At 44.5% G+C, this 144,179-nt stretch overlaps 2 protein-coding genes, 1 long non-coding RNA gene and 1 pseudogene across 3 annotated transcripts; 3 read left to right on the top strand and 1 right to left on the bottom strand.

Annotated features, from left to right (window-relative positions):
* The first annotated feature begins 7,111 nt into the window (after positions 1 to 7,111).
* LOC116970053 (cytochrome P450 2K1-like) lies at positions 7,112 to 28,550 on the top strand. Its single transcript, XM_033016781.1, has 9 exons — positions 7,112 to 7,327; positions 15,256 to 15,418; positions 16,634 to 16,783; positions 20,417 to 20,577; positions 23,150 to 23,323; positions 23,824 to 23,965; positions 24,063 to 24,250; positions 25,165 to 25,306; positions 26,195 to 28,550. The coding sequence occupies exons 1-9, from the start codon at positions 7,127 to 7,129 to the stop codon at positions 26,371 to 26,373; spliced, it is 1,500 nt and encodes a 499-aa protein (XP_032872672.1). The 5' UTR covers positions 7,112 to 7,126; the 3' UTR covers positions 26,374 to 28,550.
* A 2,108-nt stretch (positions 28,551 to 30,658) lies between these two features.
* Positions 30,659 to 53,954, top strand: LOC116970056 (cytochrome P450 2K1-like). The gene is made up of 9 exons (XM_033016783.1): positions 30,659 to 30,989; positions 41,620 to 41,782; positions 43,146 to 43,295; positions 43,875 to 44,035; positions 45,268 to 45,441; positions 46,937 to 47,078; positions 48,253 to 48,440; positions 50,404 to 50,545; positions 52,961 to 53,954. Exons 1-9 carry the CDS (start codon positions 30,789 to 30,791, stop codon positions 53,134 to 53,136), a joined length of 1,497 nt encoding a protein of 498 aa, XP_032872674.1. The 5' UTR covers positions 30,659 to 30,788; the 3' UTR covers positions 53,137 to 53,954.
* On the top strand, positions 35,117 to 36,981 carry LOC116970057. The gene is made up of 2 exons (XR_004410993.1): positions 35,117 to 35,279; positions 36,603 to 36,981. It is a non-coding gene; the product is annotated as an uncharacterized LOC116970057 (long non-coding RNA).
* Positions 53,955 to 57,916: 3,962 nt separating the features above from the next.
* LOC116970058 lies at positions 57,917 to 77,030 on the bottom strand (annotated as a pseudogene).
* Positions 77,031 to 144,179: the final 67,149 nt, after the last annotated feature.

The raw sequence follows: 144,179 nt of genomic DNA, 5'->3' as shown, positions 1-144,179 counted from the left end.
CACACTGTATTTCTAAACTAAACTAAACTAAACTGAACTCCACTCTAGCACGTATAAAATGGCTCAATTTCCATTCATACATGTGGACATCTTTGCTAATGTCCACTCTTTATTGTTCCTCAACTGAGGAAAGAGCTAAATTACTACATTCAAGAATGTGGAGTTGTACATCAACTGGACTGGGAAAGGATGGCAAATTTCCTCTTTCAAGAACAATAGTGAACCAGATGATTTTTAAACAACAATCTCATCATCACCATCACTGACTCCAGTATTCAGATTTATTTAGTTAATCGAAATTCTATTCTCTAGTTCTATTGCCAGAGAACTAATTTCAAATACTTTCCTGACAAACATGACATCCGAAGTTCTGCACTTAATGACCATACCCATGAAGGGCCAAAATCCCCAAACCCTTCTTCACCACCATGTCCATCTCTGTCACCTCTATACGGGACCTATGTATTTGTACCCCTTGGTCCCTCTGTTCTACAACACTCCTCAGGGCCCTACCATTTAGATTAGATTAGATTCCTTTATTGTCATTCAGACCTTTCGGTCTGAACGAAATTTTGTTGCCTCCAGTCATACATAATAATAATAAATAACAAAACATACAATAAACACAAATTAACATCCACCACAGTGAGTTCACCAGGCACCTCCTCACTGTGATGGAGGCAAAAGTCTTAAAGTCTCTGTCTCTTCCCTCTTTGTTTTCCCTCTGCTCTGAGGCGATCCAGGCCGAAGTTGCCGCCCTCCAGTCCAGCGGACGCAGCTGTAGTTGCGGGAGCTCCGGAAACAGGTCACCAACCTGTGACCTGCGAGCTCCCGGTCGTCCACTGGGCCTGCGGCCGAACCTCCGAAGTCGTGTGTGTAACACAATTTATTGTGAATTCCCTCTCAACCCCATTTCTTCTGCCTTCTCCCTTTAAACTTTGACACACTTACTAATCAAGAACCTGTCAATCTCCACTTTAAAAATACCCAAAGACGGCCTCCACAGCTGCCTGTGGCAATGAATTCCACTGATTCACCACCCTCTGAGTAAAGAACGTCCTCCTCATCTCCTTTCTAAAGAAACAACCTTTACGAGATCTAACTTGAAACAATAACATTGCAAGACATCAGATGGCATTACTACTGGGATGAAAATTGATTTTTATTTCTCATAATTGATCTTACATTTAAAGGGAAAAGTTCATCTCGCGAAAAGTGTTTTCCTAAAATTGAAATCATCAAAAGGTGGACAAAAGGGACAGGAAAGGGCTTGTACATCAGGGTGACTTCTAAGTGCCCATCCAGTTAAATGTCTTATGATGATTAACTACACTAAATGTACTATAAGAAGCCACGTTGGCATCTCACAGAGCTGTGGTGATAGACTAGAAAATATAAATAATGGGGTCTTCTTTCAAAATGTATCCCTCTGCCACTTAATGACACATTGGGGCAAGCTTGATTAAAGACGGAGGTCTTGTGAAGGATCCTTATGGTGGGTGAGGGGTAGAGAGACAGAGGTTTTGAGAAAGAATTCCAGAGGTTAATGTCACTGAGGGTGAAGATGCTGGCAGTGATGGAAATTGGAGGTGTGTGAGAGGTGGAAGAGTGGAAATGCTGCCAAGATTGTTAATTCCTCTTCAGTGGATGTATTTTCAGCAATGCTTTTCAAACAGAATAACAGCGATTGTAAATTATATTTTCACCACACTCCCGTGATCCCATTACTGACCTCGGTGCTTTTCGATAAAACTCAGTTGGAAAACCCGAGATCCTTTAATCCTTCCAACTTTCTGGATGCTGATGGGAAGTTTGTGAAGAGAGATGCTTTTGCTCCTTTCTCCATGGGTAAGATGTCTCTCCATGTTTGCACCATACGCTGGTGACACTTCCCCTCTCAAAGGTTCAAATGTACTTTATTGCCACATGTGCAAATGCACAATGAAATTATTTTCTTACATACATTCCAGTACAATATTGCCATACCTAAGCACATTCCTGATTAGCAAAGTATACAGAAATAGTCTACTGAGCCCACGTGGAAGAAGTGCCAGGTTTTGGAGCCCTTTTCTAAGTCCAGTCCAGTATTCTGGCGTTGGCCCAATGGATGGAAGGAATGAATGGAAGAAAATCTTTCCCCACTCACCTGAAATCTATTTCCTCTGGATCTTGGTTCCAATTCCCTGGGTGAAAGATTCCGTGCCTTTAAGTGGATAGAGTTAACTTCTTGCATGTGGAGCCTATTGAGCAATATTCCTGCAGTCTATCCAAACTCTACCTTTCATACTTTTATTACCTCAATTATAGATTTATAGAGTTATAAAGCATGGAAGCATTGCTGAAACACAAAGTGCTGGAGGAACTCAGTGGGTCAAGAGTCAAGAGATTTTATTGTCATGTGTCCCAGATAGGCAATGAAATTCTTGCATTGCTGCAGCACAACAGGATATTGTAGTCATAAATACAGATCAGATCAGTGTGTCCATATATCATAGAATATATATATACCCACATCAATAAACAGATAAAGTGCAATAGGCTGTTATAGTTCAGCGTTTGTTTGAAGTTGTGTTTAATAGTCTGATGGCTGTGGGGAAGAAGCTGTTCTTGAACCTGGATGTACCAGATTTCAGGCTCCTGTACCTTCTCCCTGATGGCAGCAGAGAGATGAGTGTGTGACCAGGAACTCAGCGGGCCAGGCAGCATCTGTAGATGGAATGGACAGGTGATGTTTTGAGTCTGACTGTGGAAAGGGTAAAAAAGCTGGGAAAGAGCGGCTTGAGTGGAGAAGGCGAGGAGGGTTCGTTTGGCAGATGGGTTTGAGCAATGACAACGGTCAGAAGTGAAAAGGAGACAAAGAGTGTCAAGTAAAGAGAGGGGAGGAGTGAAATGTAGAGCCAGAGGGAGGGATATAGATGGGAGGGGACAGAAGGGAGTGGGAAAGACAGGTGGATGAAAGGGTATTGAGGAACTTGGGATGGGAGCTGAGTGGGCAAAGGAGGAGAAAGGACTAGGGTTGCTGCGTGGGTGGGAGAATGGGAGAAATACGTGCACATTTGGGATCATAAGATTGTAAGTGATAGGATCAGAATTAGGCCATTCGGCCCATCAAGGCTACTCTGCCATTCAATCATGGCTGATTTATCTCTCCCTCCCCATAACCTCTGCCACCTGTACTAATCAACTGGGAGGGGGACAGGGGGATAGGATAGAGAGAGGGGTTGGAGGGTTGAATGTTGATAATGTTACCCAAGCGGAATCTGAGATACTGTTCCTCCAGTATGCATATGACTTCGCTCTGACAATGGAGGACTCCAAGGACAGAAAAGTTGGTATGGGAATGGGAAGGGGAGTTAAAATGATTTTTAATCGGCAAATACCTTGCGTTACCATTTAAAAAAATATATATTACTGTTAAATAATTCGGGGTGACTTACGGGGCGGCACAGTGGCTCAGCTGGTAGAGCTGCTGCCTCACTGCCCCAGAGACCCGTGTTCGATCCTGACCTCGACAGCATGGAATTTGCACGTGTTCTCACTGTGACCACATGGGTTTCCTCCAGGTACTCTGGTTTCCACCCATATCCCAAAGATGTGCAGATTTATTGGTTAATTAGCCTCAGTAAAATTGCTGCTAATGTGTAGGGAGTGGTTGGTGTGGACTCAGTGGGCTGAAGGGCATGTTTCCATGCTGTATCTGGCAAACAATCAAACGTTGTTTTTTTTGTGGAGCAACGTTGACGTGTTTGTGCCTTTGCATTCCAATTTACTCCTTTACATTATTCTCAGAATAATTTGAAAGAATGTGCGTGTGTTTTTGTTGTGGAATGTTGCATTTGTCACGGGGCTGAATCTAGCAATCAATGGTGTCTCCATGACTTCAATGGAAATTAGCCCTCAAGTCCTGGAACCTGGGACACACCAGGAATGGTGAAACTCCAGAACTTAGTGGATGATTTAATCAGTCACCTGACATTTGTCCTTCCAAATCTTGCAGTCCATTCGCCAAAAGTCTGAAAAAAGCCTTCCTTCAATCTTTTCGATAATATTTTTGTGATCAACATAAATGATGCAAGCAAGCCTAGAATAGAGTGGATGTGTAGAGGATGTTTCCAATAGTGGGAGAGTCTGGGACCAGAAGGCACAGCCTCAGAATAAAAGGATGTACCGCGGGAACCTGTCTGCCGTGCCTGCGCAGTTGGGGGCTATGGGTCTGTGGTGGAATATTGTCTCGGGGAACGGGCCCGACGGGTCTAGTTTACACTAAAATTGATTATTTGATCAATACCATGTTGTTTCTGGGATCTTTCTGTGCACAAATTAGCTGCTGTTATTTTTCCACATTACAAGGGTGACCACACTTCAAAATGTTGTTTAATTTATTGGAACACAGTTTGTATTGCCGTGATGAAATTTACTGCATCAAATATGATACTTTAATGATTGAACACTTACAGGCGTCGTTTTAATAAATTACTGATTTCAAAATGTTTTATTGGCTTTCTTAGATCTTTTTAACCAAGATTGCTTATTCATTGCTTCACTTGCTCAACTTTGTGCACACACCTGCGACACTTTTAAATGCATTATTTAATGTCTAATAAAAACAGAAAAATTATGGAAACACTCAGCTACCAGGGTCGGTCCCACTTGGTCTCCCTATTCCGCTAGAATGCTTGGGTTTTGTAAGGAGGCGGCTGACAAGGTTCAAGTGGGCAACCAATATCATCTAATTGAACTCAGCTATTATCAATAATGCTGAGGATTGGTATCTCCTGGTCAGTCAGCCAGTGATAGGGATCAGAGCGGTATCCAAGGGAAGGGGTGCTGTCGGACTTCTAAATGAAGTTGTCTCGTCTATAAGTGATCAAGTGACTGGCCAGGTTTCCTGCTCCATTAACAACTGGGGACTGTCTAATCAGCCACCAAGTCATTCAGCAGCCTAGCTGCCCGCAACAGACTTATAACTTGACCATTCTTCACATCGGGAATATGAAACGCACTGACTTGTTGCAAAAAGAATTACAGGAAAACAATATAAGCGGTGACACAAGGAACTGCAGATGCCAGAATCTTGTGGAGTACACAAAGTGCTGGATTAACTCAGTGGGTCAGGTAGGATCTCTGGAGGAAATGTACAGGTGACATTTCAGGTCAGGGCCCTTCTTCAGGCTGATGGGGGTGTGGGAAGGTGGAAAGAGGTGGGAGCAGGACATAGCCTGGTAAGTGATAGGTTGTTACAGTTTTGATTGGCAGGTGGGTAGGCAAAGGTTAAAAATGAAAAGGAGATTAAGATGTGACAAAATGGGTCAAAAGGAGATGAAAATGAGGCAAAAAAAAAGTCAGGTTTGCCCAGGAAAGAGGAAAAACGCTAGAGGGCATAGATTTAAGGTGAGAGGGTAAATATTAAAAGAAATGTGCAGGGCAACTTTCTTACACAGAGGGGAGATGGTGCCTGGAACACGCTGCCAGGGTTGGTGGTTGAGGCAGATATGATAGTGGCATTTCAGAGGTTTTTGGCTTGGCATGTTCGGCTCAGACATTGTAGGTTGAAGGGCCTGCACAGTTCTATGTTCTAGTAGACTAAGTGGGACCCGTTGGGTCCCAGCATCACACGGGAAGGCTGGTCCCCCAATTTAATATTCCACCTCTCCAACAATTTCAATATTGGTGGCCAGTGGGGGGGGGTGATTCAACTACCAGCTCACTCACTCACGGCTGGTAGTTGAATCACGGCTATTCCTTGAAATTCCATTTCAAGCAGGCATGGCCATCAAATTCAAGTGCAGTTTCTTACCACTTCAAGTAGGGTGCAAGGCCACCAAATTCAAGTGCAGTTTCATACCATTTCAAGCAGGGTGCAAGGTCACTAAAGACAGCGAGTCGTGACCTCTCCATCTTGCAGAGACTGAGCCATGCCCACACTTCTGGGTTTTATAGTCCTTCCCCCCTCACACCAGAAGGGGCGTGGACTTCATGGCGTGATTGACAGGAGAGACTCTCAACATTTTGGAAACACTAATAACTCTTTTATTTTTCATCGATGGGAAAAATCCTCAGCACCTGATGGGCGGAGGGGGACTGAGTAAGATGGCCAAAAATCACAGCCGTACATGGTAGCGTTTTTCTAAAATCAATATAAAGCACAAACAGGAAGTGGTCAAGACTTTTAATTATATCGAAGGCAAGACAACTTTAATTAGGCAAGGCAACTTTAATTAGGCAAGGCAACTTTAATTCGGCAAGGCAACTTTAATTAGGCAGCACAGCTTCAGCACAGCATTTCCAATCCAAAGGCAACACAGCTTTAGCATTTCCAAACTATAGTGCCCCCTCGCTGCCTCACTTGGGGTCCTCGTAACAGTGCATGGTGGGGAGGTTGTTGACGCTCTCTGCCGCTACCCGCTGCCTCTGCTCTCTCCCTGCCCTCTGTACTTTGCCTGCCTGCCCTCACTCTCGCTATCCCCTCCCTCTCCTTCTCTAGCCACGCCTGCTAGTTTGGGGCTATGCGTGAGTGGATAGGATGGGGATGGGGTAAAAGGAGCGAATTAACAATATTAATATAATATCAAGGGGGTGGTTAGTGTGTGTGTGACGCTGCAGACCCCCATAACCCCCCCCCCCCCCCGTAACGGGATCCACTTGGTCTAGTGCATTTATAAACTATTTTGGTATTGTCCTTAGTGCTTCCCGCCAGAGCTATCTCCTTTTGCCCTCTGATATCCTTTTTCAGTTTGCCCCTTAGTTCCCGAAACTCCTCTTGAGCTACACTTGATCCCAGCTGCCTATACCTGTCTCATGCATCCTTCTTGTTTTTGACCAACGCCTCAATTTTCCTCGTCAGTCAAGCTTCCTTGTTTGCCTGCTTTGCCCTTCACTCCAACGGGGACGGCTCCACCAACGTTAGTTGCACTGGCGCCACTTTACTGAATCCGCAGCCAAGAGGCGGCTCCTCACTCGTCGCCCCCGCCCCCGTTGACACATTTATTAACTTTCAGGTTTCAGTCAGGAGGAGGGTTTAAACCAAAGATCTTTGGTTTAAACAGAGGCGAGTGGGGCTCAAGCTGAGAGACACTGCTGCCCGGGACTCTGCTCTGGGGCGCTGACAGGAGCGAGAAGCCCAGAGATGGGGTTGGGCAGCGCCTTCCCGCTGGACGCAGCCACTTTACTGATCCTCGGCGCCCTCTCCCTCTTGCTTCTCCTTTATTTTCGCCGCGGCTCTAAGTTCCATGGAGCGCTCAACCTGCCCCCGGGACCCCCTTGTCTGCCCATCATCGGTCACCTGCACCTGCTGGATCTGAAGAAGCCCCACGAGAGTCTCATGGAGGTAAGAGGGAGCGGGAGGAGGCAGCAATGGGGGCCCGTTGTGTTCCCCACTTGCACCCAGCGCTTGAGAGAAACATCGCTGTCTCTATGTCGCTGCCGCTTAGATTCATCGCCCCAGAAATCTCAGCACTCCTGAGTTCAGTTTCACAACTTCCATCATTCACTCCTTTTAACCCGCTATTGTCCGAAATGGTCTTCCTTGCACAACCTGTTGTACTTGTGTACGGCTTGATTGTGCTCGTGTGTGGTGTGACTTGACTCGACAGCACGCAAGCAGCGGGGTACACCTGGCAATTTGGGGCGACACCGTGGCGCAGCGGTAGAGCAGCTGCCTCACAGAGCCAGAGACCGGGGTTAGATCCTGACTACGAGCGCTGTCTGTGTGGACATTGGACGTTCCGACCATCCCGTTAGACACATTTCTCTGCCTAACTGCCAGTCTGTTATATGGCCATGAGCCACTGTTTTTCATATAGTGCGCAGCCATGGTGGCATCGCTGGAACACAGCGCCAGAGCCCTAGGTCCGATCGTTTGACCCAGTTGGCACCCAGGTGCGCCGGTTCATTGGCCTCTGCCTATTGCCGTCTAAAATGTAGGCAGTGGTTGAGAAAGTGGGATAACATGGAAATAATGTGAAAATAGATAGAAAATAGAAAATGCTGGAGTAACGGATCAAGCAGCGTCCCTGGTGATTGTTGGTCGACATGGACTCAATGGGCCGATGGGCCTGTTTCCATGCTGTACCGCTTTAAACATCGATCACGTTAAAGAAAAAGCACAAGGTTTAACAGCGGGTCGGCCAGCTGGAGAAGATGGAGAGGGAATATTTCGAATCGGGACCCTCCTTCAGACTCTTTTATGTAAACCAGCATTTGCAGTGCCTTGTTTCTTAAATTAAATTTATACCGGCACCTATGATCACCTTAGCCATCCAGTCTACAATTACATTTACAATTTACCAGAATGACCCGGTACACAGTGCCTCGACTGTAACATTAAACGCAATAACGCGGTAACACGATATACTACGGTATTGTCCTCCATACACATTTCGCTGTATTGTATATGGCTTGATTGCACGAATGTGTGCTGTGATTTATCTGGATAGCACGCAAACAAAAACCTTTCACCGTGTTGGCAAAAATAAACAATAAAAGATTAATAACTGTTGCCTGGGTTTCAGCAACTAAGTTACAGAGAAAGGTTGAACAAGTTAGGGCTTTATTCTTTGGAGCGCAGAAGGTTAAGGGGGGACTTGATAGAGGTTTTTAAAATGATGAGAGGGATAGACAGAGTTGACGTGGAAAAGCTTTTCCCACTGAGAGTAGGGAAGATTCAAACAAGGGGACATGACTTGAGAATTAAGGGACTGAAGTTTAGGGGTAACATGAGGGGGAACTTCTTTACTCAGAGAGTGGTAGCTGTGTGGAATGAGCTTCCAGTGAAGGTGGTGGAGGCAGGTTCGTTTTTATCATTTAAAAATAAATTGGATAGTTATATGGATGGGAAAGGAATGGAGGGTTATGGTCTGAGCGCAGGTATATGGGACTAGGGGAGATTATGTGTTCGGCACGGACTAGAGGGGTCGAGATGGCCTGTTTCCGTGCTGTAATTGTTATATGTTATATGGTTATAACAGCAGCGAGAGGTTCAGAAGGCTGGAGAGAACGTCCCAGGGAAACGTTTCCACCGCAACACTCTCAGCTTTGACATGGAAATGCTGCTTATTGAATAATCTTGACAATTTTCCTTTTAGTTTAAAGATAGAGGTGTATAGCACAGGAACAGGCCCTTCATCCCACGATATCAGTGCTGAGCATGATGCCGTCAACTCTACTCCACTGCCTACATAATCTTAATCATACTTTATTATGACGTTTTGCAACATACGAGGAATTTGATTTGCCATACAGTCATACCAATAAAAAGTAACAAGACACACAAAATACATTTTTAACATAACATCCACCACAGTGACTCCTCAACATTCCTCACTGTGATGGAAGGTGGAAAAAAAGTTCAATCTCTTCCCTTCTTTGTTCTCCTGCGGTCCCTTCCGTTGACGGAATGATCTTGGGTCCCATTGCCGGCGGTCGGGCCCTCCGCGTCGGGGAGATCAAGCTCCCGCATTGGGGGATCTCGGTTCTCCCGAGCGATCGAACCCCGGATCGGGGCCGGTCGAACCTCATGCAGCTTGGAGCTTCCTGACACCAGTCCCTACCCGAGACTGCGAGCTCCTCGGTGGTGAAATCTGCAGGCCGCGGTTGGAGCATCGATCCCATGCAAGGGATCGCAGACTCCATTGGTAAGTCCACGGCCCTGCGGTGGGGCTCAAAATCATCTCCGGCGAGGTAAGAGATTGAAAAACAGTTTCCCCTGACTCACCGCATCCCCCCCCCCCTCCCCACATAAAACAAACCAGAGAACATTAACACAAACTTTTTAAAACGCACTAAAAATAACAAATAAGACAAAAAGACAGTTGGCTAGGCTGCCATTACTGACGGCACCACCTGGTGATAATGCATATTCCTCCATTCTCTGCAAAAGTGGCTTGCAAAAGTTTTCATACCCCTTGAACTTTTCCACATTTTGTCACGTTACAACCACAAACGTAAATGTATTTTATTGGGATTGTATGTGATAGACCAACACAAAGTGGTGCATAATTGTGAAGTGGAAGGAAAATGATACATGGTTTTCAAATTTTTTTACAAATAAAAAAATGAAAAGTGTGGTGTGCAAAAGTATTCAGCCCCCCTGAGTCAATACTTTGTAGAACCACCTTTTGCTGCAATTACAGCTGCAAGTCTTTTGGGGTATGTCTCTACCAGCTTTGCACATCTAGAGACTGAAATATTTGCCCATTCTTCTTTGCAAAATAGCTCAAGCTCAGTCAGATTGGATGGAGAGCGTCTGTGAACAGCAATTTTCAAGTCTTGCCAGAGATTCTCAATTGGATTTAGGTCTGGACTTCGACTAGGCCATTCTAACACATGAATATGCTTTGATCTAAACCATTCCATTGTAGCTCTGGCTGTATGTTTAGGGTCGTTGCCCTGCTGGAAGGTGAACCTCCGCCCCAGTCTCAAGTCTTTTGCAGACTCTAACAGGTTTTCTTCGAAGATTGCCCTGTATTTGGCTCCATCCATCTTCCCATCAACTCTGACCAGCTTCCCTGTCCCTGCTGAAGAAAGGCATCCCCACAGCATGATGCTGCCACCACCATGTTTCACAGTGGGGACGGTGTGTTCAGGGTGATGTGCAGTGTTAGTTTTCCGCCACACATAGCGTTTTGCATTTAGGCCAAAAACTTCAATTTTGGTCTCATCTGACCAGAGCACCTTCCTCCACATGTTTGCTGTGTCCCCCACATGGCTTGTGGCAAACTGCAAACGGGACTTCTTATGGCTTTTTTTCAACAATGGCTTTCTTCTTGCCACTCTTCCATAAAGGCCCGATTTGTGGAGTGCACGACTAATAGTTGTCCTGTGGACAGATTCTCCCACCTGAGCTGTGGATCTCTGCAGCTCCTCCAGAGTTACTTGGCTGTTCTCTGATCAATGCTCTCCTTGCCCGGCCTGTCAGTTTAGGTGGACGGCCATGTCTTGGTAGGTTTGCAGTTGTGCCATACTCTTTCCATTTTCGGATGATGGATTGAACAGTGCTCCGTGAGATGTTCAAAGCTTGGGATATTTTTTTTATAACCTAACCCTGCTTTAAACTTCTCCACAACTTTATCCCTGACCTGTCTGGTGTGTTCCTTGGGCTTCACGATGCTGTTTGTTCACTAATGTTCTCTAACAAACCTCTGAGGCCTTCACAGAACAGCTGTATTTATACTGAGATTAGATTACACACAAGTGGACTCTATTTACTAATTAGGTGACTTCTGAAGGCAATTGGTTGCACTGGATTTTATTTTGGGGTATCAGAGTAAAGGGGGCTGAATACTTTTGCATGCCACACTTTTCAGTTTTTTATTTGTAAAAAAATTTGAAAACCATGTATCATTTTCCTTCCACTTCACAATTATGCGCCACTTTGTGTTGGTCTATCACACAAAATCCCAATAAAATACATTTACGTTTGTGGTTGTAACGTGACAAAATGTGGAAAAGTTCAAGGGGTATGAATACTTTTGCAAGCCACTGTATGTGCCTATCTGAAACGCCACTGTCGTATCTGTCTCCCCCACAAACCCTGGCAGTGCGTCCATGCACTCACCACTCTGTGTAAAAACATTTGGCCCACACATCTCCTTTGAAGATTAAACCCTGTGAACAAAGTTCTGCGTCATTCTGACTGGCATATTTGGAAATCGTGGTCTGTTCCGCCAAGTCCAGGCATTAATTAATGAGGATCAAAACACAAAATTGCCATGAATCCAATCACTGGGGAACACCAGAATTTGCCTTCCTCCAGTCTGAAGAATAATCGTTGACCACAAACAATCCCCTCCCCACCCCCCCCTCCCCCCCCCCCCCATTTACCCATTCTACTGTCAACCATATCGATTTGAGTCAAGTGATTCAACTTTGCTGAAAAGCCAGTAACGTGCTACATTGCCAAATGTTTTTTGAGAATCCACATACACCACTTGCACTGCATTACTCTCATCAACTCTCATGTTTGGTTTAATTCAGAACTACAGCGTGGAAATAGGGCCTTCGGCCCACAGAGCCCGCGCTGAACATAAGTCGCCCATACATTAGTTCTATCCTACACACTAAGGACAATTTACAGAAGCCAATTAATCTACAAACCCACACGTCTTTGGAATATGGGAGGAAACCGGAGCACCTGGAGGAAACCAATGCGATCCCGGGTAGAACGTGCATTCTCTGTACAGACAGTACCCGTAGTCAGGATCGAACACGGGTCTCTGGTGTTGTAAGGCAGCAATTCTACCACTTCAGACTGGAGATTTATAGATGAATGAGGAATGGACGATATATTTGGTCCAGACAACTCCATTGAGCTGGATGGGCACGCTGCCTTCAGGGCCGACAGAACAGCGGGGGAGGGAGGCTGGATTTGAGGTGAGCCAGGATCAGTCTCTCAAAGCACTTCGCGATGACGGGGGTGAGTGCCACTGGGCGGAAGTTATTGAGACTCCCTGAAGCTGACTGTTTGGGCACTGGCACGATGGTTGTGGTCTTGAGGCAAGTAGGGACGATACCCTGGGCAAGTGACAGATTGCAAGTGACAGCAAGTAAGACCAAGGGCTGTGCATTTATGTAAACAACTCATAGTGTATGGACGCTGTTATTGGTATGGACTGGTAGTCACTGCTGACCTGGAATACCTGATGATAAAGTGCAGGCCCTTCTATCTGCCCAGAGAATTCACATCGACTGTTATTACTGCAGTCTATGTACCTCCGGACGCTAATGCCAGGCTAGCAATGAAAGAGCTGCAAGCTGCTATCAGTAAACAACTAACTGCACACCCAGAGGGGGCTTTTATTGTTGCGGGTGATTTCAATCACTCCAACCTTAAAACTGTACTCCCTAGGTTCCATCAACATGTCTCCTGTCCAACCAGAGGAGACAATATTCTGGATTTAGTGTACACTAACATTGCTGAAGCCTACAAAGCCCTCCCATTCCCCCACTTGCGACAGTCTGACCACCTCTCTCTGTTCCTGCTCCCGCTCCCCAAATACACACCTCTCATCAGACGTGTGAAACCAACAGTGAAGGTTTGGCCTGAAGGGGCTGTCTCTGTATTACAGGAGCAGTTTCAGCAAAAAAGACTGGAGTTTGTTTCCCACTCAGGCCACCTTTGACTCTCAAGTGGACATTAATACATACACCTCATCTGTTTTGAACTACATAAAATCCTGCACCGACAACGTCACAACCCACAAACAAACAAAGACCTTCCCTAATCAGAAGCTGTGGATGAACAGAGAGGTCAGACTCTTGCTGAAGGCTCGCGATGCCGCTTTCAGATCTGGCGACGCTGAGGAATACAGCTCATCCAGGGCCAACCTGAAAAAGGGAATCAGGAGCGCAAAACTCAAATACAAACGGCAGATCGAGGAGCATTTTCAAAATAACTCCGACCCCAGACGTATGTGGCAAGGCATCAAGTCCATTACCGACTACAATAAAGTTAACACCCCCCTCCCCCTCCCCCAGACAACGCCTCCCTTCCTGACGAGCTAAACTATTTCTATGCTTGTTTTGATCGGGACAATAAAACACCAGCCATCAAAGCTGTCCCACCGCCGAATGAACAACCCCTCAGGCTCTCCACCTCTGCTGTACAAGGCGCACTGAGCAAAGTGAATGAGCACAAAGCTGCCGGCCCCGATGGCATCTCCGGGTGTGTGGTCAGGGCATGTGCTGGACAACTATCCCTGGTCTTCACTGACATTTTCAATCAGTCAGTTGCCCAGGGTGTCGTCCCTACTTGCCTCAAGACCACAACAATCGTGCCAGTGCCCAAACAGTCAGCTTCAGGGAGTCTCAATGACTTCCGCCCAGTGGCACTCACCCCCATCATCGCAAAGTGCTTTGAGAGACTGATCCTGGCTCACCTCAAATCCAGCCTCCCTGGACCCCCATCAGTTTGCCTATCGGCCCAATAGGTCAACAGAGGATGCCATATCTGCGGCTCTTCACTCTGCCCTGACCCACCTGGACAATAACAACTCGTACATCAGGTTGTTGTTCATCAACTTCAGCTCTGCATTTAATACTGTCATCCCCGCCAGTCTGATCACCAAACTCAGCGGACTTGGCATCACCACCTCCCTCTGCAATTGGACACTGGATTTCCTCACTAACAGATCCCAGTCTGTTAGGATCAACAACCTCACCTCCTCCACTCTGACACTGAACACAGGGCTGTGCCACAGGGCTGTGTGCTCAGCCCTCTCCTCTACTCCCTCTTCACCCATGACTGCGTCCCTATGTATGGCTCCAACGCCATTATAAAATTTGCTGATGACACCACGGTGGTAGGACTGATCAGGGACAATAACGAATCAGCCTACAGGGAGGAGATCCAGCACCTGGCAGATTGGTGTACCAACAACAACCTTGTCCTCAACTCACAGAAGACGAAGGAAATCATCGTAGACTTCCGGAAGACCAGAGGTGGCAGACATACTCCCATCCACATAAACGGGACTGAGATGGAGCGCGTCTCCAACTACAAATTCCTCGGGGTACATATCTCAGAGGATCTGTCCTGGTCCCTCAACACCGCCAAACTGATTAAAAAGGCGCAGCAGCGCCTCTACTTTCTGAGGAGGCTTAAGAAAGTTCACCTCTCCCCTCAGATCCTGTACAACTTCTACAACTGTACCATTGAAAGCATCCTGACTACCTGCTTCATGGTATGGTACAGCAGCTGCACCACAGCTGACAGGAAGGCACTGCAACGGGTGGTGAAAACCGCTCATCACATCATCGGTGCCCCGCTCCCTGCCATGGCTGCCCTTCACGCACACAGTGTCTGAGATGGGCTGGGAAAATCATTAAGGACTCCTCACACCCCAACCATGGACTATTTGCCCTCCTCCCATCAGGGAGGCGTTACAGGAGCCTCAGGTCTCGCACCAGCAGGCTAAGGAACAGCTTCTTCCAAAATACCATTACCCTGCTGAACTCACAGGCCCGACGCTAGCTATCTTTTATACCCTTTTATCTGTATATATTTATTTGCCTATGTACTAGATCAATATATCCACATTGTACATATTGTTTTAACCAGTATTTTACTACTTTGCACTCTGATTAGATGCTAAACTGCATTTCGTTGTACCTGTACTCGTATTTTTGCAATGACAATAAAGTTGAATCTAATCTAATCTAATCTAATATCATAGGCTTGGCCCCATCCAATTAATTAATACATTTAAAGAATAAAGAAAGTTATTAATTGTTCATGGAATCTTGTTCCTCCTGTTTAAGCTGTCTGAGAAGTACGGCCCAATCTTCAGCATCAAGCTTGGAACCATGAAGGCTGTGGTCCTGACCGGCTACGAGACCGTGAAGGATGCTCTCATCAACCATCCCGATGTGTTTGGAGGAAGAGCTCACCTCCCTATATTTGATGACCTGTCCGAGGGTCATGGTAACTCTCATCTTCATTGTTGTTGAACTTTTAATAATTAGTTTCATCCTCATCTGGTTCAGTTAACTGGAGTCTTGCTGAAGGCTTGTTTTTACTAAGGTGTAAAGCTTTAAAGGACTTTGGCCAACGCATTATTCTTTAAGTGAGATTGGTAACCAATCGTCAGCAAACAGTGCTGAATTTAATCACATAATACATGAAACCAATCACTTAGTGATTTAATGTAAGTGCTTTACAAACTAATAAAGCACCGGGCGGCAAATGGCGCAGCTGTAGAGATGCTGCCTTACAGCGCCAGATATCCGGGTGCTGTCGGTATGGAGTTTGTATGTTCTCCCTGTGACCGTGTGGGTTTTCTGAGAGTGCCCCGGTTTCATCCCACATTAAAGACGTACAGGTTTGTAGGATAATTGTCCTCTGAATATTGGTCGAGTATGTAGGATGCAAAACTGGTCTAACATAGAAATAGTGTACGGGGTGATCATGGGTCAGCGCAGACTCGGTGGCCTGAAGGGCCTGTTTCCATGCTGTATCTCAAAACTAAACACTCTCTTTTCCAATTTTAACCACTATCTCGTTACTTTCTCACTTTCACTATCTTTGTCACACAATCTCTCGCTGAGTGTAACTTAGTCTGAAGAGGTATAGTATCTTTTGTATTTTCTTTCAACTATGACACCATTCAGCCTGTCTTTGCTGGCTCTCAGAACATTCCCGAAAATCCCACTATTTACGTAATCTATTCTCTTTCTTGGCTATTAGAAGAAAAAGGAAATATTTTTGAGGTTCAGGAAGTTGAAGGCAAAGCTTTAAATGAGAGAAAGTTTAAAGGAGATGTGCAAGGCAAGTTTTTTTACACAGAGAGAGGTGGATGCCTGCAAGGCACTGTGGGATGGTGATGGTAGCAGACACAATTGTGTCATCTGGAAGTTTTGCAGACAGACACATGATCGGACAGGGAATGGAGGGATACAGGTAGATGTGGTTATTTTAATTTGGCATCATGTTCGACACAGACACTGTGGGTTGAAGGGTCTATTCCTGTGCTGCACTGTTTTATGATCTATGTTCTATGTTCTGCACTACTTTAAAATAATGATTTAATTCTTGGTCCACGGTTTTCTATTAAAATTGTGCCATTTAAAAGAGAGGTTCACTTTTACCTTGGTTGCAAGTTGCTTTGACAAGTTGTCACATTGATGGATTTAATTACAGGCATCATCTTTGGTCACGGAGAATCTTGGAAGCAGATGCGAAGATTCGCCATGTCCACTCTGCGGGACTTTGGAATGGGCAGGAAATCTATCGAAGATAAAATCGTTGAAGAAACCCATTTTCTCATTAAAATGTTTGAATCGTACGAAGGTGAGTCCAAATGAAGAAGCAAAATGATCAACTCTCCTCTGCCTACTTTTAATAATTTATAATTGAAGATTCATAAAGAATCCAAGAAATACCTATCCAAGAAAATGCCCGTTCAATTCATCACTTCGTGTAAATTGTACCCCTAGTTAATCCTGCTTACTGGTACACTCTACAAAGATGCTACCTGATCTGTTGAGTATTTCCAGAATTTTTCTTGTTTTTGCTTCAGCTTTTCATCTCTTTTTCCCGCCTCTCAAGTGAATTCAAAGACTCCACTTTAGCATGTAGTAAATGGTTTGATTTCCATTCATATATGTGGATATCAATGGCAATGTCCACTTGTTATTGCTCCTCAACTGAGGAAACAGTTACAGTGCATTCAGAAAGTATTCAGACCCCTTCACTTTTTCCACATTTTGTTACGTTACAGCCTTATTCTAAAATTGATTAAATTCATATTTTTTAAATCAGCAATCTATACACAATAGCCCACAATAAAAAAAGCAAAAACAGGTGTTTAGAAATGTTTGCAAAATAATTAAAAATAAATAACTGTAATATCACATTTACATAAGTATTCAGACCCTTTACTCAGTACGTTATTGAGGCATCTTTGGCAGCGATTACAGCCTCAAGTCTTCTTGGGTATGACACTACAAGCTTGGCACACCTGTATTTGGGTAATTTCTCCCATTCTTCTCTGCAGATCCGCTCAAGCTCTGTCAGGTTGGATGTGGAGTGTTGTTGCACAGCTATTTTCAGGCCCCTCCAGAGATATTCGATCGGGTTCAAGTCCGGGCTCTGGCTGAGCCACTCAAGGACATTCACAGACTTGTCACAAAGCCACTCCTTCACTGAATTGACTGTGAGCTTTGGGTCATTGTCCTGGTGGAAAGTTAACCTCTGCCCCAGTCTGAGGTCCTGAACGCTCTGGAGCAGGTTTTCATCAAGGATCTCTCTGTACTTTGCTCCGTTCATCTTTCCCTCGATCCTGACTAGTCTCCCAGTTCCTGCCTCTGAAAGACATCCCCACAGCATGATGCTGCTGCCACCATGCTTCGCCGTAGGTATGGCATTAGCCAGGTGATGAGCAGTGTTTGGTTTCCTCCAGACGTGACGCTTGGCATTCAGGCCAAATCAATCTTGGTTTCATCAGACCAGGGAATCTTGTTTAGGTGCCTTTGGGCAAACTCCAAGCGGGCTGTCATGTGCCTTTTACTGAGGAGTGACTTCCGTCTGGCCACTCTACCATAAAAGGCCTGATTGGTGGAGTGCTGCAGATATAGTTGTCCTCCTGGAAGTTTCTCCCATCTCCACAGAGGAACTCTGGAGCTCTGTCAGAGTGACCATCGGGTTCTTGGTCACCTCCCTGACCAAGGCCCATCTCCCCCGATTGCTCAGTTTGGCCGGGCGGCCGGCCGACTCTATGAAGAGTCCTGGGCATTTCAAAGTTCTTCTATTTAAGAATGATGGTCACGGTGCTCTTCAGGACTTGCAATGCTGCAGAAAATGTTTTATACCCTTCCCCAGATCTGTGTCTCAACACTATCCTGTCTCGGAGGTCTAGACATTTCCTTTGTCTTCATGGCTTTGTTTGTGCACTGACATGCACCGTCAACTGTGGGACCTTATATAGAATGGTGTGTGCCTTTCCAAATCATGTACAATCAATTTAATTTACCACTTGTGGACTCCAATCAAGTTGTAGAAACATCTCAAGGATAATCAATGGAAACAGGATGCACACGAAGCTCAATTTTGAGAGTCACAGCAAAGGGCTTGAATACTTATGTAAATGTGATATTTCAGTTATTTCTTTTCAATTATTTTGCAAAAGTTACTAAACACCTGTTTTTGCTTTTATATTATGTATTGTGTGTAGATTGATGATTAAAAAATGAATTAAATCAATTTTAGAATAAGGCTGTAATGTAAAAAAAAGGGGGGGGGTAAAAGTGAAGGGGTCTGAATACTTTCTGAATGCACTGTAAGTGTCAACTACATTAAAAAAAATGTGGAGTTGTACATCAACTGGACTGGGAAAGGAGGGCAAATTTATTCTGTGAAGGTCATCAGTGAACCAGAAGATAGACACAAGATGCTGGAGTAACTCAGCGAGATAGGCAGCATCACTGTAGAGAAGGAATGTGTGACATTTAGTGTCAAGTTCAAATTTATTTGTCAGATGCGCCAAAAGGTGCAGTGAAATGTAATTTCCCATGCAGCATTACAATTAAAAAGGACACAATACACAACATAATTCAACATAAACATCTACCACAGCATTCTTCACTGTGGTGGATGGCAATACCGTTCAGACAGTCCTCCTCCTCCTCCCTTGTTCACCCGTGGTTGGGGCCCTGACCCTCCGTAGTAGCCGCTATGGACAGCCTGATGTTCAAGCCCTCTGGCCGGGATGGTCGGAAAGCCAACATCGGGACATGTCGAGCACACCCCGTGGCCCAGAGCTCCCAAACCAGCCACCTCCTTACCAGAGACGGTGGCTTCCAGATGTTGTAGGCCGCAGGCCGGCGGTTGGAGCTCTTCTTCGGCGACCCCCGGCGAGGGATCGCCTGCTCCACGACAGAAGGTCCGCTCCACGCCCACCGCCACAGACAGAGGCTCCAAGATGTTGTAAGTTGCAGGCCAGTGGTTGGAGTGCTTCTCCGGCGAGGGGATCCGCGATGTTAAAGTCCCTGATACGCCGCCGCTGAAGCTCTGGGCCCGACTCCGGGAAAGGCCGCACCAAACCAGCTGTCAGGTGCGAGGGGGGTGAAAAAGCGACAAGGAACAAAGTCGCATCTCCGTCGAGGTAGGTACCTGAAAACGTTTTCCCCCTATTCCCCCACCACCCCCCCATAAGAAAAACAGAGAAACACTAAAACGTACTCTCCGACATACTAAAACAAACAAAAAAAGTCGAAACAACTAACCCGTTGCAGACAAAGTGGCCGACTCGCAGCGCCACTGGAACATAGTCGAGATTCTTCTTCAGACTGAGATTCGGGGAAAGGGAAATGAGATATATAGATGGTGATGTAGAGAGATATGGAACAAATGAAAGAAGATATGGAAAAAAGTAAAGATGTTAAAGGAAACTGTTAGCTGTTTGCTAGGTGAGAACACGAAGCTGGTGCGACTTGGCTGAGGGAGGGATGGAGAGAGGGAATGCCGGGGTTATTTGAAGTTAGAGTAATCAATATTCATGCCACTGTGTTGTAAGCTGCCCAAGCGAAATATGAGATGCTGTTCCTCTAATTTGCATTTAGTCTCAGATCCAGATGAGTTGTTTTAAAAACAATCTCATAGTTTCATCATCTCCATTACTGATTCCAATCATCTGTTTCAGATTTATTAACTAAGTGAATTTCTATTCACCTGTAGGATTTGAACTCATTTCTCTGGCACAGACCTCCATGCTTCCAAATACTTCCCTGGTAACATAATCTCTTTATATGCACTCTTGATATGTCTCTTAGCCCTTGAAGAATTACTGCATTAAAAGCATCATATAAAACTTGCCGCTGAAGTCCAGTGTTAGACATCAGTAAAAAGGGACTGATCAGGATGCCTTATATATGTTAATTGGGTTACACTGTTTGACACTAATGTGAATGACGTGTATTTCTTCAGGCCAAGAATTTAATCCGACCCTCAAGTTGAACGCTGCTGTGGCCAACATAATCTGCTCGATAGTTTTTGGTGATAGATTTGATTACGATGATGAAAGGTTCAACATTTTAGTCAAAACAATTAATGAAAACATAAAACTTGTTGGTCATCCTATGGTGCAGGTAAATCTTATCTTTCACTGAGATTGCAGATATTTTTCAGTAAATGTTCATTTGCAACAGGCCCCAGAAGAGTCATAGAGTCACAAAGCACACAGACAAATCCTTTTGCAAAGCTGACCTAGACACCCTGCGAAGCAAATCCCATTTGTCCGCATTGGACTCGGATCACTCTAAACCTTTCCTATCATCAAACCTGTACAAATAAGTTTGACATATTGTTATTATACCTGCAGCAACTACTTCCTCCAGAAACTTGTTCTATAGACGTACCACCTTCTGTGTCAAAGTGTTACCCCTCAAGTGCCAGATACAGGCATACCCCGACTCTGCCTTGGAGCTCACCTCTCATGGTCTCCGCATCGCAGCTCCCACCTGGTCTCTGCATCTATGCCCCTCATGATTTTAAATAACTCTATAAGATCAACTCTCAATCTTTAATGCTCCAAGGAATATTTTTTTCAAGAGCATTTATTTCAAGAGGGCTAGAATACAAAAACAGGGATGTAGACTTGATGGGCCAAATGGCCTAAATCTGTTCTTACTACTTATGATTTATGATCTATGAATAATGTCCTAGCCTGCATCACCACTCCATTTAACACAGTCCCTTGAGTTCTGGCAACATCCTGGTAGCTTTTCTGCATAGTTTCCAGATTAAAGGCATCTTTCCAACAGCAGGGTCACTAAAACTGAACACAATACTCAATATAGGCCTGACCAATATATTGCATAAGCTCTATACTCAATGCCCTTACAGGTGAAGAGCTGACATGCCAAAAGCCTTATTCACCATCCTGTCTACCTGTTTCGCCACTATCGGGAACTATGTACTGGTACCCCTTGGTCCCTCCCTACTACAACACTTCCCAGGGCCCTAGCATTCACTGTGAAAATCCTACCCTTGCATGACATCCAAAAATCCAATACCTTGCACTCATCTGAATTGAACTCCACTTACCGCTGATCAAGTTCCTGCTGTAATTGTTGATAACCTTCTCCACCACCTCTTCCAGTGTCATCTGAAAACTTACTAACTGTCGTAGATCTCACCTGTCCAGGAACAACACTGGGATTGTCAAACGGGCCCATCAGCGATTGCACTACCTGAGGAAACTCAAACAGGCCTCATTCCCTACCAACATCCTCAGGACTTTTTACAGGGGCACGGTGGAGTCTGTACTCACGTACTGCATGAACACGTGGTAGTCCAACTGTAACTGCTCAGACAGGAAGGCTCTGCAGAGGGTAGTGATGGGGAGCAGAGAGGATCATTGGTGTCTCCCTACCTTCGGTACAAGAACTGTTCCTGAGCCGCTGTCTGAAAAAAGATCTGAGAATAGCTAAGGACAAACTGCACCCCCTCCACACATACCTGGATCTCCTGCCATCAGGCAAGAGATACCGTAGCATCAAAGCCCGGATTACCAGACTGCTAAACAGCTTCCTGCCACAGGCTGTGAGGCTGCTAAACAGTCACTCCACCTGATTCTGCTGCTTTGCACTGACAATTTAATAACTCTGGCACTGGCCACTTAAATCAGTTGCCCTGGCCATTTTAATGACTGTTTTTACTGTATTTTAATGTTGCTGTTTTACCTGCTTTTAATTATTTATATTGTTTCATCAGGGACCGGATTGTTTTTACTGTTATTTTTGTGTGAAATGTTTAAGTTTTATGTGCGATGCTCCGGTATTCCCTGGGAAACGTCTTCTCATTTTGCACTGTACAATTGTTGCTTTGCAAGATGACAATAAAGGTTGATGATGATGATGATGGTGACAAACAGTGGGCCCAGCACCTACTCCTTAGGCACAGCACTAGTCACGGGTTTCCAATCCGATAAACAGCCTTCCATCATTGATTTGATTGGGGTCTCAAAGTATCTGTCCCTCAATTCACAAGAAAAAGCTGCTTGTCTGACTGACTCACCAACTTGTTTAAGACACATGTTGCCTGAGGAGCAGTTGATAAACATTCATTGTGTCCCGACCCTGTGCTTTGACAGAGGGAAATGGTTGGGTGGATTTGACCCTTGGGACTCAATGGGACCTGGAAGACATTATATTCCTGATAAGCAAAACAGTGACAGATATAGAATTAGTCTTAGCACATAGGGCAACATGGTGGCGCAGCAGTAGAGTTGCTACCTTCCAGCGCTTGCAGCGCCAGAGACCCGGGTTCGATACCGACCACGGGTGTTGTTTGCCCAAAGTTTGACTGCGTTGGTTTTCTCTGAGATCTTTGGTTTCCTCCCACAATCCAAAGACGTACAGGTTTGTAGATTAATTGGCTTGGGTTTTCATACTTGGTATAAGTGTAAATTGTCCCTAGTGTGGGTAGGATAGTGTTAATGTGCGGGGATTGCTGGTCAGTGTGGACCCGAAGGGCCTGTTTCCGTGCTGTATCTCTAAACTAAACTTAACTAGCACACTCAATCTTTGAATAATTCCTAAATGTTTAAGATTTCATATCTTTATTACCTGTCAATTTCAGACATTGGCTGTCTGTAGATTTCAGGACTGGCTATCAATTGTTTGCTTTGATGTTAACACTAGTGATTTTATTTTATAGATTTACAATTCATTTCCTATACTGGGATTTCTTCATGGCATACGCAAGAAATTGCTGCAAAATAATACGTCAAATATTGAAATCATCAAGAACCTTATTAATGAAAATGATCAGACACTAGATGCAAATAGCCTAAGGGGTTTCATTGATACGTTCTTGTTAAAACAACGCCAGGTATGGACTCCATGCCTCCCCTTTAAGAAGAGGTAGATTTTGTATAATGGGTTTGCTTCAAAGAAGCTGTAGCTATTCAACTGAGCTCGAACATTATTGATTTGCTGGCAATGGTAGCATTTAGGGAAACTGGTGGTGACAGGATAGGCCAGTACAGTGGCATTACCGGTAGAGCTGCTGCCTCACAATGCCAGAGACCGGGTTCGATCCTGACCTCGGGTGCCGTCTGTGTGGAATTTGCATGTTCTCCCTGAGACCACATTGGTTTTCTCTGCGTGCCCCAGTTTCCTCCCACATCCCAAAGACGCACGGGTTTGTGGATTATTTGCCCTCTGTCAATTGCTCCTGGTGTAGGGAGTGGATGCGAATGTGGGATAACATAGAACTGGTGTAAACAGGTGATTGATGGTCAGCGTGGACTCATTGGGGCAAAGGGTTTCTGGTGTGTACTCCTGGTCCCAAATTAATTTCTGGGTCTTTGTTCTGTTAATCTATTGCAGGAGTCAGGTAATCCAAACACATATTTCCATGAAAAGAACCTGGCGTACACGACAGGAAACCTGTTTGCTGCTGGGATGGAGACGACTTCCACCACACTTCGTTGGGCCATGCTGCTGATGATGAAGTACCCCGACATACAGGGTGAGGAGCGGTCTGATTGATTACTGTGCGTCCCGTGTGTGAATCCCAGGATTCCCAGTTCTCGCCCTTGTGCTTTAACAATGCCCTTTGTTTCCAGAGAAAGTCCACAAGGAAATCATCAATTTTATTGGGTCAGAACGGGTGCCCAGAGCTGAAGATCGGAAGAGTTTGCCCTATACTAATGCGGTGATCCATGAAGTCCAGAGGTTTGGCAACATTGTCCCAATGAATATCATGCATTCAACAACAGCGGACGTAAACTTTAAAGGATATTTCATCCCAAAGGTACATAAGGGAAGTGGGTGGCTCATTGGCTCCTGATATTGTGATATATAATCCAGGGAGGGATTGTTTTAGGCTCATACATATATTTGTGTAATTTTATATAACATAATCTCCAGTGTATCGTCTGCTTTTGAAAGAGAGTTGATGGAGTGAGAGGACTTGTACACTGGTGAAACCTTTATAGCAGAGTTCATCTGATAAAATTCAGCCTGGTAGGACATTCATCTCTCTTAAAATGCCAATTGATGTCTGTATGCATCTGTCTTGTTTATTTACTGAATTTTCCTTGAAGTAATAACTTGTTAAAACATAAGCACATTATTACTGCAATGAAGAGGATGTTTTATTAGTCATGAATGACATTAACTTCAAGAGGAAAGATAAATACAAGTTCAAGTCGAGAAAATGATTGTTGGTGTGGACATATACCTGGTGCAGACGTCTCCACACAATAGTCATTGACTCCTCGCTGTTTCCTCAGGTCAGGGGCATCTAGGGATGGGCAATACCACCTGATCTTGCCACAATGGCCACATCCTGGGAACAAATAGATAGAAAAAAAAGGTAGTTAAAAATCCCAGGGCCTGTGTCTGGAACTTTACCTGCCAAAATTTGTCGTATTGGGGCAATTAATATTGTCATATTAATGACATATTGGAACAAGCTGGATTAAAGACAGAGGTCTTAAGAAGGATTCTTAAGGGGAGTGAGAGGTAGAGAGACAGGGAGGTTTTGAGAAGGAATTCTAGAGGTTAATGTCACTGAGGGTGAAGATGCTGGCAGAGTGATGGAAGTTGGAGATGTGTAAGAGATAGAAGAGTGGAAATGCTGCCAAGTTGTTCATTCTTGTGGACGTATTTTCAGCAATGCTTTACAAACAGAATAACAACAGCGATTGTAAATTATATTTTCAGGACACTATCGTGATCCCCTTACTGACCTCGGTGCTTTTCGATAAAACTCAGTGGGAAAACCCGAGAGCCTTTAACCCTTCCAACTTTCTGGATGCTGATGGGAAGTTTGTGAAGAGAGATGCTTTTGCTCCATTCTCCTTGGGTAAGATGTTTCTCCATGTTTGCTCTCTACGGTGGTGGATTTGACACCCTTTTGGACTTTATTTTTATTCTTTAATGTACCTTTTATCCATTATCTGCGCACTGTGGATGGCTTGATTGTATTCATGTATAGTCTTATCTTTGACGGGACAGCATGCAAACAAAAGCTTTTCACTATAGGTACATATGACAATAAAAATCTAAACGAAATTCCCCCTCTGCCCTAAGCTTAACTGATAGATAGAAATGAGTTAGGGCAAGTCATTTCCCTGAGTAAAATAAAGATCTGAAAATGGTGGAAATAGTCATAGAATCATACAGCATGGAAACAGGAAACAGGCCCAACATGTCCATGCCGACCTAGATGCCCAATCTAGTCCCATTTGCGCTCATTTGGCCCATATCCCACAAAACATTTCCTATCCATGTACCTATTTAAATGTCTTTTAAATGTTGCTGCAGAACCTGCCTCAACAACTTTCTCTGTCAGCTCGTTCCATTTCCCCCACCACCCTCTGTGTTAAAAAGTTGCGGCTGAGATTCCTATTAAATCTTAACCTAAAACATGGGAATTCGGTGGGTCAGACAGCATTTGTGGATGGAATGGACAGCTGACATTTCAGGTAGGGACCCTTCTTCTTTCTAATGGTTTCCCTCTGGGTCCTTTGTTTTCTTCCCACATCCCAAAGACATGAGGTTTGTAGGTTAATTGGCCTCTGAAAAATTGCTTCTCGTGTGCAGGGAGCGGATGGGATAATAGAGAACGGTTGTCATCGATGGTCGACGTGGACTCAGTTGGCCAATGGACCAGTTTCCATGCTGTATCTTTAAATCAATCAATCAAACTTTGTTTTTGTGGAGCAACGTTGACATGTTTGTGTCTTTGCAGGACGCAGGGCCTGTGCTGGAGAAACCCTGGCCAGGGTGGAGCTCTTCCTGTTCTTTACCACTCTGACACAGAAGTTCCGGTTTCAAGTCCCCCCGAATGTGAACAATCTGGAGCTTGTGTCTGGTGTGGGCTTCACATCATTCCCAAAATACCAAAATGTGTGCGCTGTGCGTCGCTGATGTCAACACATCCTTTGCTTCAGTTGTACCCCATTACATTATTCTCAGAATCATTTCAAAGAATGTGCATGTGTGTTTTTGTTGTGGAATGTTGCATTTGTTATGGGGCTGAATCATAGCGGAGCAATCAATGGTGTCTCCATGACTTCAATGGAAATTAGTCCTCAAGTCACGGACTCTGGGACACACCATGAACGGTGAAACTCCAGAACTTGGTAGATGATTTAGTCAGTCACCTGACATTTGCCCTTCCGAATCTTAGTCCATTCACCAAAATTTTGGAAAATAACATTCCTTCAATCTTCTTGATGATATTTTGTGATCAATGTAAATGATCATCAGAGATATCATCTCTTTAACATTCAACGTGCACTGAATTTAGCAAGAATGACATGTTCATGGATATAAACATGCCTTTCAACATGAAGCAAATTCACAAAGATTGTCAGAATTATGTAACCTGCTCTTATTTGTATTACCTGTTGCCTTCAATGATTTAAAATTCTTCCTCATTCTGAAATTAACATACTGTAAATGCTGTGATTTTTTTGGATTTTTTTCTAATGATAATTTGTGGAAAGAAGCTGTTTCTCTTTGCAGATGGTTCAAGGTGTGACAGTGTAAAAATGGTGGGTGAATGATTCAAGGGAAATCTGTGGTAAAACATCTTTCTGTAGCAATTGGTTTTCTTCTTTGGAATATGGCACTCTATATCCTTCTGCCTTTCAAAAGCTTACAGACTCTATTGTATCTGCCTCTACCACCATCATTGTTACATCCCTGAGTTTCCTAGCATTGTGTATTCATGGTAAATACAAATGAGAAAAGCTAATTTGCACTCATAGACAGCCTTCTTGATCATTAAGGGTGTAGGAAAGAACTGCAGATGCTGGTTTAAATCGAAAGTACACACTAAATGCTGGAGTAACTCAGCGGGACAGGCAGCATCTCTGGAGAGAAGGAATGGGTGACTTTTCGGGTCGAGACCCTTCTTCAGACTGACCAGTCTGAAGGGTCTCGACCCGAAACGTCACCCATTCGTTCTCGCCAGAGATGCTGCCTGTCCCGCTGAGTTATCCCAGCATTTTGATCATTAATGATCCCTATTCTCTCCCTAGTTACTTTTATGCCCTTATAACTTGTAGAATCTCTTTGGATTGTCCTTTTCCTTATCTGCCAAGGATGTCTAATGTGTAAACAATTTTATTTTGAAGACTCTTTGTCTTTTGAATTAACTAACTGCTAACTTTATTCCATACCTCCTGAAGGTGTGTGCATTTCTGTAAACAATTTTCCTACCTTTAAAATTGAAATTAAAAATGTATGTAGGATTGCACAAGGTCAGATTTCCATGTTGTGTTTTCCATAACATGGGGAGTTTCCGTACTTGGAAAGGAGGAGATTAATCAAAGATAGTTGGCTTGGTTTTGGAAGTGGAGGATCCTGTCTGACCAATTCGGATGAGTTTTCCAAAGGGAAAAATTAGCAAAGTGTATTGATGAGGGCAGTATGGTTGATGGAGTAAATGTGGACTTCAGTAAGTCATTCACACTCATAGAGCCATGCAGCGTGGAAACAGGACCTTCAGCCTAAATCGTCTATGCGCACCAAGATTTACAACCGAACCTGGTCCCATATGCCTAAGTTTGGCACATATTTCTCTGGTTACACTAGATCAAGTCCTGGAGAAATATCCATCTTCATGCATTTTCAGACTTTCGGGAACTCTAATGAAACCTAACAGGAGAATACCTAACAGGAGAATGGACTGTTATATCTTAAACTTGAACCAAATGTGGGGCCTTAGATTGCCTCACACTGCCCCAGTCTGAGGATGGGTTTTGACACGAAAATTATAACTAGTGTGTAGGATAGTGCTAGTATACATGGATCGTTGGTCGGTGCGGACTCAGTGGGCCATAGGGCCAGTTTTCTAAATGAGCAATATCTCTAGACTATGCTAAATTAAACTCTCCTTATACCCTCTAATCCACACAGCATTCATGTAAACCTCTTCTGCATCCTCTCCAGAGCCTTCACATCCTTCCTGTACTGGGGTGACCTGAACTGCAAATGGGGTGGAACCAGCGTTTTATAAAGCTCAATGAATTCAATGTTTATTAGATTGTGTGATCCCTGACCTTTGTATTCAATGACAATTAAAACTCTTGACTCTTGAATCTTTCCTGCACCTTACCCAGCTAGAAACGAGGCTCTGGATTTGGTTGAGATATGCCTTTGAATCTCTGGCCCTTGATCTGTCTGCCCACACCCATTATTGTCTGCTTCTCAACATGAGTCAAGTGGCAGGTGTTGGGACGGGTTGTTGCATGTGCTCAGTGCCCAGGAGACTTCACATGGTATTTGCAGGCAGTCTCCCATCCAAGTACTAACTGGGCCTGAGCCTGCTTAGCTTCCGAGATTGGATGCGATCGGGCATTTTCAGGCTAGTACTTCACTTTTCATGGGAAGGTGTGAGCTGGCAAAATAGAAGCAGTGGGGGTGAAATCAATGTAGACCAACCCACAACACTTTGCTCCTTGTACACGGCAATCACTTTCACACATACAAATTGGCGACAGTTTTGAACGTGGTCTTGATGTAATAATTTGTAGGTCCCCATACACATTTTTTTGCCACACCTCTCTCTCGAGTGCTTCTTGTTTTTTCTCTGTCTCCCTCATTATAATCGGGGTCATTTGCTTTTATCATTGAAGTGGACTTACAGTTTCCCGTGGAGTGAAGGGGATGTGGATAGTCCAGGTTGTTCCCACCACCCCACTCTTTTATTTGATTTGATTTGATTTGATTTCTTTGATTTGCCAAACCAGCTCGTGTCTGAAATCTGCTTTCACACTTTCCAGATCTTTTGTTCATCGGCTGGTTTGATGTTTACCTGAATAGTGGCACACTTTTGGCATTCAGTACCATTAACATTAATGAGACCGAGAGCTGACAAATCACCAGGGGCTGATTAGCTGCACGCCAGGGTGCCTGAAGTATCCAGGAAATAGCAAATGTATCGGTTGTCACTCTGTGGATTATAGAACTGCTCAGACGGATTGGAGGATGGTAAATCTAACTCCACTATCTAAAGAAAAGGAGAGAAATTCAGTGCAAGAGAAAGTTCAACAGGTTATTACAAAGGATGTGATAATAAGTCAAAGGGATAGGAGCCAAACACAGGCAAATGGGACCAGCTGAGATTGGGCATCTTGGTCAGCATGTATGAGTTAGGCTGAATGGCCTGTTTCTGTGCTGTAAGGCTGTACAACATAGAAAATATCCATGAGATGAAACAGTCAATGTAGATTTCAAGGAGATTTTTTTTCTGAAGAGGAGTCCAGACACAAAACATCACCTGTCCATGTTCTCCAGAGCTGCTGCCTGACCTGCTGAGTTACTCCAGCATTTTGTATTTTTATCCAAGCCAGCATCTGCAGTTTCTTGTCTCTGTACGAGGTGATTCCGCCCCCCCCCCCCCTCCCCCACCTCATCCACATACTCGTCCTTGCAAAGAAATCCCCTTCTGTATATCTCTCCCTCCCTTGCCGTCTCTGTAGCCCAGGTACACTACATACACTGGCTCTCCTTTGTCCATTTTACATGTTACTTCTTCAAAAAATTCCAGAAGATTTCTCAAGCATGATTTCCCCTTCATCAATCCATGCTGACTTGGACCATTCCTGTTACTGCTATCCGAATGCGCCACTATTTCATCTTTGATAATTAACTCCAGCATCTTCCGCGCTTTCTCTTTCCCTCCTTTCTTGAAAACTGCGATAACATTAGCTACCCTCCAATCCACAGGAACTGATCCAGAATTTATAGAACATTGGAAAATGATCACCAATGCATCAACGATTTCTAGAGCCACCTCCTTGAGTACCCTGGGATGCAGACCATCAGGCCCTGGGTATTTATCAGTCTTCAGTCCCACCAGTCCACCCAACACCATGTCCAGTTGAGGTGACGGGCCTGTTGCTGTTCTGTATGACACTATCAACATAACACAGAAAATAAGTATGGGGTTAACAAAGTCAATGTGGATTTCAAGGAAGACATTTTCTTTCCTCTTTCGTGTCTTGGCATTGAAATTCTTGTCTTCGCCTGTTGAACGTTGCCGGGGTTGAGTGCTTTGGTTTCACTGTCACACTGAGTAAGTGTCCGGGGACAGCTGAGTGCGGCTCCCTCCCACTGGCCACCAACGTTAGTTGCCCTGACGCCACTTTACTGAATCCGCAGCCAAGAGGCGGCTCCTCACTTGTCGCCCCGTCCTCGCTGACAACTTTAACTTTCAGGTTTCAGGAGGAGGGTTTAAACAGAGGCGAGTGGGGCTCAAGCTGAGAGACACTGCGGCCCGGGACCCTGCTCTGGGGCGCTGACAGGAGCGAGAAGTCGAGGGGAGCCCAGAGATGGCGTTGGGCAGCGCCTTCCCGCTGGACGCAGCCACTTTACTGATCCTCGGTGCCCTCTCCCTCTTGCTCCTCCTTTACTTTCGCCGTGGCTCTAAGTGCCATGGAGCGCTCAACCTGCTCCCGGGACCCCCTTGTCTGCCCATCATCGGTCACCTGCACCTGCTGGATCTGAAGAAGCCACACGAGAGTCTCATGGAGGTAAGAGGGAGCGGGAGGAGGCAGCAATGGGGGCCCGTTGTGTTCCCCACTTGCACCCAGCGGTTGAGAGAAGTATTGCTGTCTCTATGTTGCTGCCGCTTAGATTCATCGCCCCAGAAATCTCAGCACTCCTGAGTTCAGTTTCACAACTTCCATCATTCACTGCTTGTAATCAGATGTTACCCGATCAGATAAACCCGGCAGGAGGTCCACTTCACATGGGCACAAAGTGCTGGAATAACTGAGCGGGCCAGGCAGTATCTCTGGAGAAAAATGATGGTTGATATTGCGCATTGGGACCATTCAGACTGCTTTCTGTGGAGAATCTGCCTGACCGGCCGAGTTACTCAAGCACTTTGTGTCCCTTTTTGGTATAAACCAACATCTGCAGTTCATCGTTTCTACAGGAGGTCCACTTGACCAGATGGTGGTTGACTTCAGGAGGGCGGGAAAACAACACCATACACCTCTGCACATCGATGGAGCTGATGTGAAAAGGGTCAGCAGCGTGAAGTTCCTAGGACTCCACCAGTCAGATGACCTGACGTCCACGACCAACACCACAGCACTGGTCAAGAGAGCCCAGCAGCGACTACACCCTCTCCGAAGACTACGGAAAGCAGGTCTCCCCACTACACACCTACGAACTTTTTATATGGGGACAATCTAGAGCACATTAACCTACGGCATCACTTCCTGGTTCGGGAGCTGCAAGGCGTACGAATGGCACCAACTAGACAGGATTGTGAAGACCGCCAGCAGGACTATTGGTGCTCCACTCCCTTTCCTGCTGGACATATACAGGAAGAGATGTATCAGCAGAGCCATCTCCATCATCAAAGACCCCTACCACCCATCGCATCACATATTCTCCATCCTGCCATCTGGGAAGAGGTACAGGAGCATTAGCTGCAAAACCAGCAGGATGCTCCTCAGCTTCTTCCCGCAGGCTATAAGACTGATAAACGGACTTTGCCCCCTGCCAAAGTATCGCGCACCAACCACCAACCTGGACACACTGCAGCAGAGCCACTGTCATGCCGCTGCCGATCGGAACGCCTGTTGATGTTTAGTAGAGAGTAGATTGTTTAATTTGTTCATGATATATGTATTTTTATTTCTATTTATTTTTTACTGCACACTGAATGGACACTGGTTGAGCAATGTTTTTTTGTTTCCTCTGGGTATGTGAGTACTCAGGAAAATGACAATAAAGACTCTCCAAGTCCCTGACCCACAATTGTCTACTGATATTATTAACTCTAGATGTGAAGGAAGGAACTGCAGATGCTAGTTTAAACCGAAGAAAGATACAAAATGCTGGAGTAATTCACAAGGGCAGGCAGCATCTCTGGAGAGAAGGAATGCGGTGACGTTTTGGGTCGAGACCCTTCTTCTGACTGAGCAGTCACCCATTCCTTTTCTCCAGGGATGCTGCCTGTCCCGCTGAGTTATTCCAGCATTTTGTGTCTATCTTTAGTTAACTCCAGAGCTGTCTCCCTGATCATCCCTTTAGACACATTCCGATGCAGTACTCCCAAACAGTTTTCTGTTCACAAGCCATCTCTTTTTCGTATACTGGGCCCGCCACAGTGGCGCAACCTCACAGAGCCAGAGACCCGGGATCGATCCTGACCTCGGTGGCGGTCTGTTTGGAGTTTGTACATTTTCCCTGTGACCTTGCCTTTTCCACATTGCTAGCAAATTTGCCATACACTCATACCAAAAAAGCAACAAGACGCACAACTACATAAATGTTAACATAAATATCCACCGCAGCGGCTCCCCCACGTTCCTCCCGGTAATGGAAGGCAATAAAGTCTTGTCTTCTTTCCTCATTATTCTCCTATGGACGGGGCAGTCGAACCATCTGCAGTCTGGGCGATTGAAGCTCCCACAGTCGGCGATCGAAGCTCCCGCGATCGTGGTGGTCGAAGCTCCTGCAGTTGGAGCTCCCAAAGTCGGTCCCTAACCAAGGGACCGCGATCTCCACGATGTTAAGTCTGTAGGCTCCCGCGGTTGGAGCTCCCGAAGTTGATCCCCAGCAAGAGGCCGCCAGCTCCACGATGTTGGGCCGCAGCGCGGACAAGATACAAGATACATTTATTTGTCACTTACCATTTGGTATTGTGAAATGTGTGGTCGCCATACAGCCATACGAATAATAAAGAGCACTTAACACGATAGTCTTTAACACAGACATCCCCACACAGTGGGATCAAAGTTTGCCACTGTTAGGGAAGGCTCCAAAATTCAGTCATCCTCCTCTGTTGTCCTCCCGTGGTCCCAGGACTCCGCGATGTTGAAGTGAGCGCCGCCCACGTTGGAAGCTCTACAAACCACAGCTCTGATGTTAAAGCAGCAGCCCCAACACTCCAGGCTTCAATGGCGATCCAGGTAAGCAATCGCCTGCTCTGCAATGTATCCAGCGCTGCGCCGCTGCTGCTGAAGCTCTGGTCCGGGTCCCCATTAGGAAAGGCCTCTCCAATCCAGGTGGTAGGCCGCGAAGAGGGGGCCGAGGACGCGACTCGGAGAATAGACCCGTCCTCGCCAGGAAGTGACTGGGAAACGGTTTCCCCCCTAGACTACCCCCCTCCCCCACATAAAAAAGCTAAAGAAATCTCCAAAACAAACTTTTAAAACTGACAAAAAAAAATTTTTAAAAGACAGAAAAACAGACAGACTGTAGGCAGAGGCTGCCATCAATGCGTCGCCCCTAGTGGATATGATAGTGGACGGAAATACGATACGGAAAAAGTCGCAACTCCGTCAAGGAAAGAGATTTTTAAAAGTGTCACCCACCCCCACCCCAACACCCACCCCCACATAATACACTAAAATATACATTTAACAACAGACTAAAAACAACAAAAGAAGAAAAGGACGAGACAGACTGTTGGAATCATCAGATGGGTGATACTGGCTTTATTTTCCACTAAATGGTATTCATGTTATTCCCTTTATCCTGTGTCTGTACATTGTGGATGGATCGATTGTAATCATGTATTGCCTTTCCGCTGACTAGATACCATGCAACAAAAGCTTTTCACCTTACCTTGATACACGTGGCAATAAATAAATTAAATTCATAAACTCAGCTTTAGGGTCTAGTGGAGTCAAGAGATATAGGGAGAAGGCAGGCACAGGTTATTGATAGGGGGCGATCAACCATGATCACAATGAATGGCAGTGCTGGCTTGAAGGGCCGAATGGCCTCCTCCTGCACATATTGTCTATGTTTCTATGGTTCTATGTTACAATGGGACCAGCACACGTTCCCTGTAAGTGTCCAGATTCCAACTATCTACCGCTTAAGAGGTTTTTCCTCATTTCACTCTCCTCTTCATTTTGTACCTGTGCATTCTCCATCAACTAAATCAAAGGGAACACTATCCCACTATCCATTCCATCCACACCTCTCAACACATTCAACCATTCCTTGTGCTGCTCAACTTAGATTATTAACTCCTGGTTTGGCTGTGTTTCAGTTTAGGAATCTCATCCTTCTGCTCAACTCTCCTTCCTCCTCATCCTTCTGCTCAACTCTACTCCCATATTTGGTGACCCTTCCCAACTCGACAAACTAATGACTCTCTCTCTCTCTCCCCCCCACCCTATCATGCCTCTGCACGCCTCCAATTTAGACCTCTTGGGCATCTGATGGTCAAGACTTTCACTATCGACTGCCCTGCGACGGTGTTGATATTGTGTTTAAATTTGAGATGCCCTCCCTAAAACCTCATCATCACTCCCTTCAAATCACTCTTTAAAGCCTACATTTGGTCAGCCTCACTCTTGGCCCATATCGTAGTCTGGATCCACAGCAATGTAGATGATCTTCAACCATCCTGAAAGGGCCTAACAAATTCAAATGTTAGAGACACAAGAGACTAAAATCCTGAGGAACAAAAAACAAAGTGCTGGAGAAACTCAATGGGTCAGGCAGCATCTGTGGAGGGAAATGGAGAGACGACATTTCCTGTTGGGTCCCTTCTTCAGATTGGAGTTTCAGAGGTTAATTAGGGATGGGCGGTATATCCTAGGATTGGCCACATCCAATGAATTAATAATTTAAAAAATAAAGGAAGGAATTAATTGTTCACGGAATCTTGTTCCTCCTGTTTAAACTGTCTGAGAAGTACGGCCCAATCTTCAGCATCAAGCTTGGAACCATGAAGGCTGTGGTCCTGACCGGCTATGAGACTGTGAAGGATGCTCTCATCAACCATCCCGATGAGTTTGGAGGAAGAGGTCACATACAAATATTTGATGACTTATCAAAGGATCATGGTAACTCATCTTCATCGTATTCAAACCTTTAATTATGTTTGGTTGCATCCTCATTTGGTTCTGTTAACTGCAGTCTCGCTGGTGGCTTGTTTTTCTAAGGTGTAAAACTTTAAAGGACTTTGGACAACGCCTTATTCTTTAAGTGAGCTTGGTAAATAATCCTCTGCAAATTGTGCAAATTTAGGAAGCTGAAATGAAACTGGGCTCTTAAGAAATATAGAGTGAGCAAGAAAAAAAGCCAAAATGGCCAAAATGGAGTCTTGAAATGGCTTTGGCAGATATGGTTAAGGAAAATCAAATGGCATTTAATACTTATATTAAGAACAAGTTGGTAGGTAGGGAGAGAGTAGGACCATGCAAGGACAAAGGAGGAAATTTGTTCTGGAGACAGGAGAAATGGGTGAGGGGTGAGGTACTAAATGAACACTTTGCATTGGTATTCACCATGGACAACAACATGGAGGTTGTGAGATCAGTGTGGACGATGCTAATATTTGAGGACACGTTGAGATCTAGAACGAGGAGGTGTTGGGTCTATTAAAGAGCGTTAAGGTGAGATAATGTCTTAAAAATAGCGGAGTTAGGGGATATGGGGAGAAGACAGGAACGGGGTACTGATTGGGGATGATCAGCCATCATCACATTGAATGGCGGTGCTGGCTCGAAGGGCCGAATGGCCCACTCCTGCACCTTTTGTCTATTGTCTATGAGATTGATCCCAGGTTATCAAGGGAGACAAGAGAGGAGATAACTGGGGCCTCGACAAAGATCTTTGTATCCTCTCTAGCCAAAGACGAGGTCTCAGAGAACTAGTGAGTAGGCAAGGTACACAAAAATGCTGGAGAAACTCAACGGGTGCAGCAGCATCTATGGAGCGAAGGAGCTCCATAGATTCTGCTGCACCTGCTGAGTTTCTCCAGTATTTTTGTGTACCTTCGATTTTCCAGCATCTGCAGTTCCTTCTTGAACAGTGAGTAGCCAATGTTGTCCCTCTGATTAAAAAGGGAAATGGGGATAATCAATTAAATTACAGGCGGGTGAACCTTGAAACAGTGCTGGGGGAGCAATTGGAGAGGATTCTTAGCAATATGATTTATTTATATTTCAAATTATATTTCAAAAAGCACGGACTGATTCGGGATTATCAGCATGGGTTTCTGCAGGTCAGGTCATGTCTTATGTACTTGACCTCAATCGAGTTTTAACTTTGAGGAGGTGGCAAAGGACAGTGAATGTTCGCTACATAAGCCAAGGTCTGCCATGGTGTGCTGATCTGTTATGGTGTAAAGTTTTAAAACATTAACTCTGTTTTTCTTTCCACAGATGCTGCCTGACCTGCTGTGTGTTTCAAGCATTCTCTGACTTAATTCAGATTTCCAGCATCTGCAGTTTATTTGATTTTCTTTCATAGGTGCCTTTCGAAGGGCCTATTTCCTCCATGACTATGATGATTCTAAACCACTTTGTCTCCAATAGCTGGGATTTCAAACATGAATAGAAGATCACCATCTTGAAACATAAGGTTGCCTTCATCATGCCTGGATCTTCCCTTTTCTTTAATTGTTGCAAAAGACCATTAAGTGTGCATAACATGCAAACGCAATTTAAAATAGTGCTTCACTTGTCAACCAGCCTCATGGGTATGAGAAGGATTTTTGATTTCTGTACTTTGCTCTCATGATATAGAATAAAATGTCTAAAAGATTAACTGACATAAACGCAGTCTGACATGTGGTGCAGCAGTAGAGTCACTGCCTTACAGCACCAGGGACCCGAGTCCGATCCTGACTACAGGTGCTGAATGTCTGTACAGAGCTTGTACGTTTTCCCCGTGACTGCATGGGTTTTCTCTGGTTGCTCCGGTTTCCACCCACATGCCAAAGATGTACTGGTTTGTCGGTTAATTAGCTTTGGTAAAATTGCAAATTGTCCCCGGTGTGTGGGATAGCGCTAGTGTGCAGGGATCGCTGGTCGGCACGGACTCGGTGGGCCAAAGGGCCTGTTTTCGCACTGTATCACTAAACTAAAAAAAACTAAACTAAACATTTGGCATAGGATAAACATTTCACTTGCAACACACAATTTCAGAATGTGATTAGCCGTGAAGTCAATCTGTTAATTTTTGTCTTGTTGGTAATCTTCCAAACAGCAAAACCTTCCAACTATCATGACTTGCATTTCTAAGAACATGTAATGGTCAATCTAAACCAACAGTCATCTAATGTTTACTTGTCCTGTTTGTACGTTAATCGGAACTGTAAAATCTCAATGTCCCTTGTGCATAGGGAGTGGATGAGAAGGTGGGATAACAGAGAACGGGTGATCGATAGGTGGACTGAAGGACCAAATTCCATGTTGAATCTCTAAACTAAATTAATGTTTGCTTGTCTTCCTCTGCAGTAAAACATTGTATGAAATGCACTTTGTAATTTTGCAATGCTGTCAGTTCTGTTTGTTCAATAGATTTGAAAGGCCAACCACTCCAGTCACATGTATGACATTTCCACAACATCTCTGGACAAAATGGAGGTGGCCTAGCTTTGTGGTCGTTGGAGATATTTGAGCTTAAAGAAACTACCATATTTTCTTAGAAACACCGTGCATCCAAGCATATTTCTTCAGAATTCTACCTGCTCCTCTTTTGTAATTTGGTTACGCTCATGGAGACAGAGAGTCATACAGCGTGGAAACAGGCCCTTCGGCCCAACGTGCCCATGCTGACCAGCATGCCCCATCTACACTAGTCCCACCTGTCTGCGTTTGGCCCATATCCCTCTAATTCCAGCCGGGTGCAGGCCATGGAGAAGGATGGGGACTGCCGAGAACAAAGGAGGGACCCGGAGAGGGGGGAGGCTGCAAAGAACAAAGAGGACCCGGCGTAGGGCGGTGGAAGGGAAGGGGGGGGGGGGGGGGGAGGGGGGGTGGGGGGGAGGGGGGGTGGAGGGGTGGAGGGGTGGAGGGACTGTAGATAGGATTGTTCAGTGAAGTATTGTAACTTTGTCGGTGCCAAAACGTGGCGAGGCTTGTGTACTGCCTGGTGAGGACTGCTGTATGATTTTACCGGGTTGCATGCAAAGCAAAGCATTTCACTGTACCTAGGTACATGTGACAATAACATATTATTGAATCATTGAATCATTTCTGCTGCTGTCCCTGTTTGTTGTCGTTCGCCTGACTGAGGTCAGTTGACAGGGCTCCTCACCACGGGGAGGTCGACAACATGAGGCACAGACCAACAAACAGCTCAGCACGTCATTTTCCACTGCGCTGTCCTCCACCCCCCTGGAGGAGGGGTAGACCTCACAGCCCTCGTCAACAGCACATTGAACTGGCTACAGCGCCTGGTGAGCGTTACATAACTGCTGCTGCCTCAAATGCAAGACAAAGATTGAATCATTGAGGACATTCAGAGAGCTGCAATGTATGAAACCTGAAATAAAAACAGGAAATGCCCCAGTAGGTCAGATAGCACATGTGGACTCATTGGTGAATCAGAGGTGAGATATATCAGTATCTGACCTCCAATGAATTCTGAAGTTTCTTTCTTTATTCCAGATATCAGAAACTATTAAAACAGAGAACAAACAGTACAGCTCAGGAATGGGCTCTTCAGACCACATTGCCTGTGCCCTTCGAATGGGTGGAACAGATAGAACACGTTTGGAGGGATATGGGCCAAACGCAAGGGGATGGATCTAATGTAGATGGGATATGGAACGTGTTGGTTGGTGTGAGCAAGTTGGGCCGAAGGGTCTGTTTTCCCTCTGTGTGACTCTACGACTTTATGACACTATGAGAAGGTATATCTCTTGGTCAGATTCGTGGATGGGAAAGGATTGGAGGGATGTGAACCAAACACAGGCAAATGGGATCAGATCTAGTAGGCAACTAGATCAGCATGGACATGTCGGGCTGAAGGGCCTGTCACTGTGCTGTATAACTCTATGAAGGCATCCAAACGTGAGAATTTGGTCCTTTGGACTACGTGTTAATGTTTAATTCATTAAACTGTGTAGCACTGCTGACAGTGAAGTGTAACGTCTTTGTCTGAGCCACGGAAGACCATTTACAGTGACGGGTCGAACTCATCTTCACTTCTTAAGTGAAAGGATTTCTGTTTGATTGTTAGAGTGCGAGTATAATGAATGAATCATGTCTTTCCCGAGCCTGTTTGTTACGGACACAGTCACACTAATCCTTTTCGCACTTCTGGCTGTGTCCTGTCTGATGTATTTGTACTCTGGGTGTAAACGCTCAGTCGTTTACAAGCTGCCACCGGGTCCGTCTCCTCTGCCGCTGATCGGGAACCTACACACACTCGACCTGAAGGTGCTGCACAGGAGTCTCACCGAGGTAAGGTACTTATGTATTGGCCATTGTATCCCAGACTACTGTGGGCTGGAATGCTATGAAGGGAACAAACTTACTGAATCAACTTTTTGTGCATGTAGAGTTAAAACATGGGCCATAAGTCCATAAGACCATAATACATAAGAGTAGTGGACTTTAAAACTGTAGAATTAGACCATTCGACTCATCAAGTCCACTCTGCCATTCAATCATGGCTGCTTTAATTTTCCCTCTCAACCCCATTCTCCTGCCTTCTCTCCGAAACCATTACAATACAATACAATACAATACAATTTATTGTCATTTGAGCCTCAGTGAGGCTCAAACGAAATTCCGTTTCCACAGCCATACAAACAAAGACAATTCCTAGACATACACACAATTTAGTTCACACAAACATCCATCACAGTGAACCTACTGTGATGGAAGGCAAAGTCTTTTCTCTCCCCTGTTCTCCATGTTTCTCCCGATGTCCAAGCCCCAGGCGGGCAATGATAAGTCCCACGGCCATTTTAGGCCGTGCCGGGCGATTTACGGCCCTGCTCCCGGTTGACACTAATTGACACTAATCAAGAACCTGTTGATCTCTGTTTTAAAAATACCCGATGTCTTAGCCTCCACTGCCGTCGATGATGCTCACAGAGGCAAGTGCGGTTGGTGGGTTAACCAGCCTCATGGTTTAATTACTCCACAATTTAGCAGCTCTCTCTCTCTTTCTCCCTCGCTCTCTCTCTCGCTCTCTCTTTGTGAGACAGCAGCTCTACCAGTTGCACTGTGCTGAATCTCTTAATGATATGAATCTCCAAATCATAACAAAGCTTAACGTAGGGGAGGGTGTGGTGGAGACACCACTCAAACGAAAGAAGAGATATCACCCCAGTGGGGCCACATGATTGGCAAGGGTATTATTATGGTTTTTGGGAACACTACACCGTTAATTAGTGTATGTATAGCCGTGGAGAATGTCAGAGGAATTTTGCACAGGTCTTGTTTTGTACAGGAAAGAACTGCAGATGCTGGTTTAAAATTGAAGGTAGACACAAAATGCTGGAGTAACTCAGCGGGACAGGCAGCATCTCTGGAGAGAAGAAATGGATGACGTTTCGGGTCGAGACCCTTCTTCAGACTGATGTCAGGGGAGTGGGTGGTACAGAGATAAAATGTAGTCGGAGACAGTAAGACTGGTGGGAGAACTGGGAAGGAGGAGGGGATGGAGAGAGAGGGAAAGCAAGGGCTATCTTTAGTTAGAGGAGTTAATGTTCATACTACTGGGGTGTAAAAGAGGAAGATGACTGAACTTTATTGCCTTCCCTCACAGTGGGAAACGTTGATTCTGCTGTGGGGGATGTTCATTTTAAATTCTATCGTGTATTGTGTTCTTTTTATTTGTATGGCTGTATGGTAACTCAAATCTCACTGTACCAATTGGTGCATGTGACAATAAATGTAACGAACTTGTACTTGAAATTGAGCTATCCAAACAAAATATAAGGTGCTGTTCCTCCAATTTGCGCTGGGCCCCACTCTGACAATGGAGGAGATCCAGAACAGAAAGGTTAGATTGGGAATGTAAGGGGGAGTTAAAGTGCTGAGCAACTGGGAGATCAGGTAGGTTTAGGCGGACTGAGCAGAGGTGTTCGGCAAAACGATTGCCAAGCCTGCGCTTGGCCTCGCCGATATGCAGGAATAGACACCTGGAACAGCAGAGACAGTAGATGAGGTTGGAGGAGGTGCAAGTGAACTTCTGCCTCACCTGAAAAGACTGTCTGGGTCCTTGGACGGAGCTGAGGGGGGAGGTAAAGGGACAGGGGTTGCATCTCCTGCAGTTGCAGGGGAAAGTACCTGCGGAGGGGGTGGTTTGAGTGGGAATGGACAAGTCGACCAGGGAGTTGCAGAGTGAACGGTTTTGTACATATTTTTTAACCTGAATAAAGTTTATTTTGATTATTTAAAAAATTGCATTGATGGGATGCCCCTCATTCCCTTTCAGTTATCTGAGCAGTATGGACCTGTCTTCACCATTCAGCTGGGACTGGAAAAAGTGGTGGTCCTGACGGGATACAAAGCAGTGAAGGAGGCTCTGGTGGATCAGGCGGATGACTTTGCAGAGAGAGCAAAGGTCCCCGTGTTGGAAATGCAGGCAAACGGTTACGGTAATGGCCACCTCCTGTGCTTTCTGACAAAGCCCTGATGTTGTTTTACTATTGCCAAACATTGAAGCTGTTCATGGTCATAAATTCATGTCATAGGATTATTGATCGATTGGTTAATTGATCGATTGCTTAATACTTTATTATGAAATGGAATGGAATGGAATACGTTATTGTCACATGTGACAAGGCACAGTGAAATTCTTTACTTGCATACCCAATGTGTACAAATAGCGGCCACCTACAGCGCTGACAAAGTTACAAAGTAACTCCTCCTTTTATTATCACGTGACGTCACAGAAATTCTATGTTTTGCTTCCTTTACACAAAGTATGCAAAAAGTATAGAAAGGGGGAATTTTCTTAGCCAGTGGGTGGTAAATCCGTGGAATTCATTGTCACAGACGGCTGTGGAGGCCGTCATTGGGCATTTTTTTTTAAGCGGAGATTGACAGGTTCTTGATTAATAATAATAATAATAATAATAATAATAATAATAATAATAATAATAATAATAATAATAATAATAATAATAATAATAATAATAATAATAATAAACTTTATTTCAGACTCAAGGTCCAGACAAGGGACAACATTACATAAAAATACATTGCATATATAAACATCATAAAATACACATAAAATCTAAGTATATAAATTATATATTAAAAAAACCCACAATACATGAATTAAAATCCAAAATAAAAAAGAATGATCAATGTCCTACAACGAGACAACAATACCAGTGTCTCCACAACTGGGATTCGTAGCGTGTAGTGCAAAACCTTAATTACATTTTTAGAGTCATTTATCCTGCAAATGAATTTATACATATGATTCCTTAGGATAGCTTCTAAAATACTGACTCCTGCAGCCACAAACATGCTACTAGCACTACACCATCTAGGTTTCGTTAACAGTGTTCTCAAGGCATAATTGAAGGACATCTTTTGTCTCTGCAAACTTGTCTTTCCATAGTTCGACCACAGGTGTGCAGTGTAGAGTGGTGTGTGTCAAAGTACGTTAGTAAGAGCGTCAAAGGATTCGGGGAGAAGCCAGGAAAATGGGGTTGAGAGGAAAGTTAGATCAGCCGAGATTGAATGGTAAAGTAGACTTGATGGGTTGAATGGCCTAATTCTGCCCCTATCACTAATGAACATCAGTGCAGAGCTATGTAAAATCAATTTCAGAGCAGATGAATTCCAATGCCAAAGTATTTAGTAAATTACTGCAGCAGGATAACCAAATGGAAACTATAAAAACCATTGAAACAAGACTTAATCTCTCCTCAAATGAAACAAAGGAAGTAATTTAATTTAAAAACATTTTTCATGTGGTTACATGTAATTTTGCATGTGGTTTTTTAGGAATTTCTTTTGGACATGGAGAGTCATGGAAACAAATGCGAAGATTTACTTTAATGACATTACGCAATTTTGGCATGGGCAAGAAAACGATCGAAGATAAGATTACTGAGGAGGCCAAATATCTGGTGCAAGAAATCGAATCTCACCAAGGTTGGAAACGTAATTTCATTATTTTGATCACAGTAGTACCTTGTCTTGAACAAAAGGTAACACAGGGGCATAGATGGTCGAGCTGCTGCCTCACAGTTCCAGAGAGCTGGGTTCGATCCTGACCTTCGGCCCACTTAGTCTGCACTTGACCAATGATCACCCATACACTAGTTCTCTGTTATCCCACTTCTCATTCAATTAGGTTGAATTTAGTTTGGTTTAGTTTTGTTTAGTTATACAGTGTGGAAACGGCCCCTGCAGCCCACTGAGTCCGTGCCAACCAATGATCACCTGGACAATAGTTGTATCCTACACACTAAGGACAAATAACAGAAGCCAATGAACCAACAAACCCGCATGTCTTTGGAATGTGGGAGGAAATCGGAGCACACGTGGATAAAACACACATGCGGTCACATGGAGAACGTGCAAACTCCACACTGACAGGACCCATAGTCAGGATCATACCCAGGTCTCTGGCACTGTGAGGCAGCTTCCTACCACTGTGCATCCCCAACGTCTTATAATTCTGTTTATGATCCTACATTAAATTGTACATTCATGTGCTTTTATTGACAGATAAACCCTTTGATGCCTCCGTGCCTTTTACCTCTGCCATGGCCAACATTATCTGCTCGATAGTTTTTGGAGAACGATTTGACTACAGGGATGAAGTATTTCTCACCATAACAAAACTGATTCGTGAAAATTTTAATCTGCTTGGATCTTCCAGAGTCCAGGTATACATTCAGAATTGGGACAGAATTCTGACCTTGTGACATGGTATATCTGTATTCAATGCTTCAATGGTTTCTTTATTATCACGTGTACCAAGGTACAGTGAAATGCTTTTTTTGCATACAGCTCAGCAAGACTATAACCATACATGAGCACAATCCCCCGGTTAGTCGGGAATGTACAGAACGGCCCACTGAGTCTATATGCAAGAGGTGCCATATTGGCGCCATCTTACAGTCCCAGCTCCAGCTGGCAACTAGGGCCCATTATACTGTTCCTAATTGTAATGCAGGTCCTCCACCGTTTTCCAGCAATGGGTGGTCCAGCAACTCCTTTAATTCGGACAAAATTACGAGAGCGCACTTGAAATCCCTCCTGGAAGCCCCCCCATAAATGTGCCGCCCTGGCTGGGTGAGGCGGCCGATCTCGGTCTCCCCAGGACTTCCGCGGCCAATCGGCAGGTCGGATTTGCCGCCTGTGCCCAGGTTTCTAATACTCTGGCCCGGCCCAGCCAAAGCCGGCAGATCCGTTCCCATTGCCGACTTCCACAGCCGACTTTGTGGGCCGGTATCTCGGCCCTCCAAGGCCGTTACCTCTGTTGATCCAGAGGCTTTGGAAGCAAGGGTGCTGGAAAATCTGTGGTGAACCTGTACTCATGAGAGTTCTGAGGATCTCCAATTTCTTGACCTGTTGAGAGCTACCAGTACTTTTCATATTTATTTAGGATTTACAACATCTCTGGTGTTTTGCCAAAGGGCTGATTCAAGGAAGAACTCCTTGAAAGAATATCTTGCTCTCTATTAACATAAATTCATAGCATGATATTAATTTACAGCACAGACATGTGGCCTTTCTGCCTATCTTTCACATGCTGATCATGGTGCTCATTCCATTGACTCTGCTCATTCCATTGGACCCATATCCCTCCATTCCTATCCAAATACTGCCCAAATGCCTTTTAAATATTATAATTGCTTCTGTCTCTACCATGTCATCTGGCAGCTCGTTCCAGATATTCACAACCCTCCATGTTAAAAACTGATGCTGGTATCTCCTGCCCTCCTGTATATGTTGGAGACTTAGACAATTATGTGTGAAGCTTAATTTTAGAATAATTGAATCATACAGTACTGAACCAGGCACTTCAGCCCAACTAGTCCATTTGGCAGGAGATACCAGCAAGGGACACACTGGTGAACTAGATGATGCACTGAATATGCTCTATATTCCTCAGATGTACAACGCGTTTCCTTTCCTTGGCTTTCTACCGGGCACGCACAAGAAAATCTTTCAAAATCGAACACAAATGGTTCAGCTCATCCTGAATTTCTACGAAGAGCATCAGAAAACTCTGAATGAGAATGATGTCGGAAGCTTGATTGATGCTTTCTTGGTAAAACGAGAAGAGGTACTGAAATACTTTATTAAATATTTTTAGAGAGTCACGGGTTATGGGGAGCAGACAGGAGAATGGGGTTGAGAAGGAAAGATAATTAGCCTTGATTGAATGGCGGAGGAGAGTTGATGGGCAGAATGGCTTAATTCTGCTCCTACAACTCATGAACTTATGACATAGCATCCTCAGAAATGAAATCAGAAAATGCTGGATGTACTTAGCAGGTCAGGCAGCATCTGTGGGAGGGGAAACAGAGTTAACGTATCAGGTCTAAGCCCTTCGCCAGTTCTGATGAAATATCGTTGACCTGAAATGTTAAACAGTTTCTCCTCCCACAGACGCCGCCTGGCCTGCTAAGTAGGTGGCACAGTGACCCGGGTACAATTGTGACCTAGGGTGCTGTCTGTACGGAGTTTGTACGTTCTCCCTGTGACCATGTGGGTTTCCTCTGGGTGCTCCAGCTTCCTCCCACATTCCAAAAATGAGCAGGTTTGTAGGCTTTTGTAACTTGTCCCTAGAGTGTAGGATAGAACTAGTGTATGGGTGATCGGTGGTCGGCGTGGACTCAATGGATGGAACCTGGGTCTCTGGCGCTGCGAGGCAGCAACTCTACTGTTGCGCCACTGTGCCACCCATTTTATCCCACCATCTCTCACCATCTCTTCACCCTGCTTCCTACATGCGGAGGCATGAAGGGTTGAATGGCCTTTCACCCTTCTTTGAACTATATTATGCTTCCAACTATGCATTAAATGCTCATAATTTTTAAAATTATGAGTATTAATTGAAGAAGGTATATATTCAATAATATGTCTGAAGAAAGGTCCCGACCCAAAATTACACCTATCAATTTTCTCCAGAGATGCTGCCTGACCCGTTGAGTTACTCCATCATATTGTGTCTATCTGAAGTACGGTATATATTCATGCATGTTTATGTCAAGTATGATTGTTTATGAGGACATATTTAAACCATCTTACTAGTACCATTGGTGACTGTCACAGATTAATTGAATGGGTTTTACTCAGTGGAAGAGTCATAGAGAGAAACAGGCTCTTCAACCCATTGAGTCCACACCACCAATCAACCATCCCTTTACTTTATTCTTACACTAATCCAATTTCCTATTCTCCCCATATTCCTATCAACTCCCCCCAGAATCTACCACTCACCTGCACAGCTGACCAACGATCACCCTAATACTAGTTCTATCCTACACACTAGGGACAACTTACAGAACCCAATTAACCTGTAGACCCGCACGTCTTTAGAATACGGGAGGAAACTGGAGCACCAGGAGAAATGTCACCCGTTCACAGGGAGAACGTGCAAACTCCACAGACATCACCCGAGGTCAGGCTTGAACTGAGGTCCCTAATACTGTGAGGCTGTGTGCTCCACGGCCTGTGACACTGTGTTGCCCTAAGTTGTACTTTCGTAAACACTAGCCTGATACCACTGGTTCCAAATTAAACTAATTTCATGTTGTGTTCTTTTAATTTTAAAGGAATCAAATAATTTGGATTCCTATTTCCATGACAATAATTTGGTGACTTCAGTAACCAACCTATTTGCTGCAGGAACTGACACCTCCTCCTCCACACTGCGCTGGGCTATCCTTCTGATGATGAAGTACCCAGAAATTCAAAGTAAGAGAGTATTTAAATCCATCTGAATAACGTATAACATCAGCAAAATTCATGCACTGCATTTCAATGGTGTAAAGCAATTCATAGCGGAGAGACGATGTCTTACATTAAGGACAGGGGCTTTATGGCAACTTATTTACTCATCTGATCAATGCGTGTTGAGACCATTTTGAGATTTTACCAAATCAATTAAAATTAAATGATAAATGTCAAGTAGCTACAAAGCACAAACTGTAGTAGCAAAGGTGGCACAGTGGCACGGTAGTAAAGTGTCTGCCTCACAGCGCCAGAGACCCTGACTACGGATGCTGTCTGTACGATGTTTGTATGTTCTCCCTGGAACTACATGGGTTTCTCCGGGTGCTCGAGTTTCCTCCCACATCCCAAAGACCTGCAAGTTTGTAGGTTAATTGGCTTCTTTAAATTGTCCCTAGTGTGAAGGATAGAACTAGTGTACGGAGTGATAACATAGAACTTGTGTGAACAGGTGATCAATGGTCACCACGGACTCAGTGGGCCGAAGGGCCTGTTTCCACGCTGTATCTCTAACTTAAACTAAGCTAAACTCAACAGGTCAGACAGCTTCAGAGCAGTCTGTAGAAGGGTCCCGACACAAGACACACCTGTCCACGTTCTGCAGAGATGCTGCCTGATCCGCTGAGTTCCTCCAGCAATTTGTGTTTTCTTTTGTAAACCAGCATCTGCAGTTGTTTGTTTCTACATCTATGGACAGGCACCCTTTCAGGACAGGACCTTCTTCAGACTCATCGGTTGAGCCTGAAGAAAAGTCCTGATCTGAATCGTTGTCTGTCCATTCCTTCCACAGATGCTGCTTGTCGTGCTGAGTACCTTTAGTACTTTGTGTTTTGTCCTTGATTTTGTTGGCTGCTTTTCTGAAGCAGCGTGAAGTATGGATGACTCGCAGTGGGGGGGGGGGGGTTATGGATGAAGTCGATGGCTGTGGAGAGAGGCTGGTGTGTGTATTTCCTGGAACAGTCCAAGGGAGCAGTGAGGCTGTAACCTCTCCCCATACACACTCATTCTGCTGCCTCCACAGACTCTGCCTAACCTGCTGTGAATTTTCTATCATTTTTCTGTTCTTATTTCATATTTCCAACATTTGCAGTCATTTGTTTCTTGATTGCAGTGGAAACTGAAGTGTTATTTCCTTTAGGAAATGTGCACGAGGAAATTAATAGAGTTATTGGAACAGAGGTAGCGCCCGGAATGGTAGATCGGAAGGGAATGCCGTACACTGATGCCGTGATACATGAGGTCCAGAGATTTGCCAACATCCTCCCAATGAACATTCCACATGCAACAACCAAGGATACTCACTTCAGGGAGTTTTTCATTCCAAAGGTAAAGCCTTCAAAGAATGATCTTAAATGCAGAATTCAAGTTGAAAAACTGAATGTTCAATTTAATGTATAGCCACAACCTATAATCAGCGTAGGATCGCGTACAACAATGGAGGCTCCCGCAGTCATGACAAACAGGTTGGGTGAATTTTCTGGAGATTCTGAACATCTAGTAAGGAGCGTCTTGGGGCAGCACAGTGCCTTACAGCGCCAAAGACCCAGATTGGATCCTGATTAAGGGTGCTGTCTGTACAGAGTTTTTACATTCTCCCCATGACACCGTGGGTTTTCTCCGGGTTCTCCAGGTTCCTCCCACATTCCAAAGATGTACAGGCTTATAGGCTAATTGGCTTCAATAAAAAATATATATTGCCCCAAGTGTGTAGGACGGTATTGGTGTACAGGGTGATTGCTGGTTGGCGTGGACTCGGTGAGTTGAAGAGCCTGTTTCCGTGCTATATCACTAAAGTCTATAGTAAAGATATTCAACTACTGATCCAGGACACTGAAGTGAGATCTTGAGCTTGGAGAATCTTAAGTTTTTAATCAAGAAAGGCAAGTGGATGAGAGGTAAACGACTACAGCCAGGGACGAGAGCGCAGGAACCTAGTTACGGTAAATTTGGAATATTTCTTTACTTTTTGGAATTTGGACTAGATGATTAATGCAGCCTGAAGAAGGGTCCCAACTCATTTAACTCTGACCACCTAACACCCAACGGTCTGGGAATCAAGTCTGGTATCTTTCTACCCGGTTACTCCAGCACTTTGCATCTTTTTTGGACATTATCTGGTCATTATTACATTGCTGCAAGCATCTCCAGTTCCTTGTGTGTGTGTGTCTCTCTCTCTCGCGCTTGATTAGTACAAATTTGGACTTGTTAAATCTAAGTTTAGGACTGATATTGCTCATTTCTAGGACCCAGCTCAGCGCAGTAAAGATTTGTATTTGTATAGCACTTCTCTTTCAGTACTTCCCAAATGCTTTATAACCAAGGAAGTATATTTTTTAAGCAGAGTCACTATGGTATTGCAGAACACAGGACAGTCAATCTACAAACAGCAACTCTGATTGCAGCAATGTAATAATGACCAGATAATGTCCAAAACGACACAGTGGTGCAGCTTGTAGAGACGTTATCTCACAGCACCAGAGGCCCTGGTTCGATTCTGACCTCGGGTACTATCTGTGTGGAGTTTGCACGTTCTCCTGGTGACCTCATGGGTTACCTCTGGGTGCTCCGAATTCCTCCCACGTCCCAAAGATGTGTGGGTTTGTAGCCTAATTGGCCCGAGTGTGTAGGGAGTAGATGAGAAAATGGGATAAACTAGTGTGAACGGGTGATCGATGGTCGGCGTGGGCTGAAGGGCCTGTTTCCATGCTGATTCTCTCTAAACTTCAAAAAATAATCCTTTGATAAAGATCTTTTGAATATGTATTAGCCAGGAAATGCCTTAAACTTATTGACCCCGCAAAGCAACGCAATAGTATAAAAACCTTAGGGTTTATCTTAGGGAATGAACTAAGATGGCCAAACAGCATACATCCATTGGTAGCCTAAATATCAGCCATGATCGAATGGCAAAGCAATCTCGATGGGCAGAAGGGCCTAATTCTGCTCCTATCTCTTGTGAACACAAAATTCTAAATATATTTTCTACCGGGTGGGTTCTGTGCAGGTGGGCAATCTCATCTGTACTCACAGTGATGGCCCCTACAAGGCATTGTTTCTCCAGTTGTCCATGGAATGCCTCTTAATCACGCAATCGCATAAGTGTGCCAGGGGTTATGGGGCGAAGGCAGGAGAATGGGGTTGAGAGGGAAAGATAGATCAGCCATGATTGAATGTTGGAGTAGACTTAATGGGCCAAATGGCCTAATCTAGAACATGAATTTATGAACTATTAATAGGAACATGCTTTAAAGTTGTGGCTGTGGCATTCACTTTCTCTTTTGTTTCAAAGGGAATGCAAGTGATCCCCCTGCTCTCCTCTGTCCTCCATGATAAAACTCAATGGGAAACACCAAATGACTTCAACCCTTCTCACTTCCTGGATGCTGAGGGGAGGTTTGTGAAGAGGGATGCCTTCATGCCTTTCTCTGCAGGTAGCGACTCAGTGGAATAGTTTGATCAACACACTTGTTACAACATCATCATTTCTCTACACGCGTTGGTCAAAACATTAGCAATTAGCCATGCAATCAACAACATTTCCCAATAGTCCAATGGTACTTTATCGTCACGTACACCTAAGTACAGTGATATTTGTTCTGCATACAGGTCAGTGACAATCCTCCTGTACATTTGGCACCATCATACTAAGTACCAGCGTGCTAGATAGTAGACCACACTGGGTCAGTACACAAGAGTTGCTACATTTTAGGCACCAAATTGTACCATTTAAGCCCAATTAAAAAAATAAAATGTTAGAGTCCTAAATTGGCCAAGAAGGCCCGTTGTCCTAGTGATGACAGTGGTGTACCTTACAGCAAGTTCAATATTTCCAGTAGTTTTCAATGTCAAACAGCCAGCATTTAAAGAAGATTTAAAGCATTTAAAGTCTGAAGAAGGGACCTGACACAAAATATTACCTGTCCATTTTCTCCAGAGATGCTGCCTCACCTACTGAGTTGCTCCAACACATGGTGTCTATCTCTGGTATAAGCCAGCATATGTAGTTCCTTTGGATTACATTAATAATAATAATAATAATAATAATAATAATAATAATAATAATAATAATAATAATAATAATAATAATAATAATAATAATAATAATAATAATAATAATAATAATAATAATAATAATAATAATAATAATAATACATTTTATTTATAGGGCGCCTTTCAGGACTCTCAATGACACCTTACAATTAAAACAAATGTACCATGACACCTTACAGCATTTAAGTTGTGAATCTTCCTGAACTACTTGTTTTAGGTTAAACCTGGCACGGGACATGTTTGCAGAGTTCAAATATATGTTTTTATATTGCTTCAGCTAATTTTAATTTAGAGCATATTGTTTTTTTGTTCGTTTCTTTACATGCTTTTAATCGTTTTGTTTTTAAATGATTTTGAAATGGCTTTGAAACAGAATGTCAGGGTTTTTGACAGCTGTTACCATCACTTGTAATAATGTGCATGTCTTAACTGTCAATGACCAGAAATTTGAGGGAATATTGCAAATTCATAAGAGTTCATGAGACATAGAAGCAAAATTAGGCCATTCGGCCCATCGAGTCTGTTCCGCCATTTGATCATAGCTGATCAATTTTTGCTTTCCAGCCCCATTCTCCTGCCTTCTCCCCATAACCTTTGACGCCCTTAGTAACCAAGAACCTGTCAATCTCTGCTTTAAAAATACGCAGTGACTTGGTCTCCACTGCTATCCCTGGCAATTAATTCCACGGGGTCACTACCCTCTGGCTAAAGAAATTCCTGCTCATTATGGCATACCCACATTGGGTATTTTTAAGGTGGAGAATGGCAAATTCTTAATTAGTAATGGTGTCAAGCATTATGGAAGAAGGCAGGAAAATGGAGTTGAGAGAGAAAGATAGATCAGCCATGATCGAATTGTTGTGTAGGCTTGATGGGCCAAATGGCCTAATTCTGCTCCATATGAAGAAAAGGTGCTGCAGCAACAGAAATTCTGCTGAAAAGTGAGGAGCGTCGAGGAACACTAGGAACTGAAGAGGGGTCAGAGGCACACACCCTCAAGGCTGCCCAACTGTTCAATTGATTACAGCTGATTATCTTGTCTTCAATTCCACATTTCTGCCAATTCCCCATGACCCTTGACATCCCCAGAAACCGAAAATCTACCTAGGTCTTGAAAACATTTAATGGACCAATTCCTAAGGTTCTCCAGAGTTTGAGAATTCCAAAGGCTCGGAACCCTCTAGGAAAATAATCTTCTCTACGTCCCTGTCTTAAAAGAATGATGCCTTATCCAGAAGAAGACACAAAGTGCTTTAGTAACTCACCGGATCAGGAAGCATCTCTGGAGAACGTAGATAGGTACGGTTCTGGTCGTGACCCTTTCTTCAGTCTGGAGAAATGACTTGAAATCTCACAAATCCATATAGTAGAAGTATAGTACAGTGCATTCAGTACAAGTTGCGATCACAGTCGTACATAGCATTGTAAGGCCCAGTGCCCGTTGATGTTTTCAACGATAATGATGATGATGATTATGACATATACTCCAGAGATGCTGCATTACTCCAGCACTTTGTATTTTCTATTGTAAACCACCATCTGCAGTTCCTTGTTTCACATGCTTTATCCTGAAAATAGCCCTCCTCCTCAATCTCTCCCATGAAGGGGATTCATCCTCTCAGCATTAATACAGTTAACCATCTTTATGTAATTCCAGAGTCAGTTAAATTAATTGGAAAGTTTCAAATGTTAAATATCATTGTCTGCTTCATTAAGCTAGATTAGCGCAGTGATTTATTTTATAATTCAATTAATTTGCAACGCTCTATGCATGTATTTTCTCCCATGTTTTAAAGGTCGACGGATCTGCATTGGGGAAAGCCTGGCCAAGATGGAGCTGTTCCTCTTTTTCACGACCTTGATGCAGAAATTCTCCTTCCAAGCTCTGCCGGGAATCTGCTTGGACCTCACCCCGTTGGTTGGTCTTACCCTGTGCCCAAAGCCTCACTTAGTTTGTGCTGCACTCCGCTAGCTAACACGCCTCAGGGAAAGGTGGATGGATACACAGCAGGAACAGAGTCTCCTGGAGAGGCTTAGAGGCATTCACCTTTAGCTTCTTTGAACACTTTCACTTATTAATTATAGAAGTATCATCAATGAAATAGACCAATTGTTGGAGGTGGGAGTTTACGCCATTAACCCTTCAGAAATCTTCCCAGACTCTGTGGTGATGGGAAACTTGGGAGAAACTAGGACTCTGTGGTCCAGTGGACTCTATATTTCCATGATTTAGTTTAGTTTAGTTTAGTTCAGTTTAGTTCAGTTTAGTTTCATTACGTGTACTGAAGTACAGTGAAAAGCTTTTTTTGTAGCGTGATGTCGTCAGCAGAAAGACTACACACGGCTACAATCAAGGCATCCACAGTGTACAGTTACAGGATAAAAGGAATAATGTTCAGTGCAAGATAAAGTCCAGCAAAGTCCGATTAAAGGTAGTACAAAGGTCTCAAATGAGGTACTGTAGATGGCAGGTCCGGACCACTCCCTAGTTGGTGATAGGCAGGGACAATTAATGATCACCTTGCCAACAACACGAATTTAAAGTAAAATGAACATTATCCAGTGTTGTTCATAGCCCTATGATGTAACACAAATAAAGTGACTGGGAAACATGTGAGGACATGTATCACTGACCTGCAACTTTAAAAATGAATTGAATCACAACATCTAATTATCTGTATCAATCCTATTTAGGCTAATAACTGCACGATTTTGACATGTAGAAGACATCTATATAATTAAAATTGTCATCTTGACCACTTCCTGTCTGCGCTCTATATTGATTTTAGAAAAAACGCTACCCTGTATCGCTGTGATTTTTGGTCATCTTACTCACAAGTCCTCCTCCACTGAGCCAGCCCCAAGGATTTTTTCCATTGATGAAAAAAAAAAAGTTATGTGTTTAAAAAAAGCTTGAAATCAGCTAATTGGTCCTCTTGCCTGTAAATCACTGCGATGAAGGTAACGCCGCTTCCGGGGGGGGGGGGGGGGGGGGGGGGAGGGGAGGGGAGGCGAGTCAGTCACTTTGGAAGATCGCGAGGGAGAGGCCACAACTTTGATTCTGCTGTGAGTCTACCCTTTATGTGCTTTATGTGGTTAAGTGGTTTATGTGGTTGTGTGGTTATGCGCTTTATCTGGTTAACCCTTTATGTGATTGTAATAAATTATTTGTTAGCTAGCAATGTGCTTGTAATGAATGATGATTTGTTAACCCTTAATGTGCTTGCTATAAATGATTTGTTAGCCAGCAATGTGCTTGCAATGAATGATGATTTGTTAACCCTTAATGTGCTTGCAATAAATGATTTGTTAGCCCTTAATGAAATGAAATGAGTTATTTGGCCTGCCCTGTGCTTTTGCATTTGCTTTGCTTGACCTCACCTGAAATTAAAGCAAATGGATTGTATTGTTGACTGGCCCCACCTGCCCTGTGCTTGACTTGACTTGACTTGGCTTGAAATGGATTGACGTGACTTGACATGAAATGGATTGAAATGAATTGTTAGCCCTGCACTCCCTGTGCTTGAATTGACTTGACCCACAACACCCATGATAGCGCTCCAGAACCCCCCCCCCCCCCCCCCCACTGGTCACCAAAATTGTAATTGGTGGAGAGGTGTAATATTGCGTTGGGGGAACCAGCCCTCCCGTGTGAACCTGGGACCCAATGGGTCGCACTTAGCCAAGTTCATCAATAAAATTAAATATGAAGTAATGTCAAGTGATAAAAAATGAGTAAACTAAATTTAGTTTGCAGGTACAACATGGAATCAGTACAACCATTAATATCAGATTCGCTCTAGTTCTATGTTGTCCCATTTTCACATCCACTCCCTGCACACTAGGGGAAATTTTACAGAGGCCAATTAAACTACAAACCCACACGTATTTGAGATGTGGGAGGAAACCCACATGGTCACAGGGAGGATGTGCAAACTCCAAACAGACAGCACCCGAGGTCAGGATTGAACCGTGTCTCTAGCCCTGTGAGGTGACAGATTTACCTGTAAGTTTATTGAACCACAAATCAGAATAATCCAACTGCATTAACATTGAAACTGATGTGAGATTTAGATTTCAAAAGTCTAATTCTGTAGTAATTTTAGTTCACGTACTTCTAATGTTAGCTAAGGCCCAATATGTATTAAATTACACAACTGTACTAGGTAATTTCTGCATCTATTCTAGATCTGATCATAGGGTCGCATTTGTGTGAGTTGCTGTCTCACAGCGCCAAAACCCAGGTTCGATCCTGACTCCAGGTGCTGTCTGTACGGAGTTTGCACATTCTCCCTGTAACCCCATAGGTTTAGTCCCGGTGCTCCGGTTTCCTCCCACATTCTAAAGACATACATGTTTGTAGGTTAGTTGGCATCTGTAAATCATCCCGAGTGTGCAGGATACAGCTAGAGTAGGGATGATCAGTCTGAAGAAAGGTCCAGACCTGAAATGTCCCCTGTCCAAATTCTCCAGGGATGCTGCCTGGCCCGCTGAGTTACTCTGGCACTTTGGGTCTTTTTTGGTCAACTAGCATCTGCCCTTCTTTGCGTCTAGAAATACATTCACATTAGCTCGAGTAGTTTCATGTTTAGTGGACATGACAAGCTCAGGCGCCATCTACTGGGGAATTCCAGAAGTGTCATCTGTTAATTCCCTCCAAAGATTATGCCTGATCTCGCGGCATGGTGGCACAATGGTAGAGTTGCTGCCTTCCAGCGCCAGAGGCCCAGGTTCGATCCTAACTTCGGGTGCTGTCTGTACAGACTTTGTACGTTCTCCCTGTGACTGCTTGGGTTTTCTCCGGGAGTTCTGGTTTCCTCCTACACTCTAAAGACATACTGGTTTGTAGGCTAATTGGCTTGGTAAATTTTTTAATTGGCCCTAATGTGTAGGATAGTGTTAGTGTGCGGGGATTGCTGGTCGGTGCGAACTCGGTGGGCTGAAGGGCCTGTTTCTGTGCTGTATCTCTAAATTAAATTAAGTCTGCTAAGTTCTTCCAGTACTTTGTGTTTTGCCCAAGTTCAGCATCTACATTTAGGTTTTGTTTAGTTTATCGTTGTTATGTGTACCGAGGTACTGTGAAAATATTTTTGTTGCGTGCTATCCAGTCAAAGAAAAAACTATATATGATTGTAATCAAACTTACCACAGTGTATGGATAAAGAAAAAGGGTACAACATTTAGCGTAAGATAAAGTCTGATAAAGTCCGATGAAAGATAGTTCAAAGGTCTCCAATGGGTTCCTTGTGTCTACATAGTGCTAAATCCCAGACAAAGCCAAGGGAACTCAAACCAACAACCCTCACACCCTAATATGAAAAGTATCGTCAAAATCAACAAATATACGGGGGGTCCTGACCCGAAACATCACCTATCCTGTTTCTATAGAGATGTTGCTTGACCTGCAGAGTTACATAGAAACATAGAAAATAGGTACAGAAGTATGCCATTCGGCCCTTCGAGCCAGCACCACCATTTAATATGATCCTGGCTGATCATCCAAAATCCGTATCCCGTTCCTGTATTTTCCCCATATCCTTGGATTTCATTAGCCCTAAGAGCTAAATCTAACTCTCTCTTGAAAACGTCCGTGAATTGGCCGCCACTGCCTTCTGCGGCCGAAAATTCCCAGCACTTTGTGTCTATCTTTGGTATAAACCAGCTCCTGCAATTCCTTCCTAAACATACAAAGGATCTTTTCCACGCTGGATGTCAGAGCTTTGGTTTTTGAACAATCTGCAGCACGGAAGGAGACAAGTTGGTTCTTCCAATTATGCCTAATTTCAATGACAAGGATTTTAGGTTGATTATTAACTGTTTACTGAAATAATCCAGTTATTGACATGACTGACTATATGCTAGAGAGCAGGTCCAAAGTTCTTTGATCTGCAGTAAAATGAAACCTGTAACCTTGTGGAGATGGTTGATCAGGTGCAGATACAATAATTTGGACATTATTCCCTCAAAATTGCTTCAAAATATTGGAGCCAGTTCAGAGAAGAGATAAAGATTTGTCATGTGTAGGAAGGAACTGCAAATGCTGGGTTAAACCGAAGATAGACATAAAAAACTGGAATAACTCAGGCAGCATCACTGGAGAGAAGTAATGGGTGATGTTTCTTCAGGGTCTCGACCTGAAACATCACCCATTCGTCTCTCCAGAGATGCTGCCTGTCCTGCTTAATTACTCAAGAATTGTCATGTGGTCTTGAAGAGGGACTGACCTCACTTGCATATAATTATTGTTTTCCTTACACAACAACTTAACTTGTGAACGTGACGAGTGATAAACAATTGATTAAAAGGGAACATAAAAATAGAAAGTATTTTCAGACGAAAATTCCAGTGCTGGAAATCTGAATTAAGACAGAGAATGCAGGAAACGCTCGACAGGTCAGTTACCATCTGTGGAAAGAGAAGTACTGTTAATGTTTCAAGCCAAAGGGTTGAAAGCTATTTGCAGGGTCAAAGCTATTTGCAGGGTCTCCAACTCAAAGCATTGATCATGTTTCTCTTTCCACAGAGGCTGCTTGACTTCCCAAGTGTTTCCATAGTTTTCAATTATTATTAGACACGACATAACGCACCTAAAGGTATTGGAAGTGTGCATACAAAGTTGAACAAGAAGTAAATAAGCAGCTCTGGTTAAAAAAGAACTAAGATAAAATAGTTCGCAATCAGTAATTTATTAAAAGTACATCTGTAAGTGTTCAATCATGAAAGTATGATATTTGATGCATTGAATTTGATGTAGTCATGGAGACACCATTGATTGCTCCACTATGATTCAGCCCCATGAAAAATGCAACATTCCACAACTAAAACACACATGCACATTCTTTGAAATGATTCTGAGAATAATGTAAAGGGGTAAAACTAAAGCAAAGGATGGGTTGACATCAGCGACGCACAGCACACACGTTTTGGTATTTTGGGAATGATGTGAAGCCCACACCAGACACAAGCTCCAGAGTGTTCACATTTGGGGGGACTTGAAACCGGAACTTCTGTATCAGAGTTGTAAAGAACAGGAAGAGCTCCACCCTGGCCAGGGTTTCTCCAGCACAGGCCCTGCGTCCTGCAAAGGCACAAACATGTCAACATTGCTCCGCAAAATGCTTGATTGATTGAATGCAAGATGCAGCATGGAAACAAGTCCATCGGACCACTGAGTCCACGCCGTCCATAGATCACCTGTTCACACCAGTTCTACATTATCCCACTTTCGCATCCACTCCCTACGCATTAGGGGAAATTTACAGAGGGCCAATTAAACTACAAAACAGCACGTCTTTGGGACGTGGGAGGACACCGGAGCATCTAGTGGAAACCTACTCGGTTACAGAGAGAACGTGCAAGCTCCACAGACAGTACCTGTGTCAGGATCAAACTCGGGACTCTGGCGCTGTAAACCAGCAACTCTACTACTTTGCCACTGTGCCGCACCACAATTTCCACAGATATCGTGGTAGGATTTAAATATGTAACCATAATATCCTTATTATGGTAATGCCACATTTGTGACCATTAAAAAAATGTTTAACTCCCCTTCCTATTCCCATACCAACCTTTGGCCTCCTCCAGTGCCAGAATAAGGCCACACACAAAGTGAAGGATTCTGTTTTGGGTATCTTACAACCCAACAGTTATAGCACCAAAATCTCCAGTTTGGGAAGGAAAGGTTTAATGGGATATGGGCCAATCGTGGGCAAAGGGGATTAGCTTAGATTGGGCAAGTTGGTTAACATTGACAAATTGGGCCAAATGGCTTGTTTCTGTGCTCTTTGATTCTATGCTTCTACATCAAAGGTCAAAGGGATGAGCGGCCATTGATTTAGGGTAAGGAGTAAGAGAGATAGAGAGCTCAGAGGGACCTTTTTCACGTGAAGAGTGGTGAGGAGTTGGAAGACACTGCGGGAGGGATTGGTGGAAGCAGAATTGCTGAAAACACTTGAATCACAAACAGGAACCCAGTGGTCAGAATGAACATGCTGGGCCACATGGCCGGCTTCATTACTATATGATTCTATGACTCTATTTCCACCATCCACAGATCTTTGTTTTACTCAGCGAAATGACTAGCCCTTAATATTGCATTTCCTTCCATCCACTGGGCCAAGGGCAGAGGGGAAATAAAGTGCAAACATGGAGAAACATCTTACCCATGGAGAAAGGAGCAAAAGCATGTCTCTTCACAAACTTCCCATCAGCATCCAGAAAGTTGGAAGGGTTAAAGGCTCTCGGGTTTTCCCACTGAGTTTTATCAAAAAGCACCGAGGTCAGTAAGGGGATCACGGGAGTGTCCTGAAAATATAATTTACAATCGCTGTTGTTATTCTGTTTGAAAAGCATTGCTGAAAATACGTCCACTGAAGGGGAATTAATGAATGAGAATGGGGTTGAGAGGGAAAGATTGATCAGCCATGACTGAATGCTGGTGTAGGCTCGATGAGTCGAATGGTCTAATTCTGCTCCTATGAACATAAATAATGAACAAAACATGAGCATACAGACATCAGCAGGCATTGTTTGGAGAAATATATGTCCTAGATGTGGAGAAAATAACCTGCTCCTCAACACCTTAAAGACAAAGGAAATAATAATAGACTTCAGAAAGAATAAAACGGACATGGTACCATTAATTATCAGAGGGGACTGTGTGGAGAGGGTGGCGGATTTCCGCTTCCTGGGAATCCATATTGAGGAGGACCTGACGTGGAGCGTGAACACCTCTGCGCTGCTGAAAAAGGTCCAGCAGAGACTGCACTTCCTGAGGGTGCTCAGGAAGAATAACATCACTCAGAGACTGCTGCTGTCCTTTTATCGGTGCTCCATTGAGAGCATCCTAACATACTGTGTATGCGTTTGGTACACCAGCTGCACAGCGGCTCAGAGGAAAGCGCTCCAGAGGGCCATTGACAACGCCCAGAGGATTGTCGGCTGCCCTCTCCTTACCTTGGAGGACTTACACAGTTCCCGCTGCATCAAAAAATCCCAGAGTATTATAAAGGACATTTCCCACCCCGGACACTCCCTGTTTGAACTGTTACCGTCAGGCAGACGGTACAGATCTACAAGGACAAGGACAAACAGATTTAAAAACAGTTTTTACCCCACTGCTATAAAGGCACTAAATGTAGCCGCCAAGGAACGCAGGGGCGATACATACTAAGAGACTGTGAAATCGACAGAAGGATGTAGGGCTGGGTGTTTATGCGTGCTATTTTTATGATATTTATTTTAGTTGTTTATCTTTTTTTAAATATTTTACCTTGTATGTATCGTTAGCTTTTAGAAATGTTTGAATGGTGCACTGACTGGCTGACATTTTACAATTTCGTTGTACATGGTTCATGTTACAATGACAATAAAGAAACTATTCTATTCTACTATTCTACCAAGCCACATTTTATCAGTTAGTCTTTAAGCTGCACCAGTTTACAAATTGTCCACCCTTTCGATGTCACTCCATCAACTCCCTTCCAAACGCACACAACACACCAGTTATTATTATTATGTTATATAAAATTGCACAGCTAAACTTATGAGTTTAAGACATCAACAATCCACTTGCTCCCTCCCTGGAGCAAATAGCCAAACATCAGGAGCCAAAGAGCCACCCACATCCCTTATCTACCTTTGGGATGAAATATCCCTTAAAGTTTACATCCGCTGTTGTTGAATGCATGATGTTCATTGGGAAATGTTGCCAAACCTCTGGACTTCATGGGTCACCGCGTTGGTGTAGGGAAAATTCTTCCGATCTTCAGCTCTGGGCGACCGTTCTGACCCAATGATACTGATGATTTCCTCGTGAACTTTCTCTGGAAACCAAGGGCATCGTTAAAGCACTGGGCGACAGGACTAGAGTTGGGACTCATGCACGCGACCCACAGTAATCAATCAGACCGCTCCTCACCCTGTATGTGGGGGTACTTCATCATCAGCAGCATGGCCCAATGAAGTGTGGAGGAAGTCGATTCCATCCCAGCAGCAAACAGGTTGGATGTCGTTCTTATCAGGTTCTTTTTTTTAATTTTTTAATTTTTATTTTTTTTTATTTTATTAGAAGTTAATACAGTACAAAACAATACAGTGGCACCTAATTTTAGGTGCCAACTATGTCATACCGTAATCCATTCTATGTACAACCTCTAGTTTTATGTTATGAGAAGGAAGTAAGCAAGACAAGAAAAAGAAAACAATAGAAAGGGGAAAAAGTGGAAAAATAGATGGTAGAGAGTAGAAAAACATGAAGTGTGTATATAAAAAATAAAAAAAATAAAAGAAAAAAGAAAAAGTGGAAAGTAGAAATAGAAGAGAAGGCCCCTTAAAAGAGAATTTTTCAAATCTATATTCGGAGATGTAAATCTATCCACGTCATGAACTGAAATCAGCAATCCTTATGGTACCGCTGCATCACATGATTCCAAAAAGTCGATGAAAGGAGACCAACTCCTTAAGAATTGGTCATATTTATCTATTAGTCGGAGTCTCATTTCTTCAAGGCGTGCTATGTCCATCATATTCCTAATCCACATTTTAACAGTTGGTATGGTTGTATTTTTCCAAAATTTAAGTATCAATTTCTTTCCAATTATTAACCCATAATTAAAAAAAACATTTTGGTCTTTATTTAAATTGGTATCTTCTCCTATTATTCCGAATATAATCCATTCCATTTTGGGTTCTATTCTTGACTTGAAGAGCTTTGTAAATATATCAAATATATCACTCCAAAATTTATTCAACTTTGTACATCCTACAAATGAATGTGTTATATTAGCGTTTTGAAACAAACATTTATCGCATCTGGGAGAGACGTTTGGATAAAATTTATTCAACCTCGTTTTTGAATAATATAGTCTATGTAATAATTTGAATTGAATTAAATTATGTCTTGCATTAATAGAACAGTTATGTGTATTCATCAAATACTTTTCCCATCTATCCTTCGAGATCTTTATCATTAGCTCATGTTCCCAATCTTCCCTCAGTGCTTCTGTTGAGGGTGATTCTCTATATAATATATTATTATAAAAGTATGATATTAATTTTTGTAAATCAGCCTTAATATTCATTGCTTCTTCTAAAGGGTCTAAAAATATAGTTTGAAATCTATGTGTATATTTCTTCATAAAGTCACATACCTGTATATATTTAAAATATTGATTATCCTTCAATTTAAATTTTAATTTTAATTGTTGAAATGATAACAGTTTGCCCAATTCATACATATCCCCTACTTTCCTAATCCCCAGTCTATCCCATTGTTGATATGTGTTGTCGATGAGAGAAGGTTTGAATGCTGGGTTGTTCAATAGTGGGGTTAGTACTGATAAATTATTTAATTTCAAGGATACTTTTATTTGTTTCCATTTGTGAATAATTGGGTTCTTCTTACATATTATACTATTCAATTTTATCGGTGAGAGCAGGATCGTTCCTATATCGTGCGGATAGCACTGCTCTTTCTCCATTCTTATCCACTCCAACTACTGAGTGGAACTATCCAGCCAGTACATTATGTTCTTAATATGCACTGCCCAGTAGTAATACATAAAGTTAGGTAATGATAAACCCCCAACTTCTTTAGATTTGCACAAATGCTTTCGTTGAATTCTATGTGTTCTGTAATCCCATATAAAATTAGTGATAGTGGAATCTAGTTTTTTGAAAAAATATTTTGGAATATATATTGGGATCGCTTGAAACAAATATATTAATTGTGGTAAGAAAGTCATTTTTATAGCGTTAATTCTACCTATCAATGAGAGCGGAAGCGTTTTCCAAAATTTAATCATATCATTCAGTTTATTTAATAGTGGTATAAAATTGGCACTAAATAATGATTTGTGTCTTCTCGTAATTTGAATACCCAGATACTTGAATTTTTCTGTTGCAATTTTGAAGGGGAATTTTAGTAAGTGTCTCGAATCCTGTAGTTTTAAAGCCATAATTTCGCTTTTATTCCAATTTATTCTATATCCTGAAAAAGAGCCGAATTCCTCAATTAGTGTTAATAAGGTGGGTATACTCGTTTGTGTATTAGTAATATATAAAAGGATATCATCAGCATATAGTGAAATTTTATTCATTGAGTCCTTAGTGTTATATCCGTGAATATTCGGGTGATTTCTAATCCTTTCGGCCAACGGTTCTATCATAAGGGCAAATAGCAATGGTGATAAGGCACACCCTTGCCTATTACCCCTTGATAAGTAAAATTTTGGAGATAGCGTATTGTTAGTTAGTATTCTTGCCGTAGGTCTATCGTAAAGTAGTTTAACCCCTCTAATAAAATTCTCTCCCATATTGAATTTTTGGAGTACCTTGTATAAATACTGCCATTCTACTTGATCAAATGCCTTCTCTGCATCCAGCGTGACAACTGAAATATCTTCATTGTCCTCATTATGAGAGTACATTATATTGAAAAGCCTTCTCAAATTATTAAATGATTGTCTTTTGGGTATAAATCCCGTTTGATCCGTATTTATTAAATTGTTAATATAATTATTTAGCCTTCTAGCTAGAATCTTTGCTAAAATTTTCTGATCCGTATTTAGTAGTGAAATAGCTCTATAAGAACCCGGTTCATCTAAATCTTTATCTTTTTTTGGTATAAGTGTTATTGTTGCTTCTGCTAGGGTTTCTGGTAGTTTATTTTCAGTATAAGCCTGCGTGTATAAATTGAATAATCTTGGTACAATTGACTCCTGAAATCTTTTATAAAATTCATTACTAAAACCGTCTGGTCCTGGGGTCTTCCCATTTTTCAGTGAGTTTATTATTTGTTTTATTTCTTCATTAGTAATCCATGCTCCTAATTGCTCTTGTTCTAAACTATCCAATTTTGGGATCTTGCAATTATCTAAAAAATTTGTAATTTTACTTACATCTGTATTTATTTTAGATGTATATAAATTGTGATAAAATTGGGCAAACCTCGTGTTAATATCCTTAGGCAGTGTTAAAAACTCACCCTTATCCGATTTAATTTTAGTAATAGTTTTTTCCTTTTCTCGTTGCTTCAGTTGCCTCGCAAGTAGTTTATGTGGCTTATCCCCAAATTCGAAGTGTGCTTGTTTTGTAATTTGGAATAATCTTATTACTCTAGCCGATAGTATTCTATTGACTTTATATTTCAATAAAGTTATCTTATTATGTTTATTTATGGTTGGGTCAGTTGCATTGTCCAGTTCTAGTAGTTTTATTTTCTGTTCAATCCGCTGAAGTTCTCTTTTATTTTCCTTATTTTGAAAACTTTGGTAAGAAATTATGACACCGCGAATATATGCCTTGAAGGTTTCCCATAATAGCGGTGCAGAAATACCCGGTGTGTCATTTATTTTGAAAAAAAAGTTTTATTTGTTCTTTTATATACTCATAACCCTGCGGGTTATTTAATATATGTACATTGAATCTCCAAAAAGGTTTTATACTCGGCATTCCCTCAATTTTAAGTATAAAAGTCAATGGTGAATGATCAGAAATAATACTATTATGATATGATGGTTTATTCGTATACGGGATTAATTTTGTATCCAATAAAAAATAGTCAATTCGCGAATAAGTTTTGTGAACTGATGAATAAAATGAATATTCCCTACCACTTGGATTTGCTATTCTCCAAATATCAGCTATGTTATTATTTTTTATATAAGTATTTAAAAATTCACAGGTCTTAGTTTTAACAAGACACTTCCCTAGCTTTATTGATTTATCTAAGTATGGATCTATAACACAGTTCAAATCTCCTCCCATTATTATATTTTGATAATTATGCTCTGCGATTAAATCTATTATTTTCCTAAAAAATTGTGGGTTATCAAAATTAGGCGCGTAAATATTTATCATAGTTAATGGTGTATTGTAAATTTCTCCCGTGACTATAACATATCTTCCCTCTTTATCAGATATAGATTTCTTTAATTTAAAAGGTATACCCTTCCGAATTATAATAGCCGTGCCTCTTGCTTTAGAGGTGAATGAGGAGTAATAGGTTTGACCTATCCAATTTGCCCTTAATCTGATCTGAGTTTGTTGTTTCAGATGTGTCTCTTGTAGGAAAGCAATATCCATATTTAATGATTTTAATTGTGCCAGAATTTTACCCCTCTTAATTGGCTCATTCGCACCTCTGATGTTCCAACTACAGAAGGTGAGACCTCCGATATTTATTCGACTATTATCTTGCATTGGCTATTATTACCAGACTATATGATTCATGTGATGCAGCCAAGTACCTTGGAATCCCGAATCCATAGTTGTCCTTCATAATTTCTACAGTAGTTTTACATCTCCTGACACTATTAAGCATAATTAAGGGAAAGAGAAAAACATAAAATAAAGTGTACATAAAAATTATTGTCATACAACACATAATTGTGAATAAACAAAAAAAGTGAATGTAATTTATCAAAAAAGCGATAAATTACAAAAAAGCCATCTAAGGTAGTTAGGTTTGTTTTTAAATTGACCTCCGTCGATGAGATTATGCACTGGGCCTTATCCCCCTATTAGAATTTGACTCAACGTTAGTCGGTTCCCTCTAATTGTTACCAAAATTATCATATCAGGTCAGTTAATCGCTGAACAGTTTAAAATAAAATAAAATAAAATAAAAGGGAAGGTAGAAGATTTGGATTAAAATAAAAGAAATTATGGGTTAAAGTACCTCGTCAATAATTACACTTTTCATTTACCTGTATGTTAATTAATTCATAATTAGTATTTAGTATTTAAAATATATGTCTAACCTCCCCCATCCTCCTGCTATATAGTTAGTCGTGTTAGTATAGTACATTACGCCTTTAACGTTAGTTGAGTTTATTGCGCGTAAGTGGTTAATTAGTTAGTTAGTTATATATATAAATAATAGGTCATATAGTGCGGAACAGATGCCTCATATCATGGCCATTTCAAAAGGAGACGGTCTCATAGTTCTCCGTGCTGAGGGGTTTGGTGACGAGCTTGCGACCTTGAGCTTCCATCTGTGCTTTCAGTTCAGAAGTTTAATTCGGCCTCTGTTATTGAACAACACATTCTTGCCAGATAAGCCTGTCTGGTAACCGTCTGAAGCGTTCTAGTGTCTTAATTGAAAGAGAAAAAACAAAGTTCCACAGATAAAATGTCTATGTTCCTCCTTGAATTTTGTTTAAAATCTCCTGGGCGTATTTGCAAGCAGAGTCCGGGTCCGTGAATGAGCGTTGCTTGGCATTAAACGTAATTAGCATTTTCGCTGGATAGATCACGCCATAACGAACTTCAGAATGTCCATATAAAATACTGCTTGCCCTTTTAAACTCGCGTCTTTTTGCCAAAATTTCCCGAGGATAATCCCTGTAGAATCTTACGATATTATCAGCAAATGTAAGATTTTCTCCATAGGTTATCTTCTTTAATAGAGTTTCCAAAGTTGAAATATCCAGGAACTTTACAATAATTTGCCTTGGTTTAACATTATCATGTTTTTGGAAGCGACCCACTCGATGAGCCAGATCTATCTTTGGTTTTTCTGGAAGTTTGAAAACATCTTTAAGTAGTGGACCACTTGGACAACAAAAACTCATATGTCAGGCTGTTATTCATTGATTACAGCTCGGCATTTAACACAATCATCCCCTCCAAACTGGTTACCAAACTCGCAGAACTGGGTCTCTGCGCATCCCTCTGCAACTGGATCCTCGACTTCCTCGTCCACAGACCACAGTCTGTTCGTATTGGTGGAAATGTGTCAGCCTCAATAACAATCAGCACGGGAGCACCTCAAGGCTGCGTGCTCAGCCCCCTGCTGTACTCACTCTATACCCATGACTGCGTAGCGAACCACAGTGCGAACTCCATCATCAAGTTCGCTGACGACACCACTATTGTGGGGCGTATCACTGATGGGGATGAGTCAGAGTACAGAAGAGAGATCGAGCAACTGTCCATATGGTGCCAGCGCAATAACCTGGCCCTCAACACCAGCAAAACCAAGGAACTGATTGTGGACTTTGGAAGGAGTAGGAGGGGGACCCACAGCCCCATTTATATCAACGGGTCGATGGTTGAAAGGGTCAAGAGCTTCAAATTCCTGGGCGTGCACATCTCTGAAGATCTTTCCTGGTCCGAGAACACTAATGCAATCATCAAAAAAGCACATCAGCGCCTCTACTTCCTGAGAAGATTACGGAGAGTCGGATTGTCAAGGAAGACTCTCTCTAATTTCTACAGGTGCACAGTCGAGAGCATGCTGACCGGTTGCATCGTGGCTTGGTTCGGCAATTTGAGCGCCCTGGAAAGGAAAAGACTACAAAAAGTAGTAAACACTGCCCAGTCCATCATCGGCTCTGACCTTCCTTCCATCGAGGGGATCTATCGCAGTCGCTGCCTCAAAAAGGCTGGCAGTATCATGAAAGACCCACACCATCCGGGCCACACACTCATCTCCCTGCTACCTTCAGGTAGAAGGTACAGGAGCCTGAAGACTGCAACAACCAGGTTCAGGAATAGTTACTTCCCCTCAGCCATCAGGCTATTAAACCTGGCTCGGACAAAACTCTGATTATTACCAACCACTTTCTGTTATTTGCACTATCAGTTTATTTATTCATGTGTGTATATATTTATATCATGGTATATGGACACATTTATCTGTTTTGTAGTAACTGCCTACTATTTTCTGTGTGCTTAAGCAAAGCAAGAATTTCATTGTCCTATACAGGGACACATGACAATAAACTAACTTGAACTTGAACTTGAACTTGAAGTAGATTAGTAATAAAATCACGCATTTGAAGGCCGTGTTCAGCACCCTCTTTAACTCCTACTATTCTCAAATTTTCCCTCCTTGACCTGGCCTCTAAATCTTGACATTTCTCATTCAGTTTATTCGTTAGCTCCCAATTCGTATCGTGTTGTTTTTTCAGCCCTTGTATTTCTTGGCTCATCTGTTCCATTTCACCATCCATCTCTTCCATCAATTTTTCCGAGTCTGTTAATTGCTTCAGCAGGGTGTCATGTTTATTGTTATAATCTTTCTGCATACTTTCCAATTCCTTCGCAGTCCTGGACTCCAAATCTTTAAACTGCTGGTTCAGGGCTACATAAAGCTCTTTTACTTCGCCGCAGCTATTATCAATTTTCTTAGAAAGATTGCCCTCCATAGTGGAGAAGTTGTTCTGAATTGTAGAATTCATTTGGCAAATTGCTTCTGAAGATCTTTAGTAATGTCTTTAAGAATATTAGCTCTTACCGTTTCTTCCCAGCTTTTCATTTCTTTCTCCTTTGTATCACTTCTCGCAGCCATATCGCTTGTAGGTTGTTGAGGTTCCAGCTCCTCTTCCAGACTTTCAAAAGTGAGTTCCGGGGTGGTTTCAAGCTCATCCAGAGCTTTTTGGAGCTGGAAACTGTTTGTAGTCTTCTTGGGTCCTCTCTGACCTCTTCTCTTTCTCATCCAGTTTTTACGATAAGATCGTTTTAAATCCCAAATCCACCGGTACCGTTTGATGGAGTCAGTACCCTCGACGTTCAGCAAACCTGATAAGATTTTTAACCCGATCCTGGCATGGGAGTTGACTTTAAACACGATTTGTCTGGAGGAGAGCTCAGTGCAGCTGCCTTCACTGCTTCATAGCAGCCACCGGAAGTCCTTATCAGGTTCTTTTCATGGAAATATGTGTTTGGATTACCTGACTCCTACAATAGATTAACAAAGACCCAGAAATTTGTTTTGGGACCAGGAGTACACACCAGAAGCCCTCTCGTCTGAAATTGTGAGATTTTGCAATATTTGGATTGTCTTCCATTTTGGATTGTAGATACCAATCTTTGTCATAGGTTTTTTAGATTTAGGTTTATGATTGTCTTGTGTACCAAGGTTCAGTGAAAAGCTTCATTGTGTATGCTGTAGTTCAGGTAATTTGAATGCAATCAAGTGAAACTCAAGTATATTAGGGGAAGATACAGAGTGTAGAATATAGTTCTCATTATTGTAAAGCGTCAGTTCCATAGACAAAGTCCAATGACTGCAGTGGGGTAGAGGTATATTTGACTGTACCCTAGCTTATGCGGGACAAGCCTGTTAACAAAGGGGAAGAAGCTATTCCTTAGTCTGGTGGTGTGCGCGTTCAAGCTTATGATTCTTCTGCCAAATGGGAGCCGCAAGGAGGAATAGGGTAGGATGTCTTTGATTATGTTAGCTGTTTTTCGGAGGCAGCATGAAGTGCAGATGGAGTCAATGGTGGTAGGTCTGGTCTGTGTTAACCCGTTTCTTCTTTCAATATAAATTTGAATGCTATTTGAATATTATTTATTTTACGAGCAAATAAATTTGGACGCACAGTGTCGCAACTGGTAGAGCTGCTGCCTAACAGTGCCCATGACCCGGGTTCGATCCTGACCTCGGACGCTGCTTGTGTGAAGTTTGCATGTTTCCCTGTGACCTCTTGGATTTCCGCGGGGTGCTCTGGTTTCCCCCGAAATCCCAAAGACGTTCACATGGAGAACACGCAAACTCCATACAGACAGCACCCAAAGTCAGGTTCAACACGGGTCTCAGGTGCTAGAGGTAGCAGCTCTACCAGTTGTGCACTGTGTCAAGTCAAGAGAGTTTATTGTCATGTGTCCCAGATCGGACATTGAAATTCTTGCTTGCTGCAGCACAAGAGAGTATCGGTCATCCTAACCGGTCACTACCAGCTTTGCCAGAGCATCTTGCAATGGGCAATAAATACTGCTGACAAATCAATGGTTCGATGGTTCAATGGTCCTTTATTGTAACGTGTACCATTTAATGTACAGTAAATTTGATTTACCATACAGTCATGCCAGAAAAAAGCAGCAAGACACACAACTACATAAAAGTTAACATAAACATCCACCACAGCGACTACCCTACATTCCACAGTGATGGAAGGCAATAAACTCTTATCTTCTTTCCTCCTTTTCTCCCGTGGTCTGGACAGATGAACCATCTGCTGTCGGAACGATAGAAGCTCCCGCAGTCGGTGATCGAAGCTCCTGCGTCGAGGCAGTCGAAGCTCCCGCAATCGTGGCGGTCGAAGCTCCTGCGGCTTGGAGCTCCCGAAGTCGGTCCCTAAGCAAGGGACTGGGTGCTCCACGATGTTAAGTCTGCAGGCTCCCACGGTAGGAGCTCCCAAATGCCGCCAGCTCCTCGGTGTTAGGCTGCAGCGCGCGCGGACGGAGATACGATACGGAAAAAAATTGCATCTCCGTCGATTAAAAAAGTTTCCCCCAAACCCCTCCCCTCCCCCTACCCACGCAATATAAAACTAAAGATACACTAAAACATACATGTAACAACATACTAAAAGCAACCAAGAAAGAAAAGGACAAGACAGACTGTTGGCGAGGCTGCCATTGTACGGCGCCACCTGGCGCTCAGTTGAATAGCTACAGCTTCTTTGAAGTGAGTCTATTATACAAAATCAACCTCTTTCTTAAAGGGAGGTGTGCAGTACATACCTGACATTGTTTTAATGAGAAGGCATCAAAAAAGTTCCTTGGATTGTTTGCATCTAGTGTCTCATTATTTCCATTTATATAGTTTTTGATGATTTCATAAATTATTCTATTATTTTGCAGCAATTTCTTGTGTGCACCAGGAAGAAATCCCAATATAGGAAATGCATTGTAAATCTATAAATTAAAATAATTAGTATTAATCTCCAGCCATGTAATTGATAGCCAATACCTGAAATCTGAAGGTATTACAGAAACATCAATAAATCATTCAAATTTACGAATCATTCAATGATTGAGTGTGCTAGTTAAGTTCTAAGACTAATTATAGTAACTTAGAACATTGAAAATAGGTGCAAGAGTAGGCCATTCGGCCCTTCGAGCCAGCACCTCCATTCAATATGATCGTGGCTGATCGTCCACACTCAGTTCCTGCTTTCTCCCCATATCCCTTGATTCATTCACCCTAAGAGCTATATCTAACTACTCTCTCTTGAAAACATCGAGTGAATTGGCCTCCACTGCAACCTGTGGCAGAGAATTCCACAGATTCACAACTCGCTGGGTGAAAAAGTTTTTCCTCAACTCAGTCGTAAATGGCCTACCCTTTATTCTTAAACTGTGGCCCCTGGTTCTGGACTCCCCCAATTATATATCTGATCTTTGTTTTTTTTATTGTCATTGTTGGCCTGATCAGGGATTTGATGTTTGAAAGCCCAGAGCCCATTGAGTCCCAAGGGTTAGGTCCACTGAACCATTTCCCTCTGTCAAAGCACAGGGTAGGAACACAGTGAAAGTTTATTACCTAGTCCATGGAGAACATGTTTCTTTCACATGTTCAAGGGTCAATTATACAAGCAGCTTTGTTTGTGAATTGAGGGACAGATACTTTGAGACTCCAATGAAATCTACGTTGGAAGGCTGTTTTTCATATTGGAAACCCGTGACTAGTGCTGTGCCTCAATAGTTGGTGCTGGACCATTGTTGTTTGTCATCTACGTCAACGACTTGGATGCGAAGCTACAAAGCTCATATCGCAAGTTGGCAGAAGTCACTGGAAATGGTGGTGTCAACGACAGTGAAGAAGGTTATCAAGAATTACAGAGGGATCTTGACAAACTGGGTGAGTGAAGATTAATCAATAAGGGCATTGGGTGTGGAAGTTGGGATGTCATGTGTGCTTAATAGGGGTGACGATCGTAGAGAGGGTGAATGCACAGGGTTTATCCCCAGGGTTGGGGAATCAACAACTAGATGACATAGGTTTGAGGTGAAAGGGGAAGGATTTATTTGGAACCTGAGGGGCAACATTTTCACACAGAGGGTGGTACACCTAGGGAATGAGCTGCCAGACAAAATAATGGAGGCTGGTAAAGTGACAATATTTAAAAGTCATTATGTGAGGCAAGGTTTAAAGGGATATGGGTCCAACGAGGGTATATGGGTCTATACACAATATTTTTTATGCAGTTGCACCAAATATCTGACAAAGGTGTGGCGTTGAGTCAACGTGGGAGTTGCTGCCAAACTATGCCAATGTCAACAGTGAATTCTCAATCCAATCACAATTTTTCTTTGTCTGGGTTTGTTTACTTTTTCACTTATTGCTCAGCTGGAGGCAGGCGACAACTAAAGGGCCTGTCCCACTCAGCGACTTTTTAGGCGAGTGCAGGAGACAGCGCTCGCCACATGTTCGCTGGTGGTCTCTGGTGAGTCTCCATCATGGTCGCGAGGAATTTCTGCATTCTGGGAACTAGTCGCGGCCTCAGTATGGTCGGCGCAAATTTTTCAACATAAAAGTTGTCTCCACTCCTTTTCCCCCCTTCACCCCACACTTCTCACCCCTCTTTTAAAGGACTTACCGTACACTGTGCTAGCCGTCTTAACCTACCTGTTCATCGCAGTGTGTGTCTGTATCACCTTGGCTTTGCACCGTGTGAATTTCAGGCAGCGCTCCCCCCGCTTTCCCTGGCCCCCGCCTTTGCAGTGTGTGTGTGTGTGTGTGTGTGTGTGTGTGTGTGTGTGTGTGTGTGTGTGTGTGTGTGTGTGTGTGTGTGTTGCACGCTGACAGTCTCCATTCCAGTTTCCGTTTTTTCAGGCGAGTGCCGCGAACTTGATAGTCGCCGGCAGTCCGTTGAAAAATTGCCTAAGTGGGACAGGCCCTTAACTGTAACTCTCTGCTGTGGTCATATTGTTGATCGTGAGTTGCAGCATGATCACAGAGAGTCAGACAGCAACTCTTCACCTCTCCTGAGAAATGTGAATCGCACCAGAGGGCAATCAAGTTCTTCAAGAATGAAGAGAAGTATCAAGAGTGCAGGACCATGGTGGTTGTGTTACCAGGAAAATATTTGGAGGCCACTATTTCTGTGCCGGAGAAATTAGTTCAAATCCCAACTAACCTGAATAAGTTCAAATGACCTGAAAATATAAATTCAATTAATTAAATAAATCTGAAACTGAACATTGGAATCAGTAATGGTGATGATGAAACTACTGGATAGTTGTTTAAAAACTCATCTAGTTCATTGATGTCCTTCAAAGAAGAAATTTGCCATCTTTTCCCAGCCCAGTTGATGTACGACTCCACACTCTTGACAAGTTGTCCTGTCCTCACCTATCCATGTTCTCCAGATATGCTGCCTGGCCCACTGAGTTGCTGCAGGACTCTGTGTCACACTCTTGAATGTAGTTAACACCTAACTGCTTCCTCAGTGGAGGAGAAATAAAGAGTGGACATTGCCGACAATGTCTACATATATGAATGGAAAAGCAAACCTTTTTAGCTGACCACCATTGAGCAAAAGTGGAGTCTTTGAATCCACCCGAGAGGGGAATATAGGGCTGAAAATATGAAGTGAAAATAAGGAGAATTCTGGAAACACTTAGCAGTTCAGGCAGCAACTTTGGAGAGTGAAGTCTAACATATCAGGTCAAAGATACAAGATCTATTGATATCTAGCATAAGCAAGATTAGCTAGGGGGTAGAATTGATGAGTTGAACTGTCGTTTTCTGGGATAGGATTTTATTGGATTCTTCAATGCATATCTTAAATTATAAATTATTAAAAGTAGGCAGAGGAGAGTTGAGAATTTTGCATCCCCATCTTGTCTCACCTTTGTGGGATTCAAACATTTTTATGAGGAAATGGGTTTCTTCAATGATTTTATCTTCAATAGTTTTCTTGCCCATTCCGAAGTTATGCAGTGTGGATATGGTGAATCTTCGCATCTGCTTCCAAGATTCCCCATGACCAAAGATGATGCCTGTAATTAAATCCATCAATGAGACTTGTGAAAGCAAATTTCAACCATGTTAAAGGTGAACCTCACTTTTAAATGGCAAAATCTAGATGGAAAACAGTGGACCTAGAGCTATGCAACCAAATATTACCAAAGGTTTGACAGTAAATGAAGATGAGAGTTACCATAACCCTTGGCAAGGTCATCAAATATTGGGATATGAGCTCTTCCTGCAAACACATCGGGATGGTTGATGAGAGCATCCTTCACGGTCTCATAGCCGGTCAGGACCACAGCCTTCATGGTTCCAAGCTTGATGGTGAAGATTGGGCCGTACTTCTCAGACAACTTAAACAGGAGGAACAAGATTCCACAAACAATTAATTCCTTCCTTTATTTTTTTTAAATTATTAGTTCACTCATAAATTCATGTTCTAGGAGCAGAATTAGGCTATTTGGCCCATCAAGTTTACTCTGCCATTTAACCATGGCTGATCTATCTTTCCCTTTCAACCCCATTCACCTGCCTAGTCCCGATAACCCCTGACACCCTCACTACTGTGACCATTGGATTGTGGCAATATGATGTGCCCAAGCCTAGACCAGTGGGACCCGTTGGGTCCCTTCTAATCAATGCGCGGTTGCGGGGGCAGGGGGGGGGGGGCCTGCTGGGCCACACATACACACTAACCACCCCCACACACACCTGCGAGTTGGGGGCTATGGGTGAGTTGATAGGTCGGGGGATGGGGTAAAAGGAGGGAATTAATAATATTAATATTAACCACATGGGTTTCCTCTGGGTGTTCCACTTTCCTCCTGCGATCCAAAGACGTGCAGATGTGTAGGCTTCCATAAATTGTCTTTAATGTGCAGGATAGAACTAGCATACACAATGAGTGATGACCCCCGCCCCTCATGGTGGGCCGATGGGCCTGTTTCCATGCAATATCTCTAAATTAAACAAACTAAACATAGATTTGATGAGGATAATGCAGTGCAAATGGTGTACATAGCTTCCTAGAAAGCTTTTGACAATGTGCCACAAACTAGGCCTATCAGCGAGTCTGCATCGACTAGCGATCCCCGCACATTAACACGAGCCTACACATATTAGGGCATGTATATTGGTAGGTATACATAGACCAAGTACCAAAAAATCTTTGGAGTGTGGGAGGAAACCAAAGATCTCGAAGAAAACCCAGGCGGTCATGGGCCACAAACTCCGTGCAGACAGCACCCATAGTCGGGATTGAACCCGGTTCTCTGGCGCAGCAACTCTATCACTGCGCCACCATGCTACTCCCTCCCCCTTGTCTTCACCCTCCCTCTTCTTTCCCCTCTCCAACTCCCTCTCCTTTCCCCTACCGTCAGTCACTCCCTCCCTCCATAACCCCTCTCCCCTCCCTAACCCCTCCTCACCTCCCCCTATCCCACCCCCCACTCTCCCTCCTCACCTCCCCCACTGCCCTCCTCTCTCTCCATCCCCCACTCCCTAGCTCAACCACTTTCCTCCTCCTCTCCCTCTATCCCGCCCCCCTCCTCCCCCACCTCACCTCCCCCACTATCCCCTACCTCTTCCTCCCTATCCCCCCCCACTCCTCACCTCCCCCAGCCCACAATGAAAATTGCATTTTTTTTAAAGAAACATCCCCCATATCCTACTCCCCCCCCCCCCCCCTAATGAAAATCGTGTTTAAAAATATTTAAATTCTCAATGAGAATCTTTTAAAAAAAACCTAAAGACAGTGTTAGCTGTTAATGAATTCGGAAAAATTTGATTAAAAATGATATTTTATTAGAATAAAATCAATGTCAATGAAAATCACGATTTTTTAAACAATATTCGGGATTGGATATACAAACAAACAAACAAGATGAGAGTTTTAGTAATATATTAAACCAACTGCAGACGCGTTGGGTCTACTCACCCAACGCACCCGTTCCCTACCCGTAGCCCCTACGGGAGGCGTGGTCCACCAACTCAAGCCATTCCTGAACGTAAATTTCCAGCACTCCCCTTGCCTTTGGTTTGGAAATCACACCACGCGTAAAGTCAAGCCATACAGGTTGTGCAAGGAGAACAATACCGGACTGCAGTATATCATGTTGCAGCGTGAGAGCGTTAGTGTTACAGAGGCATACTTGAGGCACTGTGTACCAGGACTGTCTGGTAAACTTTAAAAATACACACACTCTGATAACTGCGGACTGGGTGGCTAAGATGATCACAGGAGGAATTGGGCAAGAATTGAAGGAATGAAAATAAACACGTATTTGATGTAGAAACAAGCCCAGAGATGCGTTGGGCAGCGCATTCCTGCTGGACGCAGCCACTTTACTGATCCTAGGCGCCCTCTCCCTCTTGCTCCTCCTTTACTTTCGCCACGGTTTACAATAAAAGTTGTAGGTTTACAATGCAGGTTTACAATAAAAGTCTAAAGGGTCAATAACAGAGAACATTTAACCTACAAACCCGCACATCTGTGGAAGGAAACCTGAGCAGGAGGAATGAACCCACAGGGAGAACTTGCAAACTCCACACAAACAGCACCCGGGGTCAGGATTGCACCTGGGTCTCTGGCGCCGTGAGGCAGCAGCACTCCCCACTGCGCTACTGTGGCCGCCCAGTATATGAAAAAGAGATGGAAATTATGCAAAGGAATGTGTCTCACGGGATGATCAGGGAGCCAAACAACTCTGGAGTTAACGATGTCAGTAGAAAACTGTGTTCAGATCCAGTCAAGTGGTCCTCCTGTAGAAACGAAGAACTGCAGATGCTGGTTTATATCAAAGAGAGACACAAAGTGCTGGAGTAACTCAGTGGTGAACACAACGGCCCTCTCATTGCTGCCTCCTCCCGCCCCCTCTTACCTCCATGAGACTCTTGTGGGGCTTCTTCAGATCCAGCAGGTGCAGGTGACCGATGATGGGCAGACAAGGGGGTCCCGGGAGCAGGTTGAGCGCTCCATGGCACTTAGAGCCGCGGCGAAAGTAAAGGAGGAGCAAGAGGGAGAGGGCGCCGAGAATCAGTAAAGTGGCTGCGTCCAGCGGGAAGGCGCTGCCCAACGCCATCTCTGGGCACTCCTTGACTTCTCGCTCCTGTTAGCGCCCCAGAGCAGGGTCCCGGGCCGCAGTGTCTCTCAGCTTGAGCCCCACTCACCACTCTTTAAACCCTCCTCCTGAAACCTGGAAGTTAAGGTGTCAGCGGGGACGGATCTTGGTTGCGGATTCAGTAAAGTGGCGTCTGTGCAACTGGCAAGTGGGATGGAGCCGCACTCAGCTGTCCCCGGACACTTATAACTCACAATGTGGCCGTGAAACCAAAGCACTCAACCCCGGCAACGTTCAACAGGTGATGCTGTGTCTGCAGCCTGTCCAACTCGGGCAACTTCTTAGGTGAGTACAGGAGACTGCGCACGCCTCGAGATCGCCACATGGTCGCAACATGTTCGCTGGTGGTCTCTGGTGAAGGGCCTGTCCCACTTTCAGGACCTAATTCAGGACCTCTGCCAGGACCGGCCTTAAGCCGATTGGACCTATTGCTCCCAATATATTTCGTACGGAAATACGAATTCGCTTTGTTAAATAAAGATTTTTTAAAAAACATTCGCCATCAGGATTAAAAAAAAAAGAACATGGATAACAACTGCTGCACGGCCATCAGACACAAACGATTTGTTAACCACTACTGTTAGCACTTGTTAACAGCCAGTAGTTAACAAGTAGTTATACAATGTGTCATCAATGCATCGATCCACATTCCTCAGTAAATATAATTGTGTTTTGAACAAGTAATACTGACATAGAATAAAATTCACGTGGCATCATTAATACTTGTTCACCATCATGATTGAGGGCTCCGGACCGCGAGGTGCTTCTTCTTGGTGTGCAGGTTAGTCATTCACCTACCGACCCACATGGTGTCTCTCTGTCTTTCACTCTCTCCCTCCATCTCTCTCTATCTCGCGCTCTCTCTCCCGCTCCCCATCTCGTCTCTCTCTAGCTCTCTCACTCCCTCTCTCTCACCCTGTCGCCTCGGCATTCCCGGAATCATTGATGTTTTGAGGTAGACAAAAATGCTGGAGAAACTCAACGGGTGAGGCAACCGTCTTGCCCGCTGAGTTCCTCCAGCACTCTGTGTCTTTTGTTTGGCTCTGAAGTTGAAGGTGGCTCAGCGGGATGGGCATGGGCTCTGGGGAGAGGGTTGCGTTTCTGGTCAAGACCCTTCTTCAGACAATCATAAGTATTCTCACCGACGAGAGTTCAGTTCAATCTGAAGAAGGGTCTGCGCTGCCTGTCCTGCTGAGTTACTCCAGCTTTATGTCTATATTCAATTTCAGAGAAATAAAATCACCCCCCCCCCCCCCCATTCCTTCCCAACCTCAGCCTCACGGACCTTAGCGTACCCCTAGTTCCTAAAACCCATTTCCATCATTGTTCATGTTGCACTTATAATGCAGAGACAGGGCTTGAAGTGATTCTGTGAAACAAAAAGATAAAGAGCTGGTTTCAGTCCAACAGCAGCCTGAAGCACTTCAGCCTCTTAGCCCTGTGACCAGCTGTTTCAAGTTTTCTACCGCTGTTGGACTGAAACCAGCTCTTTATCTTTTTGTTTCACCCCCTGTTCATCCACATTAATCTCCCTCTCCCCCACCTTCCTCCCACGGTGCCTGCTGCTTTGGTGGCAGGCACACCATCACGTTTACATTGCCAGTTAACCACTGATTTATTTTCAAGTGGTCAGTGCAAAGTCTGTCTTCTTAAAAACTGGTATAGTTGCCAAAAGTGACTTGTTTCGAGAAAATGGGCATTTGTAAAATTAAACCCCAGTGTCCCCTGAGCTACGTGTTACTGTATTGTTCAATATTCTTGCTAAGTGTTGTATTAGCATTTTAATGTTGCGTGTGCTTCAGCATGGGCCATCCATTAGTTAGATCGCAGCGGAACATCGTATTAAATCGCAAGCAACTGCAGATGCTGCAGATCGTGAGCAAAAAAAAAAAAACTGCTGGAGGAATATTGAGTCACATCATTTAGTGAAGCCACCTAACAAAGGGTTGCACTTTGGAGGCGAATAGTCACTTCCTGACTAATTGCTGACTCTTTTTAACTTGGCGCAGAGTGCTATGGTTGCCTGTTTTCTATTGCACAAATGCATGAGTAAAGAGTCGAGTCAAGAATGTATAATTGTCATGTGTACCCACAACAGACCAAAATTGTTCCCAATTGGGCCCCGGACCCCCTAAGGCCGGCCCTGACCTCTGCCGAGTTTGCCCTTGACTCATACTTGCAGCATGGTCGTCACGAGCTCGTAGATAGGTCGTAGCAGGCCGTGATGCTAGTCGTAAGTACTCGTGGCATCAAGTAGATCGCGGCGTTTTTTCTAGCCTGATGAAAAATATCCACGAGTAAAAAAGGTCATGAATTAGGTCGTGAAAATGGGACCGGCACTTGAGTCTCCTTCATGGTCGAGAGGAGTTCCCACATTATGGGAACTAGTCGCTGCCTCAGTACGGTCACAGCAAATTTGAAAAATTTTCTGCACCAAAAATTAGTCACCATGGAGAAAATCGATACTTTTGTAGTCATAGGTGCAGTGGTAGTGGGGTCACCATGGCATTGTAGGTAGTCGAGGTAGCCGTAGGTAGTTTTAGTTAAGGGCCTGTCCCACTGCGGGGACCTAATTTGTGAGTTTAGAAGAGTTTGTGCTCGACTCAAACTCACAGCATGGTCAACACGTCGTCCTAGGAGGGAAGTTCCCTCACACTCGCGGCCTCAGTTTGGTCAAGGAAAAATTTTCAGCATGCTGTAAAATTTTCCGTGAGTAAAAATTGGTCAGCATGGTTCTTTTGAACTCGTAGTGCAGTTGTAGTGGGTTGGGAGCCGTAGGCAATCTCCTTTGCTGACCGGGTATTTTAATTGGCTCATTGGAGTTTTCAGAAGCAAGGAAAACCGACCGGTAATGTTAAATGCCCGCTAAACGTTATTAAAAGTTGTCTGGCTTCTTATAAGTGTCTCCACTCCTTCTCCCCCTCTTCTCCCCCCTTCTCTCTGTTTGTAGAACGTTAGCACCTGCACTGATGTAAAGCACTTTGGTCAACGAAAGTTGTTTTTAAATGTGCTATAGAAATAAAATTGGCTTGACTTGACTCTCCCCTTTTCTCCCCTTCTCCCTCCTCCCCACTCTCTGAAGGACTCAAGGGCCTGTCCCACGAGCATGCGACTGCATGCGGCAAGCGCGACCAAACCGGAAGCGGGGGCCACGCGCAGGTCAAGTGATCCCCGTACAGGGCCTGTCCTACCAGCATGCGACTGCATGCGGCGAGCGCGACCAAACCGGAAGCGGGGGCGGTGCGGAGGTCGGGTGATCCCGTACGAGTTGACGTGAAGTTCGAGCGAAGGCGTACGCCGTTAAGACGCTGCGCATGCCCGTCGAGGCAGTGCGTACGGCCTCAACGCGGCTGCTGGCCGGCAGGCCGTTGCCGCACGGAATTTTTGGACAGTGTCAGTTTTTCGGAGCCCCGCGCGATGTCGGGACCGCACAACTCCAAACTGCTCCGGCGATCGAAGTGGGACCGGCTCAAGCGATCACGTTAGGTCACGTTTGCCGCATGCAGTCACATGCTCGTGGGACAGGCCCTTTACCGTACACTGTGCCAGCCGTTTTTTACCTTTTTGCTCATCGCGGGTGTGAATTTCTAGCCCCCACGCTTTTCCTGGCCCCTGCGTTTGCGATGTGTGTGTGTTCCGCTCTGACGGTCGCCGTTCCAGTTCGCGGTTTTTCAGGCGAGTGCCGCGAGCTTGAAAGTCGTAGGCATTCCGCTGAAAAGTCGCCTAAGTGGGACAGGCCCTTCGGAGTTTCAGCTTGAAGACTCGCCGTCAGAAATGTATTTCACAGATTTGATGTAAACCTGGCCCTCATCTGTAGCTGAATTTGTTCCTGCAATGGTCTGGCGGGAATTGGAGCCCTTCTTAGAGCTTCGAACATAGAAAAGTACAGAAGGGTCCTCACCCGTAACACCACCCATACTTTTTCTCCAGTGATGCTGCCTGACCCGCTGAGCTACTCCAGCGCTTTGTGTCTATCTTGGGTATAAACCAACATCTGCAGGTCCTTTCTACACATAGAACAGTGGAGCTTAGGATCAGGCCCATCGGCCCACAATGACCTTGTCCAGCACGTTCCAGGCACCCACCATTCTCTGTGTAAAACACTTTCTCCACATATTATCCGTTAACCTTTACCCCTCTCATCTTAAACTATGCGGTCTGGTTCTTGACAATTCCACCCTGGGAAAAGGGTTCTAAAGCCTATTTCTGACGGCCTACCCTCACAACTACCCTACGGACCTGAATATCCAGAAAATCTTCGAATCCTAAATCCTTCAGGGGATCTTTGGTCATTAAATAAATGCAGAAAAATTGAATATCAAATACTGGAAATACTCCACAGGTCAGGCAGCATATGTGGAGTGACTGAGCAGCATTTTAACCCCTTCTCCACAACTGGGGAAGAGAGAGCTGGTTAATTTCAGCTTACAAGAGGATGGGGGAGGGAGCGATATGGTAAAGGGAATTCATATGCAAAGGCAAGGATGGGGGGAAAATCTCCTAGTATAGAAACAAGGAATGGAGCAAGTATGGAGGAGAAAAGGTACTGCCCAAGATCCAAAGCATGCCACCTTATCTGTGAAACATGGTGGTGGGGGCATTATGGCCTGGGCATGTTTGGCTGCTGAAGGGACTGGCTCACTGATCTTTATTGATGATACAACAGCTGATGGTACTAGCATAATGAATTCTGAGTGTATACAGGCACATCCCATCTGCTCAAGTTCAAACAAATGCCTCAAAACTCATTGGCCGGAGGTTCATTCTCCAGCAAGACAATGATCCCAAAGCAACAAAGGAGTCTTTCAAAGCTAAAAAATTGTCAATTCTTGAGTGGCCAAGTCAATCTGAAACCCAATTGAGCATGCCTTTTATATGCTGAAGAGAAAACTGAAGGGGACTACCCCCAAAACAGGCATAAGCTAAAGATGGCTGCAATACAGGCCTGGCAGAGCATCACCAGAGAAGACACCCAGCAACTGGTGATGTCCATGAATCACAGGCTTCAAGCAGTCATTGCATGCAAAGGATATGCAACAAAATACTAAACATGACACCTTTCACTCACATGACATTGCTGTGTCCCAAACATGATTGTGCACTGAAATGGGGGGACTATATGTAAACACTGCTGTAATTTCTACATGGTAAAAACAAAATTAGATAAATATGGCCTTTATTAAAATCTGACAATGTGCACTTTAACCACATGTGATTTTTTCTATTACAAATCTCAATTTGTGGAACACAGAGGCAAATAAATGAATCTTTGTCCCAAACATTATGGCGGGCACTGTAAGATGCATTTGAAGACAGATGGATATACGGTACCACATTCCAAAGAAAAACAATTGCCACGTAAAGATGTTTTCTCACAGATTTCCTTTGCCAAATATCTTTATTCTGTCGAAGGGTGTGTTGACATCAGCGACGCACAGCACACACGTTTTGGTATTTTGGGAATGATGTGAAGCCCACACCAGTCACAAGCTCCAGATTGTTCACATTCGGGGGGACTTGAAACCGGAACTTCTGTATCAGAGTGGTAAAGAACAGGAAGAGCTCCACCCTGGCCAGGGTTTCTCCAACACAGGCCCTGCGTCCTGCAAAGGCACAAACATGTCGAAGTTGCTCCACTAGATCCAAAGTTTGATTAATTCATCCATCGAAATATAGAAACATAGAAAATAGGTGCAGGAGTAGGCCATTCGGCCCTTCGAGCCAGGACCGCCATTCAATATGATCATGGCTGATCATCTAAAATCAGTACCACATTCCTGCTTTATCTCCATATATAACCATATAACAATTACAGCACGGAAACAGGCCATCTCGACCCTTCTAGTCCGTGCCGAACACGTATTCTCCCCTAGTCCCATATACCTGCGCTCAGACCATAACCCTCCATTCCTTTCCCGTCCATATAACTATCCAATTTATTTTTAAATGATAAAAACGAACCTGCCTCCACCACCTTCACTGGAAGCTCATTCCACACAGCCACCACTCTCTGAGTAAAGAAGTTCCCCCTCATGTTACCCCTAAACTTCTGTCCCTTAATTCTCAAGTCATGTCCCCTTGTTTGAATCTTCCCTACTCTCAGTGGGAAAAGCGTATCCACGTCAACTCTGTCTATCCCTCTCATCATTTTAAAGACCTCTATCAAGTCCCCCCTTAACCTTCTGCGCTCCAAAGAATAAAGCCCTAACTTGTTCAACCTTTCTCTGTAACTTAGTTGCTGAAACCCAGGCAACATTCTAGTAAATCCACTCTGTACTCTCTGTATTTTGTTGACATCCTTCCTATAATTAGGCGACCAAAATTGTACACCATACTCCAGAATTGGCCTCACCAATGCCTTGTACAATTTTAACATTACATCCCAACTTCTATACTGAATGCTCTGATTTATAAAGGCCAGCACACAAAAAGCTTTCTTTACCACCCTATCTACATGAGATTCCACTTTCAGGGAACTGTGCACAGTTATTCCCAGATCCCTCTGTTCACCTGCATTCTTCAATTCCCTACCATTTACCATGTACGTCCTATTTTGATTTGTCCTGCCAAGATGTAGCACCTCACACTTATCAGCATTAAACTCCATCTGCCATCTTTCAGCCCACTCTTCCAACTGGCATAAATCTCTCTGTAGACTTTGAAAATCTACTTCATTATCCACAACCCCATCTATCTTAGTATCATCTGCATACTTACTAATCCAATTTACCACACCATCATCCAGATCATTGATGTACATGACAAACAACAGTGGACCCAACACAGATCCCTGTGGCACCCCACTAGTCACTGGCCTCCAACCTGACAAACAACCATCCACCATTACTCTCTGGCATCTCCCATTCAGCCACTGTTGAATCCATCTTGCTACTCCACCATTAATAGACCCCTTTTTAAGCAATGGAACAACATGCGCAGTACGCCAATCCTCCGGTACTATTCCCATTTCTAATGACATTTGAAATATTTCTGTCATAGCCCCTGCTATTTCTACACTAACTTCCCTCAATGTCCTAGGGAATATCCTGTCCGGACCTGGAGACTTATCCACTTTTATATTTCTCAAAAGTGTCAGTACTTCCTCTTCTTTGAATCTCATAGTTTCCATAGCTACTCTACTTGTTTCCCTTACCTCACATAATTCAATATCCTTCTCCTTGGTGAATACCAAAGAAAAGACATTGCTCAATATCTCCCCCATCTCTTTTGGCTCTGCAGATAGCTGTCCACTCTGACTCTCTAATGGACCAATTTTATCCCTCGTTATCCTTTTGCTATTAATATAGCTGTAGAAACCCTTTGGATTTACTTTCACCTTAGTTGCCAAAGCAACCTCATATCTTCTTTTAGCTTTTCTAATTTCTTTCTTAAGATTCTTTTTACATTCTTTATACTCCTCAAGCACCTCATTTACTCCATGCTGCCTATAATTATTGTAGATCTCTCTCTTTTTCCGAACCAAGTGTTCAATTTCCCTTGAAAACCATGGCTCTTTCCAATTTTTACTATTTCCTTTCAACCGAACAGGGACATAAAGATTCTGTACTCCTTTCACCTTTAAATGTCCTCCATTTCTCTTCCACATCTTTCCCATAAAACAAACTGTCCCAATTTACTCCTTTTAAATCCTTTCGCATCTCCTCAAAGTTAGCCTTTCTCCAATCAAAAATCTCAACCCTAGGTCCAGTTCTGACCTTCTCCATAATTATATTGAAACTAATGGTATTGTGATCACTGGACCCGAACTGTTCCCCAACGCATACCTCTGCCACCTGACCCGTCTCATTTCCTAACAGGAGGTCCAGCACCGCCCCTTCTCTAGTAGGTATTTCTATGTATTGCTGCAAAAAACTATCCTGCACACATTTTACAAACTCCAACCCATCCAGCCCATTTACAGAATGTGTTTCCCAGTCTATGTGTGGAAAATTGAAATCTCCCACAATCACTACCTTGTGCTTACTACTAATATCTGCAATCTCCTTAGATATTTGCTCTTCCAATTCTCGCTCCCCATTTGGCGGTCTATAATACACCCCTATAAGTGTTGCTACCCCTTTCCCATTTCTCAGTTCCACCCAAATAGCCTCCCTAGACGAGCCCTCTAATCTATCCTGCCAAAGCACTGCTGTAATATCTTCCCTGATAAGCAATGCAACACCTCCACCTCTTGCCCATCCAATTCTATCACACCTGAAGCAACGAAGTCCTGGAATATTTAGTTTCCAATCACAGCCCTCCTGCAACCATGTTTCACTGATCGCCACAACATCATACTTCCAGGTGTCAATCCAGGCTCTAAGTTCATCCACCTTTCTTACAATGCTCCTAGAATTAAAATATACACATTTAAGAAACCCACCCTCTCTTATTCTCTGTTTATTGTCTTTTTCTTCTCTCTCCCCTACATTTTGGGTCAGAGTGCTACCATTCTCTGCCTCCTGCCTCACACACTGTCTACTAGCTTTCCCTAGCAGTCAGTGTGTGAGGATGTGCTGGCATTGGTGGGGGGGGGGGCAGAGGAGGCTTACGAGATTGATCCCAGGAATTATTGCACTAACATATGATCAGCGTTTGACAGCACTGGGCCTGTAATTCAATTTAATTTAGAGATACAGCGTGAAAACAGACCCTTCGGCCCACCGAGTCCACACCGACCAGTGATCCCCACATATTATCACCATCCGACACTAGGGACAATTTTTACATTTATACCCAGGCATATATCCTACAAACCTGTATGTCTTGGGAGTGTGGGAGCGAACCAAAGTACTCGGAGAAAACCCCACAGGTAATGGCGTGAACGTACAAACTCTGTACAGACAAGAACCTGCAGCTAGTATCCAACCCGGGTCTCAGGCGCTGTACCTTGTGGGGTTTCCCTTAAAGAAATTTATGCTATTTGTTCCGAGATGTTGAGCTATTACTCGTATCTGCAGTAAATTCTAAAGGGCCTGTCCCACTTGGGCGACATTTGAGCGACTGTGGAGCGTCAGTGACTGACGCCCGTAAAACCGTCAAGTTGCACCACATACACGCTGACGTATGATGTCATGAGGGTGACGCCCGGTTAGGGTTGAGGCTGTCAAATATTCTTCCTTCAATGCATGGATTTTAAACTTTAATATATTAAATTTATTACAATAAAATAAATTGTCCAAATGAAAAGATGTTTTATTTATAGATGTATTGGTCCACTTCCAGATCCGATCACCAGGGATGGATTCAGTGAATGTAGATTGAACTCCCCTCTCCCCTCTTCCCCCCTCCCGCCCCCATCCCTCCTTCTCCACTCCCCATACCCTTCTCCCCTCTCCCCTCTCCCCTCTCCCCCCCTCTTCCTCCCATCTCTCCGCTCCTCCCACTCCCCCTTATCCACTACCTCCTCCCCTCACATTGCCTTCTCCCCCTCTCCCTCCCTTCTCCCATTCTCACGCCCCCCCACTTTCCCTGATGCCCCCCCATTTATGGGCCCAGCCTGCGATGAGCACCCTGCACAGCAAGGTTGATAGGCTTGGTATAAGTATAGATTGTCCCTAGCGTGTGTGGGGTAGTGTGGGTGGGAATCGCTGGTCGGTGCAGACTCGATGGGCCGAAGGGCACTGTATCTCAGAACTAAATGTAACACAGGGGCCCCAGGGGTTGGACTCGAACCCACAATGTTCTGCCTGCTCCTCATGGGAACTAAACTATTGGCCACCAGTTGTCCCAGAGGCAGATCTCTCTTCCAATGGCCTCTCCAAACCCCCAGAGGCAGCGGGCTTTTCAACTGGGTACAGGCAAAGTTGTCAATGTACCAGTGCCACCCACCTGCTCAGGCCACTGAGTCTAAATACCCACCACACATTGTGAAGCAAGGCAAGGGGGCAGTGGTGGGGTGGGGGGGGGTGTGGTGGGTGGAGGGGGGTGGGGGGTGTGGGGGGTGGGGTGGGGGGGGGGGGTGTGGAGGGGGGGGGTTGGGGGGGGGGGGATCTGTCTTCACTCTAACTAAGCCTCAAGCTCATCTACTTTACTCTTATGCTTCGCACATTCATATACAATACTTTTAATTCCTTATAGCCCTGTCCCACGGTACGAGTTCATTCCAAGAGCTCTCATTCCACACAGCTACCACTCTCTGAGTAAAGAAGTTCCCCCTCATGTGACCATTTTCACAGTGTTTCTTTGTTCACCTGTTCCCAGGGTTTTGATCTGTCTGTCTCTAGCTAGTAGCATCCTCCCAAACCCTGTCGGGATACTTAACATCCAGTCCCAGGCTATAGGATGTTTCCACTGGTGGGAGAGTCTTGGACCAGAGGTCATAGCCTCGGAATTAAAGTGTGCTCTTTTAGAAAGAGGAGGTGGAAGAACTTCATTAGTCAGATGGTATTTAATCTGTAGAATTCTTGGCCACAGAGGGCTGTGGAGGCCAAGTCAGTGGATATTTTTAAGGTGGAGATAGTCAAATTCTTGATTAGAATGGGTGTCAAGTGAGATGGGGAGAAGGCAGGAAAATGGGATTAGGAGGCAGATATCAGCCATGATTGAATGGCAGTGGACCCAATGGGCCAAATGGCCCAATTCTAATGCTATAACGTGAACTTTACCTGTGTTGTAGTACGGATATCTGTCTGATCCATATGTTCTGCAAACAAGGATACATGAGAAATAAACCAAGTTAAAAGTAGAAGCATAACATTTCTGATCAGCACCAAAAGTACAAACTAATTATACAAATTAAAATTCTTCAGAAAACAAGCCATTGAGTGTTTCCAATCAACTTACATCTTAGCACAGGGTCATAGCTTATGTCATAGTTTGCAAAATATCTTTTGTATATTTAGCTCCATTGGCATTTACCATATTGTATTATTCTAGGCATTATTTGGACTAATTCCATTACTTAATAATAAATTAATTAAATTAACATTAGATAATAATATTAATTTTTTGACAGTTCAGACAATGAATGACTTTCCATTAAAAAAAGGCAACTACCCCATGAGAATAGTCACACTGCTTTACCCTTGGGATACTAAATGTAACGGCTCTGCAAACCAGTTGGCTAATCTGTGATTGGGTTTCCATGCAGAGAAGGGAGGCACAGTGGCACATACGGTAAAGTTGCTGTCCCACAACGCCAGGAGAGCCAGGTTCGATCCTCGACTCTGCTCAGTCTACCTAAACCTACCTGATCTCCCAATTGCTAAACACTTTAATACCCCCTCCCATTCCCATACTGACCTTTATGGCCTGGGTCTCCCCCACTGTCAGAGTCAAGCCCAGCACGAATTGGAGGAACAGCACTACACATTTCACTTGGGTAGCGGTATGAATATTGACTTCAAATAACCCTTGGTTTCTCTCTCTCTCCATCCCTCCCCCTTCCAAATTCCAATTAGATCAGGCGCCGTTCCAAATGGCCATGCGTGTGGATCAGATGCAGCCTGCATCGGCACGGAGCGACGGAACAACATTGGAGGGCATCGACACATCGCCTGGTCAGGCTGACCCCTGCACTCCAACTCACTGCCACCTCCTGGACAATGTGCCCTTATAGCCAATTTGAGGCTCTCACATTTTTAATAACTCTGAACTTGAAGGGCACAAGATGTCGCTGGAAACATGGCGCCTCTCGTGTAGTGCCTCAATGTGATCTACTAATCTCACACACTTGTACTTAAGTATGATTGTGCCCCATTTACAACAAGATCCAATTGTGATTCCAGCTACGAAGACAGATGTGTACAGCAATTCGTTCTTCCTCCACACAATTAAAGCATGGAATAATCTGCACCCTACTATAGTAACCCAACCAGATGCAACTAAATTTAAGGTAGCTCTTTCTTCCCAATACCCTTTCTGGCTTAATTCCTCCCTCCACCACTTCCAGTTTAAATTCAATTTGGAATATTTTGGAGGACCAAGAAACCAAGAAGAATAAAGAACCAAGGTTCATTAAATGTGAGGAACATAGAAAATGGCTTTCAAAATTATGCACATTTTGGTGAACATTTCAAGTGTTATGTTCAGTTCCCAATAAATTGCTGTTTCCTTTTGGATATCTCAGAGCAAAATGAGTTTTATTTACCTTGCACAATGTGAGGATTTTGATCACCATGTTCAGATTGTCCTGCATCTTCTACCAATGGTGCTATTTTTGGGTTTCCGCTTTCTCTTCCCCTTGCTCTGACATCAAGAACAATAAACAAAAGTATTTGAATGCACAAAAACAAACAAAAAACAGTGAATTATCCATGGCTGGCATGAGGAATTAAAGGGAGTGTTAACAAGCTCATAAGGTGCTGGAGGGTCGACCATTTCTACAGGGTGGTGCGTATATAGAAGGAGCTGCCAGAGAAGATAGTAAAAACATGTACTCTAACAACATTTAAAAAACACTTGGACAGGCACATGTGGATAGGAAAGATTTGAAGAGATATGGGCCAAATGTGAGCAAATGGGACTTAGAAAAAATCTCGCTTGCAAGGCTAAGGTGGACCGAAAGGCCAGTTTCCATGCCTCGAATGGTGAGTACATCAAATGGACAGCAGGAGGAAAATGCTAAATATGGCAGGTGTGGACCCTTACAGGCAGAGACAGGAGATTTAAAGATTGGGAATGGGTAGAGAAGTTAAATAATTCCTTAAAGTTTGCCTTAAAGAAATAATACAGGTATACGAGAGAACAAAAAGCCAGTGAGAATGTGAAATGGAAGGAACGGAGTCTTAGTTAATAAAAGTGAAAAAGAGTAGTCGGCAGACTTAACTATAAACGTTTACGCAAGACTTGTAATGCTGCGGCTCTATAAGGCTCTATAATGAAAGATGTAACACTGAGGCTCTATAAGGCACTGGTCAGCCTGCATTTGGAGTACTGTGGGCAATTTGGACCCCATAGCTGAGGAAGGAGAGGGTCCAGAGGAGTTTTACAAGAATGATTCAGGAATGAATGGGTTAGTACATTAGCGTTTGACAGTACTCGGCCTCTGGTCGCTGGAGTTTTGAAGGATGAGGGGATCACATTGAAACTTACAGAATAATGAAAAGCATAGATAGAGTGAATGGGGAAAGGATTGGTGACCCTATTATCTCTATAGGGTATCAACTGAACCCGTTGTCAAACAAGACTCTAAACCAAGGTTTAATTTGTTTTGAAAGAAGGAAAAGGGGAGGAGGAGGAGCCCGAGGGCGGGCGGATGGGAGGGTGGGAGGAGACAGCTAGAGGGTGAAGGAAGGGGAGGGGACAGCACAGGCTAGCCAAATTGGGGGAATTCAATGTTGATGCCATAAGGGCGCAAGGACCCCAGACGGAATATGAGGTGCTGTTCCTCCAATTTCCGCTGTTGCTCACTCTGGCAATGGAGGAGACCCAGGACAGAGAGGTCGGATTGGGAATGGGAGGGGGAGTTGAAGTGCTGAGCCACCGGGAGGTCAGGTAGGTTAAGGCGGACTGAGCGGAGGTGTTCGGCGAAACGGTCGCCCAACCTACGCTTGGTCTCACCGATGTAAATTAGCTGACATCTAGAGCAGCGGATGCAGTAGATGAGGTTGGAGGAGATACAGGTGAACCTTTGTCGCACCTGGAACGACTGCTTGGGACCTTGAATGGAGTCGAGGGGGGAGGTGAAGGGACAGGTGTTGCATTTCTTGCGGTTGCAACGGAAAGTGCCCGGGGAGGGGGTGGTGCGGGAGGGAAGGGAAGAATTGACGAGGGAGTTGCGGAGGGAGCGGTCTTTGCGGAAGGCAGACATGGGGGGAGATGGGAAGATGTGGCGAGTGGTGGGGTCACGTTGGAGGTGGCGGAAATGGCGGAGGATTATGTGTTGTATTTGACGGCTGGTGGGGTGAAAGGTGAGGACCAGAGGGACTCTGCCCTTGTTGCGTGTGCGGGGATGGGGAGAGAGAGCAGTGATCGGGGTATGGATGAGACCCTGGTGTGAGCCTCATCTATGGTGGCGGAGGGGAATCCCCGTTCCCTGAAGAACGAGGACATTTCCGATGCCCTGGTATGAAATGTCTCATCCTGGGAACAGATGCGGCGTAGGCGGAGGAATTGGGAGTAGGGGATGGAGTCTTTACAGGGGGCAGGGTGGGAAGACGTGTAGTCCAGATAGCCATGTGAGTCAGGGGTTTGTAATGTATGTCGGTCAGGGCCCTTTAATTTTGTTTATTACAACAACCTTTATTAACACTCGAGTAACTTAAAACATGCATGCAAACACTTGACTTCTAATAACTTCTCCTTTACTTTACTATTTCAATTTATCACTTCCTAAACTAAATCACAAAATCAGATATTGCCCCTATGAATGAATTGGACAGATTCACTCTGTTGGTAGGGGGTTTGTCTCCTTTGAACTGATGTCCCTCCTCCTTGTGATGGTTGCCACTGCCCATGACTCAGACTGCCCTTCTTTTATACTAATTTTCTTCGTTCCTTAACAAAATTTTAATTCTCATCATACAGTTCCTTGGCAAAATGGCCGTTCCCAGCCACCTTATCTTCACAAGGCTACACTGCCTAGCAATTAAATTACGTGCTGCTCTGTTCTCACCAGATGTTCATCATGTGACCATTTTCACAGTGTTTCTTTGTTCACCTGTTCCCATGGTTTTGATCTGTTTGTCTCTAGCTAGTAGCATCCTCCCAAACCCTGTCGGGATACTTAACATCCAGTCCCAGGCAATAGGATGTTTCCACTGGTGGGAGAGTCTTGGACCAGAGGTCATAGCCTTGGAATTAAAGGGCGCTCTTTTAGAAAGAGGAGGTGGAAGAACTTCATTAGTCAGATGGTATTTAATCTGTAGAATTCTTGGCCATAGAGTGCTGTGGAGGCCAAGTCAGTGGATATTTTTAAGGTGGAGATAGACAAATTCTTGCTTAGAATGGGTGTCGTGAGATGGGGAGAAGGCCGGAAAATGGGATTAGGAGGCAGATATCAGCCATGATTGAATGGCAGTGGACCCAATGGGCCAAATGGCCCAATTCTACTCCTATAACGTGAACTTTACCTGCGTTGTAGTACGGATATCAATCTCATCGATATGTTCTGCAAACAAGGATAAATGAGAAATAAACCAAGTTAAAAGTAGAAGAATAACATTTTCTGATCAGCACCAAAAGTACAAACTAATTATACAACTTAAAATTCTTCAGAAAACAAGCCATTGAGTGTTTCCAATCAACTTACATCTTAGCACAGGGTCATAGTTTGTAAGTCATAGTTTGCAAAATATCTTCTGTATATTTAGCTCCAATGGCATTTACCATATTGTATTATTCTAGGCATTATTTGGACTAATTCCATTTCTTAATAAAAAAATAATTAAATTAACATTAGATAATTATATTAATTTTTTGACAGTTCAGACAATGAATGACTTTCCATTAAAAAAGGCAACTACCCCATGAGAATAGTCACACTGCTTCACCCTTGGGATACTAAATGTAACGGCTCTGCAAACCAGTTGGCTAATCTGTGATTGGGTTTCCATGCAGAGAAGGGAGGCACAGTGGCACATACGGTAAAGTTGCTGTCCCACAACGCCAGAGAGCCAGGTTCGATCCTCGACTCTGCTCAGTCTACCTAAACCTACCTGATCTCCCAATTGCTAAACACTTTAATACCCCCTCCCATTCCCATACTGACCTTTGTGGCCTGGGTCTCCCCCACTGTCAGAGTCAAGTCCAGCACGAATTGGAGGAACAGCACTACACATTTCACTTGGGTAGCGGTATGAATATTGACTTCAAATAACCCTTGGTTTCTCTCTCTCTCCATCCCTCCCCCTTCCAAATTCCAATTAGATCAGGCGCCGTTCCAAATGGCCATGCGTGTGGATCAGATGCAGCCTGCATCGGCACGGAGCGGTAGCACAACGTTGGAGGGCATCGACACATCGCCTGGTCAGGCTGACCCCTGCAACTCCAACTCACTGCCACCTCCTGGACAATGTGCCCTTATGACCATTTTGAGGCTCTCACATTTTTAATAACTCTGAACTTGAAGAGCACAAGATGTCGCTGGAAACATGGCGACTCTCGTGTAGTGCCTCAATGTGATCTACTAATCTCACACACTTGTACTTAAGTATGGTTGTGCCCTATTTACAACAAGATTGTTACTGAAATGTGTACAAAACATGAGTTTCACTCTACCTAGGTGCATGAGACAATAAAATACCATTGAATCATTAAATGTGAGAAACATAGAAAATGGCTTTCAAAATTATGCATCTTTTGGTGACAACTTCATTTCAAGTATTATGTTCAGTTCCAATAAATTGCAATAAATCTTAGAGCAAAATGATTTATATTTACCTTGCACAATGTGTGGAATAGCTTCACTATGTTCTGCTATTCCACCATAAGCTTCAAAGGGCTCAATTTTGCGATTTCTAGGCCACATTCTCTTCCCTTTGATCTGACATCAAGAACAATAAAGAAAAGTATTTGAATGCGCAAAAACAAACAAAAAACTGTGAATTATTCATGCCTGGCATGAGGAATTAAAGGGAGTGTTAACAAGCACATAAGTTGTCAGATATAGTTTTTTCCTGAAGAATGGGAGCATTTAGAACTCAAAGAAGATTCAATAAATTGATAAAGAAATGGCAGAAGGAATACAAGACAAGGTGCACAACATCATGAGGATGAATGCACAGCCTTTTACCCAGAGTAGGGGAAATCAAGAACCAGGGGACATAGAATTACAGTGAGGGGCAATATTCAAGAGTAACTGGAGGGACTACCATTTCCACAGGGTGGTGCGTATATAGAAGGAGCTGCCAGAGGAAATAGTAAAAACATGTACTATAACAGCATTTAATAAACACTTGGACAAGCACATGTGGATAGGAAAGATTTGAAGAGATATGGGCTAAATGTCAGCAATTGGGACTAGAAAAAATACTGCTTGGCAAGGATAAGGTGGGCGGAAAGGCCAGTTTCCATGCCTCGAATGGTGAGAACATAACATGGACTGCAGTAGTAAAATGCTAAATACGGCAGGAGTGGGCCCTTACAGGCAGAGACAGGAGAATTAAAGATGGGGAATGGCAGAGAAGTTAAATAATTCCTTAAAGCTTGCCTCAAAGAAATAATAAAGGTATACGAGAGAACAAAAAGCCAGTGAGAATGAGAAATGGAAGGAACGGAGACTTAATCAATAAAAGTGCAGAGTAGTCGGCAGACTTAACTATAAACCTTTATGCAAGACATGTAATGCTGAGGTTCTATAAGGCTCTATAAGGAGAGATGCATTGCTGAAGCTCTATAAGGCACTGGTCAATCTGCATTTGGAGTACTGTGGGCAAATTTGGCTCTGGAGAGGGTCCAGAGGAGGTTTACAAGAATGATTCAGGAATGAGTGGGTTAATACATTAGCGTTTGACAGTACTGGGAATCTACTTCCTGGAGTTTTAAAGGATGAGGGGATCACATTAAAACTTACAGAATAGTGAAAGCATGGATAGAGGGAATGTGGAAAGGATTGGTGACCCTATTACCTCTATCAAACAAGGGGACATGACTTGAGAATTAAGGGACTGAAGTTTAGGGGTAACATGAGGGGGAACTTCTTTACTCAGAGAGTGGTAGCTGTGTGGAATGAGCTTCCAGTGAAGGTGGTGGAGGCAGGTTCGTTTTTATCATTTAAAAATAAATTGGATAGTTATATGGATGGGAAAGGAATGGAGGGTTATGGTCTGAGCGCAGGTATATGGGACTAGGGGAGATTATGTGTTCGGCACGGACTAGAGGGGTCGAGATGGCCTGTTTCCGTGCTGTAATTGTTATATGGTTATATGGTTATATAGGGTATCAACTGACGCGCCAAACAAGACTCTAAACCAAGGTTTAATTTTGTTTATTACAACAATCCTTATTAACACCCGAGTAACTTAAAACATGCATGCAAACACTTGACCTAATAACTTTTCCTTTACTTTACTATTTCAACTTATCACTTCTTAAACTAAATCACAAAGTCAGATATTGCCCCCGTGAATGAATTGGACAGATTCACTCGGTTGGTAGGGGGTTTGCCTTCTCTGAGCTTTGAACTCAGGTCCCTCCTTCTTGTGATGGTTGTTCCCGGGTTGCCGCTGCCCATGTCTCAGACCGCCCTTCTTTTATACTAATTTTCCTTCAATCTCCTAAAGGAAGCCTTTGTTCAAACCCAAGACTCTCACAATTCTAAAGTCAATCATTTTGAGTTGTTACTCATCCAAGGGGTGAATAAACAAAATGCATCTTCGTACCTTATCAACATTTTCATTCTCATCATACAGTTCCTTTGCAAAATGGCCGTTCCCAGCCACCTTATCTTCACAAGGCTACACTGCCTAGCAATTAAATTACGTGCTGCTCTGTTCTCACCAGATGTTCATCATGTGACCATTTTCACAGTGTTTCTTTGTTCATCTGTTCCCAGGGTTTTGATCTGTCTGTCTCTAGCTAGTAGCATCCTCCCAAACCCTGTCGGGATACTTAACATCCAGTCCCAGGCTATAGGATGTTTCCACTGGTGGGAGAGTCTTGGACCAGAGGTCATAGCCTCGGAATTAAAGGGTGCTCTTTTAGAAAGAGGAGGTGGAAGAACTTCTTTAGTCAGATGGTATTTAATCTGTAGAATTCTTGGCCACAGAGGGCTGTGGAGGCCAAGTCAGTGGATATTTTTAAGGCGGAGATAGACAAATTCCTGATTAGAACGGGTGTCAAGTGAGATGGGGAGAAGGCAGGAAAATGGGATTAGGAGACAGATATCAGCCATGATTGAATGGAAGTGGACCCAATGGGTCAAATGGCCCAATTCTACTCCTATAACTTGTGAACTTTACCTGCGTTATATTATAGATAGCATTAGTTTAGAATGACTAAACTACCAATACATTAACTGAAAACTTCACTTTAGAAATTGATATGAATGTTATTCAAATTGATTGATGTTAAAACAATTTGTGCATCTATATCACTACCCACCAAGTTCATGATTTTCAATATTCTGCTTTTTATTGTTTCATTCATTTCTTCCTTTCCACTGCGTATACAAAGACAAAAATATACATATTTTTAATAATTTTAACATTTTAATTAATTAATTCCCAGTCAATTTTAATGCTGGCAATGCCATCACAGATTTCCCGTACTTCATTTCAGCTATTGATACAGCTGTATCTCTTGTAAGTTGGTGGTTCTCAAAGGAAAGACACCCGAGAATGCATTTGTCTACTGGGATACTGCAACAAAGCCTCTCAGCCAGGACATAGAGGGACGCAGGATGAAATCTGTAGAACATGTGCTCAGAATGTCACCAGAACGTGCACGTAAGATAGCAATATAACCATATAACAATTACAGCACGGAAACATGCCATCTCGGCCCTTCAAGTCCATGCCGAACACTTATTTTCCCCTAGTCCCATCTATCTGCACTCAGACCATAACCCTCCATTCCTTTCCCGTCCATATACCTATCCAATTTATTTTGAAATGATAAAATCGAACCTGCCTCCACCACTTCCACTGGAAGCTCATTCCACACAGCTCCCACTCTCTGAGTAAAGAGATTCCCCCTCATGTTACCCCTAAACTTCTGTCCCTTAATTTTCAAGTCATGTCCTCTAGTTTGAATCTTCCCTACTCTCAATGGGAAAAGCTTATGTAGCCCAACTCTGTCTATCCCTCTCATCATTTTAAAGACCTCTATCAAGTCCCCCCTTAACCTTCTGCGCTCCAAAGAATAAAGATCTAACTTGTTCAACCTTTCTCTGTAACTTAGTTGCTGAAATCCAAGCAACATTCTAGTAAATATGCTCTGTACTCTCTCGATTTTGTTGACATCCTTCCAAAATTGTACACAATACGCCAGAATTGGCCTCACCAATGCCTTGTACTAATTTAACATTACATCCCAACTTCTATACTCAATGCTCTGATTTATAAAGGCCAGCACACAAAAAGCTTTCTTAACCAACCTATCGACATGAAATTCCACCTTCAGGGAACTATGCAGTTATTCCTAGATCCCTCTGTTCAACTGCATTCCTCAATTCGCTACCATTTACAATGCACTCAACAGTGTGGGACGAACTAAGCCCAAGTCCAAGTCCAGCAACTACCTCTTAAGGTGCAAACTTTCAAATTCTCAAAGCACTAGCGTTATGATTCAAGCAGCATACTCATTCGTAACAATCCAAACTCTTGATTAGAACAGGAATGAGGATGGACTCTCTCTCTCTCTCTCTCTCTCTCTCTCTCTCCCCCTCTCTCTCTCGATATTCAAAGGCAGGTGTGTTCTATCAAGGCTGACAGATGTTGAACATAGGAAATAATGAATGGATACACTCAGCACGACAGTGGAGAGTCCACTGATGCTAAATGATCTACTGTACATTGTGTAGCAAGCATCCTTTGGTTTCAGATTGATACAACATATTTTTCTTTAACAGATCCCATCATAAAAATCAATTGCTATAAAAGCCAAGAACAAAATGTATTAATTATATCAGAGCTAGATATGACACATCTTTTCGCAACCCCCCCCCCCCCCACCACCCCTCTCTCTCTTCCTCTTGCCCCACCTGGAATGCGCGCTCACAATCCCACCCCCATCCCTCCGCCCATGATCACAAAGAGTGGCAGTGCTGGCTCAAAGGGCCGAATGGCCTCCTCCTGCACCGTTTACAATACAAAAACAAAACACACCCCAGAGCAGTACACAGGAGCCGGCCCTTCGGCCCACAGTGTCTATGCCCAAGATAAACTAATTTCTACCTGTGCACCATCCTGATCCAGGTGCTCACCAGCCCAGTTAAGGTCAGCAGCTTGCTCGACTCGCTGAAAAACTCAATCAAAACGTCGCCCAAAACAATAGCAAAAAAAATGGAGATAGTAACAAAAGTAAAAGTGAGACAGAAGGGGTGAACTTCACCTAAAATAACAAAAAATAAGAATAACTAGACCAAGTGCAGTCCCGTTGGGTTTGTTCTCCATTGGGTCCCTGTCACACGGGAGGCCTGGTCCCCCAACGCAACCCGTTCCACAATGCAATATTGCACCACTAACCCATAGCCCCCATGGGAGGCGTGGCGTGGTGGAGCCGGGGGTGTGGTGGAGCCGGGGGTGTGGGCGGGGCCAAGGGGAGCGAGTGGGGCTGAGGCCGGCCCCTCCCCACTCCCTGCCTTGTGCCCAAACACCAGGATCATGGGACTAAAATGTAACCAGATCTTGAGGAGCCGCCCCTTCAGATATTCGTACACAGGCAGCAACCTCACACACTCCATATACACGTGGAACATGGTCTCTACCTCGCCGATGAAATACAGGCTCTCTATCTATCTCCCTCTCTCTCTAAATATATATATATTTATATATATATCTACCTCTCTATCTTTCTCTCTATCTCTCTCTCTAACTCGTTATCTCTATATCTCTATATCTCTATATCTCTATATCTCTATCTATCTATCTATCTATCTATCTATCTATCTATCTATCTATCTATCTATCTATCTATCTATCTATCTATCTATCTATCTCTCCCTCTCTCTCTCTATATATATATATCTGTCTCTCTTTCCCTCTCCCTCGATCTCTCTATATCTCTCTCTATCTCAATATCTCTCTCTCTCTATCTCTCTCTATCTATCGATGTATCTCTCTCTCTCTATATCTCTCTCTATATCTATATCTCTCTCTGTCTCTCTCTCTATCTATCTCTCTGTCTCTCTATCTCGCTCCCTCTCTCTCTCTCCCCCTCTCAACCTCTCCTGCTGCGGTTACCGTTGGCAACCTCCCATTGTGATGTCATTGTTGCACTCGGCAGCTTGTGATTGGTGGACCGTGTGGCAGTGACATCATCACTGAAGGACCTGTCAAAACTCTCTCTCTCAATTCAATTTAAATTTAAATTTCATTTTAAATACAATTTTAAAACTTTATTGGCATGATAAAAATACATTGTTATATTGCCAAAGTATAAAACATGACATACATATTTAAAATGCATAAGTATAAATTCAATTTATACAGTGCATGGATAGATATGTCCCTGTACATAAACTCGCAATAGGCCTATTGCCCTTTATTGATGCTACACGTTCTTGCAGCTGTAAGCAGTACAACACAATAGCAAGTTTAGCAATTCAAAATTAATTTCTTAGTGTCAGTTAATGTCAATTAGTGTGTGCGGACATATGTGCATGTTGGTCATTCACCGTCTCTCAGGTTATGGCATGCTGTTACGTATTGTGCACCAAGATGTGCCGTATTTCCTTCGCCAAGGATAAAGTTCTGGTTGCATTTTAGTCCTACGAATCTAGTGTTTGGACACAAGGCAGGGTGTGGGGAGAGACGAGTGGGGGGGTGGGACTTCCCTGTCGGTTTGCTCTTGGGCCTGGCCAAGATGACCATTTGTGGGTCCAGGCAGCGGGCGGTCGATGGTCAGGCTAGATTCGGCTGCCTGCCCCTCTTTCAGGCTTACGTCCATGCACGTGTGTCCCTGGAGAGGGAACACACAGTATCCACGGGGACTTTGGAGGCCTTCCGTGGGCGCTGGTCACCATGTGGGATTGAGAGTATTGTAAACATGAATGCACTGTTGTACTATAATGATTATTTGTTATAGTGTTTTGTTATACTGCAAAAAGTAGTAAACACTGCCCAGTCCATCATCGGCTCTGACCTTCCTTCCATCGAGGGGATTTATCGTGGTCGCAGCCTCAAAAAGGCTGGCAGTATCATCAAAGACCCACACCATCCTGGCCACACACTCATCTCCCTGCAACCTTCAGGTAGAAGGTACAGGAGCCTGAAGACTGCAACGACCAGGTTCAGGAATAGCTACTTCCCCACAGCCATCAGGCTATTAAACCTGGCTCGGACAAAACTCTGAACATTAATAACCTATTATCTGTCATTTTGCACTTCAGTTTATTTATTCATGTGTTTTGTAGTCAATGCCTATTATGTTCTGTGTGCTGAAGCAAAGCAAGAGTTTCATTGTTCTATCAGTGACACATGACAATAAACTTGAACTTGAACTATTGTAATTTCAGATTATGTTTTGATGTGTTGTATCATATGACTGTGTTGAATAAAGTTTTTGAAAAGGAAAAAAAAAGAGAGAGAGGTCATGCTTTTTTCTCTGCAATTGAGAAGGTTTGAAGCAGCCTATTTTGTCGATGGAGAAGGAACAGAGGCAGAGAGGCTTCATAGTTTAACTTATCGTTGGACTGCTGAAACTTTCCTTTGCTTTGGGATTCGTCCACCAGTGTGAAATTCCTGAGTTTTCTCTGCATTGCCGAGGGTATGGATGTCATTGGCGGACTGCCAAGAGTGCCTGGAGATCGAGGATAGGAAAGATTTTGGCGTCTTTGTTGTTTTAGCACCGATTCTCAGCCCTAAATTCATTTTGCACAGTGCGGCTGCCTGGCTTTATGTGGCGGGGGCTAGAGCTGGAGGGAGCTGGAGATGGAGATGGAGCTGGAGCTGGAACTGCTGATGGTGCTAGAGCTGAAATGGAGGTGGAACTGGAGATGGAGCTGCAGGTGGAGCTGGAACTGGAGATGGGGGTTGATTCCCGTGGATTTTGAAGAAACACCAGCAAAGAGAAGCAAGAATAAGCACTGATTGGCTCTAACCCGAGTGGGAGGAGACTTTTAGATAAAGCTAAGAGCTAGAGCTGGAGATGGAGATAGAGCTAGATCTAGAACTGGGAATGGAGCTTTAGCTAGAGCTGGAGATGGAGCTGGAGATGACGCTAGAACTAGAGCTTTAGATGGAGATGAAGATGGAGCTTGAGATGGAGATGGAGCTGTAACTGCTGATGGTGCTAGAGCTGCAATGGAGGTGGCATTGGAGCTGGAGCTGGAGCTAGAGCTGGAGATGAAGGTGGAGCTGGAGCTACAGATGGAGCTGGAGATGGAGATGGAGCTGGAGATGGAGATGGCGCTTGAGATGGAGATGGAGCTGGAGCTGGAGATGGAGCTAGAATTGGAACTGGGAATGGAGCTTTAGCTAGAGCTGGAAATGGAGCTGGAGATGGAGCTGGAGGTGGTGCTGGAGATGCAGCTAGAGCTACAGCTGTAAATGGAGCTGGAGATGGAGCTGGGGATGGATTTACGGCTAGAGCTGGAGCTCTATTTGGAGATGGAGCTGGGGCTAGTGCTGGAGCTGGAGATGGAGATGAAGCTGGAGATGGAGCTGGAGATGGAGCTGAAGCTGGAGCTGGAGCTTGTGATGGAGCTGGAACTGGAGATGAAGGTGGAGATGGAGATGGAATGGAGATGGAGATGGAGGTGGAATGGAGCTGGAGATGGAGATGGAGCTGGAGAATGAGCTAGATCTGGAACTGGGAATGGAGCTTTAGCTAGAGCTGGATATGGAGCTGGAGATGGAGCTAGAACTAGAGCTTTAGATGTAGATGTAGATGGACCTGGAACTACTGGTGGTGCTAGTTGCAATGGAGGTGAAACTGGAGATGGAGCTGGAGCTAGAGCTGGAGCTGAAGGTGGAGCTGGATCAGGAGCTGGAGGGAGCTGGAGCTGGAGATTAGGCTGGATTCCCATTGATTTTGAAGAAACAGGAGCAAAGAGAAGCAGGAAAAAGCACTGATTGGCTCTTACCCGAGTGCGAGGAGTGTTAGAAGTGAGTCAGAGGAGGAAAACTGTTTAAAAAGAGAGGCATACCACAGGCAGATTTAACTCACAGCTCCCATGGATTTTGAAGAAACAGCAGCAAAGAGATGCAGGAAAAAGCACTGATTGACTCTAACCCGAGTGGGAGGAGAGTTTTAGATAAAGCTAGAGCTAGAGCTGCAGATGGAGCTGGAGATGCAACTAGAGTTAGAGATAGAGCTAGAGCTAGAGCTGGAAATTGAGCTGTGGGTGGAGGTGAGTTGAGAGCTGGAGTTAGAGCTGGAGTTGGAGATGGAGTTAGCACTGGAGATTGAGTATTAGATCGAGTTAGACCTGGAGCTGGAGATGGGGCTAAAGCTAGAGCTGGAGATAGAGCTGGAGATAGAGCTGGGGCTGGTGTTGGAGCTGGAGCTGGAGATGGAGATGGAGCTGGACCTGGAGATGGAGCTAGAGTTGGAGAAGGCTGTAGATTGGAGCTGGAGATGGAGCTAGAACTAGAGGTTTAGATGGAGATGGAAGTAGAGCTAGAGATGAAGATGGAGCTGGAACGGTAGGTGGTGCTAGAGCTGTAATGGAGGTGGAACTGGAGCTGGAGCTGAAGATGGAGCTGGATTCTCATGGATTTTGAAGAAACAGCAGCAAAGATATGCAGGAAAAAGCACTGATTGGCTCTAGCCCGAGTTGGAGGAGAGTTAGAAGTGTGTCAGAGGGGGAAAACAGTTTAAATCTGAGGAATTTGGTTTATAAATTGATAAATTAGGCAATATATCAGTCAATATAAGCAGGATGGCTCTTAGGGTGCGGCAGTGAAGGAAGTGCCCTGTGAGAAATGTGTGAGTCTTTGGCTCGAGAGTCTTCGGAGAAGAGGCTACACAAAACGCTGGAGATGGAGAGACGTAAGAAGGAGATGTCAAGCAAGCTGATTCAGTGTGATGCTTGCAGTATGTGGGAGGTCAATGACACTGCTGGTGCCTTTGGCTGTTACAAGTTTGAGAAGTGCATCCAGGTGCAGCTCCTGAAGGACCGTGTTGGGGAACTGGAGAAGCAAGTGGATGACCTCAGGTTCGTCCGAGAAACTGTCGGTCCTCGACAAGTCCTACAGTAAGATTGTTACACCGAAGGTACTGGAAGAGAAACATAGGAAATAGGTGCAGGAGTAGGCCATTCGGCCCTTCGAGCCTGCACCGCCATTCAATATGATCATGGCTGATCATCCAACTCAGTATTCAGTACCTGCCTTGTCTCCATACCCTCTGATCCCCTTAGCCACAATGGCCACATCTAACTCCCTCTTAAATATAGCCAATGAACTGGCCTCAACTACCTTCTGTGGCAGAGAATTCCAGAGATTCACCACTCTGGAATTCATTAACTGAAAACTTCACTTTAGAAATTGATATGAATGTTATTTAAATTGATTGATATTAAAACAATTTGTGCATCTATATCACTACCCACCAAGTTCACGATTTTCAATATTCTGCTTGTGTTTGGTTTATTCATTTCTTCCTTTCCACTGCATTTACAGACAAAAATATACATATTTTTAATAATTTTAACATTTTAATTAATTAATTCCCAGTCAATATTTATGCTGGCAATGCCATCACTGATTTCCCATACTTCATTTCAGCTATTGATACAGCTGTATCTCTTGTAAGTTGGTGGTTCTCAAAGGAAAGACACTCGAGAATGCATTTGTCTACTGGGATACTGCAACAAAGCCTCTCAGCCAGGACATAGAGGGACGCAGGCTGAAATCTGTAGGACATGTACTCAGAATGTCACCAGAACGTGCACCTAAGATAGCAATGATATGGCAAGGTGACGGATGAAGGAAAAGAGGCCGACCAAAACTCACATGGAGGCAAAAATTCCAGAAGGTTTTGGAAGCCTGGGATGCTAACCTATCGAGGGTGGAAGACGTTGCACATGACCGAACAGAATGGCGAAAGCATGCTGACCAATGCACTCAACAGTGTGGGAGGAGCTAAGCCCAAGTCTAGCAACGACCTCTTAAGGTGCAAACTGTCAAATTCTCAAGAGACAATTGTAATGATCCAAGAAGCATAGTCATGCGGCAAAACGCAGGCTCTTGATTAGAACATCTTGATTAGAACAGGAATTCTCTCTCTCTCTCTCTCTCTCTCTCTCTCTCTGGATAGCTTCTAAAGTACTGACTCCTGCAGCCACAAACATATTACTGGCACTACACCATCTAGGTTGCCTTATCAGTGTTCTCATGGCATCGTTATATGTCACCTTTAGTCTCTGCATACTTGTCTTTAAATAGTTCGACCACAGGCGCGCAGTGTAGAGTGGTGTGCAGTATGCTCTAAATAGCGACATCTTCACCACATCTGCACACGCACCAAATATATGCAAGAGAATATTCGTCTGTACATACAGCATGCGTCGTTGCCTATAAATATCCTCATCATCTGTCATTTGTTCTGTAATAATATGCCCTAGATGTTTTATCTTATTACAGACACTAAGATTATTGTCAGACAATTTAAAATCAGGATATTTTAGACATTTATCTTCTTTGGTTCTACAGGTCATAACAGCACTCTTACTAGCATAATATTTAATGTCATGTTCCACACCATACACAGAACATATAGTAAGAAGCTGCTGGAGACCAGCGCTAGATGGACTAAAGACCACAAGATCATCTGCATACATAATATGGTTCACTAAAATATTACCAATCACGCACGCAGTGTTGCAGGCTTTCAATTGTTTAGACAGATCATCAATATATGGATTAAAAAGGACTGGGGACAACATTCCCCCTTGTCTAACACCATTGCTAACCCCAAATGGGGCTGAGACCCTATTGCCCCATTTTATTTGCATAGTCTGGTGGACAGACACCCCTCTTTGACTCATTTTACCAAACAGCTCTCTGTGATTAACACGGTCAAACGCTTTGGAAGCATCAATAAAGCACATAAGGATTGAAGAGTTTTTGCCTCTATATTTGTTTACAATCTCCTTTAGGGCATATATGCATAAGTCAGTGCTTTAAAGCCAAACTGGTTATCTGTGGAGTTAACAAACTCATTCATTCTATCCAGCAGAACTCTTTCTAAAACTTTTGACAATATGCTGGCTAAAGCTATGGGCCTGTAATTATTTAGGCTGCCTACTTTACCAGCTTTGTCTTTAATGACCGGCACTAACAGGACAGACAACATTGAGTCTGGTAACAAGCCATGAATCATAAAGCCAGTAAAACAAATAGCTAGGAGAGGAGCTATCCTCATACTCGCATACTTAAGATGTTCAGCAGAGATATGATCAAAGCCACTTGCTTTGTTGTTGGACAGCTTGTTCATAGCATGATACACCTCATGTGATATAATCACCATCGAGTCATTACTCTCAATATTGTCCACCCTATACAAGTCACCTTGGACACAGTTGAATAAAGTGCTATAATGTTGTCGCCATAACTCCGCCATATTAGCTGTTCGGGAGATTCCAGCTACAGTACATGGTAGAGATGTTTTGCAACTGCTGAGAGCTCTCACTTCCTTCCAAAAATCTGTAGCATTGTTACTTAGCAGCTTCTTAGCCATGGAAACAGCCCTCATTGCTTGCTCATTTTTACAGATGAAGCGAACAGCATACTTATACCTTGCATTAGTGAGCATCTTGTTCTCAAACACAGGCCCCTGTCTGGGTCTACCTGCCATAGCCCATGATTTGGTGGCTTCACAGACTTCAGTATGATACTTAGCTACATACTTATTCCAGTCAAGTCTGATGATAATAAATGACATCCATGAAAAAGTTGCAAGCACGACCAGACTATTCGCTGATGATTGTTTGCTGTACCGTCCAATTAAGTCAGCTGATGATGAAGATGCTCTCCAAAAGGATCTCGATACAATGGTTGAGTGGTCACAACAATGGGGCATACAGTTCAACCCTTCCAAATGTGAAACCATGCGTGTCACCAGAAAGGAATCCAGGCGAAACATCTTACAATATACTTGGTGCAACCCTTAAAGAATCTAAACAAACCAAGTATCTTAGCATCAAATTGCAGAACGATCTGCGTTGGAATGGTCAGACTCATCATGCAATGGTGAAAGCAACAGGTGTCCTAAATTTTCTGAGGCGCAACTTTCATCATTGTTCAACTTCTGTCAAGGAGAAGCTATACTCACCTTGTTTCACTTCACCCTCACACCCTCGCCCACACAGCTGCAGCATGGAATAAGAATATTGATGTGAATGTGTCTGCCATTTCTCTTCTCACAAGTCAGGCTGTCCGATAGGTTACAACCATCTATGAGAGAGAAACAAGTGTTACCAAACTTCTGAATTCTCTGGGGTGGAACCCTCTCCAAGACAGATGTGAAGCTCACCGTTTGACCTGTTTTTACAAAATGTTAAATGGTCAGCCCGACATAGATTACAAGACCTACACCAAACCCAAATCAATTAAGAGCAGACGAGGGCATTCGATCCAATTTGTGATTCCAGCTACCAAGACAGATGTGTACAGCAATTCGTTCTGCCCCCACACAATTAAAGCATGGAATATCTCCACCGTACTATAGTCACCCTACCAGATGCAACTAAATTTAAGGTAGCTCTTTCTTCCCAATAACCCTTTCTGGCTTAAGTCCTCCCTCCACCACCTCCAATTTAAATTCCATTTGGAATATTTTGGAGGACCAAGAACCACAAAAAAACCAAGAACAAAGAATCATTAAATATGAGAAACGTAGAAAATGGCTTTCAATATTATGCACCTTTTGGTCACTACTTCATTTCAAGTATTATGTTCAGTTCCCAATAAATTGCTGTTCCCTTATGGATATTTCAGAGCAAAATGATTTTTATTTACCTTGCACACTGTGTGGAGTTGGTTCACCAGGTTCATCATTTCCTGGATCTTTTTCTAAGGGCACTATTTTTGGTTTCCATTTAGTCCATATTCTCTTCCCTTTGATCTGACATCAAGAACAATAAAGAAAAGTATTTGAATGCGCAAAAACAAACAAAAAACTGTGATTTTTTCATGTCAGGCATGAGGAATTAAAGGGAGTGTTAACAAGCACATAAGTTGTCAGATATAGTTTTTGTCCTGAAGAATGGGAGCATTTAGAACTCAAAGGAGAATCAATAAATTGATAAATACAATTTGGAGGATGGAATACAAGACTAGGTGTACAAAATTATGAGGATGAATGCACAGCCTTTTACCCAGAGTAGGGGAAATCAAGAACCAGGGGACAGAGATTTAAGGTGAGGGGCAATATCCAAGAGGAACTGGAGGGTCGACCATTTCCATAGGGTGGTGTGTATATAGAAGGAGCTGCCAGAGGAGATAGTTAAAACATGTACTATAACAGCATTTAAAAAACACTTGGACAGGCACATGTGAATAGGAATGATTTGAAGAGATATGGGCCAAATGTGAGCAAATGGGACTAGAAAAGATCTCGCTTGCAAGGCTAAGGTGGACCGAAAGGCCAGTTTCCATGCCTCGAATGGTGAGTACATCAAATGGACAGCAGGAGGAAAATGCTAAATATGGCAGGTGTGGACCCTTACAGGCAGAGACAAGAGATTTAAAGATGGGGAATGGTAGAGAAGTTAAATAATTCCTTAAAGTTTGCCTTAAAGAAATAATACAGGTATACGAGAGAACAAAAAGCCAGAGAGAATGTGAAATGGAAGGAACAGAGTCTTAGTTAATAAAAGTGAAAAAGAGTAGTCGGCAGACTTAACTATAAACCTTTACGCAAGACTTGTAATGCTGTGGCTCTATAAGGCTCTATAAGGAAAGATGCAACACTGAGGTTCTATAAGGCACTGGTCAGCCTGCATTTGGAGTACTGTGGGCAAATTTGGACCCCATAGCTGAGGAAGGAGAGGGTCCAGAGGAGGTTTACAAGATTGATTCAGGAATGAATGGGTTAGTACATTAGCATTTGACAGTCCTCGGCCTCTGGTCGCTGGAGTTTTGAAGGATGAGGGGATCACATTGAAACTTACAGAATAATGAAAAGCATGGATAGAGTGAATGTGGAAAGGATTGGTGACCCTATTATCTCTATAGGGTATCAACTGACGTGTCAAACAAGACTCTAAACCAAGGTTTAATTTTGTTTATTACAACAATCTTTATCAACACTCGAGTAACTTAAAACATGCATGCAAACACTTGACTTCTAATAACTTCTCCTTTACTTTACTATTTCAATTTATCACTTCCTAAACTAAATCACAAAATCAGATATTGCCCCTATGAATGAATTGGACAGATTCACTCTGTTGGTAGGGGGTTTGTCTCCTTTGAACTGATGTCCCTCCTCCTTGTGATGGTTGTTCCCGGGTTGTCGCTGCCCATGGCTCAGACCACCCTTCTTTTATACTAATTTTCTTTCAATCTCCTAAAGGAAGCCTTTGTTCAAACCCAAGGCTCTCACAATTCTAAAGTCAATCATTTTGAGTTGTTACTCATCCAAGGGCTGAATAAACAAAAATGCATCTTCGTTCCTTATCAACATTTTTACTCTTATCATACAGTTCCTTTGCCAAATGGCCGTTCCCAGCCACCTTATCTTCACAAGGCTATACTGCCTAGCAATTAAATTACGTGCTGCTCTGTTCTCACCATATGTTCATCATGTGACCATTTTCACAGAATTTCTTTGTTCACCTGTTCCCAGGGTTTTGATCTGTCTGTCTCTAGCTAGTAGCATCTTCCCAAACCCTGTCGGGATACTTGACATCCAGTCCCAGGCTATAGGATGTTTCCACTGGTGGGAGAGTCTTGGACCAGAGGTCATAGCCTTGGAATTAAAGGGCGCTCTAAAAGAAAGAAGAGGTGGAAGAATTTTGTTAGTCAGATGGTATTTAATCTGTAGAATTCTTGGCCTTCGAGTGAAGGAATGGTGATCCTTCGAGCCCATTCACTGCTCGTGGATGTCAAGCGGCGGCACCTGGTGCACTCCGTCACGCTGGAGCCGGTCTTCATACGCATTGATGATCCCGTATCGCCCCCTGTCGTCTATGGATGTGACATTCGCGCGCATCCTGGCAGATTTTCCGGACATCCTTGAACCCCATTTCCACTCCTCCACCCCCAAGCACGGCGTGGATCACCATATTCCTACTACTGGCCCGCCTGTGCACGCCCGGGCGTGTTGTCTCGCGCCAGACAAGCTTCGTCTGGCTCGGGAGGAATTCCGCCTGATGGAGGTGATGGGCATCATGCATCCCTCCGATAGCCCATGGGTGTCACCGCTCCACATGGTCCCTAAAGCGGGAGGGGGCTGAACCGTGTAGGGATTACCGTCACCTGAATGATGCGACCATCGCCGACAGGTACCCGGTCCCGCACATTCAGGACTTCAATGCCTATCTGGCCGTAGCATCGGTGTTCTCCAAGGTGGACCTCGTGCGAAGGTACAACCAAATTCCGGTCCTCCCCGCCGATATCCCGAAGACCGCCATTATAACGCCATTTGGAATGTTTGAATTTGAACGGATGCCATTTGGTTTGAAGAACACTGCGCAGGCCTTTCAGCGGCTGATGGACTGTGTGTGCAGCGGCCTGGACTTTGTATTCGTATACTTGGATGACATACTCGTGGCCAGTCGCTCGCGGCAGGAGCACTACATTCATCTCAGTCGGCTTTGTCAGCGTCTCAGCGATTATGGTTTGTCCATCAACTGGTGCTTCTGCCCGCCAGGGTGGATGCTGTCCACAGGTTCCCCCATCTGACTACACTTAAGGGCCAACAAGAATTTGTGGGGATTGGTCACCTTTAATCATCGCTTCTTCGTCCAGGCCCGCTACACCTGCGTTATATTATAGATAGCATTAGTTTAGAATTCATAAACTACGTAGACATTAACTGAAAACTTCACTTTAGAAATTGATATGAATGTTATTTAAATTGATTGATATTAAAACAATTTGTGCATCTATATCACTACCCACCAAGTTCACGATTTTCAATATTCTACTTGTGTTTGGTTTATTCATTTCTTCCTTTCCACTGCATTTAGAAAGACAAAAATATACATATTTTTAATAATTTCAACATTTTAATTAATTAATTCCCAGTCAATATTTATGCTGGCAATGCCATCACTGATTTCCCATACTTCATTTCAGCTATTGATACAGCTGTATCTCTTGTAAGTTGGTGGTTCTCAAAGGAAAGACACTCGAGAATGCATTTGTCTACTGGGATACTGCAACAAAGCTAAAGCTCCATTCCCAGTTCCAGATCTAGCTACTTCTCCAGCTATAGCTCCATCTCCAGCTCCAGCTCCATCTCCAGCTCCATCACCATCTCAAGGGCCATCTCCATCTCCAGCTGTAGCTCCAGCTCCACCTTCATCTCCAGTTCCATTGCAGCTCTAGCACCTTCAGCAGTTCCAGCTCCATCTCCATCTCCATCTCCGTCTAAAGCTCTAGTTCTAGCTTCATCTCCAGTTCCATCTCCAGCTCTAGCTAAAGCTCCATTCCCAGTTCTAGATCTAGCTCCTTCTCCAGCTACAGCACTACTTCCATCTCCAGCTCTAGCTCTTAGCTTTATCTAAAAGTCTCTTCCCACTAGGGCTATAGCTAATCAGTGCTTTTTCTCGCTTCTCTTTGCTGGTGTTTCTTCAAAATCCACGGGAATCAACCGCCATCTCCCGTTCCAGCTCCACCTGCAGCTCCATCTCCAGTTCCACCTCCATTGCAGCTCTAGCACCATCAGCAGATCCATCTCCATCTCCATCTCCAGCTCCATCTCCATCTCCAGCTCTAGCTCCATCTCCAGCTCTAGCCCCAGCCAAATAAAGCCAGGCAGCCGCACTGTGCAAAATGAATTTAGGGCTGAGAATCGGTGCGAAAACGACAGACGCCAGAATCTTTCCTACCCTCGATCTCCAGGCACTCTTGGCATATGATACAACACATCAAAACATAATCTGAAATTACAATAGTTCAAGTTCAAGTTCATTGTCATGTGTCCCTGATAGCACAATGAAACTCTTGCTTTGCTTCAGCACACAGAACATAATAGGCATTGACTACAAAACATATGAATAAATAAACTGATAAAGTGCAAAATGACAGATAATAGGTTATTAATGTTCAGAGTTTTGTCCGAGCCAGGTTTAATAGCCTGATGGCTGTGGGGAAGTAGCTATTCCTGAACCTGGTTGTTGCAGTCTTCAGGTTCCTGTACATTATACCTGAAGGTTACAGGGAGATGAGTGTGTGGCCAGGATGGTGTGGGTCTTTGATGATACTACCAGCCTTTTTGAGGCAGAGACCTCGATAAATCCCCTCGATGGAAGGAAGGTCAGAGCCGATGATGGACTGTGCAGTGTTTACTACTTTTTGTAGTATAACAAAACACTATAACAAATAATCATTATAGTTAAACAATGCATTCATGTTTACAATACTCTCAACCCCACATGGTGACCAGCGCCCATGATGGCCTCCAAATCCCCGTGGACACGGCGTGTTCCCTCTCCAGGGACACACGTGCATGGACGTAAGCCTGAAAGAAGGGCAGGCCGCCGAAACTAGCCTGACCATCGACCGCCCGCTGCCTGGACCCACGAATGGTCATCTTGGCCAGGCCCAAGAGCAAATTGACAGGGAAGTCCCCCCCACCCCCCCACTCGCCTCTCCCCACACCCTGCCTTGTGTCCAAACACTAGAATCGTAGGACTAAAATGCAAGCAGAACTTTAGGACAACCACTTCAGATATTGGTACAGGGGCAGTAACCTCTTACACTCCATATACGCGTGGAATACGGTCTCTTCCTTGCCACAAAATATACAGGCAGCGGACGAGCCCGTGAACCGACTCAACAGTTTATTACACGCCACCGCTCTGTGCAGCACTCTCTGCCCCAGGTCCCCAATGTAAAGGGAGACAACTCCCTTATAGAGCGACCTCCACTGGGGCCACCCCCGTCTTCGGGTGGTAACACCATCAGCCATGGTGTGTCGGGATGAAAAACAAAGGCAAGGAGGTTCAGAATGTGCAGGAACATTCTGTACAGTGAGCGTCTCTTCGCATCACGAAATGGCACGCTGGTCATCTCAGAGAGGCGGCTCTGGTTGTGTGGAGCCGGTGCAAACGGTAACCACTGCAGGAGTGGTTGAGAGACAGAGGTTGAGAGAGAGAGGGAGATATGATATAGAGAGATAGAGAGAGAGATAGAGAGAGAGATAGAGAGAGAGATAGAGGGAAAGGGAAAGAGAGAGACAGAGAGAAATAGAGATTTAGAGGGGGGAGAGGTAGAGAATACATATATAGAGAGAGGGAGATAGAAATATACATAGAGAGATAGAGAAAAGGATAGATAGATAGATAGATAGATAGATAGATAGATAGATAGATAGATAGATAGATAGATAGATAGATAGATAGATAGATAGATAGATAGATAGATAGATAGATAGATAGATAGATAGATAGATAGATAGATAGATAGATAGATAGATAGATAGATAGATAGATAGATAGATAGATAGATAGATAGATAGATAGATAGATAGATATATAGATAGATAGATAGATAGAAATTAGGTGCAGGAGTAGGCCATTCAGCCCTTCGAGTCTGCACCGCCATTCAATATGATCATGGCTGATCAACCAACTCAGTAGCCCGTACCTGCCTTCTCTCCATACCCTCTGATCTCCTTAGCCAGAAGGGCCACATCTAACTCCCTCTTAAATATAGCCAACGAACTTGCCTCGACTACCCTCTGTGGCAGAGAGTTCCAGAGATTCACCGCTCGCTGTGTGAAAAAAGTTCTTCTCATCTCGGTTTTAAAGGATTTCCCCCTTATCCTTAAGCTGTGACCCCCTGTCCTGGACTTCCCCAACATCGGGAACAATCTTCCTGCATCTAGCCTGTCCAACCCCTTAAGAATTTTGTAAGTTTCTATAAGATCCCCTCTCAATCTCCTAAATTCTAGAGAGTATAAACCAAGTCTATCCAGTCTTTCTTCATAAGACAGTCCTGACATCCCAGGAATCAGTCTGGTGAACCTTCTCTGCACTCCCTCTATGGCAATAATGTCCTTCCTCAGATTTGGAGACCAAAACTGTACGCAATACTCCAGGTGTGGTCTCACCAAGACCCTGTACAACTGCAGTAGAACCTCCCTGCTCCTATACTCAAATCCTTTTGCTATGAAAGCTAACATACCATTCGCTTTCTTCACTGCCTGCTGCACCTGCATGCCTACTTTCAATGACTGGTGTACCATGACACCCAGGTATTGAAGGCAACATCATAAATTAGTCTATTAGTGATGAAGCAAGACGAAAGACGACATATGATAAGCCCCTTAACTTAATATCGTGTACTATAGAGTTGCGGTTTGTACACCGTCAATTTCAAAACCTCGAGTTCTGGCGACACTTAGCTTGATATTGCCCATCTACTGACCAACATAAGCTATACTCGTCCCACTGACCGCTGTCATCTCCTTCGGATTGAAATTTTCTGCTTCTGAACATATTTATCATCGCTTCCATGCAGACGATCACCAAAACTGCAGACAGGGGGAACGAAGCAGAAAGTTCCAAAATTGTCTTAAATCTGGTGATGCAGAAAGGCGCTTTGGCCCAAAGAAAGATGTGGGAATCCTTCGCAAAAATGCGTAATGCAGTGCCTAAACTGGACAGAATATTGAAAGAAGTGGAAGAACATGGTACAGTATCATTGCACTGTCAATTTAAGTTCAATGTTAAATCTGCTCCGTTGCTGGTATGATGCATCACTGATCTCATCCAATCCGTTTCGGGGCAGACTGACGGAAGCGTGGCTGCCATTCTGCGCCTACGGCCCCTCCGACCACCACCAATCACTCACACACATTCACACACATGCAAAGGTGGGTGAAGTGTCTTGCCCAAGGACACAACGACAGTATGCAATCCAAGCGGGATTCGAACCGGCCACCTTCCGGTCGCCAGCCGGACACTTAGCCCATTGTGCCATCTGTCATCCCAATATTTGTGTGGATGTGTATGTATGCGAGTGTTGTTTGTCCCCGTTTGGTTCCGACCTGGTCGGGTGGGTTGAAGGTGGGTATGGGTAAGGGCTTTGAGGGTCGCTTACATACTGTTGCACAATTAGGCCTTGACTGTCACTGTCTGTTATCATTGTATGTATGCAAATTGCTGTGAAATTCAAATAAAAAGATTTAAATCAAAGAGGAGATGCGCGAGTAAATGGATAAATCGAAGAAGAGATATAATCGGTGGAATGTTCACTTGGTGACCAAAGTAAGGAATATACTCATTGATGGCAATGGGGCAGTTAGTACTGGAGGATGCAGATAAGCAGCCGGTGCGATTTGATACCATTTAAGGCAAATATGCTAATCAGTAACCGGATTTCATCACTCTACTCTTCAAACATCCTCAGCAATTTAATATCAATCAATTATTCCTGTCGTTCCAGTACATTTCATCCTTCTTGTACAAGTGGTGGAAAGAAAATTCAGAATGGGAAGTGGAAGGGAGATTGAATTGCTCACAAATGGAAACACCAGCAGCCACCTTCCGACAGAGAGAAAGTGTTCGCCCAAAAACCTTACTTGGTCTTGCTGATGTAGTTGGTGCGCCGAAAGCAATAGACAATGTTGGAAACGGCACTAGAAAATCGTTATCTCACCTGTGAGGATTGGTGCCGTTTTTAAATTGAGTTTGAGATTGTTGCCGTCACTAAGACATCGTCTCTGGCACTGAGGGAGCAACTCAACAGCCACGACACGATGCCGCCCGGTTAGTGGGGAAATTCTTCGTCAAATGTAGGAAAGTGTTAAATCAGCAGCACTGAATGCGTCTATGTTCGAGCATCCAAATGGCCCTTGGAACCTTCCTGTACAGAATGGAATTTAAAAATATCTGGACGTACATGGTATAGTTAAGGCGTTGGGGTAATTCTTTAGGAGTTCTTGCATTGAGAAAAGATTTGTGTTTGATCGGGATATATTTTTTTAAAAAACGACTGTAATTAGGAGATGTTCATGGACATGTACATGAATTATGGACTGATACGAGCTGGTACACTAGACAATTAGGAAGATGTGGTATCTTAGGATTTGTTGTAAGAAAAGACGGGTGCAACATAAAGAGGTCTACAGTGTATTCTGTAAGTCCCGGTGATACAATACATGCATATTTTAGGATTGCATATTTCAATGTTGCTTCTTTTAATATGCATTTTACACTGACTAAGACTCGCTTGTGAATGAGTGCATCAATGGAATTCTAGCGAACGAAAAGTCAAAGGAAAATTCAGAAGCGTATGCAAATTTAAGATACAACATCAGTCGTGTTGGAAGGAACTGTACAAGCTAGGTTGTGTGAGTGGAAAAAGGAAAATTCACATTGCATGTGTAGCACTTCAACTCAATGGCAAAAAAAAAAACGAAGGGCATATTAGGGAGGATAGGGAATTATACAGTTATGAAAGATTGATCAGAAAGAGGACTAACATGAATTTAGATGGAGGGGCTATGGTCTGTGCAAATGTGACAAATTTTCAGTAGCTTGCTAGCGTAGATGTAGGATTAATAAGTCCGCAGCTGTTGTGTCAAGAACACGTGCTCAGAATATGGGTGAGTCAATCAAGGAAGGGGAGAAGATATTTTGGATTTGTTGATGGGGTAGCAAACCGGCTAGAATCCGAAAGGCGATACTGCAATCTCCTAAGAGTGACGGCGGTTTGGCACTTCCTGACTTTAGGCGATACTATTGGGCAGCTAACTTGCAAAAACTCCTGTATTGGATGAATGATGATTGCGACCACCTACCGACTTGGGTACACATGGAAAAGGCGAGTTCACATCTCCCATTGCGGTCTGTCCTATGCTCCCAACTCCCCCTTCCTATAATATCTGTGGGTGCAGGCCCAATTGCGTCCCTCTCGCTCAAGATATGGAGTCAACTCAGGAAAAACTTCGGTTTACAAGGCCCTTCCATCTTGACCCCACTGCTTAAAAACCACATCTTTAAACCTTCAAGTACAGACCACGCATTCAAAACCTGGCATAGCAACGGTATCAGTAGTATCAAAAACCTATACAAGGATGGCATATTTTCGTCTTTTGCGGAGCTCTCGTCCAACTATAGCCTCCCAAACTCCCACCTTTTTCGTTTTTTCCAGATTAGGGATTTTGTGAAGAAGACATTCCCCCATTTCCCAAATCACCCCCCTGAAGCCCTGACCGATATCATCTTAGCTCTAGATCCCAACCGGAAGAAATGCATCTCTGTTTTGTATAACTTGTTAGGGTCGGTTATATTGAACCCTCATACCTCATTAAAAGCTGCGTGGGAGGGCGAGCTGAATACGAAACTAACAGACCTGCAATGGGACTGCCTTGGATTTGATCCATTCTTCCTCCATATGTGCCCGTCATGGCCTAATCCAATGCAAAGTCCTTCACAAAGTCCACTACACAAATGCAAGATTATCTAGAATTTACCCCGCTGTTAGGGACACCTGCAACAGATGTAATCAATCTCCTGCCAACCATAGCCATATGTTTTGGTCTTGCCCTAAGCTAGCAGCCTTTTGGAGGAGTGCTTTCGACTTGATAGGCAGAGCCTACGGCCAGACTATTCCTCCAAACCCACTGTCAGCCATTTTCGGTACCCCTCCCAACACCAACCTCTCTGTTGCGGTGAAACGGGTCCTAGCTTTTACAACCTTGTTAGCCCGGAGACTGATCTAGCTTAACTGGAGGCTCACCTGTCCCCCGACACATGCCCGCTGGACTAAGGAGGTGCTTTACAATTTAAAGCTTGAAAAACTTAGGTTCTCTCTCAAAGGCTCTACCAAGACATTCCTAGATACATGGAACCCTTTCTTGGAACTTGTTAACTCTCTCAACTTGTCCCCGGACTCGGAAGAGGACTGAGTACTCTCCACCATTGTTCTGCTCTACTGCAGCTGCTCTCCCCTTAAACCCCCCCCTTCCACACTTATTTATTTAATTACTTACTTATTTACTGTTATTAGTGACCCCTTTTTTAAAATTTATTTTTATTTTTATTTTTTTATTTATTTATTTTATTACTTTTTGTTTCGTTTATCTTACCATATTTAATAATAATAATAATGGATGGGATTTATATAGCGCCTTTCTAAAACTCAAGGCGCTTTACATCGCATTATTCATTCACTCCTCAGTCACACTCGGTAGTGGTAAGCTACTTCTGTAGCCACAGCTGCCCTGGGGCAGACTAACGGAAGCGTGGCTGCCATTCTGCGCCTACGGCCCCTCCGACCACCACCAATCACTCACACACATTCACACACAGGCAAAGGTGGGTGAAGTGTCTTGCCCAAGGACACAACGACAGTATGCACTCCAAGCGGGATTCGAACCGGCCACCTTCCGGTCGCCAGCCGAACACTTAGCCCATTGTGCCATCTGTCGTCCCAATATTTGTGTGGATGTGTATGTATGCGAGTGTTGTTTGTCCCCGTTTGGTTCCGACCTGGTCGGGTGGGTTGAAGGTGGGTATGGGTAAGGGCTTTGAGGGTCGCTTACATACTGTTGCACAATTAGGCCTTGACTGTCACTGTCTGTTATCATTGTATGTATGCAAATTTCTGTGAAATTCAAATAAAAAGATTTAAATCAAAGAGGAGATGCGCGAGTAAATGGATAAATCGAAGAAGAGATATAATCGGTGGAATGTTCACTTGGTGACCAAAGTAAGGAATATACTCATTGATGGCAATGGGGCAGTTAGTACTGGAGGATGCAGATAAGCAGCCGGTGCGATTTGATACCATTTAAGGCAAATATGCTAATCAGTAACCGGATTTCATCACTCTACTCTTCAAACATCCTCAGCAATTTAATATCAATCAATTATTCCTGTCGTTCCAGTACATTTCATCCTTCTTGTACAAGTGGTGGAAAGAAAATTCAGAATGGGAAGTGGAAGGGAGATTGAATTGCTCACAAATGGAAACACCAGCAGCCACCTTCCGACAGAGAGAAAGTGTTCGCCCAAAAACCTTACTTGGTCTTGCTGATGTAGTTGGTGCGCCTAAAGCAATAGACAATGTTGGAAACGGCACTAGAAAATCGTTATCTCCCATGTGAGGAATGGTGCCGTTTCTAAATTGAGTTTGAGATTGTTGCCGTCACTAATACATCGTCTCTGGCACTGAGGGAGCAACTCAACAGCCACGACACGATGCCGCCCAATTAGTGGGGAAATTCTTCGTCAAATGTAGGAAAGTGTTAAATCAGCAGCACTGAATGCGTCTATGTTCGAGCATCCAAATGGCCCTTGGAACCTTCCTGTACAGAATGGAATTTAAAAATATCTGGACGTACATGGTATAGTTAAGGCGTTGGGGTAATTCTTTAGGAGTTCTTGCATTGAGAAAAGATTTGTGTTTGATCGGGATATATTAAAAAAAAAAAACGACTGTAATTAGGAGATGTTCATGGACATGTACATGAATTATGGACTGATACGAGCTGGTACACTAGACAATTAGGAAGATGTGGTATCTTAGGATTTGTTGTAAGAAAAGACGGGTGCAACATAAAGAGGTCTACAGTGTATTCTGTAAGTCCCGGTGATACAATACATGCATATTTTAGGATTGCATATTTCAATGTTGCTTCTTTTAATATGCATTTTACACTGACTAAGACTCGCTTGTGAATGAGTGCATCAATGGTTTTCTAGCGAACGAAAAGTCAAAGGAAAATTCAGAAGCGTATGCAAATTTAAGATACAACATCAGTCGTGTTGGAAGGAACTGTACAAGCTAGGTTGTGTGAGTGGAAAAAGGAAAATTCACATTGCATGTGTAGCACTTCAACTCAATGGCAAAAAAAAAACGAAGGGCATATTAGGGAGGATAGGGAATTATACAGTTATGAAAGATTGATCAGAAAGAGGACTAACATGAATTTAGATGGAGGGGCTATGGTCTGTGCAAATGTGACAAATTTTCAGTAGCTTGCTAGCGTAGATGTAGGATTAATAAGTCCGCAGCTGTTGTGTCAAGAACACGTGCTCAGAATATGGGTGAGTCAATCAAGGAAGGGGAGAAGATATTTTGGATTTGTTGGTCGAAAGAGGTTATGAAGTTGTAACAACAAGAGAAATATTAATAGATTATGGCATTACTAAATGATTAAATAAAGACATTCATACCGACATCAGCTTCCTCATTCGACGAATGAACACTGCAACAACGGAACAGGACAAGGAACACCACTACAAATGAACATGTGCTTTTCCCCACGATGTCCGTTCTGACAACGAATGTAACCCATCTGCTCTACAAATTCCTTATAGCTCCACCACCCCCCGATCCTGTTTTAAGCAAAATACCTCTTATATATTTAAAACCGATGCGACCATCCCCATGGACACTGCATTCCAGAAACCTAAACTCAATGCTAGCATTAAGTTTCAAGTGGGAGATGGACCCGAGGATCTTTCCAAGAATTATCCCAGGAATGAGTAGATTAATCTATGATAAGCGCTTGTAGGCAGTGGGCCTGTACTCGCTGGAGTTTAGAAGAATGAGTGGAGGGGGGCTAATTGATACCTACCGAATAGTGAAAGGCTTGGATAGAGAGGATCTGGAGAGTATGAATTCACCAGGACTAGAGATCATAGCCTCAGGATTAATGGATGTTCATTTAGCAAGAAGTTGAGGAGAAATGTCTTTAGTCAGAGGGCCGTGAATATGTGGAATTATTTGCCACATAAGACTGTGGATATGGATATTTTAATGGATATTTTTAAGGCAGAGATAGATAGATTTGTGATTCGTATAGGTGTCAGCGGTTATTGGGAGAAGGAGGGAGAATGGGGTTTGCAGAGAGAGAAATACATCAGTCATGGTTGAATAATGTGCAGAAATATCACATTTAATCATTCCAATCATCACTATTCACATGTATCAAGCTATTACTTGTCAGATCACGTAAAACATTTGTTATCTAGTATTTGACTGGCTATCTAACCTATCTGCCTGTCATCATTTTAGATATTGCCTAAAATCACGAGTACAAGAGTTAGTAGGGACATCATGTTGGAGCTGCTATACAAAAGATATTGGTGTGTATGTGTGTGTCAATACTTGGGAGTGAGTGTTGTGTGTGTGTGTTGCTATTCTGGTCACAGACCAACTACAAGAAGCATTTATTGTTAGAAGCAGTGTGTGGCAAAAGATTCACAAAGATGTTGATTGGTGCTGGAGTGCTTGTGGGCCCAGCCAGTGACGTGATGGACCAATCGCTGACCTTTGACGCTGACAGACAGGGGGTCAGACCAATGACACGTCGCCCTGCCTCTCACGTCATAGTTCCTAAAATAAGCCATCCTTGGCCCTGTCGAGAATGCATGTTGTGTTCATTCTTGGGATTGGATGCAAGGTCCGAGCTGACCCCTCGTTGACAGCTCCCCCCCGTGGGCCATCTCAGGTGTCAGGATTAATCCAGAGTCACCACTTTCCATCCCCCGGCAATTACCCCTCAACTCTGAACGGTAGGATCACGCTCGCTCTCCGCTCTTGGACGTCCGCAAGGCTCCGGCTGCAGTTGCTCGTTAACCTGCTGGAGCCAAGTTGTACTACAATGAAATACAGGGCCCTCCATAATGGTTGGGACAAAGACCCATCATTTATTTATTTGCCTCTGAACTCCACAATTTGAGATTTGCAATAGAAAAACTCACACGTGGTTAAAGTGCACATTGTCAGATTTTAATAAAGGCCATTTTTATACATTTTAATTTCACCATGTGGAAATTACTGCAGTGTTTATATATAGCCCCCCATTTCAAGAGCACCATAATGTTTGGGACACAGCAATGTCATGTTAATGAAAGTAACATGTTTAGTATTTTGCTGCATATCCTTTGCATGCAATGACTGCTTGAAGTCTGCAATTCATGGACATCACCAGTTGCTGGGTGAAACATATACAATTATAAAAGGACTTGACAGGCTAGTTGCAGGAAATGTTCCCAATGATGGGCGAGTCCAGAACCAGGGGCCACAGTCTTAGAATAAAGGGGAGGTCATTTAAGACTAAGGTGAGAAAAAACTTTTTCACCCAGAGAGTTGTGAATTTATGGAATTCCCTGACACAGAGGGCAGTGGAGGCCAAGTCACTGGATGGATTTAAGAGAGAGTTAGATAGAGCTCTAGGGGCTAGTGGAGTCAAGGGATAGGAAGAGAAGGCAGGCACGGGTTATTGATAGGGGACGATCAGCCATGATCACAATGAATGGTGGTGCTGGCTCGAAGGGCCGAATCGCCTCATACTGCACCTATTTTCTATGTTACTATGTTACTATGTTTCTATGAGAAACACAAGAAGCAATTCCAATCAGATTCATTTGCCTATGAGACTGTAATTCCGGTCCTAATTTTACCCCCCTTGTCTGGGACAGTCAAACACCGAATACAAAACAGTGAAATCCCACTCTCTTTACTATAGAACACCAATACAATACCTAGTCCAATACCGCCGCTCCGATCCTTGTCTCTACTCGTTCAAGCCCATCAGCCTCATGCGAATAGAACAACTCCAGAAGTTCAGCACACTCCCATGCGCTATCCCAGAAGATCAGCACACCCCAATATGCTCTCCCCTCTTTAATACCTTACGGACTCTTGACGCAATATACATGGGCGGGGGGGGAGGGGAACCCCCACTAGCCAATCATAATAAGGGTTACAAATTACATTAAATGACAGTTCCCGAACCCAATCACAAAACATCACATAATATATTTTCGAAATTCAAAAATGTGATATTCTCAAGATCAGAACTTTAATATTATTGTATTATATGCTGTAAGTCCGTCACAAATAGGTAAATAAATTACAATTTCTAGCAATAGACCAAGTCCTTATGGAGAAGATCAGTTGCTAGCTGGTACAGTAGCATCATCATACTCCTCAGGTTGTAACCAATAAGCAACTCTGAACACCATGTTTTTCCTCAACTTTTCAATGTTGGCATTGTAAACTACAGGTTTTTGCTCTTCAAACCATGCATGACATGCCTTTCTGCCCACTACTTTCCCATTAAGAATGTCGTGTAGATCATTTGGAGTAGTCCAAATTCGGATAGTCTCTGTGAATGCTGTCTAAATCAGTCTCTTTTGCTGGGCATTTGGATTGACAATTTTGCATTTCTTCTTCGGAGTCATCAGTTTAAAATATAAAGGAAAAAAAACACTGAACAGCATTAACAGAAAAAAGTTATTATTTGCAGTTTTAGAAAAAAAGATAGAAATTATAAAGGTAAACACAAAAACAAATAGTAAACACCCAACAAAAAATTCACATTCATCAGTTTCATCAAATCAATCTAATCATCTATCTAAATCATCAATCTAAATTCATCTAATCAATTCATCTAAATTCTATTACTAGATCTAAACATCCATCCATTTCTTAAGAAAAGGCAAAACATTTTAAATAGCCTAAGTATCCAAATAATCTAGAAACATCCACTCTCAATATAATCAAAATTATTATATTTTTTGCATAATACATGTGACTAAAACTGTTGTGGATATTTAGTATAAAAATATTGATTATGGGTAGACAATAACACAAAATATAGACGATTTAGATGAGCTTATGACATGATTGTCCAAAAAAAAAGAGGTTTTAAATCATCTTGCGATTGGGTGTTTCTGGAATGTGATCGATTGGAACGTTGCCGTTGCCGTGAATTTTAAGCCCATATTTGCAGGCAAGACTGCCGATTCGTATGGGGCCTAATAACATTTTTGGATCATAAAATTAGACTAAAGCCACCCCACGAAGCAAGATTATATGTGAAATAAAGTTCAAGTTCAAGTTCAAGTGAGTTTATTGTCATGTGTCCCTGTATAGGACAATGAAATTCGCGCTTTGCTTCAGCTCACAGAACATAGTAGGCATTTACTACAAAACAGATACGTGTGTCCATATACCATAATAGAAATATATACACACATGAATAAATAAACTGATAAAGTGCAAATAACAGAAAATGGGTTATTAATAATCAGAGTTTTGTCCGAGCCAGGTTTAATAGCCTGATGGCTGTGGGGAAGTAGTTATTCCTGAACCTGGTTGTTGCAGTCTTCAGGCTCTTGTACCTTCTACCTGAAGGTAGCAGGGAGATGAGTGTGTGGCCGGGATGGTGTGGGTCTTTGATGATACTGCCAGCCTTTTTGAGGCAGCGACTGCGATAAATCCCCTCGATGGAAGGAAGGTCAGAGCCGATGATGGACTTGGCAGTGTTTTCTACTTTTTATAGTCTTTTCCTCTCCAGGGCGCTCAAGTTGCCGAACCAAGCCACGATGCAACCGGTCAGCATGCTCTCTACTGTGCACCTGTAGAAGTTAGAGAGAGTCTTCCTTGACAAACCGACTCTCCGTAATCTTTTCAGGAAGTAGAGGCGCTGATGAGCTTTCTTGATAATTGCTTTAGTGTTCTCGGACCAGGAAAGAACTTCAGAGATGTGCACGCCCAGGAATTTGAAGCTCTTGACCCTTTCAACCATCGACTCGTTGATATGAATGGGGCTGTGGGTCCCCCTCCTACTCCTTCCAAAGCCATTTGTTTTGTCCTGATATTGCGATCCGTGATGTTGAAGGCGTTGAGGGTGTTAGATGTCACCTTTTACTTTAATCCATCGATTAAATTGTCCAGCGATTAAAAAAAACGTGAACGGAAGTCCGATCGATTTTTCTTCTTCAACTAGCAGCCCGAGGAAATCCCTCTCCGACAAGCAATACAAACCAGCATTTTAATCCAGCCCCCACCTCAAAGGCTCGAGTCACACACACGGCCAGTGGCAGATCTGCAGCGCCGCTGAAGGTAGGTTTTATAACATCGCTGCACTTAGTGGGAAACAATTCTATTAAGTAAAGAAATATTATACAAGGTAAAGTAAACAGTTTGGACAAGGCTCCTCTCCTTGACCAATCACAAGTAACGTCACGAAGACCATGCAACATAGTTCGCTACATTATTGTAACCCATCATTTCCCAACCAATCCCAAGCATGCATTTGCAGCTGGACCTAGCTCCTTCTGCAAAACCTCATACATATTATCAACTAAAGGCCATCTGGACATCAACCTCTACCAAGAAGCAAAAACTAGATTGCACTAAATACACCATAAATACTTCATAAACTCACAACAGAAGAGCTAGAGGCCGGTATCGCAACTCTTAAAGATGGGAAAGCAGAAGGGATAGATGACATATCCACTGAGAAAATCAAGCACTTTGGACCAGACACGAGAGTGGCTTCTAAATTTCTACAACTCATGCTCCGCCAATCTGATAAACCCAAAGCTTTGGCGCCAGATTCAAGTAATCGCCCTACTGAAGCCATGGAAGGACCACTCAGAGGCGAAGAGTTATAGACCCATCTCTCTACTCTGCCACACCTACACACTATTTGAGAGACTCATCCTCAACTGCCTTGCTCCATATGTAGATGAACCTAATACCAGAACAGGCAGGATTCCACCCAGGCAAGTCCACAACAAGCCAGCTCCTCAATCAAACGCAACATATCGAACATGGCTTTGAACAAGGGCAAATCACGGGAGCAGTGTTTGTCGATTTGTCAGCAGCATATGACACTATCAACCACAAACGACTCTTCTACAGGATCCTTGAGATGACAAAAGATCTGCATCTAACCGAGCGAATACAAACAATGCTCCAAAATCAAAGGGTCTTTGTCGAGAAAGGAGGGAAATGCAGAAGATGGCGACGATGGAAGAACGGCCTCCCTCAAGGAAGTGTCCTGGCACCGATCCTGTACAACATCTACACCAATGACCAGCCAACTGACTTGGTAACTAAGTGTTTCTTCAATGCAGATGATCTCTGTATAACAGCACAGGGTACATAGTTCCAAGAGGTTGAGACAATGCTGACATAGGCACTCACTGGTTTATCTTCATATTGTGAGGAAAACCAGCTGCGTGCCAACCCATCCAAAACACAGGTCTGTGCATTCCACCTGAGAAACCAAGAGGGTAACCATCAACTACACGTCATATGATCCGTACTCCCACTAACACATTGCCCAAACCCAGTCTACCTTGGAGTCACACTCGACCGCTGCTTAACATTCAAGCACATGTGGAAAAACCTAAAGCAAAGGTGGGCACCCGCGACAACATATTGAACAAACTCACCACCACCAAACGGGGTACCAACCCAACAACAGTACGTACTACAGCCTTAGCACTCTGATTCTCTGCTGCAGAATACGCCTGCCCTGCTTGGGAGAGATCTACACATGAGAAGAAGATCGACTCATCCTTGAATGCCAGCTGCCGTAGCATCGCTGGTTGTCTCCAATCTACGGACAAAGCCTCCAGAGAATTGGCCTCCACTGCCAATTCTCTGGCTAGACAATGGTCATTTCTATGATCATCCACAATCGGTACCCCATTCCTGCCTTCTCTCCATATCCCTTCTGCTATCTGCTATCTTTAAGAGCTCTATCTATCTCTCTCTTAAAAGCTTCCAGAGAATTGTCCTCCGCTGCCCATTCTCTGGCTGCCATCGCTCCCCCAGACATCAGGAGAGCTGTTGCAAGTAGGACAGAGCATCTGAAACAACTGACAGACGATTGACACCCATTACATAACCATGTGCCCCTCCTTGGTGGTTAAAATCCTGTAAGAGGTTCCGAACCAGCATCACCCCATTGGAAACAACACCAACTGAAGCTCGCCTCCAGATGTGGAAGAACAGACTTGGCACTGTCCCTATTTCAATCAAGATGGGCACATACCAGCAGCAGAGTGCTCATCACCAGGTGCTGATGAACACTGGCTGAACTGGAGATGTCTCATTCGACTACGAACCGGGGTCGGGTGGTCAAGGGTGACAATGCACAAATGGGGCTACATCGAGGGTACAACAACCTGCGACTGTGGTACACAGACCCAGACAATGCAACACCTACTGCAATACCCATTGGTGGATAATCCATGCACTACTGCAGACCTTGCACTGAACACTTCAATAGCACAACAATGTGTACAGCAGTGGCGAGCCACTATATAGCATAAGGTCACGAAAGAAAAAGCTCCCAGGCGCTGAGCTCCCTTCGACCATGGTGACGTACCGACACGTATCATGTGACCGGCAACCGGATCCCGCCCCCCTCCCTCCCCCCCACTGACAGGCAGCGTAAGAGGCCAATGGGAGAGAGTGTCGCCCCCTGACCATTGATGCACAGTGCAAAAGGCCAATGGGAACAGGTCCCGCCTCCCCAGGCCCCGACGTCACAAAGGTGAAGCCAGGAGCAGCAAGAACTAGTGTTGGTTGGGAGTCGGTGAATCAGAGGGAAAGGCTGAGGATTGGCTAAAGGGCCTGTCCCACTGTATGAGGTAATTCAAGAGTTCTCCCGAGTTCTCCCCTGATTCGAGCTCTTGTAATGTACATAGCGGGTACGTAGGAGCTCGTGGATGTCACGTAGCGGCTCGTATGAGTAACGGTGGGTACTCGGGAAATCCGGTAAACCTGTGACGTGTTTTCAACACTGTGAATTGGCCTCCACAGCCAATCCACTCTTGAAGATAGCAGAGTCGGGATATGGGGAGAAGGCAGGAACGGGGTAATGATTATTGATGATCAGCCATGATCACGTTGAATGGTGGTGCTGGCTTGAAGGGTGAATGGCCTACTCCATCACCTATTGTCTAATGTCTATTCACCACTCTCTGTGTGAAAAAGTATTTCCTCATCTCCATTCTAAATGGCCTACCCCTTTTTCTTAATCTGTGGCCCCTGGTTCTAGACTCATTGGATGCTTGTTCCCAGCATTGGAAACATGTTTCCTGCTTCTAGCATATCCAAACCCTTACTAATATTATATGTTCCAATAAATAGCCTCCACAGCTAATAGAATCTTTACAAAAAATATGTTACCTACCTGGTGCCAGGATCCAGGACGTCACGGACCGATTGCAGAGCAGCCGGAACTGGTAGTGCATGTTGGCACAAATGACGTCGGGAAGAAGAGGAAAAACATTCTGCTGTGTGAATTCAGAGAGCTTGGAAGAAGGCTGAAAAGCAGGACATCCAGGGTGGTTATCTCCAGTTTGCTTCCAGTTCCTCGTGCTGGTGTGGGCAGGAACAGGGAGAAAGGGGATCTGAATGTGGGGCTGAGGAGCTGGTGCAGAATCAGGAGATGTAGAGTCAGTATGGATAGAACTGAGACATTGTAAGGGTAAAAAGACCCTAATTGGAGTTATCTACAGGCCCCCAAACAGTAGCCTGGATATAGGGTGCAAGTTGAATCGAGTTAAAATTGGCATGTCGTAATGCTACGGTTGTTATGGGAGATTTCAACATGCAGGTAGACTGGGGAAATCAGGTTGGTACTGGACCCCAAGAAAGGGAGTTTGTGGAGTGCCTCCGTGATGGATTCTTAGAGCAGCTTGTATTGGAGCCTACCAGGGAGAAGGCAATTCTGGATTTAGTGTTGTGTAATGAACCAGATTTGACAAGGGAACCCGAGGTAAAGGAACCATGATGAGGTAGTGACCATAATATGATAAGTTTTAATCTACAATTTGAGAGGTAGAAGGGAAAATCAGGAGTGTCAGTATTGCAGTTGAACAAGGTATTCAACCCCCTTTACTCTGATACCCCTAAATAAAATCCAGTGCAACCAATTGCTTTCAGAAGTCACCTAATTAGTAAATAGAGTCCACTTGTGTGTAGTCTAATCTCAGTTTAAATACAGCTGTTCTGTGAAGGCCTCAGAGGTTTGTTAGAGAACATTAGTGAACAAACAGCATCATGAAGCCCAAGGAACACACCAGACAGGTCAGGGATAAAGTTGTGGAGAAGTTTAAAGCAGGGTTAGGTTATAAAGAAATATCCCAAGCTTTGAACATCTCAAGGAGCACTGTTCAATCCATCATCCGAAAATGGAAAGAGTATGGCACAACTACAAACCTACCAAGACATGGCCGTCCACCTAAACTGACAGGCCGGGCAAGGAGAGCATTGATCAGAGAAGCAGCAAAGAGGCCCATGGTAACTCTGGAGGAGCTGCAGAGATCCACAGCTCAGGTGGGAGAATCTGTCCACAGGACAACTATTAGTTGTTCACTCCACAAATCAGGCCTTTATGGAAGAGTGACAAGAAGAAAGCCATTGTTGAAAAAAAGCCATAAGAATCCCGTTTGCAGTTTGCCACAAGCCATGTGGGGGACACAGCAAACGTGGAGGAAGTTGCTCTGGTCAGATGAGACCAAAATTGAAGTTTGTGGCCTAAATGCAAAACGCTATGTGTGGCGGAAAACTAACACTGCACATCACCCTGAACACACCATTGTGAAACATGGTGGTGGCAGCATCATGCTGTGGGGATGCTTTTCTTCAGCAGGGACAGGGAAGCTGGTCAGAGTTGATGGGAAGATGGATGGAGCCAAATACAGGGCAATCTTGCAAGAAAACCTGATAGAGTCTGCAACAGACTTGAGACTGGGGCGGAGGTTCACCTTCCAGCAGGACAACGACCCTAAACATACAGCCAGAGCTACAATGGAATGGTTTAGATCAAAGCATATTCATGTGTTAGAATGGTCCAGTCAAAGTCCAGACCTAAATCCAATTGAGAATCTCTGGCAAGACTTGAAAATTGCTGTTCGCAGACGCTCTCCATCCAATCTGACTGAGCTTGAGCTATTTTGCAAAGAAGAATGGGCAAAAATGTCAGTCTCTAGATGTGCAAAGCTGGTAGAGACATACCTCAAAAGACTTGCAGCTGAAATTGCAGCGAAAGGTGGTTCAACAAAGTATTGACTCAGAGGGGCTGAATACTTTTGCACGCCACACTTTTCAGCTTTTTATTTGTAAAAAAATTTGAAAACCATGTATCATTTTCCTTCCACTTCACAATTATGCGCCACTTTGTGTTGGTCTATCACATAAAATCCCAATAAAATACATTTACGTTTGTGGTTGTAACGTGACAAAATGTGGAAAAGTTCAAGGGGTATGAAAACTTTTGCAAGCCACTGTAGATGGTGATGTGGAGTGAAAAGCTTTTACATAGAAACATAGACATTAGGTACAGGAGTGTGCAATCTACCCAACATGCTCTGAAGTCCCGCAAACCCTTCTGGTTTTCCATTAAATCCCTGGAAGACTTTGACTCCAAGACTGAGCCTGGAAAGATGTCAACACCAACAAGAATAGAATAGTTTCTTTATTGTCATTGTAACATGAACCATGTACAACGAAATTGTAAAATGTCAGCCAGACCAACAGAGAGGTCATCACAAACCCCACAGTGAAACCACCGGGTTTTGACCTCCGTCGCTAGCAATGGCTAACCCTGAACAGAATCCGCACCCTCCATGCAAGAACAGCCCTTCAGCTGCATAAGTGGGGGATGACAGACAGCCCAACTTGTGACTGCAGACACCAGCCTATCCCACACATCGTGAATGACTGCTCTCTGGGGCTTTTCCCTGGTGGCATCAAAGTCATCCACCCAGAAATTGATGCTGTCCTGGCCTGGATGTCTATCCTTCATCTACAACTTTAGGCTGCACACGGCATACACAAGAAAAAGTAGTAGGCCATTCGGCCCTTCAAGCCAGTACCGCCATTCAATATGATCACTGCTGATCAATCACAATCAGTACCCCATTCATGCTTTCTCCCCATATCCCTTGATTTCATTAGCCCTATGTACTAAATCCAACTCTCTCTTGAATACATCTAGTGAATTGTGGCAGAGAATTCCACAGATTCACAACTCTCTGGGTGAAAATGTTTTTCCTCATATTAGTCCTAAATGCCCTACCCCTTATTCTTAAACCGTGACCCCTGGTTCTGGACATCCCCAACATCGGGAACATGTTTCCTGCATTTACACTGTCCAATCCCTTAAGAATTTAAAATGTTTCTATAAGATACCTACTCATCCTAAATTCCAGCAAATACAAGCCTAGTCGACCCATTCTTTCATCATATGTCATTCCTACCATCCAGGGAATTAACCTGGTGAAACTATGCTGCACTCCCTCAATAGCAAGAACGACCTTCCTCAAATTAGTAGAACTAAACTGCACACAATTCTCCAGGTGTCTCACCAGGGTCATGCATAACTGCAGAAAGACCTCTTTGCTCCTAAACTCATCTCCTCTCATTATGAAAGCCAACAAGGTTTCTTCACTGCCTGCTGTACCTGCATGCTTACTTTCAGTGATTGATGTACATGGGCACCCAGGCCTCGTTGTACTTCCCATTTTCCTAACCTGACACCATTCAGGTAGAGTGTTGGAGTAACACCTTCCATTTCCTTATCTCTGTGTCTCCGTCTTCTGTGACTCAGCCTGAAGAAGGTTCCTGCTCTCCAGAGATGCTGCCTGTCCCACGGAGTTACTCCAGCATTTTGTGTTTATCTGTGGAGAACATGGATAGGGGCTTTTTTTTGGGTCACGAACCTTCTTCAAACCTGAAACGTCATCTATCCACGTTGACCAGAGATGCTGCCTGACCCGCTGAGTTCCTCTAGCACTCTGCGAAACGCCACCTATCTATGTACTCCACAGATGCTGCCTCTAGCACTTTGTGCCTTTTTGTGCATGAACCAGCATCTGCAGTTCCTTTTGTCAGCCAAATATAGGCAAAAAGTGCATGGGAAAAATATGGGCAATATTTCAGGTTGGGACACTTGGCTCCTTGTCAAATTTTGTTTGAGTTGAGAAATGTCATTCTCTGATTTTAGTTAACTATCCAACAACCTACCTCTCTTTTATTGATAGCAGTATGAATATTGATTTCTCTAACTTCAAGTAACCCTTACATCCCCCCTCTCTCCATCCCTCCCCCACCAGTCATACCAGCTTTAAAGTCATCTTGTTGAGGTTCATTGTCTGTAACTTGATTTCACCAAGCCCACAGCTAACAATGGCATTTCCATTAACATTGTCATTTGTTTGGATAACATAATGCTTAGTTCTGTCATTTTTACACCTCACCCTTCCATATCTCTAGTCTCCCTCTTCACTGACTCAGTCTGAAGAAGGGTCTTGACCCAAAACGTCACCCATTCCTTTTCTCCAGCAATGCTGTCTGACTTTCTGACTTATTCCAGCTTTTGTGTCCATCCAATTTTTCCCCTCTCTCTTCCCTGTGCATCACCTGAATGGGACACGTTTCCCCCTTTTCCCCCTTTTCCCCTTCCCCTTTCACCAATATCCCTTTCCCTGGCTTTTCATTCTGCTCATCTTCACTCACAGCCTTTTCTGTTCTTCCCATCTCTGACCTTTGTCCACCCATCTGCCAATCACCCCGCACCCGCTCACCTGTATCCATCTATTACATAAAGATGAACACAAAATGCTGGAGTAAATCAGCGGGACAATCAGCATCTATGGAGAAGGAATGGGTGACATTTCGGGACGACTCTTTTTCAGAATGGTTAGGGATAAGGGAAACGAGAGATATAGACGGTGATGTGGAGAAATAAATAACAATGAATGAAAGATATGTAAAGAGGTGACAATGATAAAGGAAACTGTTTGTCGGGTGATAACAAGAACCTCGTGTGATTTGGGTGGGGGAGAGGGAGAGATAATTCAGTGGGCTGCTTGTTGTGGTCAGGGGATTCGGGACCCTTCCCCGGCATTGATCATGGGGGTGGTGTCATGCCGGAGGAGGGGGTGAGTGACAAGGCCAGTTCGTGTAGTGGGGTCAGTGAACTTTCAGAGAGTTTTGGTCTTTCGATTTCTGACAATGACCTTGAGCGCTGTGCAGATGAGTTTGATTTTTCAGGTGCGAGTGGGTTGGCTGAGTGCCCAGGCTCTAAGGCCGTGTCTCATGCAAGTGTTATCCGTGAGGTGCGAGAGTTCCTAAGAACAAGCCGTACCGTCAGAACAAAAACGGAGGCTGCAAACGGAGGTTGATCTGACAGTTTTGATTAAGACTAAAGAGGCTTTGCTTGGCAAGAAGGATAGTGATCTTCCTGACTCTGAGATGTACCAGTTTGGAGACTTTTTGGAGTTCCTCAGAGAGAGAGTTCTTGAGACCTTGAGTCTTGAGTGCGAGTTTCTCAATCTAGTGTGCCTGCAATAGCCACATTAAACTTAAATGGAAGCAGTGCGAGTTTTTGTATATTTCAGCTTTAATCAGTCCTTAGAGAGGGGAAATTTGCAGTGTGTTTTCTGCAGGAGACGCATACCGTTGTCAGTGATGAACCTACCTGGCGACTGGAGTGGGAAGGGGGGTCTACATGAGTCATCTTAGCTCAAATTCGAGTGGGGTGGCCTTTTTGTTGGCCCAGAATTTCCTGCCAAATGTTCTAAAAGTGCAACAAGTTATGCCAGGACGTTTGCTCCATCTGGCCGTGAGCCTGGATGGCATGCCGTTGCCTTTCATTAACGTGTATGCCCCTGGATCCGACACGATGCAGGCCGGCCTACTTCAGGAGGTGACTGCTCTGTAAGTACTATTGATTGGGGAGAGTGTGTCTCCTTGGTGGGGACTTTAATAGCACACTTGAGGTGCGAGACCGTTCTGGTACTCAGTGTGCCCCTGCTGTAGCGAATAAGCTGAGAGGATTGATTGACTCCTTTGAGTTGGTTGATACATGGCGGAACCTCCACCCTGATTCCACTGGAATCGCGGAGGTCTGAGGGCGGTGGTTCCCGCAGTGATCGAATATATATTTCCCGAGCATTTGTTTCCCGTGTCTCAGTGGCCTCAATGCAGCTGGTGCCGTGCTCGGACCACTGTCTAGTGCGTGTGGATTTTAATCCAGCGTGCGCTCGGGCTGGGTCCGCGTACTGGCACTTTAACAACAGGATGCTGGAGGATCGGTGTTTCCGGGAGTCATTCAGTCGGTTTTGGGTTAAGTGGAGAGAGAGGCAGAGGTGCTCCTCTTCCTTTAGGCAGTGGGACTCAGCAGTCGAGAGGCTCGAGTGGGAGCTACTCCACACAGAGTCTCGCCAGGGTCGGGTTGGTGGTGTCCTGCAAATGGGGAGAGTTTCAGGAGAAGAAGCCATGAGGAACCTGCAACTTGAGCGTTCTCGAGGCGCTTACGTGAGGTCGCGGGTCCAGATGCTGCACGATCTGGACCGAGCTTCACCTTTCTTTTTCTCTCTGGAGAAAGGGCGGGGAGCCCACAAGCAGCTCGTGGAGCTGTTCGCAGATGATGGCTCCTCTGTCATTGATCCAGAGAGGATCAGTGCCTTGGTCAGATCCTTTTATGGGTCCCTGTTCTCCGCAGGTGGATTCAGCAGGGATGCTCAGCAGGACCTGTGGGAGGGTCTACCGACTGTAGATAGGGAGGTGGCCGATCTACTTGATGGCCCCTTATCTTTGGAGGAGTTGATTCGGAATCAGCTCAGGAGGTGTAAGTCCCCCGGGCTGGATGAGTTGACGGGGGAGAGCCAGGCGATCGGGGAGATTCCTCTCTCGTGGCGTAGGGCAGTTATTGTCTTGCTGCCCAAGAAGGGCGAACTCCGCTTGTTGAAGAACTGGCGCCCAGTCTCTCTCCTATGTACAGAGTATAACGTTTTTGCACGGGCGATGGCAAGTCGCCTGGGCTCCGTGTTGTCTCAACTGATTCATCCTAACCAGTCCTATACAGTCCCTGGCTGGTCCATTCAGGATAACATCCACATGGACCTGATTCATCCAGCCCAGGGTAGTGGTCAGTCAGCTGCTTTTCTGTCTCTTGATCAGGAGAAGGCTTTTGATAGGGTAGAGCATGAATACCTCTTCGGGACGTTGCAAGCGTTCGGATGTGGACCGCATTTTGTGGCCCGGGTCCGGCTTTTGTATGCTGCAGTGAAGGTTAATGGTGCGTTGTTGGCTCCCTTTCATTTTGGGAGGGGTGCCCCATGTCGGGTCAGTTGTACTCGGTCTGTGTGGAGCCGTTCCTGTGTCTTCTTCGGAGGAGGTTGACACGCCTGGCCCTTACAGGCCCGGGGGTGGAGGTGGTTCTTTCGGCGTATGCCGATGATGTACTGCTCATGTTCACTGATCCTGGTGACCTGCAGAGTATGTGCGGAGGATGACAATGTATGTGTGGAGCACCATGCACCTCCTTTATCTGGGGGTGTACCTGAGTCCCACTGAGGATGCTTGGCCGGCAAACTGGCAGGAGTTGGAGATGAAAGTGGTTGCCAGGCTGGGGCGCTGGTCAGGCCTGCTTGGAGTTCTTTCCTTTAAGGGAAGGGTGCTGGTCATAAACCAGCTGGTGGCCTCCATGTTATGGTACCGGCTGGCTAATCTTTTCCCACCTTCCATATTTGTAACTGCTTTACAGAAGAAGCTGGTAGATTTATTTTGGGGAAATAGGAAGCACTGGGTTTCCGCAGCAGTCCTGAGTCTGAGGGCGGCCAGTCCTTGGTATGCGTGCATACCCAGGTGTCGGCTCTCCATCTCAGGACTCTGCAGAGGTATATGTATGTAAATAAATCCCCCTAGATGGCACGCTCTGGCCACGTATTTCTTCCATCAGGGTCGTTGCCTAAGGGGGGTCTCGCGGCTCCCGGTGGCGGGCATCAGTCGACCCGCCCTAAGGGGCTTGCCTGTTTTCTACCGGGATGTGCTAAGAGTGAGGAATTTGGTTGTTTTTCAGCCAGCGTGTTGCTCCACGAGGGGAGGGGGATGTTGCGGCTGCGAGATTGGCCGGTCCTCACTCTGTCATGGCGGGTGTCGAGGAGAGGAGCGCGCCTAGTGTGGTTCTGACTGAGCTTTCACCTGCTCTGTCAGATCTCCGTCATCGTGCCTAGGCTCCGGGTTATTTCTCGGGCACCGGCTCCACACAACCAGAGCTGCCTCTCTGAGATGACCAGCGTGCCATTTCGTGATGCGAAGAGACGCTCACTGTACAGAATGTTCCTGCACATTCTGAACCTCCTTGCCTTTGTTTTCCATCCCGACACACCATGGCGGATGGTGTTACCACCCGAAGGCGGGGGCGGCCCCAGTGGAGGTCTCTCGACAAAGGAGTTGTCTCCCTTTACATTGGGGACCTGGGGCAGTGAGTGCTGCACAGAGCGGTGGCGTGTAATAAACTTTCGAGTCGGTTCACAGGCTCGTCCGCTGCCTGTATATTTTGTGGCAAGGAAGAGACCGTATTCCACGCTTATATGGAGTGTAAGAGGTTACTGCCCCTGTACCAAGGGGTTGTTCCTAAAGTTCTGGTTGCATTTTAGTCCTACGATTCTAGTGTTTGGACACAAGGCAGGGTGTGGGGAGAGATGAGTGTGTGTGTGGGGGGGGGGGGGGCTTCCCTGTCGGTTTTCTCTTGGGCCTGGCCAAGATGACCATTCGTGGGTCCAGGCGGTCGATGGTCAAGCTAGATTCGGCTGCTTGCCCCTCTTTCAGGCCTACGCCCGTGCACGTGTGTCCCTGGAGAGGGAACATGCAGTGTCCACGGGGACTTTGGAGGCCTTCCGTGGGCGCTGGTCACCATGTGGGGTTGAGAGTATTGTAAACATGAATGCATTGTTGTACTATAATGATTATTTGTTATAGTGTTTTGTTATACTACAAAAAGTAGTAAACACTGCCCAGTCCATCATCGGCTCTGACCATCCTTCCATCGAGGGGATTTATCGTGGTCGCTGCCTCAAAAAGGCTGGCAGTATCATCAAAGACCCACACCATCCTGGCCACACACTCATCTCCCTGCAACCTTCAGGTAGAAGGTACAGGAGCCTGAAGACTGCAACGACCAGGTTCAGGAATAGCTACTTCCCCACAGCCATCAGGCTATTAAACCTGGCTTGGACAAAACTCTGAACATTAATAACCTATTATCTGTCATTTTGCACTTCAGTTCATTTATTCATGTATTTTGTAGTCAATGCCTATTATGTTCTGTGTGCTGAAGCAAAGCAAGAGTTTCATTGTTCTATCAGGGACACATGACAATAAACTTGAACTTGAACTTGAACTATTGTAATTTCAGATTATGTTTTGTTGTGTTGTATCATATGACTGTGTTGAATAAAGTTTTTGAAAAGGAATAAAAAAGAGAGAGAGAGGTCATGCTTTTTTCTCTGCAATTGAGAAGGTTTGAAGCAGCCTATCAAGGATTTTGTCGATGGAGAATGAACAGAGGCAGAGAGGCTTCATAGTTTAACTTATCGTTGGACTGCTGAAACTTTCCTTTGCTTTGGGATTCGTCCACCAGTGTGAAATTCCTGAGTTTTCTCTGCATTGCCGAGGGTATGGATGTCATTGGCGGACTGCCAAGAGTGCCTGGAGATCGAGGATAGGAAACAATTTGGCGTCTTTGTTGTTTTAGCACCGATTCTCAGCCCTAAATTCATTTTGCACAGTGCGGCTGCCTGGCTTTATGTGGCGGGGGCTAGAGCTGGAAATGGAGCTGGAGATGGAGCTAGAGGTAGAGCTGGAGATGGAGCTGGAACTGCTGATGGTGCTAGAGCTGCAATGGAGGTGGAACTGGAGATGGAGCTGCAGGTGGAGCTGGAACTGGAGATGGGGCTGGAGCTGGAGATGGAGATGGAGGTGGAGCTGGAGATGGAGATGGAGATGGAGATGGAGATGGAGATGGAGATGGAGGTGGAGCTGGAGATGGAGATGGAGATGGAGATGGAATGGAGCTGCAGATGGAGCTGACGATGGAGATGGAATGGAGCTGGAGATGGAGATGGAGGTGGAGCTGGAGATGGAGATGGAGATGGAGATGGAATGGAGCTGGAGTTAGAGATAGAGATGGAGAAGGAGATGGAGCTGGAGCTGGAGCTTGAGATGTAGCTCTATTTGGAGATGGAGCTGGGGCTAGTGCTGGAGATGGAGCTGGAGATGGAAATGGAGCTGGAGCTGGAGATGGAGATGGAGATGGAGATGGAGATGGAGATGGAGATGGAATGGAGCTGGAGATGGAGCTGGAGATGGAGATGGAGATGGCGATGGAATGGAGCTGGAGATGGAGCTGGAGATGGAGATGGAGCTGGAGTTAGAGATAGAGATGGAGAAGGAGATGGAGCTGGAGCTGGAAGTTGGAGCTGGAGATGGAGCTGGAGATGGAGATGGAGATGGAAGATGGAGCTGGAGCAGGAGAAGGAGTCAGATCTGGAACTGGGAATGGAGCTTTAGCTAGAGCTGGATATGGAGCTGGAGATGGAGCTAGATGGCCTACTCCTGCACTTAATTTCTATGCTTCTATGTTTCCCTCTCCTCACCCCCCTCCCTCTCCCACCCATCCCTCTCTCCCCCACCCCCCTTCCCTCTCTACCACCACCCCCTTCTCCCTACCCCTCTGTCCCCCTTTCACCACTCCCCCTACCCCTCCCTCCCCACTCATACACTTCTATCCCCTTACCCCACGCCTCTCCCACCCCCACCCCTCTCTCTTCCCCTCCCTTCCCCTCTCTCCCCCACCCCTTCCCCTACCCCTCTGTCCCTCTTCCACCACTCCCCCGTCTCTCTTCCTCCACTCCCGCTACCCCTCTACCCCTCCCTCCCTCCCCACTCTTCCACTTCTCTCCTCCCCCTCTCCCTCTCCTCACCCCTCTCCTTCTCCAATCCCTCTCTCCCCCACCCCCTTCCCTCTGTACCCCACCCCCTTCCCTCTCCCCCCCACCCCCTATAGAAACATAGAAACATAGAAATTAGGTGCAGGAGTAGGCCATTCGGCCCTTCGAGCCTGCACCACCATTCAATATGATCATGGCTGATCATCCAACTCAGTATCCCGTACCTGCCTTCAGTATCCCGTACCTGCCTATCCCTCTGTCCCTCTTCCATCACTCCTCTCCTCCTCCCTCCCCACTCTTCCACTTCTCGCCCCCTTCCCCTCCACTCTCGCTCCCCACTCTTTCCCCTCTCTCGCCCACCCCTCCCTCCCTCCCTCCTCCCCATCTTCCCCATCCCCCCTCCCCCACATCTCTCTCCCCATCTCACCCCTTACCCCGCTCTCCTTTCCCTCCCAAATCTATCCCGTTTCCTCCTCCTCCTCTTCCCTCCCTCCCCTCTTCTCACACCACCCCCACCCCCCCGCAAAACGCCGTTGGGGAAACAGACCCAACGGGTCTGCACTTGGTCTAGTTATATATTAAAACTCTCGCCCCATCCGTCCGACATCCGTCCGGCTGCCTTTCTGCCTTTCGATTCGTTCCCGCCGTGCGATGTCACAATGCCCGACGCTCGCAGACGTCCAATCGGAATGGATCAATTTACATGTACGGCTTCCGGCCGCATTTCTTCCATTGATTCCCTGCAACTCTGAAATCGGCCGCAGAATCGCCGACATCTTTTCCATTTCGGTAGAGATTTCACTTTTCTTTCTAAGTATCCGCTCCTCATTACATTTCGTCGTGTTTAAGTACACGTTTTTAAACAAATCCTTCCCCCCCCCCCCCAAAATATTTCAAAAATAAACTGGCTTCTCACCCATAGAAGCTGCACCAGCCCCAGCCCCTGGTGAACGTTCCATCGTGTGATGTCACAATGCCCAATGTTCAAATACATTGTTGCCATAGAGGGAGTACAGAGAAGGTTCACCAGACTGATTCCTGGGATGTCAGGACTTTCATATGACGAAAGACTGGATAGACTCGGCATGTACATGCTAGAATTTAGAAGATTGAGGGGGTATCTTATAGTAACCTACTAAATTCTTAAGGGGTTGGACACGCTAGATGCAGGAAGATTGTTCCGGTTGTTGGGGAAGACCAGAACAAGGGGTCAAAGTTTAAGGGGGAAAGCAGAATCGCCAACATCTTTTCCATTTCGGTAGAGATTTCACTTTTCTTTCTAAGTATCCGCACCTTATTACATTTCGTCGTGTTTAAGTACACGTTTTTAATCAAATCCTTCCCCCCCCCCCCCAAAATTTCAAAACTAAACTGGCTTCTCACCCATAGAAGCTTCACCAGCCCCAGCCCCTGGTGAACATTCCATCGTGTGATGTCACAATGCCCAATGCTCACATATGTCCAATCGGAATGGATTAATTTACATATGCCTTTGCAGGAGCCCCAGCCAATGGTGAACGTTCCATCGTGTGAGGTCACAATGCCCGATGCTCAAATACATCGTTGCCATAGAGGGAGTACAGAGAAGGTTCACCAGACTGATTCTTGGGATGTCAGGACTTTCATATGACGAAAGACTGGATAGACTCGGCTTGTACTCGCTAGAATTTAGAAGATTGAGGGGGTATCTTATAGAAACGTACAAAATTCTTAAGGGGTTGGACAGGCTAGATGCAGGAAGATTGTTCCAGATGTTGGGGAAGTCCAGAACAAGGGGTCACAGTTTAAGGATAAGGGGTAAATCCTTTAGTACTGAGATGAGGAAAACATTTTTCACACATATAGTGGTGAGTCTCTGGAACTCTCTGCCGCAGAAGGTAGTTGAGGCCAGTTCATTTTTTATATTTAAGAGGGAGTTAGATGTGGCCCTTGAGACTAAAGGGATCAGGGGGTATGGAGAGAAGGCAGGTATAGGATACTGAGTTGAATGATCAGCCATGATCATATTGAATGGTGGTGCAGGCTCAAAGGGCCGAATGGCCTACTCCTGCACTTGATTTCTATGCTTCTATGTTTCCCTCTCCACACCCCTCTCCCTCCCACCCATCCCTCTCTCCCCCACCCCCCTTCCCTCTCTACCACCACCCCCTTCCCCCTACCCCTCTGTCCCTCTTCCACCACTCCCCCGTCTCTCTTGCACCACTCCCGCAACCCCGCTACCCCTCCCTCCCCACTCTACCACTTCTCTCCCCCTTCTCTCCTCCCCCTCTCCCTCTCCCTCTCCTCACCCCTCTCCCTCCCCTCTCTCCCCCACCCCCTGCCCTCTCTACCCCACCCCTTCCCTCTCCCCCCCACCCCCTTCCCCCTATCCCTCTGTCCCTCTTCCATCATTCCCCCTACTCCTCTCCTCCTCCCTCCCCACTCTTCCACTTCTCTCCCCCTTCTCCTCCACTCTCCTTCCCCACTCTTTCCCCTCTCTCCCCCACCCCTCTCCCCCTCCCTCCCTCCTCCCCTACCTCCCCTTCCTCCCCCTCCCCCACATCTCTCTCCCCATCCCCCTCTCTCACCCCCTACCCCGCTCTCCTTTCCCTCCCAAATCTGTCCCGTTTCCTCCACCTCCTCTCCCCTCCCTCCCCTCCCTCCCCTCGTCACATCCCCCCTCCCCCCACCTGTGTGTTTGGGGGTTGGTTAATGTGAGTTTGATGCCGCAGCCCCCCCCCCCCCCCCCCCCCCGCAAAACGCCGTTGGGGAAACAGACCCAACAGGTCTGCACTTGGTCTAGTCTCCTTTAAACATCGCCACTCTCACCTGAAAGTTATGCCCTCTAGCCTTTGACATTTTCCCCTCGATGGAATCCTTGCTTCAAGTGGAGCCACACTCCTCCATTGGATTTTCCTGCCTTTCTTTCCTCTTCCTCCCAAACACTCACTAACTTCAAACCCTCGTTCCCTGTTCTGCCCATCTTCCCCCCAAATCTTGGCTCAAATTTCCTTCCATACCAAACCATATCAACCCGTCCAAACGTCATTAACAAACCCATCGAGGAGATTGGTCCCAGCCTCGAGGTGTCACCTACCCTCAGAACCAGTGCCAGTGCCCGAGGAATATACAGCCCTGCCTCCTACACCATCACTCCCCTACTCATCACCCACACTCCCTTCCCACACCTACAATCACTGTACCAGCTACTGGGAGCAATCTGGAGATTAGCATCTTTGCATGCGGTAGAACAGCGAGATTATCAAATACAAGCACCCTGATAATAGAATGGAAAGACAGATGTAACGCTGAGGCTTTATAAGACCACATTTGAAATATTGTGAGCGGTTTTGGGCTCCACATCTGAAGAAGGATATGCTGGTGTTGGAGAGAGTCCAGAGGAGGTTTACGAGAATGATCCCAGGAATGAGTGGGTTGACGTGTGATGAGCATTTGTAGGCACTGGGCCTGTACAATATAACACAACCTCAATTCAGCTGCTTGGATCTCACTCTCTAATTCCAATAAGAACCTTGGACTCCGGATACTCAGTTTACACTATAAACTGGCCAGCGTTGTTCTGTCAAATACAGCCCAGGGCACACCCCAATCCCTCCCTCCACCTTTAATACTTTACTCTCAACTTGACTGTTTCTCCTCATGCTTTGCCTCAACTGCTCGAACCCTCTGTGCAGATTTTGTCTTCATATTGTCCTGCAGACATCAATGATCGATGAAGAAATGGAGCAGGTCCTTACCCAGTAATGCCAGCAACACCAGCAGCATCCATTTCTTCACGTGAGGGACACAGCTGGAGGGGAAACACACACACGTCAGCCGGCTATTGAACCCAACCCCGTCTCAAGCAAGATGGACACAAAAAGCTGCCGTAACTCAGTGGGTCGGGCAGCATCTCTGGAGTCTGATGATGTCACCCATTCCTTCTCTCCAGAGACGCCGCCCGAACCGCTGAGTTTCTCTAGCTTCTTGTGTCTATCTTCAGTTTAAAACAGCATCTCCAGTTCCTTCCCACACACACGTTACAAGCAAATTGAATGCTCCCATCAAACAGACAGAATCAGGTCAATGATTATGGTCAAGAGATGGACAGACTGCTCAAGGTGTCACCTTCTCTACATCGGTGGGACCCACGTTGCTGACAAACCTTCACTCCACACACCCAAAGCTCAGAGCCATGGTGACACTGATGCAAAGATTAGTCAACCTAGGGTACAGGATCAGAGGGTGTATCTGGGGTAGAGTGTGGGCAAGCTATCTTGTAGTCCAAGGCTCAGAGAGTCGAATGGCCTCCTTCTGCACCTATTTTTCTATGTTTATTTCTGTTTCTAGTGGGTTTATCTGGGGTAGTACAAGTAGGTTGGCCTGTGGTGCGTTTACCTGGGGTACAATAAATGGGTTATCATTTTTTAAGTTTAGTTTAAAGGCACAGCACAGAAACAAGCCCTTCGGCCCACTGAATCCGCACTGACCAACGATTCCTGCCCACTGACACTACCTTATACAGACTAGAGTCATAGAGTAATACAGTTTGGAAACAGGCCCTTCGGCCCAACTTGCCCACACCGACCAACAATGTCCCAGCTACACTAGTCCCACTTGCCTGCGCTTAGTCCATATTCCTCCAAACCTGTCGTATTTATGTACCTATCTAACTGTTTGTTAAAATGATGGGGTAGTCTCAACCTTAACTACCTCCTCTGGCAACTTGTTGCATACACCCAACACCTTTTGTGTGAAAACGTTACCTTTCGGATTCCTATTAAATCCTTTCCCTTTCACCTTGAACATATGTCCTCTGGTCCTCGATTCCCCTACTCTGGGCAAGAAACTGTGCGTCTACCCGATCTATTCCTCTCATGATTTTGTATACCTTTGTGAGACACGACCTCCCACGCACAAAACCATGCTGACTATCCCAAATCAACCCTTGCCCATTCAAATGTCTGTATAACCTATCCCTCAGAATACTCTCTAGTAACTTTCCAGCTACAGATGTTATGCACACCGGCCAAGAGTTACCAGCATTTTTCCTGCAGCCCTTCTTGAAAAGAGGCACAATATTTGCCACTCTCCAGTCTTCCAGTACCCCTCCAGTATTTAAGGACGACTCGTCAATTTCAACCAGGGTTCCCGCAATATATCTGATCAGGTCCCGGTGATTTGTCTACCTTCAAACACGACAGTACCTTCAGTACTTCCTCGACGGTAACACTGACTGCCCGCAAGACACTTCCATTGACGGCTCCAAGTTCCTCTGTCCTACAGTCCTAGTGGAGCTGGTCCTCACCATCAACAACTTTTCCTTTGACTCCTCCCATTTCTTCCAAATCCAAGGCGTAGTTATGGGCACGCGCATGGGCCCCAGATATGCCTGCCTCTTTGTAGGGTGCGTCAAACATTTCTTGTTCAAGGCGTACCGTGGTCCCATCCCCAAACTCTACCTCCGCTACATTGACGAGTGCATTGGTGCTACCTCCTTCACCCATACAGAACTTACTGACTTCATCGATTTCACCACTAACTTCCATCCGGCACTCAATTTCACCTGGACCATTTCCGACATCTCCCTACCGATTCTAGACCTCACTATCTCCATCGCAGGTAACAGACTACTGACCAACATCTACTACAAACCCACTGACTTCCATGGCTATCTGGACTACACTTCTTCCCACCCTGCTTCCTGTAAGGACTCTATCCCCTATTCACAATTCCTCTGACTACGCCGCATCTGCACCCGGGATGAGGTGTTCCAAACAAAGGCATCTGAGACGTTCTCATTCTTTAGGGAATGGCGGTTCCCCTCTTTGACTGTAGATGAGGCTCTCACCAGGGTCTCCTCTATATCCCGTAGCTCAGCTCTAATCCCCATCCCCCCTCTTGTAACAAGGGCAGAGTCCCCCTTGTCCTCACCTTCCACACTACCAGCCGTCACATACAACAGATAATCCTTCGACATTTTCGCCACCTCCAACGGGATCCCACAACTGGCCACATCTTCTCATCTCCTCCCCTTTCTGCTTGCCGCAGAGACCGCTCCCTCCATAACTCCCTGGTCAATTTGTCCCTTCCCACCCAAACAACCCCGTCCCCTGGTACTTTCCCTTGAAACCGCAGGAAATGCTACACTGGTTGCTTTACCTCTGCCTTGACTCCATCCAAGGACCTAAGCAGTCTTTCCAGGTGAGGCAGAGGTTCACCTGCACCTCCCTCCAACCTCATCTATTGCATCCACTGCTCAAGGTGTCACCTTCTCTACATCGGTGAGACCAAGCTCAGGCTTAGGCGATCTCTTCGCCCAACACCTCCGCACAGTTCGCATTAACAAATCTGATCTCCCGGTGGCTCAGCACTTCTACTTTGCCCTCCCATTCCAAATGCGACCTTTCTGTCCTGGGCCTCCTCCATGGTCAGAGTGAGTCCCATAGCAAATTGGAGGAGTAGCACTTCATATTTCATTTCGGTAGTTTCCACCCCAGCGTGGAAAACTCCCAATTGTGGGCACCCCACATTGACTTCTCCAATTTCAGGTAGTCCTAGCTTTCTCTCTCCTTCCCCTCCCCTTTCCAGCTCTCCCACAGCCCACTGTCTCCGCCTCTTCCTTTCTTCTTCCCACCCCCCCCCCCCCCCACCACATCAGTCTGAAGAAGGGTTTCGACCCGATAGGTCACCTGTTCCTTCGCTGCATAGATGCTACCTCACCCGCTGAGTTCCTCCAGCAATTTTGTCTACCTTCCGTCCTACTGTCTTTCTCCTCGGTAAATACAGAGGAGAAATATTCATTGAGGACCTCCTGTAGTTCCACACAGATGTGGACTGCTTTGATTCCTGAGAGGTCCCACTCTCTCTCTGGTTACTCTTTTCCCCCTTATGGATTTATAAATTCTTTTGGGATTGTTGCTACCCACCACAGCTATCTCCTGGCCCCTTTTTGCCCTTCTGATCACCTTTTTCAGTTTACTCCTTAGTTCCTCAAACTCCTCCAGGGATGGCACTTGATCCCACCAGCTGCC

This window comes from Amblyraja radiata, unplaced genomic scaffold, assembly GCF_010909765.2.
Source record: "Amblyraja radiata isolate CabotCenter1 unplaced genomic scaffold, sAmbRad1.1.pri scaffold_4_ctg1, whole genome shotgun sequence".
Taxonomy (NCBI): domain Eukaryota; kingdom Metazoa; phylum Chordata; class Chondrichthyes; order Rajiformes; family Rajidae; genus Amblyraja; species Amblyraja radiata.
Note: the sequence above shows the minus strand (reverse complement) of the source record. Positions and strands in the feature narration are given on the sequence as shown.

Coding starts and splice junctions, on each gene's coding strand:
- LOC116970053 (XM_033016781.1), top strand. CDS start 7,127: ATGGGGTTGGGCAGCGCCTTCCCGCTGGACGCAGCCACTTTACTGATC. Junction 7,328..15,255: donor CCCACGAGAGTCTCATGGAG/GTAAGAGGGAGC, acceptor CTCCTGTTTAAG/CTGTCTGAGAAGTACGGCCC. Junction 24,251..25,164: donor AAGGATATTTCATCCCAAAG/GTACATAAGGGA, acceptor TTATATTTTCAG/GACACTATCGTGATCCCCTT.
- LOC116970056 (XM_033016783.1), top strand. CDS start 30,789: ATGGCGTTGGGCAGCGCCTTCCCGCTGGACGCAGCCACTTTACTGATC. Junction 43,296..43,874: donor AGAAATCGAATCTCACCAAG/GTTGGAAACGTA, acceptor TTTTATTGACAG/ATAAACCCTTTGATGCCTCC. Junction 47,079..48,252: donor GAAGTACCCAGAAATTCAAA/GTAAGAGAGTAT, acceptor TATTTCCTTTAG/GAAATGTGCACGAGGAAATT.